Below are 144179 nucleotides of genomic sequence, written 5' to 3' on the forward strand. Positions count from 1 at the left end.
CACATTAAATACCAGGGGACTCATGCACATACAGCATGTCAAGACAAGATTTGTATAGAAATGCTTATTGTTTATTGTTATAGGAACATGTGATGTAAATATGCAATATTAATAAGATAAGATAAGATAAGATAAGATAAGATAAGATAAGATAAGATATACCTTTATTTGTCCCACAATGGGGCAGCAGCAGCAAAAAATATATAAAAAAAGAATAAAGAATAAAGGCATAATATAATATACAGTACTGTATATACAAAAACAAAAATGTATAAAGAGTAGTGGTTACACTGACGACATATTGCACATAATGCCATGATTTATTATAGATGTGAAATGAAATCTTTGATGGCTATACAGACGTCATTGCCAGTCAGCTTGAAAAGATAAATCAAATTAGCATCTACCAGATGAACTAAATGGTTAGCTAGCAAGCTAGTTAATATTAGCTAGGATAGGGTCCAGCTGCTGGCCCATAGACACTGCCTACTTCTGATCAGGTACAAATGCAACCTCTCCAAGAGAGATATCCGACCTAAACCCCATCCGTCAATAGTGTTGTATAGGTAATGCTAGTGAATTCTACTGATGCAATTCTGAATCATAGCTTTACTACAGTAGAGTCTGTTAGCATTACACTGCAATAATGTATAAGGACAGTACAAACTGTAAGCCATTTCAGGATGTTAAACCTAGAAACAAATGTTCACCTGCTGCCTTAAAATGTGAGCAAACACAACTTGGAGATGAGATTTTTGAAGACATATAAACTTGAGTTCAATATTTAAAACTTGTCATGATAATTAGAGTTAAAGAAAAGCAATAAGTTTACATTACTGAATGGGGCTATCATGATTTACAGTGCACTAATTTACCTCCATGACTTTTTCTGCTTTGTATTACATTCAAACGTATATAAGGTATTCCATCAGTTCACATTTGCTATCGGGATCTTCAGTCTTTTTTGCAGGTGAGTCATTCTGGAACTAGGCTATAGTGCATTCCTTGTAAATGTGTTAATGTAACCAGAAATACATGCTGCTTGACCTTGTGTAATAGCCTTTAAAAAAAAAAACAGGTTACATTCTGCTGCCCCATGGTAGGTTGTTCCCCAAACTCCCCTACTAAATTTAAAAAGGTACAATTTCACATCACAATAAATATTTGATGTACACTATATTCATTTGAATGACAGAAGATTAACAACCAAGGATAGTGTATGATAAATACTGCTATACAGTACCATACAGTCTGCTCTGCAGTAAAAATGTAATGGCAGTCCAATTAATTTGCAATGAAATTGAACCTACGATAGGTTTTGTTTTAAACAATTAAAATACTATGTAAAATAAAAAATGATTAATTATATGCATTTATTTACATCTGAATAAATAAAGCAAATTATTTATCTTCATACAAATTATACGGATATGTAAATATGCATTCATATTCAAATAGTAGATGTATGTTTTTCTTTAATTCAAACCTCTGACTAAAGAAAGGAAAGTGTGTGTCCGGGTGTATTAAATGTAAACCAATTCCCTGAGAATTTTTAGAGCTAGCTGACTGGTTATAAACTAAATTGTGTTCATTACTTGTATATATAGAAGGGTTTTCTGTACGGTTAATTTACAGTACCTTTTAAACCTTTTTAAACCTATTGAGATAACATCCAGAATTTTGTTCCAGTAGGTACAGTAAGCACAGATGTTTTGTAATGATTGATATATATATTCATCAATTTTCAGATTGTATTGGTATTTATTCAAGCCAGTGAGCATTTGTGATGTGTTGCAGCACAGTGTATGGGGTTTATTCCTTTTGTGTTTGACACCAACTGTGTGTTTGTGGGTTACTCAATGCAGAAGTGTGAACAGATGTGTTTAATATGCAGACTGCTGACAGAAGCCTGCTATTTGCTGAGTATGGAATCCATTATGGACTTTCCAGATAGGAATAGAATGTCATTGAATATGTTCACACTGAAAGTGTTGCCTTTTACCTTCTTTTACCTTTTTATGTAAAAAAGTACATAAAAAATTATATATTTCATATATATAAATATTAGGGGGCACGGTGGCTTAGTGGTTAACACTTTTGCCTCACACCTCCAGGGTTGGGGGTTTGATTCCTGCCTCTGCCTTGTGTGTGTGGAGTTTGCATGTTCTCCCCGTGCCTCAGGAGTTTCCTCCGGGTACTCCGGTTTCCTCCCCCGGTCCAGAGACATGCATGGTAGGTTGATTGGCATCTCTGGAAAATTGTCCGTAGTGTGTGAGTGAATGAGAGAGTGTGTGCCCTGTGATGGGTTGGCACTCCGTCCAGGGTGTATCCTGCCTTGATGCCCGATGACGCCTGAGATAGGCACAGGCTCCCCGTGACCCAAGAAGTTCGGATTAGCGGTAGAAGATGAATGAATGAATGAATGAATATATAAATATTACTGAAATGCTTGACAGTAAAATCACATATCTAAAATATGCAATATATAAGTTGTATTTCAATGCCTGTCTTAAATATGTACAGAAAATTAAAACCATCCTAAAGAACTGCAGAATTTTTCTTTTATTTCATGCCATGTTGTTTCCAAGCTAGCCAGCTATGTAGGCAGTTTTATTTCTCAATATTTAAATGAAAAAAATAGGAGGAAATGGCATGCAATGTATTACATTATTATACTATATGAAATGTATTTATTTGCTTCCATCTTCCTCTGGGTGTCATTTGCCATTAAAACCAAAGGTCTATTTAATATTAGATTATATTATTATTACTTATTTATTAAACCTACTTATCACTGGTTTTACTGTACTGATGGAACAAAAATGTCCAAAAATGACTATTGTTAATATAAGTTACAATTACATTTGTTTATCTGTTCTACTCATCTATACTTGCTTATTGTGCAACAGTTAAAGTCTGACAACAAAATAAGTTACAAAAGTTAACAAAAATATTGCTCTTTCTCTGTAGCAAAGTCAGAATGAGATATTAAAGTTATATAACACAGTTGTGCTCAAAACTGTGCATGAGGTCCTTAATTCTCTCAGGTGGTATAGCTGCCCATTCCTCTTGGCAAAATGCCTCAGGTTCCTGTAAATTTTTTTGGTTGTCTTGCACAAACTGCATTTTATTTATTTAACTTTTTTTTACCAGGAAGTCTCATTGAGATCAAAAATCTCTTTTACAAGAAAGACCTGGCCAAGGTAGCAGCCATACATAAACAACATATTAAAATGCTACATACAGGGTAACAGCTAGTAACAACAGGGTAACAACAGGGAAGTGCAAAACAAATTAACAAATCCGAAAACACATTAACAAAACCCGAAAACACATTAACAAATCCGAAAATAAATTAACAAATCTGAAAACAAATTAACAAATCCGAAAACAAATTAACAAATCCAAAAACACATTCACAAATCCGAAAACACATTAACAAATCTGAAAACAAATTAACAAATCAGAAAACAAATTAACAAATCTGAAAACAAATTAACAAATCCGAAAACACATTAACAAATCTGAAAACAAATTAACAAATCCGAAAACACTAACAAATCTGAAAACAAATAAAAAAATCCGAAAACACATTAACAAATCCGAAAACACATTAACAAACCCGAAAACACATTCACAAATCTGAAAACAAATGAACAAATCTGAAAACACATTCACAAATCCGAAAACACATTCACAAATCCGAAAACAAATTAACAAATCTGAAAACAAATTAACAAATCCAAAAACACATTCACAAATCCGAAAACGCATTAACAAATCTGAAAACAAATTAACAAATCCAAAAACACTAACAAATCTGAAAACAAATTAAGAAATCCGAAAACACATTAACAAATCCTAAAACACATTAACAAATCCGAAAACACATTCACAAATCTGAAAACAAATGAACAAATCCGAAAACACATTAACAAATCCCAAAACAAATTAACAAATCTGAAAACACAACGACAAGTCAGACAACCCGGAAACAGTAGTGTATCGTTTGTGAATTGAAACTTAACGATCATTGTCATCTGTCACTCAAGATATACAGGTATGGAATCTTATGTGTAATGTGTAAAGTTCTCTGTTTAAATATAAGAAAATAACAGAATTAATCCACAGTAATCCATTCCATCCATCCATTCCAACTTTTCCCTGCGGCAGACTGTTGAACTTCATGTATACCTTGAGTGACAGGTGTCTTGTCCAATCACAAACTATAACAACCTCTTCCGGGTTGTCTGAAATGTCGTTGTGTTTTCTGATTTGTTAATGTGTTTTCTGATTTGTTAATGTGTTTTCTGATTTGTTAATGTGTTTCGTGGATCGATTCAGACAACCCGGAAGCGGTAGGTATAGTTTGTGAATGGAAACTTACTGATCATTGGACAAGACACCTGTCATTAAAGATATACAAGTAAATGAAAGGTGTCTCGTCCGATGATGGTAAGTTTCCATTCACAAACTATACCAACCACTTCCGGGTTGTCTGACTTGTTAATGTGTTTTCGGATTTGTTAATTTGTTTTCAGATTTGTTAATGTGTTTTCGGATTTGTTAATGTGTTTTCGGATTTGTTCATTTGTTTTCGGATTTGTTAATTTGTTTTCAGATTTGTTCATTTGTTTTGGGATTTGTTCATTTGTTTTGGGATTTGTTAATGTGTTTTCGGATTTGTTAATGTGTCTTCGGATTTGTTAATTTGTTTTCAGATTTGTTAATGTGTTTTCGGATTTGTTAATGTGTTTTCGGATTTGTTAATGTGTTTTCGGATTTGTTAATTTGTTTTACACTTCCCGGCCACCGTAAACAGCCATACATAAACACTACATACAATCATGCAAATACAAAGACCTCTTAAGAAAAACAACTAAATGTCTCCTTTACCACATTTTTTGTGATGGTCTTAAATGTATTTATTGATATACACATTTCTAATTTAAGATCTTTTTGCAAGTTATTCCATGCCCATGGTGCATAGTATAAAAATGCAGTTTTCCCCAAATCTGTCCAAACCCTGGGTACATTAAAGAGCAACCACTTGGAAGAGCGTAGCTGATAACTAGCAGAATTGAGACAGAGGAGGGTACAGAGGTAAGCTGGAAGTTTACTTAGTATGGCATTATATATAAAAATATACCAATGCTGTTTTCTGCGAGTGTTCAGTGATGTCCAACCCACCAGATCATAAAGAATATAATGGTGAGTAAGGGACTTTGCATTTGTGATAAAGCGTAGAGACATGTGATACACTGAATCAATAATCTGTGCGTGCATATATAATATGTCACCATAATCAATCACAGACAGAAAAGTAGCTTTCACAAGTTTTTTTTTTTTGGCATTACAGTAAATGTAAAACTAGATTTATTTCTAAAATAAAAGCTGATCTTTATTTTGAGCTTCTTAACTAAATTAGCAAAATGTGCATTAAATAAAAATTTGTCATCTATCCATATACCCATATACTTGTACGTGGGTACCCTTTCAATGGATTTACCATCAGACATAAAAATGCTAAGATCATCAAGCAACTGTGAGCGAGTTTTTGAAAAGACCATGTACTTAGTTTTCTGAGGATTTAAAACCAATTTTAAATTGAGCAGAGCAGTTTGTAATGACTGAAATGGAGTCTGAACCTCTTGCACAGCCTGTGCTATGGAAGGAGCATATGTATAAATGACAGTGTCATCAGCATAAAAGTGTACTTTTGCTTGAACGCAAAAGAACAGAATAAGTCCCAAAATAGACCCCTGAGGGACCCCTTTAGATATCCCAAGAAACTCAATGTTGTTTTCTATCCAAGGCACAAATAAGATCATTTATTACCACCATAGCAGCAGTAATAGTACTGTGGCCAGTTCTAAAACCAGATTGAAAATTGTTTAAAATATTATTATCAAGAACTGTTTGACCTGTAAATTTACCTGCCATTCAAAGATCTTAGCCAGGATTGAGAGTTTGGAAATCGGACAGCAATTGTTTAGCTCTGAGGAGTCCCCACCTTTAAATAAGGGGAGAACATAAGCAGCTTTCCAGATTTGGGGTATTGAATTGGACATAAGACGCAAATTAAAAATGTGAGTAATAGGCTCAGCAATAACATCTACCGACACCTTTTGGAGAAAAGGATCCAGATTGTCAGGACCTGCAGATTTTTTGTGGTCAATGCCTTTCAGAGCTTCACTAACTTGCACAACTGTAATAGTATTAAAATCAAACAAATCCAGATTTCTATCAGTTGCAGTGGTGGCAGAACATGGGACAGGTGTATTTACATTTGAACTGTCAAATGCAGACCCAGCACAGATAAAATGTTTGTTTAAAAGTGCATGTTTAAGATCTCCCCAAAGTGTCTCAATAATATTGAGGTCAGGGACTGATGGCCGCTCCAGAAACTTCACCTTTGTCTGATGTAGCCATTGGAAGGTCAACCTTTCCTTGTGCTTTGGATCATTGTCATGTTGAAACATCCAAGAGCTAGGGTTAGGGTTACTTCCCTGTGCCACTGAAGCTCACAAATCAGTGAGATCAGATGAGATCCACCACCATGCTTTACAGTGGTGCTGGTGTACTTTTCACCGTAGGAATTGTTGACTCCTCTTCAAACATAGTGTTTATGGTTGTGACAATAAAGTTCAGTTTTGGTCTCATCACTCCAAATGACTCTGCTCCAGAAGCTGAGTCTTTTCTAGGTGCTGTCTGGGATACTGAATATAGGCCTTTTTGTGGCATTGGTGCAATAATGCCTTTCTTGTGGCAACTTGACCATGGAGGTCACTTGTGTTCAAGTACCTCCTTATTGTGCTCCTTGAAACAACAACACCACTTTTTTCCAGAGCTGCCTGTATTTTTCTTGAAGTTGTTTGTGGGTTTTTCTTTGCTTCCCTAACAATTCTTCTGGCAGTAGTGAGTGAAATTTTTCTTGGTCTTAGTATCAACAGAACCTCTTATTTTCTACCTCTTTATACAGTAAGAGTTTGAACAGTACTGACTGGCATTTTCAAGTGTTAAGATATATTTTTATCCTTATCCTGCTTTATAAAGTACATTATTATGCAGGTCCATTGTCTTCCCTATGGTGCAGTATCCAGCCAAGACAGTGTATCGCCTCATGAGCTGAGAAACTCACTGACTCTTTATGCACAGACACTTATTACAATTACATTGAGTCACAGGTGTGAAAAGTCCATTTAATTTAAATTTAGGGTTTAGTCATCGCAATAATTGCACTTAAAAAGCTCATGCTTGATGTATTTAATTCAAATGCATACATTAGATCCAGTTAGGTTAAAATATACACAATTTGTTTCAAAATCCAACATAAATCATCAACATGCATTTTTAAAATCAGTCCTGACAGATCCCTTCCCTCACCAGAGCTCTGGACTGAACCCTGGTCCCTGGTGATGTGAAGCCATAAAACCAGGTTGTTATTAATCTACACCATGAGTTAGTCAGATTCATATAATACTGTAGTTATTTCTTACACTCAGGGCCTACATCCTACATGCTAACACTACATGAAGTAATCATGCTCACTCTGCATAATTCAAATTAGTAATTAAAATTGTGATTAAAATAAAATAAATCATGTTCTGATGCTAAACTAAATATTAAGTGTTTATGCAAGTATATTTAATATGCTCCCTTATATCTGACTGACTACATTTGCCTTTTTTCCCCATGTGGCTGCATTAATAATTAAGCCCATAGAAGGTTCTTCACAAATACCTTCTGTATATTTTATACGTTTTTTCCTTGCCAGCTGGAATAGTCTACACTGGTTTTAAAGATTTGACCTCCTGGTCATCTGCACAGTAAAAATGGCATGTGCAGTATATAGAAAATAAGCATAGCACTGTAGCTTTAAGTTAATATAAAATGAACATGTCTGAAGCTGGATGCACACAGAGCTCACTCCTGAGTAACCGTATATGATGATCATTTTAACAAGTGAAGTTGATGCTGCCACACATCTCCCTTCCATCCACCCTTCTGTCCAATTGCCATGACAACCAGAATATCACTCTGCCTTTGATTGTCAGTTTTTATGTCTTTCTAAGAAAAACCTCTGATGAAACCTGCAACCACAAATGTCAGGTGTTGAATGAACTCTAACAGTGTGTGTGTTATGTCCATGCAGATTTTGGTCAAGAGTAGAAAAAAAATAAATAATATTGCAAAAAAAAAAATAAAAAAGAAAGAAAGTAAAATTAAGTACTGTGTTTAACTGAATCTGTAGACCCCCAAACCATAATGAAATAGAATAGATTCTATCACCGACTGTAGTCAGTCTCAAATGGTTTCTGTTCAGACCCCAGATACCACTGATCAATAGTCCTGCTCCATCTCAACTTGAGAAAGCATTTGAGACTGACTACATTTTTTAGCAACTCATCATCACTCAAAATCACATTAATGTAAAATTTCTCCAAAATGTTTAGTTTGTATTTTTTGATTTTGAGTGATGATGATGAGTTGCTAAAAAAATGATTGCCTGTTTGAATGCTCGTAGTTTATCAGCTTGCTCACGACACGTGCTTGCACCACTGCATTCACACAGTAAATGTGCTGAGATAATTGACATATCAGTAAGATATGCCATCTGTGCTTGTCATGTCACTGTCAAACAAATTGAGACTTACTTGACTAAAGGAAAAGCAGGATATAATGTTCAGACTTTTTACATTTTACATGCCACACCACATACCTGTAGAAATATGACCTCTGCATGGTATAGATAAATTATTTTCACCTATCTTTTACCAGCATGTCTGAAAGCATATACATTTACGGCATTTGGCAGATTCCAAATGCATCTGCACAGCTGTACAAAGGTTTCATGAAGCCCTGGGCACCTTGTCATATTGTCCTCACATCCCCTGTGCAGCTAACCCTACCTGTGGTACCTCCATTGCAGCTCAAGCCAGTCAAACCCTAATAATGATTGAGTGTGCTGAATACAGATCCTGCCATTGTGGCTGTCTCAAAATTACTAAACAGTGAAACAGTAGGCCATTGATAACACTGAAGCATTTTTAAACAATTTGCCTTTCTGTTTATTCTCCTTCTTGTAGAGTCACTTGTCATTCTCATTTTCTTCAGTACAGTGAATTGCTTGAGGATTTATCTGGCCATGTCCTCAGATCCTGTGATGCTGTGGCCCCTTTTGCACTTTTTAATTGTAAGATACTAGAATTGAAATAGAAAACATTTACATTTATGCATATTATTTTTGCAGATGCCCTTATCTAGATCACTTACAGAAGTGCTTTTTGAAAACTCTACCAACTAATACAGTGATACTGGCTCACTGGGGCATAGACTAAAAATACCATCAGTCTAAAAGCTCTGGCAGGAGGAAATACAACAAGAATTAAGTAGTTATTTTCGACTTTTCAAGTTGTTTGAAGACACCAGTGACCCAGCTGTCCATACCTCTAGAGAAAAACACATTGTATTATTTGCAGCATTTATTCAGTAATTGATTGATTGATTGATTGATTGATTGATTGATTTGGATTTTTCACTATTTGCCAATTCCCACACAGCTGACACTACATCTTTTGATGTGAAACATTCCTGAAAATACACTATTAGAAAATGCTACTCTAATGGACAGACAACAGATTAATGTCATTTTCCCTATGTAGAGAGCAGGTCCAGGTTAAACTCTTGGACTTTATCCACAAATGACTGTGGCATGGTTAGGATTTGTACTTATGATTTTTTTTTTATTGCACCCTTTACCAGTGTTTTTAAATAAAATTTACTAATTATTTTCATCTTGTTGCACAATGTCTTTGGCCACAGGCAGTCCATTGTACAAGAAACAGTGGTTTCATGAAGCCCTGGGCACCTTGTCATATTGTCCTCACATCCCCTGCGCAGCTAACCCTACCTGTGGTACCTCCACTGCAGCTCAAGCCAGTCAAACCCTAATAATGATTTAGTGTGCTGAATACAGATCCTGCCATTGTGGCTGTCTCTAAATCTTCACTAAACAGTGGAACAGTAGGCCATTGATCACACTGAAGCATGTATAAACCATTTGCCTTTCTGTCTTGTCACTTCTTCTTGTCACTTGTCATTCTCATTTTCTTCAGTACAGTGAATTGCTTGAGGACTTCTCTGGCCTTGTCTATAGCAGCAACAAATCCTCAGATCCTATGATGCTGTGTCCCCTTTTGCACTTTTTAATTGTAAGATACTAGAATTACCTGCTAATAACTTGCTGTTTTCAATAAAATAATTCAGCAGCATGGCCCTTTTATCTTGAGTGTCTCTAAATGTCTAATTCCCTTACGTGAGTTTAGGTTGTGTCAATAAGAATCCACCTTGGATCCAATGCAGTCAAGTGAGGCCATTATCTGCTCCATGTTGTTAACCAAATTTTCTGCTGGGTCTGACATGGCTGAGTTTTCTGTCACAGCAACACCACCTGCCATGGAAATTGAACCCAGGTCTGTAGCAGGAAGGCACAAGGTTTAATCACTGCAGTGTTCTAGACCCAGATGTAGGATGAAATAATTAGTGATATTTATTAGGGGAACTAAGTGGAAAATATCAAAGCAAACAAGTCCATAGGTCAAATCCAAGCACGTGTCCAGTATCCAAATGAATTAAAATGGCAAACCCACAGAGAACAAGAAGGGTAAAAGACAGGGAAACTTCATATGGCAGGACAGTGCAAAACACTCAGAAAAGGAAAACATGGAAAAGACAAAAGGAATCACAGTTCAGTGAAAACTTAAAGCAAAGAAGACTCAAAAATGACATGGTATAAATAGGTGGAGTAATCAAGGGAACATGGGGAGCAGGTGAGAATGAAAATGCAGGAAAACAGAACAATGGATATGATGGGACAAAGCACACATGGAGAAATAAAACAGAGAGCACATGGCAAGGGCAAGCATAAACAAAGACTTGTGAATAGCCTGGGGAAATGTCCAAGCTGTCTGTGACATTATCATCACTTATAGCACTTTGTCTGACCTCAAGATGGCATAAACAGACAGAGTTTTGACTTATATGATGATTTAAATGATGAATTATAAAGGCTTATTTACTGCTTTTCTTTTCAAGTTGGCAACCATCACCTCTTCCGGGCCCTGACTCTAGATTTGTGCCAGTGACAACTCAGGTGATTACAAAAACAAGAAAAAAGTTACCATGCTTGTGTTACCATGCTGATTTATTTACTTTAAATAATTCTAGAGAAGTTACAGCTGACTCAAAACTGTTTAGACATCAATAACCATAGGTCAAAACACTGAGTATTTATGGGCTTTTCCCCTTTTCCCCTCATAGCAAGATCTAAGATTGGATTTCCATTTCCTCTAATAGGATATTTAGTCACAGTTCACTTTCCACACAATCAGTGAATCGTCAGCTCAAGGGAGTTTCAATATCCTGCCTCGCAGTACAGATTCGTCGACTCAGCATGATGAGGAACGGCTTCTATAAGGGCAGTCACTTTTCCTCTACAGGGAGATAGATAAATTATAAAATAAAGAGATTTCAAAACTGATGACAAATGGTGGTTATAGGAAATATTACAGCAAGAAAAGGATGACTGTTACATTATTTAATGACAATTTGTGGTCAAAGAGAAAATTATTTTGCATATGAATCAGAATTATTTCATTCTTCATAACTAATCTGGAATCTCCAGCACTCTTGGGTCATACTGTAAGTAATTAATTACGTTTTATTTGTGCAGTGGTCATGGAATCTTTTGGTTGCTCCTTGTTTTCTGTAAAATTATTCTAAATTACCTCTCTTCAATCCATAACCCTGGTCACTGAGCAGATGTCTTATACAGTATTTGGTCATTTCATTGTGTATACATAGAACACAGAGTATACATGTATAGTATATATAAATAATATACATTTGTACATAAGTACATAATATACATAAGGTGTGTTCAAGTATTAATACTGTAATTCTGAGACATTTTTGGTTGTGTAGTTTCTGTTGTTTTGTAAGCTAATTTCAAGTACATTTGACCCTACTGCCTGTTTCTAATGTTAAGAACTAAGAACATCTCTGTGACTTCAACTTCAATCTCTAACACAACCACTGTATTCCACCCACACACACATTCAGAGAAAAAATCTCTGTGTCTGTGTGTGGTATATATCTGTATATTTCTGGTCAAAATCCAGAAACAATAAACAAACGTTATGACTAACATGAAATATTCATTATGAAATCTAACCAGCTGATGCTACCATCGCCACATTTCACATTCAGTGGTGCTCGGAAGGTTGATGAACCTGTATAGCTAATAACTATTTGGTGGCCAATTTTCCTGGGGTAACTTCACTCAATAGGTTTTTGTTAAAGTTGTAATCTGGCTGCTTCTCATTTATTGGTTATTCATTCATCTTCAGTAACCGATAGATAGATAGATAGATAGATAGATAGATAGATAGATAGATAGATAGATAGATAGATAGATAGATAGATAGATAGATAGATAGATAGATAGATAGATTTGAATTGAATTGGACTGAAATCATATCATATACTGTATAAAGACAATATAATGTAACCAGTCTGCATACTGAGGGATTCTGGAAGGAAACCAGTAAAAATCTGAGGACATCAGTGCAGACAGAGGAGAAAATGTAAAATTACATACAGTAGCTATGGCTCAGAATCAAACCAGGGCCTGGAAATATATGTGATAATGAGAGTGAAAAATGCAAGTTAGGTTGTTCTAGGTTAGCCATATTGTCTTTTTTATTATAGCTTGTTTTCTCTTTGTTTGGAATTTATTATATAAACATTAAAAAAACAAGAACGTTCATGAGAACTATATAGACAATGACATCCCTGGATTTCTCATTATTTATTTCCTTTCTTTTTTAGGAGGTTGCATCACCTCTCTCTCAATACAAGCAAATTAAACTGATTTACAGCAAACAGATACCATGGGAACCAGCACCAACAGCATACGCTTTGTCTCAGACTAGATATGCTCGCTCTGAAAAACAACAGACTAATCATGTTAATAATTCATTGGCCATTCATTTTAACTATAGGGATGTATACAAGTCGATTTTGGTTGTGCACTTGACACTAAAAATGTTATCTGCAAGTAGAGTGGATGAATGTGCATAAGGAAAACATTGCCATTATACTTCTAGGAAAATATATGTCATTAGTCACACTATATGTCATTATAGTGTCACATATGTCACACTATATGTCATTAGTGTGTAGGGCGCAGGCTTATTTCTATTAATTATCAGCTATTATCTTTTAAATGTAACCAAATAAGCCTTTGCACAAAATCACTAGATACTTAAAAACAAACGTACAGCTAGCTTTCAGGTTGCATAGATAACATATTGGCCATCCAAACTACATGTACAGTACCCCACCTTTCTGTGTCTTTAACATAAAATTAGTCATGAAAGTGCTGACGCTTTTTATTTGCAGGCTTTAATCATATTCATCTCAGTGAATGTTTCTATAACCAAATCCAACAATAATATTATCGATTGAAGCAGAAGTGTTTCTATAACTAAAATTTCCAAGGCTTGTTCCAAGGGGTTAGTATTACATTTTAAAATTTACATTGATTCTTTTCCAGCATTTGAAATCATTCAGAATCTTGATAAACAAATTGAATTTTATTAGGACAAACCCATATTTTTAGCCAATATCTTTTAATTTCACCTGTTAGTAGATCACATTTAATAGGCAACCATCTGAATCCAGGCCCAGGATAAAGCAGTGGTATCTTTACCATAACCCCTTGCAGTTGATATCAGTGTCTAACCACAGCAGGGCAGAAGTAAGCCAAAGAGAAAGTTATATTAATGTCCTAAACATCATTCTTTATAAATTTAACTTGCCATTAAATAGCATTAGGGTTACAACTTATGTGAAGCAAATCCTGTACAAATAGATTTCATCATGTACATCATTGCATTTATCATTATGATTTGTGAACATCCCATTTCCTCCCTGTATGTGCAGAGCTTACATGGTCTCACTGTGCTTTGTAGTGTGTAAATGTGAGTCTCTGAACAATTGTGTCCTGCAATATATTTTGCACACAATCCAGTGTATCCCACACCTTGTGCCCTGAGTAACCTGTTATACGTAGGCTCCAGGTTCTCCATGACCCTATGTAGGATAAACACTAGTGAATGTGGATGGATGGATGGATGGATGGACCGGGGTACATCGGAATTTGTCAATGTGAAGAAACTGACAAAGGGGTTATGAACAGAATTATTCACTGGGTAGAACACTGCATGTTATGTGGACTTAAGTCCTTAGCTCTGTGTTGTTTTATGTAGATTTATGTCATTTTATGTAGCACATGAGTCATCTTAAAGAAACTGCACTTATCACAACAGTAGTGCATCAGGGACATCCAGGAATTTCATGACATCATTAGGACTTTTGTGTGGATTTGTAGAAGCCCCAAAGAATGTCTGGCAGAATAGAATGATTTTATTTATTTACCTTGTTAAGATTGATAATACTGTGTTTGTTCATGTTTTTAGTCAGGTTGAAACTGTCCAAGTCAATACGGAAGTCAGTCAAGTTAAGTTTGAGTTGAATCATGAGCCAGTCAATATACAACTTAAACCCTGTAGTACTTAACGCATGCAGCGTTATTTTTGCGAGAGTTAGACCAGAATAAGAAATTTAAAATAAGAAATAAAAAATGTACTGCATGTGTTTGGCTGGTGTATTTTTAGGTATGCTCACTGTAGATGAACTAAGCAAGTTATTACCAACCTTGTTACTGTGTTCTGAGAATTTAGTTCTAGCCCAAATCCAATAAAGCTTATCTGTTTAATCAAGAAAACGTATTTACTTATTATCTAGAAAAAGGTTCGCTACATAGCCAGCGATCACTGAGGAGACTCAGCTTTACTATGTATACTCAAGTACAATGTTAACTGAAATGCTCAGTGTGTACTTGGTAGGAATTTTGTCCCATGTTTCAGTTGCTTTGTATAAAATAACCTGCCAAACCAAAAATATGTTATCTGATATGCTTTACATAATGGTACATTTTCAGACAAGTGTGGGAAGGACTCCGTGTGGGAAGGATGAGGTAAATGTCATCTAATAGCAAAATTACATTCACATTGAATACTCAGGCTGTTTTTCCTGCTGGTGCATTTATTTTCCAAACCTACAGATTTTGAGTTAGTTTTAATTACTGTGATATAAGAAGAAATGATCATCTGGGATCTTTTGTTGTCTGTGCTATTTAAGATAATAGAAGCAGCATAAGGTACATTTCTGAATGCAAGTAATATAGAGCTTTACTCAATTCAGATATTGCAACAGCAATGCACTATCACCATTTTAACAGGATGCAGCATAACATCTCAAATCCAACCATCATTGGATGGCTTCATATTCTGGATGCAGAAACAGGATATGTCAGTCTGAGCTTCATGCCTAATCACACGCTGAAACCATAAAATGGGACTAATTGGATTCCCCCAGCCTGTCATTAAAGCCTTATGGTAAAGAAAATGGAACGCTCTTAAGAATGTGTGCTTAAATTTAACAAATGTTCCTCAACCAATTCACTGAATAAAGCCAACTCGTTTTGGTCTTTTTATTACTGAAGAACAGCAGATAATTAACATTCCAGAGCCACACACATGTAAATATTTGGAAACTAAAACCCTATAAAACTAGGTAATAAATTTTAAGGATTTTATTATTGTATTTTTTTAAATTATTTTTCTTTTGTTGGTCAATAGTTTTACAGTGCTTCCCATGATTCCTATTATAGAAGACAGCTGTGTAATTGACTTAAAGCAGCAACTGAACACAAGGACCCTTGAAGAATAAATAAACCTGTCATGGAGAAAAACAGATGGATGCAGGTGCAGGTTTATAATTTTTAGTAAAACCTCTCAGGCACAAACAAACAAAATTGATAGAGAATAAGAACTCATACTTAAACTTTAAGTTTAAAATTGTTACAGGTGCCAGGTTGAAGTCTATAAGCTTATTTATGGGAATGTTGGAGATTGTGTACAAGTGAGTGCAGTCAGTAGGTTGGGGTTTGCAAACAGAGATATGTGTGTGGTTTTGTGTCTGTGGATGATCAGGATTTTAGTCTGCAACTCCAGGAGCTTATTATGGTTCTTTTTTGTTTGCTCCAGGGACAAAGGGCTGGTCAGGTACTGGACTTGCCCTTGTTAGTGGTTATAGTCAAGAGTAAAATTTACTAGAGAATGGCAAAGCTCCATAAATATCCATCGGTGGTGAGAAGCTTTGATTAGGATTTGATTCATTCAAGCAGACCTGGGATAACAGGTTTTAAATAATTAGACATGGAAGCCTGACTATAAGTACTAAAAATACTTTTATCATTTGTCTGTATGCCTCCTCCCATGCTCCATTACACATTTAGAACCACATTTTGACTGCTGGTGCATCTCTGGGACTAGCATTCCAGGTGAAATGGGATTTCTGGTAACTGAATATATGTCTTGGGCATCATATGTGGGGAAAATGTCCTGTAGAATGGTTTCAAATAAGCATTTGTTGGAAAGTAGTTCAGTCGTTGTGACTGGTAGATATAGTGGTAAATGATTAGTTAATTGAGAAATCAGTTTTTTCTGTAGGGTGATCTTAAAGTGCCTAGAAGTTTTGTCAGTGTCCTAGATAACTGCAGTGGTGAACATGGCTCTGAAAAATTGTACTGTAAAAAGGTTTTCTTTTCTTTTCCCTTGGAATAACCTAAGAGGTGTTGGAAGGATGCTGACGTTATGGATGAACTTTGCAGGTCATATAAACTTACAAAGAAATGGCCAATCTGTTAGTGCTTGTACTTTGGCAGTGTTCATGACAACACCTTCTGACTCATAATACACGTAATACACCTACACCAGAAATATTGTTCTACTGTTCTCTATAACACCTATTTAAAATGGATTCAAGATCATTTGAATAGATGATGATGATATCAATGTAGGTAATTACCAGCATATCTCAGGACATAACTTATGAGTACTTGCTAAGGAGGTACAAAGCAGTTCATATGACATTGCCAAGGATTCATAATGTCCTGAGGTTGTCCCATGTGCCATCTTCCACTCATCACCTTCTCTGACCAGAATAGGATTATATGTACTGAGTGTAATTATGATGATCATGGTGGCTATTCTCAGTTGTGTAAGGACAAGACAAGGACAAGTCTGTTTGTTTGGGTTATTTATTGGAGTGTGGGAAATTGTGAACAGGTGAATTCTTTGTATATATGGGCCATATATGGTTCATTACCTGCCTGCAGAAATCTTAACTGAAATAATCAGAAAACCATTTACATAATCTTGTACATGAGCTGATGCTTTAATTGAGCTCACATGACATAAATACATTTTTGCACTTTTTTAGCATGTAAAGCAGGCTATTGTGGTCATTCTATTCCAGTAAGGCAATCATTTCATACACTCATTGTATGTGCATACAGTACTTTTTTTTACTAATATGGTAAAGTAGTTAATCTGTGTAATATTTGACTGGACAAAATGACTCAGTCAAGGCCAGTCTAATCCTGACGCCACTGATATTTCCTACTATACATACAGCTGAAATACAATATTACTTACTAAACCAGGATTTAAGGTTAGTCTTATGATTTAGGACAAAGCTCTCAAATGGTTCATAACTGATTCCGAAATACATGCGACCCTCAACTTTAACCAGATTCCCAGTACCAGCACTGGCCACACAGCCCCACAGCATGATGGAACATTCACCAAATTTTACTGTGGGTAGCAAGTGTTTTTCTTGGAATGATGTGTTCTTTTGCTGCCATGCATAACACCCCTTGTTATGACCAAATAACGCAATTTGTGTTTCATCACTCCACAGCACCTTACTGTATTCCAAAATGAAGCTGGCTTGTCCAAATTTGCATACCTCAAACGACTCTGTTTGTGGTGTGTGTGCAGAAAAGGCTTCTTTTGCATCACTCTTCCGTGCAGCTTCACCGTGTGCAAAGTGCGCTGAATTGTTGAACGATGCACAGGGACACCATCTGCAGCAAGTTGATGATTTTAGGTCTTTGGAGGTGGTCTGTGGGCTGTTTTTGAATGTTCTCACCATCCTTCGCCTTTGTCTCTCCAATATTTTACGTGGCCTGCCACTTCTGGCCTTAACAAAAACTGTGTCTGTGGTCTTCCATTTCCTCACTATGTTCTTCACAGTGGAAACTGACAGCTTATATCTTTGCGATAACTTTTTGTAGCCTTCTGCTAAACTGTAATGTTGAACAATCTTTGTTTTCAGGTCATTTGAGAGTTGTTTTGGGGCCTCCATGTTGCCACACTTCAGAGTTCAGAGGAGAGCCAAAGAGAACAACAACTTGCTATTGGCCACCTTAAATACCTTTATATATATATATATATAATAAACAAACTGCTATACAGTGTCTTTATATCACAAGGTTCACGTGCTTTTTGCAACCCAACTATTCTAAGATGACTGAATGTATAATAAATAATATATTAATTTTTGGCACCTACATGCTTTAAGAGTATCAGTAATTCAGTACATTGGCACTGGGAAGCTATTTGCACTTTAGTGCACTCTGGAGTGTGTGCACTGATTTAAGACTCGTGGGATTGCGGAAGCTGTTCAGCGCGACACTGTGGACAGCACCAAATTAACTGTGCCTAGGAAATACGTATATTGAGATCTTTGTTTTCATCGGTGTCCTTTGAAATATTTGGCGCTGTAAGTGTGTGTGTGTGTGTGTGTGTGTGTGTGTGTGTGTGTGTGTGTGTGTGTGTGTGTGTGTGGTGTGTTCCGCATTGACAGCCGGCGGTACGGATACACCTCGACTGGCGCTTTGTGTTGCAGCTAGAAGCCACATTGGAGTGAAAGGAGCTTTACGCATGAACACAGATCTGCTATGATCATGAACACAGATCTGCTATGATCATGAACACAGATCTGCTATGATCATGAACACAGATCTGCTATGATCATGAACACAGATCTGCTATGAAATCTTCGCGGTGACCGGAATTCTGTCTGTTTTTGTGCCCTGGTGGCAAAACCAAAGCTAAAGCGAGTAAAGATGAAGCAGCATGGAGTGGGGGTTCTACTGACACTGTGGCTCTTTATGGAGGTGAGTCGCATGAAAAGATGTCTTTACAGATATATATGTATTTGTGTGTGTGTGTGTGTGTGGAGAGAGAGAGAGAGAGAGAGAGAGAGAGAGAGAGAGAGAGAGAGAGAGAGAGAGAGAGGATATAATGTTTGTGCGGTTTCTAAAATATTGTACAAACGTGAGCCGGTTAGATGTTTGAGACACTTTTCTGTCCATCTAAACCAGATTTCGGAAATCCTTTGTGTTTCCACTGAGTGCCATAACATAAAACAACTACTGGTGTTGTGTGCGTGTGTGTGTGTATGTGTGTGTGTGTGTGTGTGTGTGTGTGTGTGTGTATATATATATATATATATATATATATATATATATATATATATATATATATATATATATATATATATATATATATTCAATTCAATTCAGTTTATTTGTATAACGCTTTAAACAGTTCCCATTGTCTCAAAGCAGCTTTACAGAAGTATGGAAACAGAAGAGAGAGAAAAAAGAAATTAATATATAATAATAATAATAATAATAATAATAATAATAATAATAATAAGTATAAAAAATTAATATATACAATTAAAGTTTTCAATTTAATTTAAAAAATAGTAACTTATACATCTTTCCCTATCCCTATAGAGATTATTTCGATTTTCAAGATGTCATTTTAAGTTCATGACTGTTTATCAACAATACAAGCCATTAAACCTAATGGCCATATTCATGAAATCAAGCAAGAGTCTCCATCATATTGCATAATGGCTTTATTATGACTATTATTTCATCTTTACTTGAATACTGTACCTTATCACTGGAATGGTAGCTTTATCTTTTTACACCTTTATATTTCACCTGTAAATATGGACAGTCTACTGTATAGTACAAACATATTGTAAACCTTAAACCTAAACTTTATGCACCATAATCAATAAAAGCACAAAAGCTGAAGTATTGAAGTGTTACAGTTTAGTACTCTTTATTTAGAGGATATATACACATATGAAGGGGAACTAACCAAGTTAAACTAGTAGGCAGTAATAAAGAAAATGTGCCCACATGGCTGTTGTACTGTATACTGTATTCACAATCCTGTAAAGCCTTGTAATATGAGCAGATAACCCTGATGATACTGTATCCATCATCTACTGTAATGTCTTCATAGTCTGTCTATATTTCTGCTTTGCTTAAATAGGGATGTAGATAGAGATATAAAGGACACTGTAGATAGAGATATAAAGGTCTCCATTATCTGTGGAGATAAGGATCATCCAGAATCCAGGATGAATTAGTGGTTTAAAAAAGGAGTTGCTGTGAAGTGCTTACGTGGCGGTTATGTTTAATTGTCTCCAAAAGTAGAGCACACTGCTGCATTTTACTTGTATGAGTCATTGTTTCCTGCTGAATAGTTGCTCCTGCTTGTCTCCTCTGAACTTGAACTTGAAGCTTAAAAACTATATATAAAATTTCTATAAATGTATATCCCTGTCCATTGTGACGTGATCTTAAAATGATGGTTTTAACACCCCTGAGCAGTCGACCCGAGTGCATCACACACTTTATTAGCCCAGCAGTCTCCTCCTGTACTTTCACATACTGTACTGTGAACATCTGCTTTTCACGTTCATGTGAATTCATTATTCATTTTTCACACACTCCTCAGAACCAAGAACAGAAATGCAGAGTGTTGAAAGAACACAATGACTCCCACAACAACAAAAACAACTTGCATGAATAAGTAAACCTGTACACCTGCAGAGTAGCTCTCAGGATGGAGAATATGCGCATAAAGCTAGTGTGTGCTTGGCCATTTTAGCTGTTAGAGTTCATTTAAAACATACTCAGCATGGTTACTGGAGGCCAAAAAGGCATATAAACATACAACATCCTCCTCAGTGCTCAATGTATATCAATAATACAGACAATGCATGAGGACTTTTCCTGCAGGAATGGATTAAGGGATAGCAATGAATGCACCATTAGTTATATGATAGCTAGCTAGTTGCCAACAGGATGATATTGTGCTAGCTACTGTAGCTGGTTATATTTTCAATGTGTTATTAGTATTTGTGGAAAATACCTTTACAGCTTCTGGCCACTGTTAATCGGAACACCTGTAACAACATTATATTGCATCAGTTAATGTACACATCAAACATCAAAATGGGCAAAAAGTGTGACTTTAACCATTGCATGGATGTTGTTCCATGCAGATGGGCTGGGTTGAGTATTTCAGAAACTCCTGATTTCCTGTAATTTTCATATACAACAGTCTCTGGAGTTTACACTGTATGGTGTAAAAAAACAAAAAACATCCTGTGGCAAAGACTGTACAGACTGTAATACCCTGTTGGTGAGAGCAATTAGATGACCAGACTGGTCTGAGCTGACAGGAAGTCTATAGTAACTCAAATAAGCACTCTTTACAACCGTGATGAACAGAAAAGCATCTCGGGATGCATAACAAATTCCAGGAGATCAACAGTTTGTGAAATACCCAAACTAGCCCATCTGGCACAAACATCTATGCCACAGTTCTAGTCAGAGAGATCACACATCATGATGCATCATGATTGGCTGATTAGATAAGTGCGTAAATGAGCAGGTGTACAGGTAGTCCTATGAAAGTGGGTGGTGGGTGTAAGTACCTGTTTATTTATCTGTTACTATTTATTTTATGTCCTAAATGTGTAATGCTTTAGCTTTTCATATCTTGGTCTAGTTTTGAAACTGATTTACAGCGTTGTCTCAGGGAGAGATTTATAAACCCATGCTGGCAGTCTTATTTCATGCTTTTTTTTTTAAGTTTGCCATGGGCAAAATTCCTTTAAAGCGTCTAACTTTTCAATATTAGCAATAGAAGCTTAGATTAGCTAGACACTCGGTCTCTGTGTGAGTAAGATTAGCTTTGCTGAATCACATTACCTAGTGAGCCATTGCATCTGTCTAAAGCATAATACTATAACGCCACTGCTCATCTTGGTGTAAAGGCCTTGGAAGGAGATCAGAGTTTTTGCTGAGGGAAAGGTTACTGCACCCCTCTAGTAAAAAATAATAACACAAAATAACAAAGTTATGAATTTACCCTTCTGAAATGGCCTTCTGTAATATTTGCAGTGGAGCCGGTTTATTGTCTTTCCCTTTCAGGACACTGTGGCTTAGAAAGCAAAGTCCAGAAAGGCTGGATGTGTGGAGGATATGGCTTTATTTGTCTCCTAGTGTTTTTACAAATGCTGTAATGTGGATTAGTTTGTATCAGAATTCATTCTGTTATTAGCAATTTTATTTTCATATCAGTTTTATAGGCACAGAATGACAGAAAAATGTCCTGTTTAATTCTAGTACATAAACAGAAGGTTAGGGTTATGTCAGATTTATTAGTGCCTTTTCGTATATAATCCATTGTGATTTTCAGAGAAAAATGCATAAGAAACGCATAAAAATATGTGCCTTTTGTCGATAATGTATTTTGCCACATATAGAATATTGATATAAAAAATGTTGAATTTTACACAATTTTATATAGAGCATTACACTATAAGGCTGCTGTGTTCTTGAATCATAGGTGTTTGATTCATTTTCTATAATAGTATTTCTGACAGCAATTCTGGCTTTAACTTAAATGCCAGGTTTATATGAACACATATACAATATGAATTCATTGTTTCTATAGTAACAGATAATTCACAGGGACCTGAATGGAAGATGCGGTCCATAGTTGAATAATAAATAGGTGTTGTAATAAATGTCTGGTTGGTTAACAAATAAAGTGTATCATCTTTAATGCTTGATAAGGAGATGATTTGTATTAGGAGATTTAATGTTTATGGATAGAGTCTTGGGCTTAAAGAGCTCAGTGCTCTGTCACAGCTAGAATATTTTCCACTAGTCTTCTTTAGGAGGCTTTTCAATTTCTTGGTAACATGACAAGCTACATTTTTGTATCTTATTAACTTAAAGAGAGAACAAAAAGAGGCTGCTCCACGAAACGGCTGTTTATGCTGTAGATCAAGTCAAGTCAAGAAGCTTTTATTGTCATTTCAACCATATATAGCAGTTGCAGTACACTGTGAAACGAGACAACGTTTCTCCAGGATCATGATGCTACATAAAACAAAGACAGAACTAAGGATTTATTAAGTTAGTCCTAGCCACAGAAAGTGTATCTGTGCAACCTGGTGCAAACAGTGCAGGAAAAAAGACAAGAAGACAATGCAGGACAATACAAGGCATTACACAAAAGACATTACACAAAAGCAGAGCCGACCAGTGTACACACTGTACAGTACATACTGTGTGTTCTATATTGCATGTGCAGAAATACGTCTACAACATTAATGTAACATTTGTCAGGTAAAAAAAACCTACTTCAGGGTGGAATAACACTGATTCCCAAAAAAGCACAATTAATTGTGTTGTTCCATACAGTACTTAAACATCCTATTTAGTTTAGTTAATGTTGCAACGCAAAAGTACCAGGTGTGTATATTTTCATGCAGAATTTGAATTTCTGTGACTTCTGCATTGCTAAAGGTGCTAAACTAACAGCACTGCGAGTTCTTTTTGCACTTATGTCTTGTTGTTTTGTTTTATTAGGCTTATTTCTTATAGAGCATTATGCGGCCACTTGCTCTGTCTGATCTTGAAGTGTATATTTATAAAACCATAGTTAACTTAATGTATTACGCTTATGCTCAGTTAAGTCTCTAGCTGCCTTTCCAGATTACCTCTCATTCTCAGTGCTCAACTGGCTGCTTTGTGTCTGGATAAATGAAAAACAAAATGGAAAAAAAAAAAAATGTTCTGAACATCCATTTCGCCTGAATAAATATTATCCTCCAAGCAGTTAGACCCTTTAATCATCAAACAATGGAGCATTTAAGGTTTATATATGTAAATATTGGTCTGTTAATGCAAAGTCTTTCTTAATGTGTTTGAAGAGAAAGCTGCACTGTGTTTGCCCGTGTGTGTGTGTGTGCGCGTGTGTGTGTGTGTGTGTGTGTGTGTGTGTGTGTGTGTGTGTGTGTGTATGTGTGTGTTTGTGTTTCCTGTGAAATAGAGCCTGGTACATTTCTCCATTTGACCTTCTTGTATGTTTATATACTGCTTCTGTCACACAGCCATTGTTCAGTTTAATCAGCCATAAAATAAGACTTTTGGAGACATTGTGTACACACTCTCCTGTTTCAGTGCTGTAATAATCATATTAGCATGCAGCATGTGTTGAAATCATTGACTACTTTGATGAAAAACATTCCCAACAATGACATTCTCGAATTGAAGCATGAATCTCTGATTAATGTGATAATTGAATTTTGACTGGTCTGATAGTTTGATCAGCAGAAGAGGTGTCTGTTTTTATTGTCATTCAAAATCACACAGAATGCTCTACATACAGAAAAGAAATACAGTATACAGTATGAACCAGTTGTAAGGTACTAAGAAGTGCACTGCTGCCGTGTCTTGCTGTTTTTAGAAAATATTGTTATTGCAAGAAAACACGTGTACTGGAAGAAAACATCTTGTTATTACGAGAAGAAAATTATTTTCTGTTATTATGAGATAAATGTGTATAAACAACATAAACGATCTTGTTTTCACAATGTAACCTAATTGGTTACCAATGGAACGGTTGCCAGAATAAGTCCAATTTGATAATGGAATGTTTTCTTGTAGCAACTACATGCTTTTCTTATAACAGTGAGATACAGATCTCAAAAGAATGAAATGTTGATGGAGATATTTTATTATTGTATGGAAGCAATGTGTTGCTGTATAGGAAGAAAATCCTACAATAAAATGTTCATACTGTATAAAGAACCATTTTTTTATTTATTTTTTTTACATTCTGTATATTTAGGATTGATTTGATTGCATGAAAGGGGACCCTTCTGCTAGTGGGATTAGCATTCACAACATAGCAAAGCTCTCTTTTATAAAGCTTACGGACAAATCAAAATTCAGTTACCACATTAATCAAATTTAAATTGGGGATGCTTTGTCTTAAGCATCACACACTGTTTGAGCTAGTTACTGTTGGTCTATAATAAGTGATAAAAATACACTTGTTTCTGATGTTTGACTTTGAGATAAAGTGGTAGACTTTGAGCAAATGGTCGTAATACTGCTGACAATGGCCACTAATCTGTGAAAATTTTTTTGAGAGGATTAGTGATAAGTTTCTCTGTAATCTTCTGCTACTCCTGGACAGGGTGAAGTTGCTCTCTTTGATCTGTTTTTGTTTGCTAATGGAATCAGCTGTGCTAGTGCTGGAAACTGATCAATTTCCTTGTTGTACACTGATGGGGTGTGTTGCGAAATCAAAAAATGAGAGAAGCGGGGGAAACAAATTTCCCTGAATCCTCTGCTGAAGTGCAGAACTATCCGTGTTTTTGCGATGATTGCAATTCACTAAGAAGAGTGAGCTACAGTATGCCTTTAATCATGTTCATTCCACGGGCTGAGCAGAAAGAGAAGAACTGTAAGGAAGATCTAGGGAATTCTTCACTTAGAGTTTCATATATTTTTGCGACAGACTGCACTCCTACAGTAATATAAAGCTGTGTTTGGGCCACAAGTCGATAGTGTGTACTGCAATGGGACAAGGAGGAGCTATCAAACTATCAACAGTGTATTTTATGAATGTGTCACTATCATTTTATTTATCTCTACACAATAAAACCATACATGGGCTTTGGTGCAGATGACATTTTTTTTTGGAAATGTCTTTAAAATATCAGCCGTGTTAGAAGTCTTACAGAGTACACTGTGTACTTTACTATGCTCTGAGAACAAATCAAACACACTGAGCCAAAGTTATAACTAAACAATAATCCACCATTTTACTCAAAATATATCATGTAACACAATCACGTTATTCACAACAAATAAAAATGAAAATGACAGAACTTTTTGACTCGGCTTTTTAATTCAGTTCAATTTTATTTGTATAGTGCTTTAACAATGGACATTTTAATAAAGCAGTTTAGGGGAATATAAAATTCTGAATAAAGTGATAACATTTAATTTTTTCATTTAAATCTATCCTGAATTAGCAAGACAGAGACAACGGTGGCAAGGAAAATCTCCCTGAGACGACATGATTATTGTGATTATGAATAATTTCCATTCTATAACCATATAGTCAAGTGTAGCTGTGTAATCAGGAGCTTTTGACCAACTTATAAGTATGAGCATCATCATAATTTTTGAATTCATTATAGTTTTAACATAAATTCCTTTCTGCAGAAGCCATCAAAGACAGAGACTGACCGCAACAAGTGATTCTATCTATTATTTTTTTTATTTACATCAATCTGTTTACAAGCTTTTCCCTTGATTAACCAATAATAACTTAAACAACTGAGCTCATCCTAATTATAGCTACACAGTTTGTTGCTCTACATTTTTAGAATAATAGTTATTTCATAGGGAACAAGAAGATGCTCCACTTAACCTACAGTAAGCTTAATAATAGATAGATTGTGTTGTTTATAACAAGAAAAACATCTAATAATCAGAGATGGGAGTAAGTCACACATGTGCAAGTCACAAGTAAGACTCAAGTCATGAATGTCAAGTCAAAGTCAAGTCGAGCCTTTTTTTAATATTTGTCAAGCAAGTCTCAAATCTGCGACTTACTGTAAGTCTGACTCGAGTCAAGTCGAGTCTCCCATCTCTGAGTCATTTAACTCAAGTCCGAATCAAGTCTCAAGTCCTGAATGTCAAGTCAAAGTCGAGTCTTTTTTAATATTTGTCAAGCAAGTCTCAAGTCTCAAATTTGCGACTTACAGTAAGTCTGACTCAAGTCAAGTCATATGACTCGAGTCCCCCATCTCTGCTAATCATTGATGAAATTTTTACTGATAATTTATGGAAGAATTCTCGAATGTCAACAGTAAAGATCTAAGTCGTAGGAAAGTCTTCAGGATGGAGGATTTGGGTGCAGTATTTGTTTTTACTCAGAAAACTTAAGAGAGAAATTAACGGGTTTTCTGATATAACAGTAAGGCACATCACAATCTCTGTGGTGAAAGTGTAATAGGCATAGGCTTGTAGGAAGCTTTTTGTGCTAAAAAAGACAAATTCTAAAATAAATCTACAGTCTGAATTTAACCTTCATTTAAAAAAAACGGGTCTCCGATCTAAGGTTTAATCAGTCGCTCAGTATTGCAGCAAAATGTAGCAAGCAACATGCACAAAGCGTCAAAGACACAGGATGCAATTAGGGTAGTTGTGATTCATTGCATGATTTATGCCTTTTGTGTCTCTTTTGTGGTACAGATTAAAGGAGGGGCCTTTTAGTGAGGCTGGCATTCATCTGTAGGCTGGTTGTGACGTTCGTCTAGCGCCTAGTGTATGTTTCTTTGAGGCATTGAGTAGCCTCACTGGGACTGGACCCCTGTGTTCTGCCAAAACATTTCTGCTGTCAGTGCCTGTTGCTGTCTTTTCTCCTTGTGTCTAACAAAAACCTCATTGTGTGGGTCCTGTTCTGTCAGCCTGTTTATCCCAGTGATGATTGCTTAAAACTGGATGGATGTTAGAGCTAAGGTTGGCACCGTTGTGCCCTTAATTGACAGGGTGTGTGGGAAAAAACTTTGTGGAAACAGCATGGGCCAACCATTCCAGTGTAGGCACAAATTGCAGTGTATTAGACAAGTGCATTAAAAATCATCATCCAAGATGTTCTCAAATCTTTAATACAACTGTCTGAGAAAATACTGGAAGATTTGGCAGTTTTGGCAGCAGGCATTGACGGTATGTAGTATTTTGGAACTGCAAGGAATTGCTGCATGTATCATTTTGCCCCTGCTTAGTTATTTTTTTCAGCAAAACACCATTTATAAATGTGCCACTTTACATAATGTTTAAACAGTTTTGAACAGTGTGATTATTAGGTCAGGAAAAAATTCTGCTCTCCAAACATTTGGAGTAATTTGTGATTCTACCTGTCCCTTATTCTTTGTTCTAGACAGCAAGGATGATCACGCTAATCAGTTATATTGTTCTCAGCAGTTGGCAGAAACAATGGCATGCTGCTGTGCCCCTGGCTCTGTAGCGGCACTATAAATTGAATTGCAGGAAAGGTCTCCATAACCTTTCTCTTTCTGTCAGAACTGATTTCTTGTTGCGGAAATAAGACAGAATGTTGTCTGTGTTATATATAGCTTGTACATTTTACAAGGTTTAGTCTAAAAGTTTTATTCTATTATTCTTTATTTAGTCTGAACATCAACAGTGATTGATCAACAGAGCAGTCAGTCGAGTGAAAGGATGCTTTATATCTAAAATGCACATTCTTAGAGCCAAGGTATTCTGTGTGCTATAGCTTTCAATTGGACCTGAGGTTTTAAACATTGGATTGAAAGAACCTTCACGGGTCCCATCTGACCTGAACCACGGTAACAAGTTTTGAATCAGAGCATACATTTATGCTAATAAATCTTTGCCCAAATTATCATCTGGAGGCCTAATGATGGTGTCTGTTACCTTATCAACAACGACATTCATCAAACTTAAATTAGCCAATCCACCAAAACCCACTTCAACCATTTTATCGGTATATAATTGTCTTCCAACAATACCTCAAATGTGGTCAACTTTTTATGCAAACTACCAGTGCATTGTTTAAGTGGTGTGCTATGTGAATTAACAAAATATAAGATACATACCCTATGTCTAGCCTATGTTTAATGTAAGTAACTTCAATACAGCAACTCAGCTGCAAGATTTCACAGGTTTATATTAGTCTGTTCATTTGAATACATTATCATTTCTAGTCTAAATGCTAGTTCAAAGGGAATTGTAACATGACAACACAAAGAAAAAAAATGTCTAATCGTTGTTAGTGAATCTTTGTTGTTAGTGAATCTTTCTGTAGGGAGATGTTTATTTAATATTTCTGAAAGAAATCGTATATGTCAGCATAATCTGTACAGTAGGTTTTCCAGTTTCCTTGTAACATGGCAAACTTCAAGAGATGAGAAATGCTGGTGACGGAGCGAATGTTTCTAGAAGCCTAAATATAAATAGGAACCATGCACTTGTTACTCAGACATTCCATACCGCAACTATACACTGATTAAATAGAATAGAAGCATTTGCTTGTCACATATAAATTACAGCACAGTGAAATTCTTCAGAGCACAGGGTCAGCCATGATACAGCGACCATGGATCAGAGAGGGAAATTGCACAAGGGCCCAAAGGTGGTAGCTTGGCAGTGCTGAGGCTTGAACCATAATCACCTGATCAACAATCCAGAGCCTTAACCATTGGAGCTACCACTGCCCCAAAACGTGTGACATGTCCTTATTTCATTAATAAATTTAGTTGTTGGCAAATTCCTGTACAAGAATAAAGCACATATGGATGTGCTAATATAGGACAATAATCCAAGAGGTTATTCTTTAAATATACCACAGTGTGATTCAGTTCTCTAATCTGATTGTTCTGATATCTGCATGGCTTTGAGAGTAGAACGACAGGTCTATAATACTGCACTGTTTCTAACACATTATTGTTCCTCTCAGGGTACAAGGAAGGTATGAATCAAGACTGTTCTCTGTTCTGGCACCTAGGTGGTGGAATGAGCTTCCCAACAGCTGAGTCACTGGCTGTCTTCAAATGGCAAACCGCATCTAAAAACCTACTTCTTCCTGAAATACCAAATCTACAAAAAAAAAAGTTGATGGCATTCTTAGTCTGTATCCTAGTAAACAGTACTGATGTATTCAGTGATGGAGATGTCACTTCAACTAGCACTTCTTTCCCTATTTTTTGCATTTATAAAAAAAACTTTGAAACTTTTTCATTGTAACTTTGAACAATGTTTTAAACTCATGGTATCTTAAGTATGTAACCTAGTGAACCGGCATTAATGTATCCAATGATAGAGATTGAAGCACTTACTGTATGTACGTCGCTCTGGATAAGGGCGTCTGCCAAATGCTGTAAATGTAAACGTAAATGTCAAAACTACCTTTGTAAGTTGTTCCGTATAAAGGACATCTGCCAACTGTGACAAATATAAAAGTAACTGTAAAATGAATAATCACTAGGTTATTTAGTATAACCATATGGTCTGTCATGTGTCATTCCTTACTTAATCAGGCCTGAAATTTGCATGCTGCCAAGCTGTATTGCGAAAAAATTCTATCCAAGTCCAGAATTTGAAAAATGATGTCTGAACGCAACTTCATGTACTATGGATAGTCGGATCCTATAGACTTAGGGCACAGCCATCCGAGCTCTACTGCTTTCCTGATTATGCAGTTCTCTCATTAATTCTTTCTGTAATTAATATTCATCAAGTGTTAACTCCAGCACACAAAGACCTGAAGCTACAGTCGACAGGAAGTTAAGCTTTTCTTTGATTCTAATGTACAAAAAACGTTAAATAAACACGTTCGACTTCAGATAAGCAATTTCACACAACATCTCCATTCTTAAGTTGTTTCTGGTACTGTAGCAGGGTTTGTTTTCCGGACTGGGAACCAACCCAGCCATTGAGGGGTGGGTTAACTCTCAGTGCCTGTACCAAGCCCGGATAAAATAGGACGCTTGCGCCAGGAAGGGCGTAAAACCTGTGCCAAAATCAAATATGCAGATCCGCAGATATGATCCGCTGTGGCGATTTCAAACAGGGATCAGCTGAAGGGCAACAGAAACAACAAAGAATAAAGCTTTATTACAGTTCAAAGCATTTATACTACTGACACTTTTAAACACTTAAAAATACACAAATGCTTTTTTTTCCTTTCATTAAGCTCAGAAAGAAATACACCAGTTAAGGTAAACTGAACTAAAATGTCATCTGGTATTCATTCAACTCTTTCAAATTCCAATAGTTTAAAGTACATGGCACACACTTGTATGTCTGTAGCGCTCAGAGAGAAATTCCAGAGTTCTGCAATCAAACTCTGACTTTGAAACAGCTGCTTTTGTTTAACACTTAAACACTGGCTTACAGAATTGAAAAGTGATCCATCTTGAATCTGTGTTTGCTGCTTGTTTATTCTCATCACTCATCTTCTAGTATGAAAATCTTTTCCCCAGCTGATGAAACAGTTCCTTCCAGATTTGAACCCTAATGTGTGAATTCTAAAGTCCTTACTGTTTTCCTTTTTAATTAGCAATGCCTGATGGTCCATTCAAGTCGTGCCAGAAAGATGGATAATTCCAAGTGGATTTTCTTTGTGCTTTGAGTTTCAGAAAGAAAACATGGTGAAATCACTGATGCTACATCTGTATTTGACACCAAATTTGTGTGTTTGAATGTTTACTCGTCTCCTAATCTTTCATTCATTCATTCATTCATCTTCTACTGCTTATCCGAACTACCTCGAGCCTGTGCCTATCTCAGGCGTCATTGGGAATCAAGGCAGGATACACCCTGGACGGAGTGCCAACCCATCGCAGGGCACGCACACACACACACACACACACACACACACACACACACACACACACACACTCATTCATTCATTCATTCACACACTCATTCATACACTAGGGACAATTTTTCCAGAGATGCCAATCAACCTACCATACATGTCTTTGGACCGGGGGAGGAAACCGGAGTACCCGGAGGAAACCCCCGAGGCACGGGGAGAACATGCAAACTCCACACACACAAGGTGGAGGCGGGAGTCGAACCCCGACCCTGGAGGTGTGAGGCGAACGTGCTAACCACTAAGCCACCGTGCCCCCCGTCTCCTAACCTGATTCAGTTATTATATGTTTGGTTTATGCAGCAAGATATTGAAATACAATCAACATTAAAACATCTACAAGTGAGTTTGCTTTGCTATGTTGCACAGGCATTTCGTTTATAGATTTGTTATGCACTGTATTTTTATAGCATTTCATATTTACAATAAAATAAGCTAACTGGCTGCACAAAACACGATAGCAATGCACCCATTATGATATACTGTAACGTAGCAATACAGTTAACAGTGGCTTCATGAATTGAATAAAAACATATAGAAACAAAAAACACCACAACACCTTTGCCCTTCATTGTCAAGAAGTGGCGTTTAAGTAAAGAAGACACACCTGGAGACACAATGGACCTGAAGTTGTAATTATGACTTCTCACCTTGCAAACACACACATTACAGAAGGACTTGAACATACAGTGATACTCAGCTCAGCACTGCCTTGTTTATTTCACTGCATTTATTAAATAAGAACAAGCTTGGTCATTTGCTCACAATTTAATTACAGTATATTAGGATTCAGTTAGAAAATGTAGAGAGATATTAGGTTTTTTTTAGGAGGAGGCATAGCTTTTCAGACTGTAAACTGATTTGTGAAAGGTCAAACAGCTACAAAATGTAAACAGCAGTTCCTGATCAGCATCTGTGGTAGTTTACTATGCAGTAATATTCAAGGAGTAAACAAATGGGGGAGGTTTTAGGAAAATAATCAGGAACAGGGTGGTGTGATCCGTGATGTGACCAGACCCAAGGAGTGGTAACAGGTTACTTTTACCATACCAAAGTTGAATAATCAGCATATCATGAGCAGCAAATCGAGCAATGCTAACAACTATAAATGCTGTTCTTGCATATCAAATTTAAATTGTTAATCCTTCACCAGCCTCACTATTTAACTTTATCTTGAAGTTAATACGATAAAAAATAATAAACAAAATAATGAATTGATTAATTAATTAATCAAGCAAGCAAGCAGTGCTAACAGGAATTTGCCAACTACAAAAGGGATGCACTTATTCCCAGGGATATCAGAACAGTGTAACAGATATTGCGTCATCGGGGAGGCGTGGACTATTTGATAATCTAACCATAACCCTAACCGTAGTTTTTGGTTGTTTATTTGTTTTCGAAAATAGCTTAACTGTAAGATAATAAAGCATAATAGATATAAAATACAAAATCTACCTGTATGACTGTTTTGTCCTTCATTATCCATAGTAGGTGTGCTCTTTTTTTTTTGAAAGAGGGCATTTTTCCAAGACCTCCAGAAACACGCCCACGTTACGTCATGGTAACGAAACCCCTGGAATTTAGTGAATGCCAACTACAAAAACATTTGGCATAAAATTCTTACAGCTTACCCCTGACTGTTGTTAAGGGCATTGGAGACTCCTTACCTAAACATTCCTTCCAGGCTTTTTTTCCTGAGTGTTATGTGCGTTTTCCAAAATTCTTTGTGCTTTGTGTACTTGAATTGGTGAAATTGCAAGCACGTGATTTTTCTTTTAAATGCCTATCAGTGAAAGCATGTATGTATTTAGTTTCTATGACTACATGTATATAGTTTCTTGGCTCAAATCTGCAGAAAATCTTCAGAAAAAAAAAATGCAAGGGGTTTGCTTGATTTTGTTTTGATTTTCATTTCATCACAAAAACATTGTCGCATCAACAATGACATAAGTTGTTACTATAGAAATGACCTACCTTAGAATGAGCACGTTAGTATAAACCTGTGATTTGCAAATTGTCAGAGCTGCTGTTATAGCAAAGTAACCAACTCCTACTGACTAATCAGAGACCCCAACAGCACATGATACTACAAATATGACAAATACTGCAGCTTTAATTTTAATTACATTTATTTGTATTGTATTATTCACGATTCACATTTGTCTCAAAACAGCTTCATATAAGTATGGAAACAGAAAAAAGTTTAAAGTTTAAAATTGAGATACTATATATCTACAGGTTTACTCCCACCTCTTTTAATTGGACCATTTTAAATGTAAAAATCCAAAATAAAGATTTTTACAATAAAGCTGTCCATGTTTTCTTCCAAATGAGACTCTATTTATCTCATGACTGTAAAAAACTGCACAGAAATGCTGCCTACCTACTCAGCCTCCGCATTTAAATGACATACAGGAGTAGCTAGAAGATTCAGAAGAACTTTCATGATGATTGTAGTGCTATAATGGAGTATGATGCAGGATTGTAGGTTTTAGTTCTCTGACCTGACTAGATGACTGATTAGCATGACTTATGTCTTCTCTGGAGGAAGTGAATTAATGATCTAGACAAATATCTCAGCATCTGGGATCTGTTTTTCTCTACTGCAGGGGATATGGCAATAAGTGCAAAAAACACTGCATTTGCTGTAAACACTCTATAAAAGAAGCCATTAATAACAACAACAAAACAACAACTACAACAACAGTAGCAATAGCAAATTCATCTCACAGCTCCAGGGTCCTCGCTTCAACACAGAGATTAAGCTAGTGTCTATGTAGAGTTGTGAATGTCCATGTTCATGATCGGAGGGTTCTCTAATTTCCTCTCACCCATTAAAACATTCTGGTATGGAGTTGGATTTGTCTCTATGGGTGAATGTGTGTGTGTGAATGTATACTTGGTACCTGGTGATGGACTGGTGTCTCATCCAGGGAGAATTCTTGGCTTATGTCCAATAATTTCAGAGGGATGAAAAAAACTAATAAATAATATAATAGTTCTTACTTTACTTCTTTCTTCCTTCTTCTTCTTCTTCTTCTTCTTCTTCTTCTTCTTCTTCTTCTTCTTCTTCTTCTTCTTCTTCATATTATTATTATTATTATTACAGTAATAACTCTTTGTGCATGTTCTTTGTGTTTCTTCATTTTGTACATCTGGCTCTCTGCCTCATATACTGTGCTGCATGCACTCAAAATAACAGCGTTCAGAAAGAAAATATAATAGGTCATTTCTCTTCCTAGGAGTTTGCATTGCTGTCATATTGTCTGTAAAGTGTTTGCTTTTGGCCCATTAAGAACTTTCACGGCAGCACACCGAGGTCGAAGGGCAGATACTCATGAGCGCTTCTCAGAGTGATGCACCGTGACAGATGGTTGAACTCCACAGACGTAGACTTCACTACATATGTGCTTCACTCTTCTGCTGTCAGAACGAAAGAGTCGGGTACAGGAGGGCAAATCACCTTCACATTGACTGCAGTCCACCACAGAGCTCATTTGTGGCTGCGAGGGTGTTTCTAGCCGTCTGTCAGACTTTTGTCCAGTGTGATTGTTACAGTAGCAGTGTAATACGGTTGATTTTCTTTTTTTGTTGTTCAGTTTTGTTTTGTTTTTAACCTTGCCTATTTAAGGACATTGTCATCTGCTTCATGGCTTCTGTCTGATGTGGTGTAATTTTTAAAAATAAAACACAAGAGAGTTTTAATAAACCATTTAGCAAGCATCCTTTTAGGTATACGTTACAAAATTTCTGTCTCTTTGACTGAATCCATTTTCTTTTATTGCAGTGTATAGAAGCAAAGAAGTACTGCTGGTATTTTCAGGAAGGATACCCCAGCTACTTCATGTAAGTACATCATTACCTCATAAAAACAAACCCATTGATCACTTAAGCACATTTATCATAGTTCCAACATGTGTTATGCTAACTAGCCAGGCCTATACTGTACTGTACTATTCTTACAGTAGCCTCATTATTCCATGCTGTCAAGGAGTTGGATGGAAATCGGATGCTAGCTGTAATACAGAGACTAGTGCATATCCCCTCTGTTTAAGCCTGCTATTTATTCACACTGACGGCTAGCTCCGGTGTCAGAGTGTGTTCATTAGGAACCTAGCAGACCTACGCATGAAAAAGGATCACAGAGGTAATGAGATAACACCAGATCTCGCTAGCTACAGGAGGCAGACCTGGCTCAACTCCAGCTAGAGCTCCATCTGCCCCTGTACAGGAAGAAAAGATTAGATTGTAATTACACAGAACAGTAGTAATCTACCTTCTGCACCACACACACACAAGGTTTTAATGTTTACTGTAGGTTGAGGTTTACAATGCAGATGAGGAAACCATTGCTGGTGAATATCCTCTGGAAAATTTTTGACTGACGTCTCACACAAACATACTCCAGTGATTTTACAGAGCTTTAAGCCAAATGTGTAGTAACTGGCAGGTCTGATAATGCAAGATAATCAGCAATATTCCTCACTGGATATTGTGGTAATGCTTTATGGTGTAGGAAGGAAGATAATATTGTTATACAAGCCTAGTAGAAAAGCCTTGTCATTGGTTTGCTCATGTGAATTCTTGAGAATTATTTAGAATTATGTATTTTTTAAAATTGTTTCAATATGTTATGAGAAATTTATCAAAAAAATATACGTTAGGCAGCATGGATAAACCCAGTGTGTGTTGCTATGGTTGAAATCTGGCATTAATAGGCAGAATTGCTGAAAAACGTTAGTTTACTTTTACATTTTAATAAAACATTTCTTTTAGTTTATTATTTATTTGTAGAAATCAAATGTGTTTTAAAAATAAATAAAAGCACTATACAAATAAAATGAAATTAAATTGTATATAAATAATGTATATTATCGTATATTATCGTATATTAATGTATATTATCTATGCTACTGTATAAATTAATAATATAATAGTGTGTAATTGTTTACCTGTCTATAGTTTTTATTTTTATATTTTGTGGATCACATGTTAATTACAAAAGAAATATAGGAACCTTGCTTTTAGCCAATCAGTGTGTCAGCATCTTTGAGTAGATTAAGAATAAAAACTTGTGAGTTTCTCAATTTTTGCTTTTGAAGGTAACCAGATTTTAAAATGAGATAACATTTATTATATAATTATATGATATTTAGAAAACCTATGTCTGTTAATTACTTGAATGATAAAAAAAGCCACATGTACAACCCTAAGGCCATCGTCACATTGCACAGATTTTTATATGTGCAATGTGACGATGGCCTTAGGGTTGTACATGTGGCTTTTTAATCACCTATCAACTTTCTGTCGTTTTGAACAAGTCATGTCATTACTTCACCAATCAGACCAGAAAGGGTAATTGAAATAAACGAAGTCTGCAAAAATCCTTTCCTTTCTCCGTAAGCTGCCTCCAGTTCAATAATTTTTAAATAAAAGCATGAAGCACAGGATCTGGTACTGAAGCTGCTCTTGTTAAAATTTTCAAGATTTGGGGGTTTATTTTGGACAGGACCTTTCAAGTGCTCAGTTCAATCTGCTGAAATACGTTTTACCAGCAGACAATCTGTGCTATAGGCTAACATTATGCTAAAAAACAAAATCAAAATATTTTTTCTCTGCCCATCTACTGTGGGTGATTATCATGATATTGTGGTTATCAATTTTGAAATGGAAATTGAGCTTTTTTGATATGCAGGTTTCCAAATTGTGCACGGTAAATAATTGGCTGAGATTAGGTAGACTCTTAAAGCCACTCAGTCAGAAGCTATTTTTCCCTCTACCCTTTACAGTCAAGCTCTTATACTTATTACGGATTGTGTGAATCCACGTACTACACCCACGACTTTGTAGCTTTGTAGCCTCAGTAGCAGACTGCTTCATAGTCTACAGGTATGAAACCTCTATCAGTGTTTTAATCAAGCAGGTGAACTGAAAAGTGAATTGACGATAGCTTTTTTGTAGGTGATTCAGCACTCTTCTTACATCCTGTTCATAATGATCTGTTTTTTTAAAGATTAAAGATTTGCATTGAGAGGCTAAAAACATTCCTTGAAAACTCTCCAAGATGATGAAAGCTGACCGTGGTCGCGTCTGGTGTCAGACCATAGATTCTATTGTTGCATTCCACATTCATGTATTCAGATCTGACATAGACATACAGCAGCATATTTCGCTGCTTTAACCCTTGCGGACAGGTGTGTGGGTGGAATCAGGGTCACAGTGTTTGAGTCAAAACAGATAATTTACAGTGCTGGTGCTATTTATTACCTGTGTGTTTTCTCAAAGGCTCAGCTCATCACTTTGTTTTGCTGGAGCCATGAAATATGGGGAACTGTTCAACAAAAAAGAGATACTGTTAATGATTCATCCAACTGTTAATAGCTGACATTGTGTACTTTAACAATGTAGTTAAGTTTATTCCATATCAATATGCAGGCGTATAGAGACAAATCAAGAAAAAAACAGCAGGACTGTGCTACAGTATTTGTTAAGACTGTTGTGTATGTTCGGTGAGATGTATTTACTGTAATAGAGCATTGGAGAAAAAGGTGTTTTTTTTTCTCAGGCTTCCCAGTCATGTTATGTACTGCAGTTGAATCTAAGAACACAAGAAATAGCCTGGAAAAACCTTCATATCGTTGCTGTCGGGCGGAATCCTCGTATCTCCAAAACCGTTATTTTTCAGGAAATTAAAAAAACGCTGTACCTTATCTGCAGTACACAGGGTTTAGTCTGCGTTGCAGTGGATTGTCTTGCGCTAAATTCCTGTCCTCAGACGAGCACCAGAACTAGCGGGGGTCAAGATTTTTTTTTCTTTGAGCCCAGTGTTTTGAAGACATTTACCTCAGAAGACGTGTTAATTCGTTGCGACTCTTCTTGAGGAGAAATATCCCGCGAAGTTGTCCCGCGGAGTGAGGAAGAGGTGGACGAGTTATGAGATTTGCGCTCAAGCTATTTTCAAGACTTTAGATTGGTAAAAATAACAGACCCATGTGGGGACTGACCAATAGCATCGATATGTGAAAAAATATGAACTTGACCAAATTTGGACATACAAGGTTTCTGCCCGACAGCGACGATATGGTGACAATTTGATATTTCTATCAAATACTGTTGATACTATGGATACTAAAGTTTATGAGCATGTATTCAGCGCAAGTTCTTTTAAAGTCTGTCTACCCACTGAAGTAAAAAGTGAAAAACTTTATTTTAAAGAAGTGACTGCAGCACTGGAACATCACAGACATGGAACATGACATCCAGTGTCTGAATTAATTAGAATATTCTCTATTTTTCTGTTATATCTATCAAAGAAATTGATCAATGCATGACATTTTCTGTGTGAGAAAAGCAGACAGCAAGGATTTAGACATCTTTAGGCAGACTAATTTTTTTTAACCGTACGTTTGACTGTCTCCTTAAAATGCAGTTATCGTTTCTCGAATTTGAGGTTGTACATTTATATGGTCAAAAGTATGGGAACACTTGACCATCACACAAATATGTGGCTCTTCCCCCAAACAAATGCCCCCCTAGTTCCATGGTTTATCGATATTCGAGTGGAAGAATATTCGAGTGATGCTTCCTCCACACCCAGCATCTGTGCCTGACCTCACTAATGCTCTTGTAGCTGGATGAACACAAATCCCCACAGCCACATTCAGCCTTGCCAGAAGAGTTGAGCACATTATAAGAGCAAAGAGAAATAAATCTTGAATGGAATGCTCAGCAAGAATATATGCTTGTGATGGTCAGCTGTGCAAATACTTTGGCCATTTAGTGTAAATTATAGGCAGATTTTGGGTGTTTGCTGTGCATCAGTATCACTGAAGTCACAGTGAGTAACCTGACCTCCGTCTTATCTTAACTGCCAGTGTAGCAAGCTGTCTTTGGGGTGATGAATGAGTCCCTACATGATTTATTAGAGGTGAAGAAATGAAGTCTCACTCCTGGAACTTGATATTCTGAGTTCCCATGTCCATGCATGCCATACTGTAGTGTTGCTTTTATCCCTTCTTCTGTTACATTCCATGACTGAAAATTGACTGAAATATAATGTAATTGTCATTGTGTATTTAAAAAAAATTACAAATTTTTAAATGGTTTTATCCACAAATAAAAATGTAAGTCATGTTAAACGGCTCTTAAACATTAGGTAAGACTGCAATATTGCATCATAGTTAGATTTAAAAAAAAAATTTTCAAGCATTGTTTGGATAGCTAAGCCTTTTGTGCATCCTAAAAGGGTTTTTTCTAGAAACCTCTCTGACATGAAGGTAGTGTATAAGGTTCTGCATAGACTTGTTAACTGCATCCCCTGGTTAAATAAGCCGGTAGTATTTTAGGGGTCTAATTTGATCTCTTTAGATTAGATTAGAGTGTACTCTAATTTATCTTTAAAGGCTCTATTTGATTCATTGGACTCTAAGTTCTTTGTTTCCTTAAAGGCTTAAACTTGGAAAATTTTCTGATTAGAGAAACACCTAGTTTTAGCACTCATTAGTTAAGGGTTCCACTAGACAAACAAATCAAAGAACCATTTAGGGTTCTAAACTGAACCTTTCGTCTAAGGATGACCCAAAAAGGAAAACGTTAAGTGATATGTGAAACTATATCTCAAAGTAAGTGGCTAAATTTGCCAAACACGTTTGCTTAATAGACTTGTGGGGTGGGGGGTTGTTTAAGGGCTCTTTGAAAGGTTATGCCTTTTTACCTTCTTAAATGGGTTCTTCTTGGAAGTTTCAACTGGGAAACACTGAGTTATAACGTCGTATGTATAACTTTCATGGCATTTTGCAAGGGGACAAACCACAGCCTTTGGGATTTAACAAATTACACCTTTTTTCTAGACAAAATACCTCTTTGTTTGGATACAAATATGTTTTTCATACATTATACCTCATTCAAGCTCTCTATAAAATTGCTTGTAATAAGGAATATTAAGGATTGTATCCTTTTCCAATCTTACAGCTCAGATGGTGGTGAGTGTTCTTTGGACGCAATCTCGTGAATAACTGTAGGAGTGTGATTCTACAGGCAGGGATCCATTACACCTGAGTGAGCCAAGTAAATATCAGATTCCCTGAGCACGCCACCCTTCTCTTTAAAAAGGCAGCTACTGTCTCTGAACGTGTGCCAGTAATTGGACTCCTCAATTAGAGACATTTTATGGAAAGGTTATTATCAGTGGGTAATTATCCTCTTCAGTCTCCTCAGTGGAAACGGAGATCCTCCAGAAAATTGCCATGGTGTCACGCACATAGGAAGCCATTCAAACATTTGTCTTTTTATAGCTGCAGAGTTAACAGAGGACTTTTAACATGTGAACCCAGAACACAATCTAATTCTAAATTACATATTTCAGCGTTTTTTGTTTTTTTTCAGACATTATCAGAATATTTGACCCATGCCCTTGATATTGAGATAAAACAACTGATATCCATTATTTTCATTTCCACACTCATGGGAACAAAGACAGAAGCATATTTCATTGTAATACAAGTCCAGAAATAGATTTTTTTAGGTAAAGTAACAGCTGATTGAAATATTAAATAGGAGTGTAAAATCTAATATTTATCAGTTTCTCAACAAAAAAACTTTATAAAGTTTTTTACCAAGCAGTGCATTATCAAGGTCCCATTTAAAGATGATGACATAAGGGACAGGGACAATACATTAACTAGACATCAATACATAGCTCATAACATTTAAGTTTATAGTCAGGTTCAAAATTTGTAACTATGACCTTGAACATAGTGTAGAACTAAAAGAAGGCAAGATAAGTTTGGTCGTATCACATACATCTGTGTTCTGTTAAACATCAACCCTTCAAAGTGATTATGATTGTAAAATAAGAGTCACCCCTGAGATAAAGTAGATATTAAAGTACTACACACCATGTTAAAATGGCTCAGTTTTAAGATGTAAAAAATTAAACCAAAATGAGTCCTCAGATCTTTTTCCCATTTTGCCTTATAGCAACCAAAAAACTTAATGTGAAAAACAAACAGAAAAGTTTTAGGGATGGGAGATGAAACAAATAAATCTTGTAAAACCTGGTGAGCACATAGGGGGCACAGTGGCTTAGTGGTTAGCATGTTTGCCTCACACCTCCAGGGTTGGGGGTTTGATTCCCGCCTCCGCCTTGTGTGTGTGGAGTTTGCATGTTCTCCCCGTGCCTCGGGGGTTTCCTCCGGGTACTCCGGTTTCCTCCCCCGGTCCAAAGACATGCATGGTAGGTTGATTGGCATCTCTGGAAAATTGTCCGTAGTGTGTGATTGCGTGAGTGAATGAGAGTGTGTGTGTGTGCCCTGCGATGGGTTGGCACTCCGTCCAGGGTGTATCCTGCCTTGATGCCCAATGACGCCTGAGATAGGCACAGGCTCCCCGTGACCCGAGATAGTTTGGATAAGCGGTAGAATATGAATGAATGAATAAATGGTGAGCACATTCCACTTAAATAATGAGCACTTTTTTAAAGCACTTTTTGCCTTCTGTCAAAAGCAGGGCAACCAAATGGTGAGGGAATTTCCTGACTGACCAAGCTAGTTAAAAATGCTGACCTTCTTGAAAGTTCCAACTGAACAGAAGCAGTCCCTTAGCAATATGCTGTCACCACCATGCTTCATAGGGGATATTGTGTTCTTTGGGTCATAAGCTGTCTTTCTTTCACCAAACATATCTTTTCTAATTATTTCCAAATAATTAGAAACATGATGTCATAAGACTATACCACAGTTTTGCCACATGGTTTAGGGTGATGTTGCCACATGGTGTTTGGGTGTTTTCTTTTCTTGATGGCATCCATCTAGTCACCCTACCCATCGCCTATAAATGAAGAATAAGGGAGAGATTCTTCAGCAGCATTGAGTTGATCTTCCTAGATATTTTTTCATCTCTGTTAATGTTTCTGTATGTCTCTTGGCAGCCTCCCTTTTTTTTTTTTTTTTTTTTTGTCTTTTTTTTATCGATTTTTGAGGGGAACCCTGTTCATGGTAATGTCACTGTGGTGCCTAGCTTTCTACACTTAGACTTTTCAGTGTTTCATGGTAGAATTTATGTTTCAGGCATTTTTTTTTTACCCGTTTCTTGAACAAGAAACAAGAAACAAGAAACTTTTCAAGAACAAGGACATGCACAAGCTCTATAGACCGTTTGTGGTCCATGGCTTTATCAATGCTGTAACAGATGGAGATTAAGACAAGACAAGAAGATGTCAAGAAACTCCAAATGCAACAGCTTTATTTGGGGTTCATTAGAATCACTTCATTAACAACAGGTTCATTGATAATTATGCCTGAACATGAGTTTGATTGTAATTGTTTCATTCTGAATACAGACACATGCTTCATTCTAAAAGAAGTTTTCACTTCTGCAAACAGGTTATTGTAATGTACTTTCCCATAAAATGTTTCCATTTATTTTGAGAATTCATGTAAATATACATGGATGCTCTATCACATTAAAGGTGGAAAATCATGCTTTATCCTGCTCTGAGTTTTAGTCATTCTATTGAACAAATCTCAAAACTATGACAGCCATTAGATGTCATTCAGGCCATTTCGTTCAAATAGAGTTTTTATATAACCAAAGACATTCCACTTCATTCCACTCCATTTCACTCCATTGAGAGTCGCTTCTGGGTATTATTATTACTGCTGGCTCGAGTCGATGTTTCAGCGCTTTGAAATTCTCCACCAGTTTTTACTCACAAATACTGTAAGTCCTTTTATAAAAAATAGTAACATTTACTCTAACATCATCTCTTTTTAGCTGAATTGCATTCACTAGGTGGGAAAGCTGGCTCAGGTACAGGCTACCGATTTCTTCTGAAATAAGCTCTGGTTTCCCCTGGACTGCAGACAAAGAAATCACATGAGCTCTCAATGTCACAGCTGAATAACACTGATCCAGTCTACAAAATGCATTAACACCTTTTTTTTATAACAGTTTGTTTGTTTTGTTTGTGCAAAGAACAAAGATTGCATCAGTGAATTTCAATCCAGTCAAAACATTTAGCCGTTATACTGCATGTGTGTACATACACTGCTCAGCCATATCATTAAAGCCACTGATAGATGACGTGAATGACACTGATTACCTTGTTACAAAGGTAACTGTCAAGGGATGGGATATATTAGGCAGCAAGTGCATGGTCAGTTGTCAAAGTTGATGTGTTGGAAGCTGGAAAAAATAGGGAAGTGTAATAATCTGAGTAACCTTGACAAGGGTCAAATTGTGACAGTTAAACGACTGCATCAGAATACCTTTAAAATAGCAGGTCTTGTGGGATTGGTCTAGGTATGTAGTGGTTAGTTATCACTATCAAAACTAATAATGACCCAGCAACAGATAAAAGAGACCCAAGGCTCATTGATGAAGGGAAGGCTAGCCTGTCTGGACCGGGCCCAGACTATGCCCAAGCTGAAGCCTGAAAATACCATCTACATCAGTGTCCTCTTTCAGCAGAAGAAGTGCAAAAATAATTTAGAAATATTTTGAGGAACATGACAAAGTGTCAAAGGTGTTGACTTCAGTCTTGCAGATCTTAATCTGATCAAGCATCTGTTCAGACAAGTCCTATTCACAGAGACACCACCTCTCAACTTAAAGGACTTAAAGGATGCGCTGCTAACGTCTTGGTGCCAGATTCACCTTCAGAGGTCTTGTGGAGTCTACGCCTCAACTTATCAAAGCTGTTTTGGTGGCACAACAGGGACCAACACAATATTAAGCAGGTGGTTTTTATGTTATGGCTGATTGTTGTATGTTGAAATATTAAGTCCCTAAACAATGAATACTGGCATCCGCTCCATACATGTTTAAAGAAATTCATGGACAGCGTAGTATTGGCCCATCCACCATATGATATTCATTTTTTCACACACATTTTTCTCACATGTATCAATGACTAAATTCCTTCTGGAATGCAAACTTAAATGCATTTACTTCTCAATCACTGATGTTTGCAACTTACGCATGTCTCAACAACATGACCTGAAATATTTTAGATCAATATAGATCACATCTTGGGTGAGTTTTAGTGTATAATCATATGTCACAACTGCATGAATCTACAGTCTGGGTTAGAAAATCAGCCTGAAATTTGCTGGTGGTTGGCACCGGGTACCTAATTCATGTAAAAATCAGAAAATAATCTGCTGAGAATTCCAAAAATAAAGCCTTGTATTATTGTGTTTTTATGTTTAAATGACAGGGGCGGCATAGCACATTGAAAACAGCCCTGCAGTTTTAATGTGAAAATAATTATCACAACACAGGAAATGTGCCAGCCTAATGGATTTATGAATTAATAAATGCAATCCAAACAGCAGCTCTTGGGAGATTTGAAGTAGGTTCAAGTTAAATATTCGAATCTCAGGCCAGCTAAATCAAGCTAAATGTTCAGTCTGGAGTCTATTTCAGCTTGTTTTGCTACAACAAAGTTACACTTAGATAAAGATGCACTCCAGCTACTCGCTCTCTCTCACAATGCTAGTAATGCTACTGTGCTACCTCAAGTATATTCTCCAAAGTTTTCCCTCTTATATGGCCTGTTATGTATGCTAATACTTTCAAGTATTACTAATGGCAGACATTTCTTTTTTAAGACTTTCCTATTTGTTATTTATCATTTGTTTATTTATTTAGTTAAATAGTTTTATGTGAAACTATTACTTTCAGCATGGTGTGAAACATATAGGACACTGTTCTGACTTTCTCAAAGTGTGAAATATTAGAGAGTCTGTACGGTCCGAAAGATAAAAGATTTAAGCCCACGATATTCTGCACCTGGCTGATGGACAGTAAAATGTTTTCTCATATCCTGTCTCCTTGAAAATATGTTCTGCTCCTGTGGCTTACCTTTTCGTGTTTCACCGTGTTGTGACTCAGCTTCCAGGGAGCTTAAATAGCTAAAGGCTTGAACTTAACTTATTAGCAATTTTTAAAAAGATGAGTAAGGTAGGTCATTATGGAGCACAGCTAAAATGTAATTTGAGCAAAACTGAACTGAAGTTCATTCCAGCAGATGTTTCCCCATGTCAGGATCTCGTGAGCTCCGTGGACAACTCTTAGATCCTCTTAGAAACTTACAGGCTCATGCTTGATTTTAATCCTTTACAACAGTAAAAAGGATTCATCCATTTCTATCCACACAGCCACTCAGGTGCTTGTTCAGTCTGTTTTCATTTAAAGACTGGACCACTGCAACTCGTTCTTGACAGGTCTGCCTCTGAGCACCATTCGACCTTTGCAACAGTTCCAAAATGTCTTCCCAAGTTCTCGCAGGCCACCCAATTGCTATATTCTTTGCATTGGCATCCAGTCTAATATTATTTTCTGTAATCATCTGGGGACTGGCATTGGAGCTGGTGATGCAAAGAAGCTGAACATAATAATCAGAATATCTAGCTTTGATCTAAGCTTGAAACTGGACATTCTGGAGGTGATGGTGGAAGGCAAATGGTGGACAAACACCACACAAGTGTAAGGTTAGGGGAGAGGCGGTGATTCCATTTATTTCTGATGATAATATCAGAGAGAGGAGCAAGTCAAATCTGAAAGATTATGCCATGTTTTCAGAATTGCTTAGAAAATCTTCCAGACATTTCTTCATAAAACTGCACTTCAGTGACCATAAGAGACTTCCTGTCTCTAATAATTATTAAATATATAGGTATTTAATACCTATAAATAATAGGTATTAAATATAAAGGTAAAAGAAAAAAGGCATGCATCATTTTATAAAGTCATAATGATTTTGATGATTATTAATTTAATTTCAAATAGTTATTTCATACTGAATGAATTATTGTCCTTTGCCTGATAGTGAAATATACCAGATGCATTCAGTCATCTGTAAGCATCATATAGGCTTTTTTCTCAACTGGAGCAGAAAAAATTGTGTGTCATGCCACTTGATTAGACAGCAATGCTGGCCTTGTCCAGTCACTGAGCTGCAAATGTTCAGATAGATCTTTCTGGTTAAGGGTAAATGGAGTGTCCCCATGCACTTCAGAGTGACAGGAGTACAATCATACAGTAGCATCATCCTCCGCCTCCCACGTCTCTGAAGGCACTGATTCAGTGCTGGCCTTGTTATCATCCCTGATCTAGACATGATTTATTAATTCTACATGGCCTCCTTCATCAGCTCCTTTAATCCAGAAAGCACAAGCACACATGAGCACATTCTTCATTTATAATTGAACCCTTCCTGCATGAGAGAGCGTTCTTGCTAGGAGCTGGCTGAAGATGTTCAGTTTAACACATGGGGCATGGCAAGGCTCCAGGTGCAGAATCACCACAGAAATGAGATTGTATAAGCACTTGGACTCGAGTCGGTCTGTTTCCTTTTTTTTAGGCTACAGTAGAAATAACTGCACAGATATAATTTTCAATTTAAAGATGAGCAATTGTGAAAAATAAATACAAAGAAAATAAATAAAAATGTGTAACTGGATTTTCTCCATTCGGCTATGTAAAGAAAAACGTATTAGAGAAACTCTTCAGGGGATAATACGTCTATGAATCTAACAAACAGAATGTACATACAGTACAGTATACCAGGAAGCATCATCTTTACTCTGACTTTTATTCTGTTTCTATACTTCTGTAAATCTGCTTTGAGACAACATCAATCGTTAAATGCATTATACGAATAAATTAAATAGAAAAATTTAATTTACATGGGCTGCTCTCAGTTGTAGGACATTTCCATGGATACCCAGGGTGCAGCACTTCATCACTATATATCTCTGGGGAGAGAAATGGGTCCTGGCCTCTCTTGACAGGTTCTAATTGGATAGTCTCTGTCCTCAGAAAGGATGACTCAACTATGTGAGGAGGGGTGTCTTTGAAATTTGTCTTCTAACAAAAGACAAATGTAAACTATTCTAGACATTTCAGGAGAAGCATTTCATTTTATACCACAGTGCTCTTAAATTCTTGCATCTGATTTATCAGAAGGTGTTGATTCATTTTCTGTATTAGAAATTGGCTTTATAATAGATTGGCTTTATATTTTTTTTAAATTGGCTTTACTCACTTACTGTAGTATCGTTTCTATAATACAGTTCATTTGGAGGGATTTGTATGGCAGACACTCTACATTCTACTCTACTGGTGCTAATAACATTGGGGTTTGGTAGCTCAGTGGTTAAGGTGTTGGACTACCATTTGGAAGGTTGTGAGTTCAAATCCCAGGACCACTAAGCTGCCCCTGCTGGGTGCATGAGCAAGGCCCTTAGCCCTCAATTTCTCAGTTGTATAAAAAAAATTATATATACTGTAATGTAAGTTGCTCTGGATAAGGGCGTCTACCAAATGCCATAAATGTAATGGATTGTTTATTATGTTGTTTTTTTTTAATGGACACATGAATAATTATTGATATTTTGACATTTTCTGTAAAGATATGTACCTTTATTTGCCATTTATGGAAAGAGTCCCAGGTATCAATGCTTTGTAGCAGTCTGTACTTTTTCCAATTTGGGTTCCGGGTTCTCAGCTGCAGTTTTTCTCTTTAAGATTGTGTAAAAAAAAAAACAGATGTGGGAGACTTTTTATAGCGACAAGAGGCCCTAACTTGTCTCACAGACATTATCTGTGTTTTGTAAATTTACACATAAGAATTTTTTTTTTCTGTTTCTATACTTCTGTAAAGCTGCTTTGAGACAATGTGATTTGTTAAAAGTGCTATACAAAAAATGTAATTGAAAAATAATAATAAACCTCGACATGACAGAAATCAGATTATACAATTTTCATGCATTATCGAACATAAATTCTTTCTTTTTATTCATTTATGGACTCAGTGTGTTTGTTTATATTTTTACAATTTATTTACTCTATCTATTTTTATTTATGCCAGAGTTAGAGGTTCATTCATTCATTCATTCATCTTCTACCGCTTATCCGAGCTACCTCGGGTCACGGGGAGCCTGTGCCTATCTCAGGCATCATCGGGCATCAAGGCAGGATACACCATGGATGGAGTGCCAACCCATCGCAGGGCACACACACTCTCATTCACTCACGCAATCACACACTAGGGACAATTTTTCAGAAATGTCAATCAACCTACCATGCATGTCTTTGGACCGGGGGGAGGAAACCGGAGTACCCGGAGGAAACATGCAAACTCCACACACACAAGGTAGAGGCGGGAATCAAACCCCGACCCTGGAGGTGTGAGGCGAACGTGCTAACCACTAAGCCACCGTGCCCCCGAATTAGAGGTTATTTTTTTATTTGTAGTCATCCTAGAAACAAATTTATAAACTTGAAAATATAACATTTAGTTTTACTGTTAAAATTATTATTAATTTATTATTAGTGTGTATAATTGAATAGAAAAGAAATGTTGACATATAAAGAGAGAGCGGACTGGTCTGTCTGAGCATAGCAGTAAGCTGTAAGCTAATGCCTTAGCTGACAGAAGATTAAGGTCATGCTTATGAGGGTTAAGGATGTTTTAAAACCTTTATGATTTATGAGGATAAAAGCCAGCTTATAAATTTGTTCCGTTAGCCACAGCACCTTCTTTTAATACTGTGTGGAAACTTCCAGCATGTCAGCCGTGACACTTGAAACAGTTTTTAAATAGCGGTTTCAATGTGTGGCCTGATCAGTGTGCACATTTACTTGTGTACGGTTTAGAACCTTTTCTCCTTCATTTTCATGTTAACCATGTTCTTGTCACCTCACTTGATTCACACCATTTCTGTAATTTGTCTAAATTTTTACCTTTTCAGGCACTGTTTTAGTGTTAAATATGTTACTGACATAGAACGGAAACAAAATATCTTTCGCTTCTGACCTATGGTGTGTTGCCAGCACTTTCACAAAACTTTTTTGAGTTTCGCACCTGAGATTTTTAGAGGTCACTAAATGCAAAGGAACTCTGTATTTTAGCGGATGATCGTGAGAATAAAAAGTTAAATGAATTGACTTCATTCAAATGCTTACATTGGTTTCATGTGTCCAACATGATATGAGTGTGTGTGTTTTCAAACCCCTGTATAAAATCAAACACCAAACTCTCACCTGGTCTAAGAATCAAACCCAAACTGGAGTTTTACAACAGCCACATAACCACAAATTTCTAAATTAAATGCCAGTTATACAGTTATATTATATATTTCAGTTATACAGTAATACCCACATATTCCGTTTTTAGTGTTTTTATAACTTTTTTTCCAAATCGGCAGAAAATATTTGCTGGGTTTGGCTTTTATGAACATTTACACATAATCAAACATCTTTAGTCAGACTGTTTTATAACCATCATTTGCAGGAAAATATTCTGAAAGATAAAAAACATTTTTCCATTAAAGAAATATATTTATGGTGTCTTACAGTTAAAGTATACTTACAGTAAAATCCAAATCCTGATTTTTTTTGCTGCACAACATCCGATGGGTTCTACAAGACCACCTGATAAATCATAATGTGATTTGTGACCTTAAATAAAGTATAATAGCTGCTGTTTGTTTGCATATATTTGGCTATTGATGCCATTAACTCTCTCTCCTGTGTGGACAGATGCCGCTCGTACGAGGACTGTTGCGGGACTCGCTGCTGTGTCCGCGCTCTCTCCATCCAGAGGCTCTGGTACTTCTGGTAAATTGGATTATTTTTACATGTCATTTTAATACTAAACCTTCTATACAATCATATCAGGCACCTGGTAAGTATTTTGCTACACTGTAATGTGTTAAATTATATACAGCACCTGTAGGACCATTGTGCAGTAAACATCTCTGCTTCCTGCCTTTACAGATCAATACTCAGCCTTATAGGGCTGTATGTCACTTGCTGTGTGTGGACTGTTCGATAGACCCAAAGCTATTAATCTCCTTTATCTCACACTTTTCCTGGATATATTTCAAATTGTACAGCACTGTTAAGTCTGTCTAGTTAGAGAAATGTTAAATACACACATCAATTCGGTTGATCATGTTACTGTTTCTTTTTGACTGCTTACATAGACTTTTATAAATTAAAAAAAAAGATTACTGACTTCTATGAAAAGTCACAATATTTTCTTACGGATTTGCTGATACACTGTAGATTGTTTTCTACAGATATCAAACTAAACCTTGGTTAATGTACTGTGGATTCAATTTAGATTTATTCCTATAGTATTTTCACAAAGCAGCTTTACAGAAATGCATATCTTAAGGCAGGTCTCATAGAGCATAAGGGATCAAGATCAGTGCTACCGCAGAAAAATTAATTTCTAACATTTTCAACATCTACTAACAGACACACCCTATTTCAGAGTATTCGATGTCCTTGAACAAAGTCAGGATCTCTAAAAATTACTGAACTCTGACAGAGAATAAACTTTAAATGTAAGGAGTGATGTTTCTCGGATGTTGTAAAAGCTGCAGATTTAATAATGTACCCAGTAAATGGAAGTGTCAATGAAATTAGGATAATGCACAGAGATGAAAGTAATAGAACATAGTCACGATGGTGTTCCTCTCATTTCCGTTGGCTGTCTGTACTGTACATTAGGCTGCTGCTGATGATGGGAGTGCTTTTCTGCTGTGGAGCTGGCTTTTTCATTCGCCGACGTATGTATCCATCTCCTCTGAGCGAAGAGCCCTCCTTTAACGTGTCATTCACCAGACACCCTGTGAGCACACCAGGTAAGGATGCCTACTTGCTGTCTATTGTGCTATAAACAGTTCATGATTATTTTCTGCTGTGTTCATAAACGATGGGATGCTCAATCACGCAATGTCATTGCAGGATATTCCTTATTATCCACACGCAACCTCTCACAAATGTTGTGTTTTACCTAAGCTCTTAATGATCGTCCTACCTCGACACAAGCTTGGAGTACAGTGGGGAACCATAGCTCAGACAGTGAGGCAGACATTTATTATCAGTGCTATACTCTGAGGTCCAGAGAGCCACAGGCTAGTTACAGGCATGAGATATTTTCTCATCAACTGCATCCCGCCCCTGTAGCTCTTCATCTCTTCTGGTTCTGACCTTCCCCGCATTTTTCCCTCTCTGCATGCAGGATAAGCAGGAACTCTCAGATAAAGCTTGTGTTATTGTAAACAAATATGGCACCAGCATATGGTCACCACCAACTTCCTGCTGTTCAGAATAGATGAGGCAAACAATATTTCTGAGCAACAGACTTCTATAACTGCATGCGTACACAATTCTGCACTCAGCATGCAGTACTTAGAATAGTGTAATAGTGAAATTATAGTATTGCTGTTTGCTTACAAGTATCAAAATATCCAAAAGTATAGGTTTTCAGTTTGTGAAGCATTGTAACACATGCTTTGTGTTGCATGGATGGATAGATGGTTGCTTTACAACAGATATAGAGCAATATTTCTAGGTGTGTTTAACACACACACATACACACGCACGCATATATACATATATATATGTGTGTGTGTGTGTGTGTATGTATGTATATATATATATATATATATATATATATATATATATATATATATATATATATATATATATACACACACACATAGAGAGAGAGAGAGAAAGAGAGAGAGAGAGCGTTCAGTTTAGTGTGTTAAGACATTCCCAGACTGGTAAAGGTTATATCAATTTTTTCACTAAAAAGTAGTAGTACATTTCATGTTTAAACTGATATGTTCGTAAAGTTCTGTTATACTAAAGATACAGAGGGTTTATGATTTGTCTTCAGAATACAGACACATCAGGAAGCCTATACTGTATGTCAGAGAAATGATGGTTCTGGGGTTTTATTAAGTAAGTTATTGAATTTCTAGCACAGGTATAGTATAGCTAACATACATGCAATAGTCATGATCACACATACCCATAAGTCCTTCTAATAAAGATCAAAACAATCTGTTTGTATTAATATCAGGCTTACTAAGTATATATGGAATTTTCACATCATGAAGACGTTCACATCTCAGTGATTTACATCCATACAGAGATCATTTATCCTGCATGAATTTATCATCATTACAATGTACAACGTTAATCAACACATCTGCTCAGAATCCATATCCCAGCATAATAGTATTGTTATATAAGATTTATAACTTAAATCTCAATCGTTATAAAATTTTAGTGCTGGGGAAGAAGATAAAGAAAGTGAAAGGCACATGAATACACACTGCAGGTTGAGAAACATCACTGTGAGTGTCACACAGTCTATTGTAATGGAAATTACTCTCTTGTAAAAGAAGGATTTCTAGTTCTCTTTTAATTGTAATTTGGATTATATTTTGTTTTGTTTTTCATTCATTCCTTTGCTGTAAATTTTGTGTTTATTAACTAGAATAGATTTGAATGTTTGCTACTAGAGTAAATGGGTATATTGCTGATGTTATATTGTTAGTATTGTGCATAACAGTAGTATAATAAAATATCACATGGCAATTACATTCATCTATTAAGCAAAACATCTAAGAATGTCATCTTAGATCTGTTTTTTAACCTTTCTTTCATGAGACAAAAGTAGGTCACTGGCTTTCCGTGGCTTTTGAAACATCACTATACAGTAGGAACAGAAGGAAATTAATTGGGCTCCAGCATTATCGCACTCGCTCATGTGGAAAACTGCATTGAGTTTAAATAACGAAGGGCGGTGCCTAATTCTGTTCCTAAGTCTAAACTGTTCATGCGTGTTCTCTGGTGAAACAGGGAAACACTGCATTTGAGTACGTAATAGATCAAGTGCATTCATTTAGTACATTTTGCATGTAGTGTGTTCAGTGTGTTCTATTAAACAGTCTGGGTCTTAGCTGATTAACTGCCTGTGCAGCACTGATTTGTGCTTAGTGACACCCTGTGGTTGTTCAGCACTACCCTTCTCTCTGCATCACTTACAACCCCTGTTAGGCCAGCCTGACCTTGTATACTATATAATACGCACAGAAAGCTATAATATAGCAAACAAATATTACAGGAACTAATCTTTTCACTAAAACATACGAGTAGTGGTATATAAATGATACTAACCCATTCATTATTTATGAAGACTAATTTCTAAAATGTACCACATTTATGGAAAAGCAGATTTATTTTTATTTCTGTAACTTTTTTAAATTATGTATCATATTCATTCCTTTGTGTGATTTATCCTTGATTTGGTAGCTACTTGTAATCAAGCAGAATCAACATCAGCACAAACTCTGGCATGTCTTACACAGTGTTATTCATTGATTTCAGCTTAGTATTAAAAAAAAAAAAAAAACTCCATGAAACTAAAAATCACATTGTGGATGCAGTAGTGGTTCAAGTGGGTAAGACTCAGAGGAGCGAGGTTCAAGGGCCCATCACTGCCAAGCTGCCACCGTTGGATCTTTAACCCTCTCTCCTCCATTTTTGCTGTATCATATCTGACCCTGTGCTCTGACCTCAACCTCCTCAGTTGGGATAAATGAAGAAAGAATTTCACTGTGCTGTAATGTTTACATGGCTATAATAAAGGCTTCTATGTACCAATTTTATTTAATTCATATAAGAGTAGGTTTTGGTTTCTTTTCATTTAATTGTTTTTAATTGCACACATATCTGTTGGACCCTATTATTGCCCGAGACAGTCCTGTTTAATAATGCACAGAATATTTACAACGTGCTTCTATTCTAGTAGCAGTAAACTCTCATAGCAATAACAATGATGTATCTAGATCTACACAGTTTGCTTGTCCATCTTTTTATCCAGCTAACCTCCTAGTGCTCCCAGCACCATCAGTGCTTGACTGGCAAATTGATGATTGACTGATGACATAAACAGAACATACTATCTTTATTCAATTTCAGGTCAATCATTAGAGATTCTTCATCATATAATCAGGAATTATCATATTTATTATATTATTATATAGATTCATATCATACAGTGTGTAATCACCAGTATTCATCATCACTTACTGTATTTTTATACATAAGCAGTCATATTATAGTCATAGCAGCATATTCATATTTAGATAAGCCATTGTATATTATAGGTATAAATAATTGTATTTATATGCTGTATTTTTTTTATTTTGTCATTTCATTTAATTTTACATTTAAATTTCTTTTTTTTGTTGGTGTTGTTTTAAGATATATTGCATTGTTACTGTTTTACTACTATTAAATTTTTATTTCAGTTGTCTGTTCTGTAAGGGGGCACGGTGGCTTAGTGGTTAGCATGTTCGCCTCACACCTCTGCTCACAGGGTTGGGGGTTCGATTCCTGCCTCCGCCTTGTGTGTGTGGCGTTTGCATGTTCTCCCCGTGCCTCGGGGGTTTCCTCCGGGTACTCCGGTTTCCTCCCCCGGTCCAAAGACATGCATGGTAGGTTGATTGGCATCTCTGGAAAATTGTCCGTAGTGTGTGAGTGCGTGAATGAATGAGAGTGTGTGTGTGCCCTGCAATGGTTTGGCACTCCGTCCAGGGTGTATCCTGCCTTGATGCCCGATGATGTCTGAGATAGGCACAGGCTCCCCGTGACCCGAGAATAGTTCGGATAAGCGGTAGAAAATGAATGAATGAATGAATGAATGAATGTTTGTATTGTTATAACACAGACAGTCTTAAAGTATTTCACTGCTACTTAAAGTTTGAATTTGAATACTCCAGACGTGACGTACTCATCTAGTTGTGTGTAGTAATAGAAAAAGTCAAAATAGAGTAAACGAGACTTTCTGGAGTCCTAAGGGATCTGTAAGATGGATAGGTCCGAGGTGAGGAGTATGATGGCCTGAAGGAAGAAGCTTTTCCTGATGCTCACTTTTTTAATCACCACATTATAGAAGCGCTTGTCTTTAATTACTTTGAACATTCAGACATCTATTTGAACCTACAACATTTCACCCTTCTATACTTAAATAGTACTTTTCCAGTTCAACAAGGTTCAGTAACGCACTGCAAAAAGCTTCATTGTACATTTTAGAGAGTTTTAGGTGCCAGCTCCAGCTTTCCTTCTGCTGATATTTACTGATGAACCATGTAATGGTTCTGGTCACCAGGATTGTATAGATATATGGGTGGAATGGGGTATGATGAGGTAGGTGGGTTGGTCTCATGAAGTTCACAATCAATCTTGCATTTGAAAGCAGAATCATCCCCAGTCAGTATCAAGCCAAGAAGCTCCAAGTCAATCAGTCCACACACTGTGGTGTCAGCTGCAAACTTGAAGTTGAACAGTCCACACACTGTGGTGTCAGCTGCAAACTCGAAGTCAGCTGCAAAACTAGTTTTACAGAGATCTTTCTTAAGAGAATGCAGATCTTTTGAGATAATGATACTGTTAAATACACCGATGATAAACCTGAAACAGAATCCTTGCATGAGTTTCCAGGCAGATGTAATAGTATCTTTCAGAAAGTGCAGATTGATTGTATTGTCCACAGACGTGTTGGTTTTACCAGCTGACTGCATGGTGTCCAAGATTGGATTTGTGATCCCTTGCTACAGAAGCAGCATTATTGGGGCATTGGGTATTACTGTTGGGCATTGAATTCAATAACTCATTTTTGGTAACCAGTTTATCCTGGGATCAGCAGGTGCATGAGACAGGAAAACAACCTGGATGGGATACCAGGCAATCACAGGGAACTGTGCACAAATATTCACACCTAGAGGCAATTTAGTTCACCTAACAGAATGTGTTTTGAAGGTTGAAAGAAACTGAACATCTACACAGTGAGAACATGTACGCCATACAGACAGAAACTTAAACTAAGATGTGAACCCAGCATCGCCACTGATTTTCCACTAAACCGCAAAGGGTTTTTTTTTAATCAGTGACAATGAGTTGGATTCAGAAGCTCACTGGATTTCTTTCCTTCAAAGAGCCTCTTATTCATTAGTATTGATGAATTGAACCTCGGATATGAGACAGATAGCATCACAGTTACATCGAAGCCTGGTACTGCTGTGATGACATTAAGCTTAGCACAACATCATGAAGCTGTGTTAATTGCATGTGTGGCAGAGCAAATTTTAATCAGATCTTTTAGTTTTTAAAGTATATGGCCAGCTACAGAGGGAAACTAAAAGAACAAAAATGTTGGACTTCTGATCAGAAGGTCATGAGTTCAAATACCAGCGGTGCCAAGCTGCCACTGCTGGGCCTTCCCTTTTTTTACCCAAGCTTAGAACTAAGAGTGCCACTAAGAGTGCACTGGCTTGCACAACCAGTAGTAGGGTCTGATAAATGAAACCCAAGTCATGGCTGTAACAGTACAGGAGCCTTAATCACTGGAGTAGCATGTAACATTGATTTTCAGATAAAACGTTTTCTTAAAAGCTTCATTAGCACTAAATTCATGAGACAGTTGTTAAGGCACCTGGCTTTAAACCCCAAGCCTGTAAACTGATCTCTTACTTGACAAAACTACATGGACTTCAGCCATGTCATATCTGACTACATCACAGTGCGATGCGACTATTCGACAGTCATTTTAACGACAATCTTGTTACAATCAGTCTTTGCTTGTATAAAAGAATAAGGTGGTCCATCGCATTATATGGACAACACAGAATTTGTTTTGATTTTCAATTATAAGGGTTAATCTCGTTCCTTGTGCACAGGTGATGTTCATTTTCTGTTTTACTGTGCATCGTATGAACGGGCTTGGGAAGGAACAGAAATACCAGCAAGAAATCAAACATACATACTCTCAGGGGAAATATGTGGGTTTATATTTTTAGTGTAAAAGCTAATAGCAACTTGAAAAATTATTTCACAGTGGTCTCTGATGAGAATGGAATGAGTGTGTTTAGCTGTGCATTTTCTAAGAATTAATAATTCATTCTGAAAGTCCAAAAAATGGCAAAATGACTGCCTGCCTTATTTGGAGAATGTTAAATAAAAAACTACAGTTATGATGCTCTCTAAATAATAATAGTCACTGTAATAATATAGCTTTAAGGAAAGTAAAATGGCAAAACCAATGATGTCATATCGATCCATCTTTTTGATCTTAAAGCTCTGCTTTTTCCCTCAGTGAAACCAAATATGGTCATGACCTTCAAATGTCTCATCAATTCTCAAAACTGACCCATAAAGGACATCTGCCCCTAAAGGGCCCAGCAGAGGCAGCTTGGTGGTTCAGATCTGAACTCACAACATTCCCATTAGCAGTTCAACACCTTAAATGTGGAGTATGATACATTTACAGTGTTTGGCACACATACAGTACACATACAGGCAGTAACATTACGGTAAAATATTAGATTAAATGATACAAAACTTTGAGTTTATCCTAGCATGTAACATACTTTCTTCCAATCTGTGCTCAGCAACAGCACAAAAACCCCCTACTTAATAATTAGCAAGAATATTACTTAAGAATAGGGGGGCACGGTTGCTTAGTGGTTAGCACGTTTGCCTCACATCTCCAGGGTCAGGGTTCGATTCCCGCCTCCACCTTGTGTGTGTGGAGTTTGCATGTTCTCCCCGTGCCTCGGGGGTTTCCTCCGGGTACTCCGGTTTCCTCCCCCGGTCCAAAGACATGCATGGTAGGTTGATTGGCATCTCTGGAAAATTGTCCCTAGTGTGTGATTGCGTGAGTGAATGAGAGTGTGTGTGTGCCCTGCGATGGGTTGGCACTCCGTCCGGGGTGTATCCTGCCTTGATGCCCGATGGCGCCTGAGATGGGCGCAGGCTCCCCGTGACCCGAGGTAGTTTGGATAAGCGGTAGAAGATGAATGAATGAATGAATTACTTAAGAATAATTAAACACTTGTTCAGAGACCACAGTCCTGCCCACGACAGATTTCTATTGGCTCACAAACACAAAGCTCATGAACTCAAACGTCAAAGGAATTGAAAGTAACAGTTTGGTATGACTTCAGGTTTTTTTTTTTTTTTTTTTTTTTTTTTTGCCATTTTTCATAACTTGTGGTTTTAAGAAACATTTTTGAATAATGATCATTTCATTGCACCTCTGTGGTGACAATAAATGTAAATGATTTATGTTCACGATTGCTCTTTAGGGAAAACCGATGTCCATCTTTTTTATGTCAAGCTGCTAAATCTCTTTTATTTGCCTTCACAGTCTCTCAGCAGCCTGGCATTCAGGGCTATGGAGACCCCAGTACTGCTATGACAATGCCCCTGGCCCCTGCCTACCCAGGCCAGCCCAGCACAGCCCACATGATGAGCTCATATCCACCGCCACCCTCCTACTGCAACCATCCTCCACCATCTTACGACCAGGTCTTCAAGACCACAGAGAAGAAGTAGGTCCAGACGTTCACCTCGGCACAACACACTCCAGCAGATCAGCGATCTGAGCCAGGATGACAACGCGATTCTACCCAGAACCTCTGGTAGCCGACAGCTCAGTCTCGAGTAGCTTCAAGTGGCTTGTTTTTATTTTGTGTGCTTGTTTTAGGATACAGCATTTTTTTTTTTGTCATGTTCATTGTTCATCATGTTAGAGGTGGACAGATCTGCTTTTCTCTGACTGTATATTTAATTAAAAGGAACATAAAGGTTTTTATGCCTGGAAGGACATGCAGAACGTGAACTGCATTAAAGGCACCGAGTGTTGGCAAAAGCTGGATGCTGGAAAGAAGGTGTTAGTAAATCGAACTGCGTCATGTTTTTACTGTTGCTCAGTTTGTACAGAGGAAAATGACAGTTTTCTTCAAAGGACATCAACCATTGCTAAGTCCACTGCACTGTCTGAGCAATTTGAAAGCCTGGAGGCTTGGGACAGAAAACTCAGACAATCTTGAGAAGGACTGCAGGAAGGACTTTGTTGTGTTTGAGCAAAGGTAACTCTGCAGACAGCAACGGTACTCATGCTGAAGCAAAGTGCAATGATAATGACAGTTCATTCATTCACCCTTGTAATCCATTATACACCAGAGGCCACTGGCTGTTGTTAGTGAAGGTATGATCTTGAATCAGCTTAATATTCAGATAGCCTGACAGTGGTATAACCAATGAGAACAAGTCCAAGGTTAGTTTATTCATTATACCCAGCATGCAGTCATTTCACTGCCATACATAGCGACAACCTGAGCACAAGCCACTATATTTTCAGCTGTAAGTGATCCGAAAACAATTTTCCAGATGTAGTTATTGGACTTTCCATGTTACCCTTGAACATGGAGGCAGACTGGTGATCCTCTGTTCCAGTCTCCAAAAAAACATGTAAATGGACTGAGCGTTCATTCAAAAGCACACTCTTGATCAATTAACATAAGAAATTACAGAAGTGCACAATTAACTCCTAGAATGAACTTTTATACTTTTTAGCAATTGATATCTTTAATTTTGAAGAAAAGAAGTTGCAGACGACTTAAGCAGAAACTCAGCTCCAATATTACCATAAATAATTGTTCTTGTCACAGCGATGTCAGCGTTCTTTTACGAAAGGTTCAATGAGGAAATAACTTAGCCAAGAAATTAGCATTCGATAGTGTGCAGCAATTGCCTGGGATTTAAAAAAAGCATAGCACCAGGTTTAATATTAACACTTCACCTTAATGACAACATGCCTTGAAGCTCAATGTCATTCTTTTACTCATGTAAAAGAAGCCGAAAAAAGTGTCAGGTATTCTTGCAAAGATTCGAGGGATTTCAATTGGTCTAGTTAAAGAACACTGTTCAGAAATGAGTAGCAGAGAATAGGAAATATTAGAAAAGGTTTTGGACAGGATAACATTTGCTTGTTTTTATTTGTGTTGATGTACATTTCAATGGCTGTTCTATGCAAAGTGAAGATGGGGTCAGTTATATGTACAACTTGCTTAGCTGTTGTAATAGGTGTGTGTTGTATCACTGTATCAGACTTGGCAGAAAGACATGCAAGTTACAGGTGTAAGTGCTATTACATGAAACAGTCAAAATTTAGATGAAACATAAGAATTTCTGTCCTTTATCTAAATAAGATAAGAAGATAAAGTTGTTCTCTGTCATATTGTATCCAATAAACTGTCATTGACATGTCAGTAACCAAAAAATTGTGCCATGCTTGATGTCAGAGGGTTCATGAATATAATAGAATACAGCACAAAATTTCCTTCTCTCATTAGGAATGTGATTTTCTTTCTATTATCTCTGCAGCTGTAGACATTAAGGCCACGTTCACACTGCAGGTAAAAGTGGCCCAAATCTGATTTTTTTTGAGGTCAAGTGACCAGGTCAGACTTCTTCAGGAGTAGTGTGAACACTCAAATCTAGCCCAGATCTGATTTTTTCAAATCAGATTCAGACCATTTCCACATGTGGTCCTGAATCAGACCCAAATCTGTTTTTTTCCAATGTGGCCGCAGTGTGAACAACCAAGGCGGATTTGATGCGTCTTTTACGTCAATCTACATCGACATTCGTCACAATTACTGTATGCGCCGGCGAGTACGCACACAAACGTGACTACGCCTACAAAATGGATCAAATAATCAAAAGTTGCCCCCGACATCCGAAAATTTTCAAAACACTGCGTCTCTGTGCTGCCATTACACAAACATTTAGAAAGAAAAGCGAAAATGCTTACTTCCTCCATAACCTCGCCAACTTTAGCGCAACGGCGTGCTGCGAGTCATTGTTATTGTTCGTTTGCGCATGCGGGTCAGTTCAAAACAGCAAACAGTTCACACTGGTATCTGATATAGGCCACATTTTAAAAGGTAATGTGAACAGCCAAACAAAAAAATCAGATCTGAGCAAAATATCCGAATTGAGCATTAAGACTTGCAGTGTGAACGTGGCTTAAGACATTTAACTCTTTTACCAGAGGCCAATAAATGGAGTATCTGCCAGTTACGGAGGTTCCCATATTCAGCATTGAATTTCTGTCATGTCACACTCCACAGTGTTGCTTAATGGCTGGTATGAAAGTAGACACTCATGGCTTTAATAATTTGTAATTTTGCATAATATTTCAGATTTTAATCTACCCTCGTTGATGCAAAATATTCATAAAAAAGTTCCCGTTGGTTGAAAGAATGCTTCTATCCATGTTCAACGTAAATTGCTATGTCTGCTCTCTAATATGCCCCATTTTAATTGCTCATAAGCATCTAAATTTTTCAACCACAAAAAATTATGGATGAGGTTATTCAAACACAGAGGGAAAAATATCTTACACTGAAAGATAACAGCGTCCTGATTCAATTTATTTCAGTATTGCAGCAATAATTAATGTGTTTATACTGACTGAAAATGTCCAATTTACTTTATCTATTTGCTCTAAACATTTTTCTGGAAAAAAAAAACTGTTTGGGGCAGGTGGGTTCTTTGAAACGATTTCTCCTAGTAGACTATGTAAAAACAGAAAACTTATACAGTAAAAGACTACGTTCTTAAAGCCCTGAGTGTCTACTTTCATATGAGCCATTAAGCATCACCGTGACATTCAAGGAAATCCAGTGCTGAATATGGACACAACCAAAATAGGCACAAATTGAATTTTTAGACTCTGATAAAAACAGCTTCAGATCTTCAACCAACTGAACTAGCAATAATTCTGCCTGAGAATTTCAAATGATACCTTCTGGTGTTCATGCTGCTCTCGATCGGTAATTAAAATTACAACCTGAATTCCGAAAAAGTTGGGACCTTTTTTTAAATATGAATAAAACGAAAACTAAGACTTTCAAATTACATGAGCCAATGTTTTATTTATAACAGAACAGAGATAACATGAATGTTTAAACTGAGAAATTTGACACTTTTATCCACTAAATGAGCTCATTTCAAATTTCAGATACCTGCAACAGGTCTCAAAATAGTTGGGAAGGAGAAGTGTTGTGCTATTTACTAAGAAAGTGTAACTAGTTACCATTACTAGTTACTTCATTCAAAAAGTAACTCAATTACTTTGTTTATTACTTACACCAAAAAGTAACGCGTTAATGTTAAAAGTAACTTTTTAGTTACTTTTTTAAATAACGTTCTTTAATGTTCCCATTAATGCCATTTTATGCATTATGGTCTATACAAACACAAAACTGTTTGTTGATCTGTCTCTGGCTAACAGTCCGGTTAAAATCTAGTCGCTGTTGTTTGGCTGGGGGCTTGACTCACTTTGAGTGTGTCCACCGACACTGGGTTAGCTTCTAGCTTCGTTGAGGCATGTAGTTTCTACCTCTAGTTTGGAGTTGCTGTTTATCGCAGTAGATAGGACCTTCGAACCAGAAAGACACAGCTTACATTTGCTTACAGGTTTTTGTCTTTATGCTCAACTAAAGTGAAATAATGAGCATATTTCCACTTTGAGAAACTCGTCTTGCTCTCGCCTTGACTCACCATTACTGCCGCACATACTTGAATAAACAGAAACACGCCCACAGTGCGGCGTCTTCGTGTTTACAGTGGTTGGTATCCACCAATCCTACAATGCGTCTCTGCGGTAAACAGGTTAGTCTGTAGGCTACACTTCAGCTTAAATGAATTAATTTATAAACGTAATGGACAAATGCACCATATGGTTATTTAAAAAGTAATCCGTTAAAGTATTAATTACTGTCAAAAGTAACTGCGTTACAGTAACATGTTACTAGTAACGCGTTACTGCCCAACACTGGGAAGGGGACATGTTTACTATGGTGTAGCATCTCCTCTTCTTTTCAAAACGGTTTGAAGACATCTGGGTATCGAGGTTATGAGTTTCTGGAGTGTTGGTGTTGGAATTTGGTCCCATTTTTGCCCGATATAGGTGTCCAGCTGCTGAAGAGTTTGTGGTCGTCTTTGACATATTTTTCGTTTAATGACGCGCCAAATGTTCTCTATACAGTAGGTGAATGATCTGGACTGCAGGCAGCCAATTCAGCACTTGGACTCTTCTACGACAAAGCCAAGCTGTTGTAATAGCATTAGTATTTAGTTTTGCATTGTCCTGCTGAAATACACAAGGCCTTTGCCTGATATAGACGTCGTCTGGAGGGGAGCATATGTTGCTCTATAACCTTTATTTACCTGCATTCATAGTGCCTTACAAAACATGCAAGCTGCCCGTATGCACTTATGCACCCCCATACCATCAGAGATGCTGGCTTTTTAACTGAACGCTGATGACACACTGGAAGGTCTCCCTCCTCTTTAGCCCAGAGGACACGGCATCCATGATTTCAAACAGGAATGTTAAATTTGGACCCACCTGACCATAGAACACTTTGAAAACAGTTCATTTTAAATGACCATCGGCCCACAGGACACGACAGCGCTTCTGGACCACGTTCACATGTGGCTTCCTTTTTGCATGACAGAGCTTTAATTGGCATTCGCACGGCGGATTGTGTTTACCAACATTGGATTCTGGAAGTATTCCTGGATAAAGGTCTTCAGCCTTGTCCCTTACGCACAGAGATTTCTCGTTTCTGTGAATGTTTTGATGTTGTTATACACTGTAGATGAGATTTGCAAAGCCTTTGACTTTGAGAAACATTGTTTTTAAGGTATTCTGCAATCTTTTGGAAAAGAGCTTCAGACTCTGCCTCACCAAGACAACCCTTTTATAGCTAATCATGTTACAGACCTCTTATCAATTCACTTAATTAGTTGCTAGATCTTCTTCCAGCTGAATCGTTTCAAAATGGCTTCAGCCATTTATTGCCCTAGTGGCAACTTTTTTGAGACCTGTAAGCAGGCATCAAATTAGAAATGAGCTCATTTAGTGGATAAAAGTAACATTTCTCTGTGTAAACATTCGTTTTGTTATCCATTTTCTACTGTTAATAGAATATTGGCTCAAATTTTCCGGAATTCGGATTGTAAATAGAAGTAAAAGTCCAGAATGTGTGTGGTTACATTCTAAATAAGTTTCTTCTGTGATTGTATACAGTACATTATATTAGAAGTTACAAAGAAAGAAAAAAAAAAAATCTACTGCTACCTTAAGCCTGACACTTCAGGCTTACTGCTTCAAAATAACTGCAGGAAAATACGGCTTTTAATGATCAGCTCCTTGAACTCTTGGAGTTTGCTATGAATAAGTAACCTTTACTAAAATACAGCATATAGAAATCCATGCCAAATATTACACTTAATGCAACATTCAATGCATTATGATGGAAAGTAAATAAAAACAAATTTAACTTTGGCCACAACACAGTTTAATTCTTACTTCCAATCCCTCTTGGACGGGATCCCTCTTGGACGGGATCCCTCTTGGACGGGATCCCTCTTGGACGGGATCCCTCTTGGACGGGATCCCTCTTGGACGAGATCCCTCTTGGACGGGATCCCTCTTGGTGCTGCATTTATGAGGTTGCTCTCTGCTCTGTTCTTCCAAACATTTTGTTGCTACTGAGTGTGTCTCAGTTTAACTTTACAAGCCCTGAGAATAATTTCTGAAACTGTAATCTTTGCCTTTCCACACGATCCTTCTTGCTATGTAGGACATCAGTATGCTCTGACTCCTGGCAAATTTTAAGTGCACCAGAGATCTCGCTGTACTTTATTGTATTTCGAACTGCTTATGTATTACAGTTTGTCCATTATCTCATACACCATCTGTCTCTTATGTGTTTTCATCTATCTACTTTACCTAGAACAAAAGAAATGGAAATATTCACACTGGCATTTACAGACGTGTATCATCATAATCACTTTCAATAAAAACTGATGGTAGGCATTATTTCATGTTACTGCTGAATTCTCAATACCGAGTGGTCAGACGTAGGCGCTGACGTGAGGAGGAGCTGACGTGAGGAGGAGCTGACGTGAGGAGGAGTTGACGTGAGGAGGAGCTGACGTGAGGAGGAGCTGACGTGAGGAGGAGCTGACGTGAGGAGGAGCTGACGTGAGGATGCAGCAGTTTCCAGTTTCAGTGCTTTGTAACAATCAAAATGGTAAAGCTGTAGCCAAGTGCTTTGTCTCTGCACTCTCACTTTCACTTTTGTCTTGTGTTCTCTTTCATGACAACGGGGAGAGTTTTGTAAACGCCTCGCAAGATTACAAGTAATTATAAACAGATAAATATATTTAAAGCATTATTGTTGTATAGGCGGTATAGAACACTCCCTGACTTCCTGTAATAGGATGAGAATCAGCTTCTTGACGTAATGGCATCACAACATTCCCTTGTGTTTTTAAATTTCTGTAACAGATTTGAAATCCAGATACGTGGTTTAGTTGAAGGAGTTCAATTTATTGTAACATTCATAACATCACTGCCTCATGAAGTGATATTTACTGGAAAGGTTTGGATCGAATTTCTCACGGTCTTTCATCGAGTTCTCCAGCTCATATACACACTTTTTAAAAACAGACATTGTGGATGTTTGAGTGGTATTACTGATGTCGATCTTTTTTTTTTAAGGCATACACATTCTCGATTAAACCATCCCCATGCATACACGACAAAGACAGGACTGAAGCACGTGAGACAAAGACATAGTCAAGTGAAGAACTGCAATGCAATCAGAACATAAGCATGCAGAATAAAGACCCAATTTTAAACTGAATGCTGAGACTAGAAAGCAAAAACATTAATCAGTGCACTGATTTTCAACAAACATCATATTTACATAAAAAAATAATATAAAAACACCACAGACAGAGACTTTGATGCTACAGTGACAGAACCCAGGGTGGCTTGTTTTAAAGTAATAGGCAGAAGGTGGGGAGTTTTCTTTTTTCTTTTTTTTTGCATCTGCACAAGATCGGTGGTGCTGTTTGGTGCTGGAAGAAAAGCTTTCACCACCTCCGAACTGTTCAGAGTAAAAGTCAGTGCACCCAGAAATCCAAGTCAAAGTTCAAAGGCGGGAAAGCAAGAAGCCTCTGGCTGGGTGAGATCGGAGAGGAAGTGGATCGCTCCAGCCATTCCTGTGAGAAAGAAAGACACAAAGCCCATGGTTTCAGAACGTCTGCATGATAAAACACCAGACCAAACATGGTTTTGTCTTATGACAGATTAAACCATATAACTACACGGATATGACGGCTTTAAGACAATAAGGTCAATATGAAATATTGAAATTTGTCTAGCTGAGATTTTTAAAATGTCTTTGTACCAATACTACAAAGAGAACAGACGCATTTAAAAAAACATTAGGATAAAAAAAATAATAGTACAAATAAGTATGTTAGACACACTTTTTAATCTACACACTCAGCTTTAGCTGCATATTTGGCAACCTGAGAACAGGTGTGAAGAGTCATACTCACTCTTATGGACGCTAAATTACAGAACAAAAACAATCATGTCTATAACAGAAGGCTGGTTTATGCTTCGAGTGTTTTTGAACAGTCAGTGGAAAGGCTAAACACCTCTTATAAAGGCTTTTATGTCTACAAAACTGCACCATTTAGTGTACACTCTACAGTATGTGGTATGTGAGAACCCCAAGAAATCCACATTGTGTTGTTGATGTGTATCTGAGCTGCCACAGGACTGGACTACTTGCACGAACAATTCTGCATTATAACCAAAAGTGAACTCCTTTCAGCTCATCCGCTAGAACGGCAACGGTGCTGTTTTACACCCGGTGCCTGGAGGAGCTCCTGAAAATGAGCAGCATTCATCATATATGCAAAAACACTTGCAAAGATTTGTTTAGTAATCTGGAGGAAGGAAGCAGACTACAGCTTCAGAGTATATTTAAAAAGTCCTATTGGTACAAAAAAAAAAAAATCATGATACCAATACTATCACTTTATTGTAAGACTGGTTAAAGGTGCCCTTCCACAAAAAAAAAACGTTTTTACTTGTATTTTTTGATGTGTGTTAGGTCCATATGTGTTTGTGTTGTGTTGGGAATGTGAAAATGAACTGCTACCTCCCCGGTCAGCTGAAAAGAAATAAGCGCAGAAATCAGGTCAGTTAGAAAAGCTGCTCAGAGTGACGTAGAAATGATCGAGCTCATTACTATTCATGAGCTCTCCCACTTGAGACCGCACCCACAGAATTTGTGTAGCTAAAAGGTAGGTCAGGTTTTTTGCGAGCCAAAACTTATTAGGCTAATACATTGGTATAAATTCGGCTGCTTATGTAAGGGATAATTGTAAATTGGTAATAATAGGGGTATTGTCCGCGGGTATTTGCGAGGCAACATCTTAACTGACTTTCACCTTCAATGGAATACTATTGCAATAATTGAACGGATCTCTCGCAGAATGATATGAAAGACGTGAATTAAAAGCACAAAATCCGTTGCCATTCACTGCGGTTATTATATAGCCTAATTATATAGATTTAACAGACCTCGGAAGGCCCATTCATGTGAATGAAATTTTATGCAGCAGCACTGAAGAAAATTGCAGGCATCGCCCTTTTTTCTCATCTACACACATTTGGCCACTAGCCAACGGTGTAATGGATTAAAAGTGATAATGTCAGAAGACAATTGCCACGAATACATTTTATTACGTTTCAAAATGCTTCATTACTTAAATAGTTAAATTACCATCCAGATACATCCATGGCTAAACGAGCTGGTTGTGGTTCTTCTGGTGGTCGGCTTCTGTCTCCTCTTTAGATTCAGGGACATATATATGGCAATATACCTGAAGAAGCCATTCTGCCACAATTCCAGGTGATTGTAAACAAAGTTCCTCTAGCCTAGGGGTGAATGAATAGTCATGCTCTCATATAGCCAATCGGAGCCAAGCAGCATAGCTCATTGAATATTAATGAGAACTGGCGCAAATCGAGCTGAGTCTTCCTGCAGGCTTTCTATACCACACTAGAATGGCTTGAAACAAGGTAACCAAGGCATTTTTTCCACAAAAAAAAGTTACAGAGTCCATGGTAAACTTCAGACATTACCACAAAAGTAATGAAATACGTGTGGCAGGGCATCTTTAACTGTAAACGTTAACCCTTACTGTCTCGTTGTTCAGTAAGGAACGCTCCCAGAGGTGAAAGATTTGTATTTCAAAACAGAAACACATCCTAGCTGAGTGCCGGTAGCCTACTGGCTAAGAATGAGCAGTGGTACAGGTGTCCCTATTAAAGTGACCACTGAGCTGGATTCCCCCTTTGCACTATGCATAAGCAATGAGTCAGAACACTGTCATCCATCACACTAAGATAACACTAAATGTAAACTGTCAGAGCATTATGCATGTGTGTGTGTGTGTGTGTGTGTGTGTCCTGAGGCTCATGTCTACTGCTGGCCTCACTGAAACTACCGAGAGGAATCGCTCCACCAATCAGAAGGCACCGCTACTCCGACTCAGAAAAGGGTGTTGCTATAGCAACACTAAGGTGAGGCAGCAGATAAACGGTGCTGGATGCCAGCTCTTTGACAGTGGAGTGGAGTTAGATGCAGGCTGGCGGTCGGCCCAGAGAGCCACTGCGGTGTTGTGTGGATGGACTCCACGTCTTATAACGTTTGCTTCTCGTAACCTTAACAAGTGCAAACAAAACTTTACTGAAGAAGAGAGAAACCCTGCCTGCTGCTGTGTGTGTAAAAATATCATAGCTACCATTTTTGGTATTTGAAAAATGTGCTGTAGTTACGGTTTGAGTTTAAATTGAAGCTGTCATGATGATGGGCTGTTTGTGAGTAATTCAGGCTGAAATTGAGAAAAATAATACGTTTTCAAGTCTATTTAGTCTTGCTATCAAAAAGAAAGCGTCTTTTCATTCCATATTGACAAACACTCAATTACTGACCTTTGAAAAGGCTGATGTCTACGCCTCTTCCATTTCTTTTTGCTTTAGTCTACCTAATGAATGCACAGAGTGCCTTTTTACTGCATTCAGCCTCTCCAGTCTAAGACAAAGGATTTCATTACTGATGATAGCTTAGCGTGCAGAAAGACATAAACCAGACAGAGAGTTTATAGAAACCGCTGTCCGTCTTTCATTTTGTCCCAGATAATGGCTAGGTCTGGGAGGATGATTTGAAAGAAGAGGGCATGTTTCTTTGCAGAATAAGAACACAGGCAAAATGCCTAATAACAATGTTTTGGTAACTGGTCTTTTTTAAGTATATAAAAACCATTCTTAATTATTTAAAGTATATAAATACTTAAGTTTATAAAAACAGCATTAAAATTGCAGAAGGCTGTCTGGGTTGAGTGAGCCTCAGTAATTGCAGGTAATCATTTCACCGACTGACGTGTTAGAGGATAGATATTTAAGGTCAGGTTCTTGGAGCAGAATTGTGATGTGCGTGTGACACACACACACACACACACACACACACACACACACACACACACACACACACACACACACACACACACACACACACACACACACACACACACACACACACACACACACACACACACACAAAAATGTACCTTCGAAGAGGGAATACGGTCGGTCTGGAATACGGCAGCCGTGTGTTCCGTAGTCTAGGCACCATTCTGCAAACTAAAGCGCGCACACACACACACACACACACACACACAGTTTGTATGTGTGTACACACACCTGTATACATAAGCCTTCCACTACAAATGAGCCACTAAAATCTAAGTAAAGTAAAATCAGGACCAATCCAAGCAACCAAAAATATAGAATAAAAATAACTTTGATTATAAATAAATGTCAACGTATTTTGTTAATAATTGTTGACTAGGATTACTGATGTGTTTTTTTATTGGATAAAGGTTTTAACCAGATGGTAAGAAGACAGGTTATTAAAAAAAAGGCTTTTAGGAAACAGGACCGTCTCTGGCACTAACAGAGTCCAACAGATACCCATAGAAAATCCTGGGATGTACATATCTTGATTTATGTACAATTACATCCTCCTACTGTTATCCTCCTGTGTGCCTACAGATCTTGTTTAGAAGTAAGAAAAATGAAAAGAAAAAGAAATGAAACCTGCTTTTGAATTAATGAAATTGGGGCATAGACGCCTTTATTATAGCCACTAATTAAACATGAAATTCTTTCTTCACATATCCCAACTTTGGAGGTTGGGGTTAGTGCACATGGTCAGATATGATACAAAATCCATGAAGCAGTGAGAGATAAGAGCCTTGCTCAAGGGCCCAACAGTGGCAGCTTTGCTGTGCTGGGGCTTGAACCCTGATCCTCTGATCAGCAACCCAGAGCCTTGACGGCTTGAGCCATACTTAATAGACTTTGAAAGAACAAGAGTTTTAATTTGGTGTGTAGATTTAAACCTCACTGGTTGTATATATTTCTGTCTCCCACCACCTGCTACACTACACACAACATGAAGGTACAATCCGACCCATGCGCAGTCAGAAGGCAGGTCAGATGTATTTTTAAAATCACAGAAACTCTGATAATTCCAAGCAAAATGAAATTTGTCAGTTAAACAAATTGTATAGACTGGAAAAAAAACACCACCACAATCCACACTCGGTTGTATTTGAAATTCGATGTGAGGATAAAACAGGACAGCTCAAAGCACAGCAAACTCAAAAAGATGAATGACGACTTGCTGATATTTGCTGAGCTATACAAAATATGCGTCAACATGTTGTGTTGGGCAGCATGCTGGAGCTTTGACATGGAAAGTGGGCTAAAATGTACGACGTGTTTACCTATTTTGCCTACATTTTTTAGTCAGTTAGTTAAAAGCTAAAACCCATGTCTATTTTTATTCAGGCAAGATTTTTATGAAGGTATGAACACTCGTATACTTCGTGCGATCAAACTGTTTGGACAATTTTGCTGGACAAAAATGTTTTACCTTTTCAAAACCATCCGAGCTGCGTCTTATTAGAGCGCTCTGCTTTAACCTGGAGTCGGTAAGTAAGCCCAGGCTCAGATGAAAGCTGGTGATTCATTTGCGCTGGAAAATGGTTCCAGCTGTAAAAGGCTGCTGTGGTGATGTGGGAACAGCAGAGTCCATTATGCTTTCATTACTTGGCACTTTGGGCAGACTGCAGTAATTATCAGCTTTCTAGCAGGAATGTGGCTTTGCTCTAGAAGAGGACACTCTGTATTCTCTGCTCTGCCTCTACTTTGTCCCTCAGTAGTGCTACAGAGTGAGATAGACAGACAGAGACTGTGTCAGTGTGGACGGTGGCTCTGACTGGAGCTGCATCATGCTTTCTGTCTAAGCTTGTGGCTGTACTGGGTGTACAGTGCTGTGGTGAAAACCCCATACATAAACCCATAAAATATACTGTACTGCACTAAAAGCACTAAGCAGTTTTAGATATTTAAATATTATTTGATTTAAATAAATTAATTTAAATTTGAAAATGTATAATTATTATAAGGAAAGATGCTAACAATAGAAAGCAATTTTTTATATCTATATACACACATGCAAATATATGCAAATAAAAAAAAAAAAGGTTAAAAAAAAAAGCAAAAATCTTGATACATATGGAAATCTATAGAGTTAATTTCCAAATATTTTGTCTCATACTTAAATATGCTTGATTTTAGATCTCGTACTAATTGCTCTCGGCTATTTGCTTTCTATTGAGACCGTCTTTCTCTTTCCTTTATATGTAGCTCAATGTTTTATTTGTTTAGTTAATTTTCCTATTACTGTATTTTATTTATATGCAATCAGTCATGTACTGTATTAGAATTTTCTTCTATTAACTATATTTTGTCCTACTTTTTTCTAAGTAGGTATATGTGTGTATGATGCCCTCTTTTTTGTTTTTAGGGTGACTTTTTAACATTCGGTCATAGGTCTGAAGATGAAAAATAGCCTTTTTGGCTAGTTCTGGCACATTTACAGCCATGTTTATTAATGTGCTTTTCCCCCGTAAACAAACAAACTAGCTTAAAAAGAATCGACTTTAAAAGTGATGACTAACCTATTTGCTTCTGAAAACGGATAACTTTCTACTCACTACAATTTCAGTGACAGGGTAATTCTCTATAATTATGTATTTGTAAATTCATATGGCAAACACGTGATAAAGGGGTATTGACCTAATGTTTCATGCTAATTTCCTGTCTGACCAGGGATAATGTAATTCCTTTCTCTCTCTCTATTTATTTATTTTATTAAAGTATGCAGTAAACATGTCGAGTTTAGGAGAGCCCGTGTCTGTAATCACCTCAGATTACAGGGAGTGCAGAATTATTAGGGAAGTTGTATTTTTGAGGATTAATTTTATTATTGAACAACAACCATGTTCTCAATGAACCCAAAAAACTCATTAATAGCAAAGCTGAATATTTTTGGAAGTAGTTTTTAGTTTGTTTGTAGTTTTAGCTATTTTAGGAGGATATCTGTGTGTGCAGGTGACTATTACTGTGCATAATTATTAGGCAACTTAACAAAAAACAAATATATACCCATTTCAATTATTTATTTTCACCAGTGAAACCAATATTACATCTCAACATTCACTAATATACATTTCTGACATTCAAAAACAAAACAAAAACAAATCAGTGACCAATATAGCCACCTTTCTTTGCAAGGACACTCAAAAGCCTGCCATCCATGGATTCTGTCAGTGTTTTGATCTGTTCACTGTCAACATTGCGTGCAGCAGCAACCACAGCCTCCCAGACACTCTTCAGAGAGGTGTACTGTTTTCCCTCCTTGTAAATCTCACATTTGATGATGGACCACAGGTTCTCTATGGGGTTCAGATCAGGTGAACAAGGAGGCCATGTCATTAGTTTTTCTTCTTTTAGACCCTTTCTTGCCAGCCACGCTGTGGAGTACTTGGACGCGTGTGATGGAGCATTGTCCTGCATGAAAATCATGTTTTTCTTGAAGGATGCAGACTTCTTCCTGTACCACTGCTTGAAGAAGGTGTCTTCCAGAAACTGGCAGTAGGACTGGGAGTTGAGCTTGACCCCATCCTCAACCCGAAAAGGCCCCACAAGCTCATCTTTGATGATACCAGCCCAAACCAGTACTCCACCTCCACCTTGCTGGCGTCTCAGTCGGACTGGAGCTCTCTGCCCTTTACCGATCCAGCCACGAGCCCATCCATCTGACCCATCAAGACTCACTCTCATTTCATCAGTCCATAAAATCTTAGAAAAATCAGTCTTCAGATATTTCTTGGCCCAGTCTTGACGTTTCAGCTTGTGTGTCTTGTTCAGTGGTGGTCGTTTTTCAGCCTTTCTTACCTTGGCCATGTCTCTGAGTATTGCACACCTTGTGCTTTTGGGCACTCCAGTGATGTTGCAGCTCTGAAATATGGCAAAACTGGTGGCAAGTGGCATCTTGGCAGCTGCACGCTTGACTTTTCTCAGTTCATGGGCAGTTATTTTGCGCCTTGGTTTTTCCACACGCTTCTTGCGACCCTGTTGACTATTTTGAATGAAACGCTTGATTGTTCGATGATCACGCTTCAGAAGCTTGGCAATTTTAAGAGTGCTGCATCCCTCTGCAAGATATCTCACTATTTTTGACTTTTCGGAGCCTGTCAAGTCCTTCTTTTGACCCATTTTGCCAAAGGAAAGGAAGTTGCCTAATAATTATGCACACCTGATATAGGGTGTAGATGTCATTAGACCACACCCCTTCTCATTACAGAGATGCACATCACCTAATATGCTTAATTGGTTGTAGGCTTTCGAGCCTATACAGCTTGGAGTAAGACAACATGCATAAAGAGGATGATGTGGTCAAAATACTCATTTGCCTAATAATTCTGCACTCCCTGTATTGTCCTTGGCTGATATGAGTGGAACCTGATGTGGTCTCCTTCTGTTGTAGCTCATCCTCCTCAAGATTTGGTGTTTTGTGTACACTGAGATGCTGTTCTGCTCACCACGGTTGTAAAGAGTGATTATGAGTTTTTTTCTTATCAACAAGAATCACAGAACTGCCACTCACATGTATTTATGGCTTTTTGTTTTTTGCACTATTCTGTGTAAACTCTAAAGACTATTGTGTATAAATATGCAGAAGATCAGTTGATCGACTGATCAGAGATCATCTGTCACCAACATCCATGAGGTCACAGGTTTTCATCATTCTGTTTGATGGTGAATGAAATATTCGGGATATATCGTGGCAATTCTGCTCTTCGCTGACTAATATTTGTAGTCAGAATACTATTTGCTTATGACCTTATCTTATGATCGTGATATCCTTTGTTTTGACCTGGAAATTCTTTCTGTGTCTTACAGACACTCTGTGACGGTTACGTCTTCCATAATTTAGATAATCCTTTTTGTAATAAACTCGCCAAACCGCCGGTGAACGCGCCAATCGCCACTTCTGTTTCTGCTGACTTCTTTTGTTTACCAATAGAGAACACTGAATATTACACCTTGCTTAATTTACGTGTTTTGCTCTTTAATGGCTTTATTTTGGCTCTCTCTCTTTATGATCTCAATGTGCTGCTGCCACATGATTGGCTGATTAGAAAATAGCTTATTTATTGTTATTTTCTACTTCTTTTATGGAATAAGACTTTCACCAAGTTTAAAATAATAATAATAATAATAATAATAATAATAATAATAATAATAATAATTCCCTTGTTACAGCTGCACAAAAGCTGTACTGTAAATACACTTGAAATTCCTGGAATTTAAGATTCAATGATGCTCTGGTTATAATACCCATGTTACAACCACTGAGATCAATTTGCAAATCTGATCATAGATTAGATCCCTAGCTTAGCACATTTACATAAGCTTATTAGCGACAGGAAAATATTGCTACAAAAATGGCAGCTTTTCACTGCTGGAACTAAAACAAGCTGCAAGTCTAAGACTGAGAGAAAAAGAAAAAAAAAGGTGCTGCAGTGGGAAGGTGTGATCTGAATTTGGAGCTGGAGAGAGAATGACTGATTATACATCAGGTAAACGTCACTGCTTTCCCAGAGCTGCTGATCCCTTTGGATCTTAGCAGTGGGCGGAGTAAAGATAAATAAATCCAGAAGATAACACGACATTAAATCTCTACACAAACTTAAATCAAACCAAACAGGATTTGCTGAGTGGAACAATCTCCCTCTGTGTGGTGCTGTATACCTTGCAGGCACGGTATAGGTACTTCTGCTCCTGTGTGAGCTTGTACAGGGAGAGGAACGCGTAGCCGTTGCCGGCGGTGCCGTGACAGATGCCGTAGCCTTTGCGCAGTAAACCTCTCTGCCAAATCACATCACCACACTCAGCCGCATCCTTCAGATACTTCTCGTCCTTAAACACCTAAGAACACACACACACACACACACACGTGATTATTTTTCGACTACTCCTGATTAAGTCGTTCATTTCAGGCTTGTTTATTCACTCATAAATAACATCATCCTTGCTGAGAGGTGGCATAAGTTATGTGGTACCTAGCTAACAACTTTACACTCTTGCTCTCTTTCATATTCACCCTATTTAACATCAGGATATTGAGCTGGAGAGTCGATATATAACAGATGCCCTGACCCTTACTGCTCATTTACAGTTAAAACACCAGCGATTAAGTTCAATTTTTGTTCATGTACCTCTTTTAACAATAGATATTGTTAACATTACAACAGAAATAATCCAGATGCAGATTTAGATTCTTGATAAATAAGCCAAATGACGAAATAAAAATCATCCTGAGACAGTAAACTTCCTGGAATTACAAATTGTAAGTGTGCGGAAAGGATTTTCAATAGGAGCATCATTCATTCATTCATCCATTCATCTTCTACCGCTTATCCGAACTACCTCGGGTCTCAGGCGTCATCGGGCATCAAGGCAGGATACACCCTGGACGGAGTGCCAACCCATCACAGGGCACACACACACTCATTCACTCACGCAATCACACACTAGGGACAATTTTCCAGAGATGCCAATCAACCTACCATGCATGTCTTTGGACCGGGGGAGGAAACCGGAGTACCCGGAGGAAACCCCCGAGGCACGGGGAGAACATGCAAACTAGGAGCATCATATTTTTTAGAATTACAGCAGTTTGAACACAATATTTGAACACATCTGGTCATCACACTCGTATGTGCTTGCTGAAAATCACATTCCAGATTCAGTCGCATGTTGCTGCTTTAATAGGCTCAACTCTTCAGAAAAGGCTTTCCATGCTTTCTAGATGTTGGAGTGTATCTGTGGGGATTAGTGATCATTAGTGAGATCAGACACTGATGTGGGGATGGTGAGGAAGTCTGGGGTGCAGTCGGGAGTTACGGCTCTCAGGTTCTGCTCCAACCTTCACAAACCATGTCTTCATGGAGCTCACTTTGTACACAGGGGTTATTGCCATGCTGGAACATGACAGCAAGAGCTTTTTGTACAGCAGACACAGACTGTATGCTTTTGTAGTAACAGTTTGAGGAAGAACCACATACGAGTGAGATGGTTCGGATGGCCGCTAACATTTAGCCACAGAGTGTATATACAACCAGGTACGGCGAGAACACGGTTAATGCGATCTCGAGAAACCGGGATTTGAATTAGATTTAAATAAAAAAAAAAAAATAAAAAATAAAAAAAAAACTGATTATTCAACAATCAACAATTTTAATGTGCATACATTTTAAGACGTTTGTGACTGTGATGAGTGGAAACCTAGTTTCATACACCTCATGCACATCTGACACGCGCTTTCAAGTTACATGGTACAGCATCATTTATGAGAACTGCAGAGTTAAACATGCTACTGAGGAAATGGAGTTCCTGAATATAGTGCATGCTCGATTTCCCATAACTGCCCTCAGGCATTAGCAATTTTGTGTGTGTGTGTGTGTGTGTGTGTGAGAAAGAGAGGGAGAATGTGTGTGAGAGCGATAATGTGTGTAAGAGCAAATGGCCCATCTCTTCATGACAAGCGAGAAAGTTTTTTTGTTTGTTTTACTGGAGCAGGTGCATATTAACTGTGATTTTTAAAAAAAAGTCCATTATAAGTTAAAATTCTTCTGCATTCCAGATTGTTTTACTTGAACAACATTCAGCTCAATATTACTGTTACAAATGAGTGTTATTAAAAGCCCATATCACAAAGGCACTGGTGCAGAGTGTTGGATGGTCTTCATGTTAACTCATAACAAGCTCTAGAGCATCAAGCCCACATGCAGGTAGTATAGGAAGAAAGTAACGTTCAGTGGTGACAATGTTGTATACTAGAGGCTGACATTTTTTTCGGGGTCACGGGAATCCCGCGAGAATCCTGTGGGATGGGAAACAAAATCACTATTAATCACGTGACTGGGACGGGACAGGAAAAAATGTCAGCGGGAGTGGGCGGGCCTGGGAATACACAAATATACCTTTGATATAAATAAAAATATAATCTGTTTGCTTTGGTACGGCTGGTTAAATGAATGACGTGCTCCACACGCCCGTGACAGTTGGTGGCAGTAATGTATGCCAACCACCAATAATGTAGGAGAAGACGTCTTCCCCATGCACTCTCTAGAAGCCGCGAAAATTAAAAATGGAGTCGGACCCGAAACACACTGCAACGACTACTTCGGGGGGAAAAAAAATGACTGTCGAGCTCACTTCTAGAGGCTGACATTTTTTCGGGATTCCCGCGGGTCACAGGAGTGGGAGGGAATGGGAGTCATTCTTCTGGGATTGGGATGGGATTTACCCCAGTATTTTTTGCGGGATTGGGATGGGACGGGATTTTTTTTTGGGAGTGGGACGGGAGAGGTTTGGAAATCCACTCCCGTGTCACCCTCTATTGTATACTGATCGGAAGTTTGTGAGTTTGAATCCCTGGACCACCAACCTGCCACTGTTTGGCCCCTAAGCAAGATCCTTAACCCTCAATTGCTCAGCTGTATAAATTAAATAAATGGTCTAGTCTCTCTAGATAAGGGTGTCTGCCAAATGCTGTAAATGAAATATAGCTAATATTTCAGTACAGTGTCTCGCAAGTGTAAATGCTTAACCACTAGATGGCACTATGGGATTTTTAGAGAAAGACAAGCAGTATTGAAATTCTATGAGAGGTGTTTGGACTTCCTGACCTTGGTATTAAACATACAGGTTTAATATCCGAGCTGTGGGAATTGAATGTTGGTGATTCATCTTTATAATCATCCTTTTTGCATACATCAAATCATTTAGATCAACTTATCACTGATGTTTCTGGCTGTCATGGTGAACATCAATGCTGATCTCTTACATAACTTATGGATGAAAAATATAAAAGACATGCGGGGATCTGGGATTCTAGACAAGTCTGAAAATAAATATTTTCACCGTTTATCCTTTAACTCTTACAAATCTAAATACAAAATACATTTGACTTAATTTGAAATAATTTCCAAACACCTCTAAAAGCTTCCTCTTGCATAGGTATATCTATCCAGAGTCAGTGTGTGTGTGTGTGTGTGTGTATGCATGCATACAGGTTGCTGCTTTTACCTCACCTTGTGTGCCATGAGGAGCATGTGAACCACGCCCGACGCTCCATGACACCAGTGCACCAGTCTGTCTGTCTCATTGCTGAGGGACGATGGGTAATTGCCCGAGCGGAACTTCTTATGCCGCACATAATCTATACTTGGCCGCAGCAACTCGGTCAGAATCTCAGGATTAACCTTAGCCATGGGCTACAGACAGACAAAGAGAGAGAAAACAGACAAATGAGCCCGCTTGCGATGAGAAATGCTGATAATGATGAGAAATGGAAGAGGAAAACTTGTAACATCATCTGCAATTAAAAAAGTCCTTACAATAAAAGGAGTAGATCGTTTCAACAGAAGACAGAAACAGAACTAACTTCTTAACCATTTCCAGAATATTGATGTTAAATTATGATGTTGGGTGAAGAGCGTCATGTAGAGACATGTAGAGATCATCATCAGGGCTGAATTATAATAGCTCATGTGTGTATTATTGTTTAATACTGAATGCTAATTTCATTCATTCATGCCTAATCCAAAAACAGTGTGTGCAGTTCACCCTGAATGTTACCCACAAACGTGCATACGCCTGTTTAAGTTTGTGTATTGACCCACGTTCTAGCAGATCTGTGGTTTAACTCTAACAATAACCTTTCCGAAGTGACAAAAATAAAACTTATAAACATCTGTTTACTTGCCCAAAGCATTGACCGCTGAGCCACCACTTCCCCCACAGTCCACAATACAGTGTGACATCTAGAACATGTGCAAAAGCATTTGTTAACAGAAAAAAGCTCAGTTTGAACCAAAACCCCATCTTTTGCCCTCACTCTTCAGGCTATTACTGGTTTTGTTCTTCAGGGGTTAGACGAATGTACTGTAAAAGAGTAACAGGCTTGGGTGTGATGCACTGTCGAAGGCTTTCCCTGATTGAAATGGCATACTGCTGTGCGAGGAGACGGAGGTGTGAGATGAGCAGTCAGACTAGCTTGCACAGAGCAGCTGTGTGCCGTCTCACTGCACTGCCAGCGCACTCTCTGAACAGACGCCATTAAAAACGAGTTCCCGGTGTTGGCACAGCTGCTGCAGGTATCACTGCTGACAGAGCTGCAGGTGACGACGCACACCGGTTCCAACGTTACTGACACCAACCAGGGATTTTCAGTAGTGAGTAGCACCACTTAACTGTTCTAATACAGCCGCTCTCAGTAACCTACACAAACACATAGTGACCTAAAGGCTGATCGTTTTGCCCTGACAGTACATCATGCCTTTTTGCCAATTGTCATAGCTTTGAGCTATACAGTACAAGCAAAGAGGCAGAATTCAAGCAAACCTCATGCAATAAACACACAGACACACACTGTACCATTATAAAGAAAGAACAATGCTTTATTATGAGCAGTGGCGCGTGTCCATCTGCGTCACTACTACGCACAGCCCTATCGCCTTAGCAACCATGTATGAGCTCCACCCAATCAGCTCACAGGCTCTGTATGAGGTGTGTGTGCGCGTGTGTGTGTGTTTCAAGCTTCCTCTACTTTAATTCACATTTATGGGATGATGCCCAAGCATAACAATTTATGCCTCTTATTAATAATTCATTTCTTCGCTTAGACACCACCCTAAGACCATTTGCTGGGTGTTTCTGAGGTGTTATTTGTGAAGAACAAGTGTTCGGCTTGTGAACTCTACAAGTAGGCTGGCAATTATTGAGCCGACGGTTCATCAGCATTCCGAACGCTGACTGAGCTGAAATGGTGCAATTAGGAGAGCAGATCAATAACTGGAAGGAAATGATTAAGGAGAAAATTTATAATCCGCCTGAAATTGTCTGATCAGGAAAGCTGGTGTTTGTGCCTCTTATAGCGATGTGGATCGCTACAGGAGGCAAATACAGCACCATAACAGAGTTCCCATCTCTCAACTGAATAGAGCAGATCACACATTACTTAAACAACTCATAACGTTTTAACCTTCTCATGTGAGAATAAAAACACAGACACTAAGTACACCATACAAACCAACCGGCTGTCCAATACCCTCACATGCCACATTCAGACACCCACACGTGCCGACACGAACGGACACCCACACAGAAACACACAAAGACACACACGTGCACACACTTCATACGAGTACACTTTCCACACCTTTCTAACAAAAGATCCTAATAAGAGTCAGATCACATTCTGGGTCTGTGTGTGTTGCTGCAGGGTTCAAGAATATGTGCAAGTTACAGTATGCTACTAGTAAGAGCTTCATGCATAATTATGCAGATCAAATCTATTTTTTATTAGTTGGTGTCTGGAGGATATAGGTTACATATATCAGGGGTGGGACTACTGCTCAGAGGGTTCTAAGTTCAAATCCCAGATCCACCAAACTGCTAGGCCCCTGAGCAAGGCCCTTAACCCTCAACTGCTCAGTTGTACAAAATGAGATAAAAACGTAAGACTCTGAATAAGGGCGTCTGCTAAATGTGTTAAATCTAAATTTAATGTTAAATGCACAGAGGCATTGTCCTTCTGAGACAGGGTTGGGCTTTTTAGTTCCAGTGAAGGGACACAGCAGCATAAAAAGACATTCTAGTCAATTATGTACTTCCAATTTCTTGTCAACAGTTTGGAGAAGAACCGCATATGGCTGTCAAGGTCACGTCATCCACGAACTGTACTTTTGGTCATATAGCTTGTGCTTTATATAAGGCTCAACACTGGTAGAATATACACAAATATGTTCAGTTATAATCAGTACTTGAACACTTGGTAATATGAATTTATTCTCGATATCTTAAGTGTCAAAAGAGATGTGTCCAGATGCTCTGTGACCCTTTTTTACCACCATTTTCTAAATTATTAGAAAGGTGAGCCAAGTAAAGATCATATTATAGTAGAGGGAATAATGGGAATGCTGGTCAGCCCAAAATACTAAAATATACATGGTATTCATGTTTAAATCAATGTTTAGCCCCAACTTGAATAAAGTCTGAACAACATGGAGCCAGGACTGTAAATGCTGCATCATTTAAACAGCTCTCGTCCATGTACCAAATAAGTCTTTATAATGATTTATGTTGTGATTAATTATTTATAGAGCAGGAGTCTTTCCTGAAGGACACAGAAGTTTTTATTAACTGCACATAGTATTGGGTCATGGGACATTAATATTTAGCGATATTCTAGATAGAACTGAATACAGGACTCAACACAGGCCTTTAGCAGAAATTCTGCATTACAAGCATTAGCATTAGTGAGCTGAAGTTTTCTCCTGAGATCAGTAATGCATGTGTTCAGGGCCCTAGTGCTGGTACACTGTTTTCAAGGCAGAGACAAAAAGAACAATAAAGAGACAGACAATTAGGAGCTTTTTACACCTGGTCACTTCATGCGTTTTCTGTGATCGGATAGTTATACGATGGTAAAAAGACCAGGTCTAAATGCCCTCCGAAACGTTTTCGAGACGGATATAAATCCGATCGTTCAAACCACTTCAGGAGGTGGTCTGGGACGCATTTCAGATGAAACTGGACAGGTGTAAATGAATGTGGTTGTTCCAGCCACATACGTCAGCGCTATACTCCTCCCAAATAGAAGTACGTCACTCGCAAGTGACTCAGGAGTCGTGCATCGATGTTAAGTAAATGCTGTTTTTGTAGCATAAACATCGTAACAAGTTTTTTTGTCTTCTTTTTGATTGCATTCTGAAAACCGCGTACACCAAAGCGTGTTCCATCTCACTTACCCCGGTAATGAGGTAAAATATATTTGCATTTTGGGCGGGAGTAGAAAGATCGGATTGATATCCTATTCGCCAAGACGCATTTATGTGGCCTAATGTAAATGGAACAGTTTTAACAAATCAGATACTGTAGCTATCGGATCAGAGAAAACACATGAAGTGACCAGGTGTAAAAAGGCCCTTACATAGAAATTGCTAAATCTCCCATTTACCATGTATCAGAGTTAGCTGGTGGAACCAAATGTCCCAAATCACACCACATGATCCAATATTTTTTAATTTCTTTTTTTTAATATGACTATTTGCATTTATAAAGAGATAAATAAATATAAAGTGCTATATAGATATATAGAGCTAATAAAATCTGTGTTTCTCTTTCATGCACTCCAACTGCTAATGAATTGTATATAGAAAAAAAAAAGAAATTTGTTCTTTTCTGAAAATCTGTTTACTTTTATAATTACTGTTTGGCCTACTTATTTATCCTTTCAGTTTTCTGTCTTTATTTTACTGCCATTTCAATTCACTGGCCTACAGGGTAGACTCTGGTGCTACAGTATAAATAAATCATCACTCAGGCATACATAATCATAAATGCATACGTACATGAACAAAAGCTGGTTATGTTGCATAGCCTTCATAATTATCTGCATTTTATACTCAAAATACAGTGAAATTACATCGATAATCTAAAACTAGGTTAGGTGAATAAGTTTGATTAACTCAATGGCGTAAAGATCCGAGGGACTTTGATAAGGGCCGAAATGAAAAAGAAAACCACTTGCAGAAAATGTCCATGATGGATATGACAAAGGTGTTAATGCTTAGTGCATTGTGGGGAAAAAAATAAAATCAGCATTACGCATACTTAGTAATCTGGCACGAATTCATTGTTTGCTTTGGCCTATGAAACCCTGTACATTACTTTACTAAAAAATAAGAGGCCACCCAGAGGAAACCAGCGGCCCTTAATCTTTTCTGCTCCACAAACCAGATTTAAGTCATAAGATTTCACGGACCTGAATGATTGCTTCTGTCCTGGTAGTTCACATTTTTTGTTCTTTCAAACTCCAAAGGTTCATCTTATGATGCAGGATGCTTGGTCTCCATGTACCGAAGGCTTCATTGCCGCATTTGACCGGTACCGGTCTGTGGCCCGGTGGTTGTGGACCACTGGATTAAACTAAAGCTTCCATCTTTTCAGTACTGGTGTCAATAGGTCATGCATATGAACGTTGTTAGAATAACCGAGTGCAGCAGTGTAACCCGTTACTTCTGCTGCACGTTAACATGTATTCATGCCTTTTTTCTCTTAGAATTATTTTAATATTCCAACCAATTATTAAATTACTATTATAAGCGAGAGTTTAGCATACGGATATAATCCATTAAGTGTAGTGATACCTTTAAGGGTTTTTCTGTGCCTATGTGAGTGTATTTGTGCATGTGTCTTTCTTAAAAAGCTGCTAATTAAGAGCTGGATAAAAAGACAGATGATGTTTGAGCGTCTCCGTCCTTCCCTCACCTGCATCAGCATGCAGTAGATGCCTGCCAGTCCATGTGCCGCTCCGACATACTGCTTCTTATGCCATTCGTAGAGCAGCGGACATCGTTCGGTCTTCTTCTCTTCTCTGGACAAGTTCTTCCCTGACTCCAGGATGGCTGTCACAACCTATTCAGAAAATAAACCGTATTACAGCTATAGGTTCCCCTAAGAATTTTGTAAATAGTTTCTCTTAAGACACCTATATATACACTGTACATATCCCTCTTCTTCTGCAGAATCTTAAATGTAAAAAATTCATCCACATTCATTATCAATTAGAAAACACCTTGTTACCACAAACAATAATCCTTGAAAACAAGGGAGAATCATAAATATGCATTATCAGCAAGCTACACATTTTACCCCAGGAACAAATCTAAAACCAGAGCCCTAGGGGAAGTTTTTCAGTGAGTCAGCATTAAGCTCAGGCTGAATGTTCACACTCAGAGCTTTCCTTCCAGTCAGCTCGTAGTTTATGCATGGAAGATGAAAACGAACATGACATTCCCCCACAACAGGCTTGTTTTCCAGAAGGCTACAGAGCCATGCAATTAAAACCAAAAACAGTTTTGTCATCTATGAAGCAGTGCAGCACCAGAGCATAGAGGAAAAAAAGTAAAAGGACAAAGAAGTAAAATATAGACAGAAAACTGCTCGAAGGATTGATAAGTAGGACGAAGTCATTACAAAACTAAACAGATTTTCAGGAAGGAACAAGTCCGATACTACCGCTTAAAACAAAGTCTACCACTATAACTGGTAGCCATGTGTGTTCCGTTTATCTGCTACAAGCCCCGCCCCTTTCGTTGGGACAGGCAAGTGTTCGGTTGCAACACTTGTTCAAAAGAATTCAAATACTTAATGCTTGAACACACGGTGTTTACAAAAGACACTAAATATTTGTAAAAAAAAAAAAATCTACCTGACTAATACTATGCAAAAATACATACACAACTTTGGACATGACACAAGCTGCAAACTTTCCTGCATTCCCACAGCATCCTAGGACATTTTTATGCAGATTGCCGTACTCGCATTACCCCAGAACGTTGGATTAAAACACACAAGTTATCCAAGAATCCCTACAGTTCTTACTGATGGAAAGAAGCAGCCAACTGAAGAGATTTTCTTGCTCTTGCTCTTTAAAGTTCAACCACTTCATTAATATTAATGGTGACATTCCAACTACATGTAACATCACTAAAGGGCATGGTGTGACAAATCAGGTAAAAGATATCCCGAGTTACACAGTTAAAGGTTATTTGGGCATCTTAGCATCTGGTGTCAGATAACTGATAACAACAATTCATTGAATTGCTCCAACATTTCTACATTTCACTGATATTTCATTGACACTGCACCACACTTTCCAATGAATACATGGATATTGGTTTACAAGGTCCAGGACTACAAATACCATCAGTCTAAAACTCGACCGGGAGATGAACAAGCACTTAAAACCTTTTAAAAATTATTGTGCCAAGTTTCTTGCCACACTAATACTTCATGGTTTAGAAGGTCTTTAGACATCATCTAAAGACAGCCAGGGGCTCAGCTGTTCTGATATACCCAGCAATTTGAGGTTCCTGCCAAATCACTGCCACAAATTTAGAAGCACACAATTGTACCGAGAAACTAAGAGACAGAGAGAGAGGAAAAAAAGAGAGAGAGTGAGAGACAAAGAGCCATCTCTCTAAGATGAGATCGAGAGAAAAAGACAAAGAAACACAGACAAAGAAAGACAGACAGAAAGAGTTAATAAATTAAACATTATAATTGTTTTAATACCAGTTATAGTGATGTATAGTGATATAAGCAGATTAACACACTCTAGACTGTGCTGTTTTATTAAAATATAGCAATTCAGTGGGTAGCAGTAGAGTCTTTCCTTCACATAACACAACACCACGTGTGCCGTTGTTCATGTGGTGGATTCATTTTAGAGAACTTCTCAACGTTCATGGGCACGCTCTTCAGAGGTGACACTTCCTAACATGAAATTAGTTGAGAACAACTATATGAAAAAAAAAAACACTGCACATTAAGCCATATGACTGCCTTGAAGTATTTCCTACAAGTGTCGTATTCTATGCTTAATACACTGTAATACATTGTGGACACAACACATACCGAACTGACCACAGGGTATAACACATTACAGTGTATAGCATTAAACTGTAGCTTTTATGAGAACTCGTTTCCACTGAAATAGCCGTGAGTCAGAACCTGGCAGAGAGGAGGCTAATGACCATGACAATCATCTGTTTTTTAGACTTGAAGTAAAGTACTTTGGGCCTGAAGTAAATTAGATATGGTCAGGTTAAGTGACACTGACCTAAGCCATGCCATGGTGGTCTGGAATATAATTCCAGTATAATATCATTTTGGAGTTTTGGCTGCTTCATGAAATGTTTAGCCTGCTTTCTTTTGGCAGTTGCCAACTATAAAAGTCTTTGGAAATTGTATCCATAGTGCTAAAAAGTGGGCAGTGGCGGCTTAAGCAGTTAAGGCTCTACGTTGTTGTTTGGATAGTTGGCGGTTTAAGCTTCAGCACTGACATGCTGTTACTGTTGGGCCCTTAAGCAAGGCCCTTAACCTTCAAGCTCCAGGGGTACAAAATCATGGCGGACATTGTTTACTTGTTGCTTAATGGTTATATTCACAGAAATGTCAAAATTTTATATCAAAATTATAATAATGTTGATAATAATAATAATAATAATAATAATAATAATAATAGTGGTAAAAATAGTAATAATAATGTTATTAACAACAACAACAAATGATTAGGTCAGTCATACATATATACCAAATGTAGCAATAATGATAACATTCATATAAAACCTTTAAGTTTAGTCTGTGATAGAAAGTCTTCCAGGCAAAACCTTATTAAAAATGTCTATTCAAATATTTTCTGAACGAAAACTTTGTCTAATTTCATTTAAAACTGGATATTCTATTAAAATGTGTCTTATACTCATGATATTTTTATTATTTCTTCCCCTTTCAATAAATATACCTGTTAGTCTTGAGTGACCAATTCTGAATCTAGTATACACAGTCTGATCACGCCTTCAATTATGGCTACGGTTTACTGCTGGATTCACTTCATATGGTTTGTTATGTACACATTCACTTCTTTCCATTTGCCATTTGTTGTGAATGCACTGATTCAGTACGGGTTGAACATCAGATGCGGATTGCTTTATCTGACCAATCCCGCATGACCTGCTCATTCTGGAAGTCGTTTTGTAAATATTCACCTGCTATAAGCTTTAATGTAAATGAGGTTCAAAGTGTGCAAGTTGAGTTAAAGATAGCTCCGCCCCACACATACATCCGCAACGAAGGCAACTATTACGCGGAACCTGCTGGGGCAGCTGGCCGAGGGGATATTTTTATCAATAAATGAACTCAATGAGTAATACTATGGTAATACAGGTAAAATGTGTTTTTCTAGTACTGTGTCTTGAAAGGTTTTGCTCCGTTTCACATGGTAGAAGACTTTAAACACCTAGAACCCGAGGCAGAGGTAACAGCAGGTATCCACCATGTCAATCTTTCAATCTCTTTCGGCTAATGTCAGACATGCGCACTGAACACTCTCTCCGCCGCATATTGACAAGGCACGCCCCTTTCTGCTCATTGGCTACACATTTGTTTTGTTAGTCTGCCCGATTCAGTTTTCTGAAGCATTTCTTAAACATTGTGCACCGCGCCTTTAATACACAGGAAACTGCTAAGAGAAGGGATAATTGTCTACAGCATAGCGTAATGGTGTTTGACCATACAGAGACTTGTCAAACAAAAATTATTACTTTAGCGTCTACTACAGCTGTGTGCACTCTGGTGCCGAGTAAAATTCAAAGGAAGTTGAGGTGTGAAAATATCTTTGATGCAAAACATTATCTGCCGAAACAGAAAAAGTATGATTAATGCACAAGGCTTTATCATGTTACTCAGTATAGCATGCGATTTAAATTATGAAGGTGCGAATTTTGTAATAGATTTTTTTCCAGATGGTGGTCAACCATGGTTAAGTCAAAGTGCAGTAAGTGGAACAGCAAATATGAAGAATTACAGTCTTTAGAAAAACCTGAACGAAAGCACATAAATAAATGTTTTGCACAAGCACTAAAATCCTGCCACATATGCACTGACTGCTGTAAAATGTGCCTAATCTGCAAATTGCAAAGTGCCTGATTTATGGATCGAGGTACCTGATTTGTTTTCACTGTATTTTAAGATGTTTAATGGACTTGTCCTAGATGTTATTGGAAACACATTCTGTCTTTGGTCCGAAGATTTTGCAGAGCTGGCGCACAGTCCTGCCTGCATGAGAGAGAAATGTCTCGAGGCACACCTCTTACCCTGCACAAGGACAATGCTGCTCTGTAGATCAACCACACTGTGATTCAGGGCTGATTCAATTGACTCAAGTGTCATTTAAAATATTCACAGCTGTAAGGATGCCGCATGTTGTGCTGTCTTTAGGGAAACAAGAAAGATTTGATTGTATGCCTTATTGCCCAAGTTTTTGATTATAGCTGGAATTTGTGTATTCCCACTAAATGAATAATTATTCCGCAAAGCAAGGCAAGGCAAAGGCAAGGGAAAGGCAAGGTCAAGGGAAAGGCAAGGCAAGGGCAATGCAAGGGCAAGGTCAAGGGAAAGGCAAGGCAAGGGCAAGGTCAAGGGAAAGGTAAGGCAAGGGAAGGGCAAGGTCAAGGGAAAGGTCAGGCAAGGGAAAGGCAAGGTCAAGGGAAAGGCAAGGTCAAGGTCAAGGGCAAGGTCAAGGGAAAGGCAAGGAAAGGGCAAGGGCAAGGGCAATGCAAGGGCAAGGGCAATGCAAGGGTAAGGGCAATGCAAGGGCAAGGGCAATGCAAGGGCAAGGGCAAGGCAAGAGCAAGGCAAGGAAAGGGTAAGGGCAGGGCAAGGCAAGAGCAAGGCAAGGAAAGGGCAAGGGCAAGGGCAAGGCAAGAGCAAGGCAAGGAAAGGGCAAGGGCAAGGCAAGAGCAAGGCAAGGAAAGGGCAAGGCAAGAGCAAGGAAAGGGCAAGGGCAAGGGCAAGGCAAGGCAAGGAAAGGGCAAGGGCAAGGCAAGAGCAAGGGAAGGAAAGGGTAAGGGCAAGGCAAAAGCAAGGCAAGGAAATGGCAAGGGCAAGGCAAGAGCAAGGCAAGGAAAGGGCAAGGGAAGGTTTGATCGATCTGTCTGTCTGTCTTTTAAGCTTTTCTGGTTGGTTTTGAAAGATCCTAGTGAGAGAATGTTTTAAGCAAAACTATTAAGCCAATCCTATCAGAAATTAAAACAGTTTACACAAGATGTTGAAACAGTGGAGAAAGACATTATTAGTCCATGACCATGGCTCCAGAGGTTTTTCTTCCTGGATTGCAGTGTAGAATGTCTGCAAAAATGACTTCTAAGGGTTCTTACTGATACAAATTTCTGTTGCTTCGGTGCTTTTTAGGCATGTAGAGATTTTCCTGAAACTTGCACATAGCACTAAAAGAAATGACTAAGCACACGTGCCATCTGCTGTGTTGAGGTTCGTTTGCAGAGCAAAATCTGAGAACACTTGAATCTGACCCTGCACTTACACCACATGGCTGCATTATAGTGAAAATAAAGCATTTCAAAAAGCAAAAGTAAAAATATTCCCTCGCTCGTAAAAGCCACTTTGCTGTGAATACGCTGAAAAAGCAATCCCGGTGAGAAGCAGCACAGTGGTCTCTAGATTTTGAAACCATTCCAGCTCTGATTAAATAACTGCCAGTTAACCGCAACTTTACCTTCACATATATCCATATCCTCACACAGCAGGGCGGCAAACTGTATTGTTCTGTGCCACGAAAATCTCCAACACGATTCCCAAAATGTCTGTGCTTTTATATGGTACATTTCCCAGTCTATTGAGCCAAATGTGTCAGAATGCCTGAAATGTTTATGGCATATACTTTCCATGATTACGTGTTAAAAATACACGACTAGAGATCGGGTTAATGATATGTATTGCTTATTCATGGTGTAAATGTGTCTGTCCTTAGTTCACTCGCAAAAGATTTACAACAGCTGAGATTCTAACCCACAGCATCAGTGTAAATGTTTCAATTGCCTGAATTTAATGCAATTGAATAAATGAAATTGGGGCGTCTTTATCATCACCACATATACATTAAAGCACAGTGGAATTCTTTTCTTCGCATATCCCAACTGAGGAGATTGGAGTCAGAGCGCAGATGCAGATATGATACATCACAGATGAAACAGGAAAGGTTAAGGGACTAACTCAAGTGCCCAACAGTGTCACTTGGGGCTCAGTGCTGGGGCTCAAACCCCGATCTTACGATCAACAACCCAGAGCCTTATCCACTTGAGCCACCACTGCGCCATCCAGTGCTATATGCTATAGTTACGCCAGCAATGTCAACATCCTCATGAGATTTTCATTGTACTTCATGTTAACACTAGGTCAATTGATCACAATCGCTCTATACATTTCAATCTAATAATTAAAAACTTGTTTAAATTACTTGCTTAATTATTTCTTATTCTAATGACCACCTTTTGTTGAGAAAAAAATATTTGTGTCTTCTTCTTTCGGCTTTTCCCTTCAGGGGTCGCCACAGCGAATCATCTTTCTCCACCTATCCCTATCTTCTGCATCCTCAACACTTGCACCCACTAGCTTCATATCCTCATTAATTACATCCATATACCTCCTCTTTGGCCTTCCTCTTTGCTTCCTGCCTGGCAGCATCATGTCCAACATTCTCCTACCAATATACTCACCCTCCTCTGAACATGTCCAAACCATCTTAATCTGGCCTCCCTAACTTTGTCCCCCAAACGTCCAACATGAGCTGTCCCTCTGATGTACTCGTTCCTAATCCTGTCCAATCTTGTCACTAAAATATTTATGTATTTTTCCATGGGCATTTAGAAAAAAAGTTTTATTCTCCTTCATTTCGTTATCATGCTCTCATCACGCCAGAAAGATTGTATCTAAACGACCTTGACACTAATTACAATGGCTTTTAACAAGTGATTATATTTTGCCAATTACTCTGTCACAACGGTTCACGGTGATCTGCACGGCAGGGCTCTTTTTCTTTTTGTCTGGATATAATGCAATAAATTCAGGGTTGCCAGATTGGATTCGGTGCATGCTCGGTGTCCTTTGGCCATTTTGCACATACAGTATGTTCTTAGCAATACTTCATCTAAACATGTTCAACAAGGCAGGTTTTTTTTTTGCAGTGCTGTTTTTATTATAATTACATTTCATTCAAATAAACAAGGAATAATATTAGTGGGAAATATATTTTATTACATTTTTGGTAATGTTTTCTGACTTTTTAACTTTAGCTCTGGATTTTTAGCTATGGATTTGGTATGGATCAGTGCATCACTAGTTTCATGTTTAAATTAAACAATATTTAACATAAATAAATAATAAAAAATACATATACATATATATATATACGTATAAACGTATATACGTATATATACGTATAAACGTATATATATATGTATATGTATTTTTTATTATTTATTTATGTTTATAAAGAGCAGATCTTGACCATATATATATATATATATATATATATATATATATATATATATATATATATATATATATATATATATATATATATATATATACACACACACACACATATATATATATATAATTTTTTTTTTTTTTTTTTTTTTTTTTTAAACCATGCTTCTGCTAGACATATATATATATATATATATATATATACATATAGACATATATATATATATATATATATATATATATATATATATATATATATATATATATATATATATATATATATAAATTTTTTTTTTTTTTTTTTTTTTTTTTTTTTAAACCATGCTTCTGCTAGACAAAGTAGTTTTTACAATTTTTCAAAATCTGGGCATGATCATCAAGTTAAAAAATTAAAAAAAAATAATAAATACTTAGCTTACCTTAGCGATGATGTTCTCGTCCACCGTTTCTGGGCCGATCTCTTTGTTGACGTAGAGTAAAGCATACAAGTATCCAGCACGGCCGTACAGCAGCTCATCTGGGATCTCATCTGGACTGATGACTGACCGCTGGAGCTGAAGCAGCCTGCAGAATCCCAAAATCAAAGAAAACACAAAGAGGATTATGACAACTAACAAAACAGCTTTCAAGCAACTTCACTCAGAATAAAAAGGTAAGCAATAAAAACTCATCCAGCATTCTGCCTGCACTAATGTCTATGTGATGTGTAAAGATATTAAAATAAAAACACCTTTCAAAGCTAAAACTAGAAAGTCTCCAGAGAATTCATCCATCCATCCATCCATCCATCAATTCATTTACCCCTCCAGCCATTCATTCCTCTGCTAAATCATACACTCATTTATCCATTCCTCCGTCTGTCCGTACAGGGTATGATTAATTTTAGATATAGATTTATTATAGATTTATTATAGATTTAGATATTCATTCATCTATCCATCCAAACATTCAATCCCCCATTTTCATTTTTTGATAGATTGATTGATTGATTCATTCATCAATCCAGCCACTGCATCATATCTATCCATTCAACCAATCATCCCCCAACCCATTTGTCCATCCGTCCAGCTGAAGCAGCCTGCAGAATCCCAGAATAAAAGAAAACACAAAGAGGATCGTTTCAAACTTAGTAACCAAACGTAAATAGAATTGTCACTGTACCAAATTCACCCCAAAAAGAGACTATTAGAGACAAAAGAATTTCAGTGATCTAGCTGGTCTTAAGCAGATGGGATGCTCAGCAGGAACCCAGTAAAGGAGCTGCCAGCATACTACAGAGTGGGCTAAAAAAAAAAAAGGGGGGGGGGGGGATGCTGGTACAGCAACACAGAGATGATGATTTGGCATATACAGGCAGGTGACAAATTAAAAGAAGAATGGCACGACAGCTCTGTTATGCTGTTGCAGGCATTTTGTTGCTGTTATTTGGGCTCATTTGTCTCCTTAAAGTCTCATCAGCTTTATCCTATGATGAAGCATGTTAATCCTGATGGATTAGTCTCCTCCAAGAAGACTCTGCCCCAGAGGTTTAATGAGGATAAAAAATAATGGAAGTAAACCATAAGTATTGGACTTTATAGTCATCAGATCATAACCCAACTGATTCTGGTGTGTGGTGTTAGATACCACAGGCTATTTTCACAATTTACATGTTTTCTTTCATGCATCACCTGTGTATGTGGATATTACTGAGCAAGATCTGAGTGTACACAATATGTAATCAGGCTCCTGCTGAGAGCTGCAGGGTTCCCATGGCCAGGGGAATGCAGTGAACACAGCAAGCAGTCCTGTTTATTAATCTGCCAACTTCTACAACACATACACACAGAACCAGAGACGAAGTTCACCCTGAGACATTCAACTTCAACCCAGACAGCTAATATGAACAAAGCAATAGTTCATAGTGCACAGTGCCAAATGAAGGTCACGGTGCTATATACTTCCATCACAAAAGATCAGGTTCACAACTAGAAATCACAGGTGCATTATGGCACCAGAAACCTGCAGGTATAGAAACAAGAAACTGGTCATGTCACAAGCAGGGGACAGGATCGAGTCACAATCTGGAATATGTAAAAATCTGCCAAAAACAACAGCATATGAACATCTGGGATAAACGTGAAGTCCTAAATAATGCGAATATCTAGGAATATGCATGACTATAGAAAACAGCAAATTATCACACCCCTTACCACCCCACACTGCTGACACGATGATTGTACCCTAAAGCATACAGCCGTTATCAAATAATGGCCCTATGCTGATGTGTAAAAGCTGTCTTTTCCCTATAATGGTTTATCTGTAAATGCGGCGGTTTTGCCACCATGTTGATCTGTTGATGGTGACATTTGGACAAGGTGTGGTTTCGTTGCCATTAGAGTAATTAAAGTTCTTTTTTTATAATCTGCTACAGTGCAGGAGTTAAGTAAATTATTGCTGAATAAACAGAGTAAAATTAAATACTGCACTGAAGAAGAAAGATATTTAGCAGCAACTGCAGCAAAAGGAACTAAATATAACGGAACGTATTGCTAATGTTAACAAAACCGCTTTCAAGCAGCTTCACGGTGAATAAAAAGCTAAGCAATAAAAACACACATCTTGAGTTCTGCCTGCACTGTAGCTTGCAGTAATGTCTGTGATGTGTAAAGATGCTGAAGGATTGGATGTTGGATGGTAAAATACAAAAGCCTTTTAAAAATAAAACTTCTCCAGAACATCTCCAGAGAATTCATCTATCCATCCATCCATCCATTCATTCCTCTGCTAATTCATGTACTCATTTATTCATCCGTCTGTCAAAACATTAATTGCTGAATGAATTCATTCAGCCATTCAATCATTCATTCATTCAACAATCAAGCCACTGCATCATATCTATCCATTCAACCAATCATAACCCCAATAAATTCATCCATCCGCCCATCTAAACAGTCATCAATCCATCCACCACAAACATTCCCATTTAAGGGAAGTCAACGAGGCAATTTAGCACCAAATTACCTTCTGGAATGTTTTTGGGTGAGGAGGAAATGCTACCCTTTGCATTACTGTAGCACCCCTTTACAAGACTTTTTACTGACGACTTCTGATTTTGTAAAGTTTCTGCTCTCAACCAGCAGCAACAAACACCACAGTCTGCACCAGTTCACAGTGTTCGCCAGTAGAAACTGGGTATTCAATCTTTTAAACGTTTGCATCTACAATGGACACAGAGCTGTTGTTTAAACTGTAAAGCTCATGGCATTTTCAAAGCAGGAGCATATTTGTCTAAAGCCCTATTCGGACGGGATTAGTTTTACGTGGGGACATGGAGTAATGCAATTTTACCTCAGGACGTCTGTAATATAAATTGGCCAATTCGCACAGGACAAGACATCTCAGTAAAACTAGCAGAAGTGGGAGGGGTAACTCCCTTTATGCACCACAGTAACCTCCTTGTCGTCATGTGCGTATGACGTTGCTTCCTGTTATCACGTGTGCAAACAGAAAACATGGCGCCTCTATGCTTGCAAAACGGGAAATGACGGAATTTTACCATACATATTTACAGCGGGTCTATTCGGACGGGATTAGTATTACCTGAGGTAATTTTTCCGGACCTTTTTACAGAAGGTAAAAGTCGCCGTGATCTTTACTGACATTGTCCGTAATGATTACCGAGATGACACATTCGGACGGGACTAAAATCACTGAGAAGCTCTGGTAATAATTACTTTACCCCCACGTAAAACTAATCCCATCCGAATAGGGCTTAAGACAGCGACAAACAGAGTCACAAGGAAAAAAAATTGATTCAGAGACAAGAATGTAGGATTTAAAAAAAAGGAATTAGTATCATACTTGCTGAGGCACTCCTTTGAGTCAGCCTGGTTCTTTAGTCTATGGTGGACGACGGCAGCGACGGCCAACGGTCCAGCGTCACCACACAGAAAAGTGACTTTCCGGCCATTCAGGTTACGCAGCGCACGCTTGACATAATCCAGAGAGCGCTGCAGGTAAGAGGAATCACCACTCACACGATGCAGCTGCAGATACAGCAAGGCGATTCCTGCAACACATCAATGACTGCTTTAAAATAACATGCCACCTGATCACTAAAGCAGAGTCGCATAGTAACTTCCTGTAAAAAAATTATTTTATTCATGCAAGACTGACTGGAATTAAGGAGGTATGGAGACCAGCAGAGGACCCTCACCTGTCCAGCCGGTGTAGGTGGAGAAGTCATGCGGGTCTGCAGTCTTAAGTCCCTCTTCCATCTGCTGGAGTAGATCTTTGATCTTATTCTGGACTTTCTTCTGGAAGGCCTCTGTGATCTGTTTGTTAATTGTGAGAAACAAAAAGTCCAAATTTTGATGTCTTGCATTTATAAATCTCTCATTTTTATCTGTGGTTGACACGGACACTAGCGCTGGGGATGTAGTAGCATAGTGGTTAAGATGTTAGACTACTGGTCAATAGGTTGAGCAAGGACCCAAACCCTCAATCAGTTGCATAAGAAAAAAAATTAAAGAATTGCATAAAATTAAATAAAAAAATAAAAAAATTTCACTCTGGATAAAGGTGTCTGCAAAATGCTGTAAATGTAAAACAAACTGAGTATATGCCCTGGGACAAATAAATGCAATACTTATACCACAGAAATGTTAAATTAATCTTCTCTAACAGCAGCTCTGACATTTCTGGCTGCAAGGCAAATCAGTTTTATATTAATATGCGATCATGTCTCTACCAACACCTTACGCTGTAGAAACATATGGCAGACTCCCCATATACCCTAAACCTAATAATAAATGTGCTATTATTTAGGCAAAATCCAATACATCATATTCCCTTAAGCAGACATTTATTTAACATTTATGAAAGAAATCTTGAGTGTCAGCACTTGCTAAAAGGTCGATTATGTTGTATTTTTGGAGAGCGGCTGAGGGCTGTGAGGATTCTTCGACTAGACGTGACTGGCTGCTAACTTTTCTTATTGAGGCTGCACACCTTAGCCGTTTGCATTACACAAATAAAAGAATTAATCATTTTATCCTTACAGACATCCTTACATCCCTGTCAGACATCGTATTGGATTTAGCAATGCTCTGGAAAGCAATAAATGCAAAAACTCCAGACTGCATTAGTGTGATAAGTAGAAGACCCAGCAATGAGCTGTGTGGGACTTCAGGGAAAAAACAGAATTTGGGAGAACTATTACCTTAAAGGCATCATATATAAAACCCTCACAATATTTCAACAAAGCAAACTAACCTATTACAGTTTAGTATTAAGACCACTGGACCTCAACCTTGGGGTTAAAGGAGATTTGTACAAACAGCTGTTTATATAGAAACACAGTGATATGTGGGATGTGTGTAATATTTATTTCAACCGTTAGTTTATTATTATTAAAATTCCAATAGTCTTCATTTAGTTTGGCGCTCCATTGCATGAAGTGCACTCTGAGGTAATCTTAGAAGAACATGAGCAATATTTTAGATTTTTTAGAAGTTCAACTATTGGATAAAATCATAAAAAATATTCAACTAGCACAGAGCACAAGTATTCTAAGCCCAGAAAATGGAGTCTGTGATCAAAACGGGTTGAGAACCCCTGCCTTAGACCTACAATGTTCTGGCTCCAATTCTATGTCCTCAAACAGTCAAGAAATCTTTTTCCTTACAATTCTCATCCAAAACCTTCCACATCAAAAAAAATTCTTTGCGGTCGGAATAACGGAAAGAGGTGTTCCTGGCCGACACTGGTACAGATCAGGACGCTTACTGCTGGCTCGGATACAAAGAAAGCATTTAGTTGCAGAGAAAAGAGGCTCAGATGCTGTTGATCGTAATCACAAAGGGATGTTCATAGCTAGCGCAGAACTGCTCATCAGCTCGTCTCATGCACATGACGGGAGAGAAGTTATTAAGACCTGTCGGCAGGTTTAGTGTCTCAGACGCAGAGGCAGAAGTGAACCGAGTCTTCTGGCAGTTCATTTGCAGCAGTGCTGTCTGTGAGATGAATGCTAATAAAAGATCTGCAACACACTTCCCTTAACAAAGCAGCACTGTAGCTGCCTGCTGTCCCAGATGGTAGTAGGAAGTGTAAGAACAGACTTGCTTGATGAAAGTTACAAGGTCAAAAACGAGCATGGAACATCCCAGTATGTTAAAAGTTACAACAAAGGAATAAAAAATATGAATTGTCAATCTTTAATATATTCGGGACATAATAAATTTAACACTTTGGGATATGTCGTTATTGAAAAACAGTCGACTTCAGAGAAGGGCTGGGCGATATGGCCTAAAATAAAAATCGCAGATTTTCTCACAAAAAATCCGATTTACAATTTAAATCGATTTTCCCCCTCCTACTGAAAAATCAATCTGCAGATTGCAAAGAAATTGTTCAAAACAAGTTTTAACTTTATTTTGTTTTGATTTTCCCTTCTGGGATTCTGATAACCCCTTAAAGTGCAAATTAAAGTGCAATCAAAACAAAAAGGCAAAATGACAAGATGGAACTTCAGAAAAATATTTGCAGCTTGGTAGCACATACCTGGGGTCCAAAACTTTCAGCATGTGAATAAACCCCGGCTTTTCCACAGTATATATTGGCACCATATCTTTAGCAATATACATTGCAACTGCATCCGTGATCGCTTTCCAACGGGCCCCCTTCTTATCATACTGGATACAGTTTGTAAATGTTTCTAAGACGGTAGGTTGTTCTTTGGCAGTATGCTTGTGCTGCTGTGGTCTTTTTTATTTCGCAGGGTGCAACATATCTCCCACTCAACAGCAAGCCTCTGTTAAGGTGCTACAGTAAATTAGTCATACTGCTACCTTTGTTAGAAATAGGGTTGCAAAGGGGCGGAAAGTATCCGGTAAATTCCCGGTAAATCTCCGGAAACTTTCCACGAGAACTTAATCTGGGAAATTTTGGGAATATTCCAAATTGGAAACTTTACGGGAATTTATGGGAATTATTTGGAAATATAAGGAAATGTATATAAACTATATCATGCACAAACATAAATAAACATTTTGATTGGTCATAAGCATTTTTAAAAATGACATCTTGACTGATTTAATTGCAAGTAGAACTTTATAAGCATAATATTGCTGTATGATTGCTGTAAAATGAAAGCATCCCCCACCCTTGCACTTCTAAATATTGCTCTATGATTGCTGTAAAATGAAAGCATCCCCCACCCTTGCACTTCTAAATATTGCTCTATGATTGCTGTAAAATGAAAGCATCCCCCACCCTTGCACTTCTAAAAAAGTCCCAATCAAAATGTAAAATGAAGCATTTGTTCTCAAGCTTATTAGGTCTCTGCTTCTGTGGTAGTCAAGGCCTGGAAAATGGAGGTGAATCCCCCCTTAAGTGATATATGGAGGATGTTTTTTTTAATTTCAGGGGGGAGTGAGTGTGTGAGGGGGGGTCATCAAATTATCTGTGCATGTGGTAACACTCCTAATTTACTGCTTATTAAGAGTTAGTAAGGTAGTTATTAAGTTTAGGTATTGGGTACAATTAAGAATGTAGAATAAGGTAATGCAAAATAAGGCATTAATATGTGCTTAATAAGTACTAATAAATAGCCAATATTCTATTAATATTCATGATAATAAGCAACAAGTTAAGTGACCCTAAAATAAAGTGTTACCTTGCATGTTATGGAAGAATGCAAGCACATGCAGGGAGTTTGGCCTCAATGGCCCTCCAGTAAGCAGTGTGCTATGTGCAAGTGACCGAGGAATGCAGGGTACAAATTCAACTTAAATTGAATTAAATCTTGTTGTTTTAAACAAAATTATGCTGCAAGATTTTTTTTTAACTACATTTAAGTTCCTTGTTATAGGCAACTCTGAATTTTTTTAAAATTCCCAATTTATTCCCATATATTCCCGTTAATTCCCATATATTCCCGTTAATTCCCATGGAAAGTTTCCAGCCTTGAAAATTCCTGGAATTTTGCAACCCTAGTTAGAAACAGACTTTAAACACACTTTGCAGTGAGGTGTCGTTTGTTCTACGTCTGACGCCGCAAAACCGAACCAATTCCATATGACAGATGACACTGAGCCTTTCTTGGGAACGAGTTCTTCCCTGCTCGCTGCCATGTTGTTTGTGTATCTCTATGGCAAATGCACGGGGGGAGGGCTGAGCCCATTCGAAACTACGGGACCCCAGAGGGAAGCGTCAGCAGATGTTAGAGAGAAAACCGATTTTCATTCTAACAAGTCGATGTAAACTACACATTCGAGTAAATCGATAAAATCGATTTATCGCCCAGCCCTACTTCAGGGTAACGGTAAGCTCGCTTCACATCAAACCACATCAATAATCAACACCCTGTTAGTTATTTCCCAAGAACTGAATGACCTTAAGTGTTGGATTATAGTTATACATGAAACTACTGCATTAGACAATATTGTTTTGAAAATCAGAACAAAAGTAACACCGATTATTTTGCTGTTCATACTGTGTATCACAATATTTCCCTTTAATAATAAAAATTCATTAAAAAGGTACAGCACTACTTCTTTTTCTTCTTCTGCTTCATAAACAGCACCAAGTTTGTGAGTGAGTCACAGGTTCCCACTCACAAACTTGGTGCTGTTTATGAAGACGAATTCTTTTTCCAAACCCAAAGCACCGGCTCTGGACCAGGAAAAGTGGTTCTTAAGTAGCACAAAAACATTGCTGGTCTAGACTTAAGAACCGCTTGCATCAGGGGCTGGGGCAGGGTTACTGTGACCAACAAGACAAAAGAGAACGTCGATAGAGCCATTTTTAAATCATTTTAAATCATCCGCCGCGTTTGGATGCTAATGTAGGTTCTCAAAGCCATGAGCATTAACACTAAAGCAACAAGATTGTGTTTGCCGCTGGTGCACAATCGTTGCTGTATAACGTTGTATACAGTGACCTAAGACTTGGCTCTGTGACGGCTCTCTAGCCCATGGAAAGGCAAACCGGTTCCTAGAAGGCTCGCCAGTGGAACCAACTGTGAACCAGCACTAGCTCTGAACCAGCACCTGGTTCTTTCTGGTGGAAAGTGGGACCCAAGTTTCCGAGCGGAACCTAAGCATGCTTCTCAAAGTATTAAGCTAATTAGAAGGAAGAGTTATGGCACGTGTCAAACACAAGGCCTGCCACCTCACTCCATTTGGAACTGCGTGAAAAAGTAATTCACTACTGCTTTTAACATTTACACACTTTTCAGAATTCCCACCGTATCCACAGCATAGCTATCAGAAGGGTGCATACTGTAAACCATTGGAGACACACTTACAGTTGACTGTGTCTGGAAACTGTGACAAATCAACAACACTGAAGCATTCGGGGCCCTAACAACCTGACTGTGTAACAGTTTCTTTCCTCAAGCCATCAGACTCCTCAATACCCAGAAGTAGACTGAACTGACACACAAACACACATATAGCCAATACACATCTATTTTGGCAGCACTACTAATATATACTGTTTATATGCCATTTTTGCATGGTATGGTCTGTGTGCACTGTCCTTGTCTTGCAGCGCTTGCACTAGGTGCATACTTGGAACTTTACATGGCTAAGATAACTTACTTTTTACTCTTAGTTCTATGCGGTTTTACGTAGATGTTGGTTTTATATACATGGTTGACAGAGGTGGGAGTAAGTCACATGTGCAAGTCACAAGTAAGTCTCAAGTCACTAAGGTCAAGTCAAAGTCAAGTCAAGTCTTTTTTAATATTTGTCAAGCAAGTCTCAAGTCTCAAATCTGCGACTTAAGTCTGAATCTCTGATGGTTGAAATTGCAATAAAAGCTTTTTGATTCTTGACGCTCTTGATTTGACTTGAACTGTATGTTCTGTTTGATGCAAAATGACACTAAAAAAAACTAAAAAAAGTCTAAACACCTGATGACACAGGTCTGTTATTTAAAGCACAATCTACCGTCAGGCTTTCCATGTTAATATTACCATGAAAAATATGAGATTTTAAAATGTTAACAGGATAAAATTAGACCTATTATTAAAAATGATGATCTACCTTTCTCACAATATAATGTAGTGAAAAGTCAGTGGCTTCATTTGTCATCATTACAAAATAAATGTAATAAATATTGGCTTATTTGTGATCAATTGTATTTATAGGTCTCATGTCAGGGATTCAGCACACGGTCTTATCCTTTTAAATCACTGGTTGTTGTGTTAGCTTTGTATGCCTTTGGATTCAACTCCTAAACACAAAGTATAAACGTGTGATAAAATTTAGAGGCGCAAGCCAAGAAAAAGTCAGAAAGCTGAATCGGTATGTTGGAAGTTGTTGGTATGTAGGAGACACGTCTCTTGACGTTGGAAGACTTTCAGCAGCCGAGCTAACAACAGAATCTGAGCTGTTTCTCACGACTTGGCAGCAGACATCTGCAGAGGCGTGATTGCGGTGTGCTGCAAGATAACTTGTGTCCTGTTCTCGAGAGATGAGAGACGTGATCATTACCCAAATTCCTGGGTGTTGATCTTGCTTCAATTTTTATCTGGCCTTGAGCAAGCTTTTAGATGTGCTTGACAGCTAGAGTATGTGTTTGTTTTCTTGAAATGTTCAACATTTTGTTAATTAATTTTAACTGTTATTATTTTGAGTGTTTGATGTGTGGTGTTATTCTTCACGGCATCAGGTACAGCAAACTGCACAGGAAATGGTGTTAAATCTCATCCAAGGAGCCGACATCATCCCTGCCATGAGGCCTCATGAGCAGTCAGAACATCCTTAACCTAATCCAAATGAATGCAAACTAGAGCAGCCTGTGTACAACTGATACAGTAATGATTACATGACGCCTGTCTGCATAAGCAAGAGTGTAATGCTGCAGAGAACATACTAACTACAGAAGATAAAAGACAGCATGCAGACACTTCCACACCTCCACAGAATGACCGAGAAAACAAACAGTGAAAAATGAGCAGACGGCGTGTGGGTTCAGCTCGTCTGAGACTAAAGCAAACATTTGCGTTACATACATCTAATTTTGCCTAAATGGGAATATAAAGACATACATTAAACCAACATTAAAACCAGAGAGAGGTGAAGTGAATAAAATTGATGATCTTATTACAATGGCACCAGTTAGAGGGTGAGAGATACTGTATGATTCAGCAAAAATCAAGTCAAAATAATTAGAGTGACTTTGGCCAGATTGTGATGGCTATGAAAATGGGCATGGAAGCCTTCACCACCACAGTGGAATTCTTTTCTTCACATATCCCAGCTGAGAAGGTGGGGGTCGGAGAGCAGGGGAAGCTATAATACATCACCTTTGGAGCAGAGAGGGTTAAGGGCCTTGCTCAAGGGCCCAAAAGTGACAGCGCTGGGCCTTGAACCCCAATCAACAACACAGAGCCTTAACCACTCGAGCCACCATTAGACGATTAGGCAACTGGGTCAGAGCATCTCCAAAACAGCAGGTCTTGTGGGGTTGTACCTGGTGGTTAGTACCTAGTAAAAGTTCTCCAAGGAGTAACAAATGGTGAACTGGTGACACGGTCTTCAGCCAAGGCTCACTGCTGCATGTGGAGTGCAATCCCACAGAAGAGCTAATGTAGTACATCACCACTTGCTGCATATAGGGCTGTATAACTGCAGACCAGTCAGAGTGACCAAACTGAAACCCTGTCCAGAACTGGACCATGACGCATCGGACAAAGGTGGCCTGTTCAGATGAATCAGGTGTACTTTTATATCATGTGGACAGCCAGGAGCATGTACGTCACTTACCCGGGGAAGGGATGGCACCAGAAGTCAGCGGTGAACTTGTGATGCTCTGGGCAATATTTTGGTGGGAAACCTTGGATTCTGGCATTCGTGCGGATGTTACTGTGGCATGTACCACCTTCCTAAACACTGCTGCTGAGGGAGTGCAGTAGCCTTTGTTCAACAATGGTGTTGACACAACCTCCGAATTCCTCTTAAAGCATCTGTGGGATGTGCTGGACAAACAAATCTGACCCACAGACACCCCACCTTACACCTTACAGGACATAACGGATGGACATCTTGCTGCCAGAAACGACAGCACACCTTCAGAGCCATTTTTGGAGGCACAACAGGGACCTAGACAATTAGGCAGTTTTTTTAATGTTATGGTTGATTGACAGCCATCACCACTAGTATTTTTGGGACAGAAACGCACATAATGGCAGCAGAGACAAAATCAAAAGCTCTGCATTTACCTTTTTGTCCTGGTTGTAAACAGCTGAACACGTCAAGAAGTCACCCAAGCTCCAAAGTAAATAACGTTTCTGACGTAGGATTTTGTTCATCACTATGGTCTGTCTCAGAAACGGTATTTGTTTTGGGAAAACAAAAAAAAATGGTTTTAAACATATGGGGTTTGTGGACTCTAAAGACAGAAATGGATGACATACAGTACCAGAGCAAATATTAACTGACAAGACGTGAAGACAAAACAATTCAGGATCGCGTAATGGACGTATAGTGAATGAACGTATAGTGAATTGTGTAACAATCGTGGCAATGGAATGGGACGACTAGAGCTGTAATGGGATATGGAGGCCTAGTTGTTATGATTTCCCATGAAAAGGTTGAAAGTTCGAATCCCAGGTCCACTAAGCTGCCCCTGCTGGGCCCCTGAGCAAGGCTCTTAACTCTCAATTGCTCAGATGTAAAAAAATAAATTGTAAAAAAAAAAAAAAAAAAAAAAGAAGATAAAATGTAAGTCGCTCTGGATAAGGGCGTCTGCCAAAATACCTTAAACTTAAATCCAATTAGTAAATTTATTAAATTATGAAAAATTATACACATGGAATTTTAGGTTTGAACATTTAAAATAAAATTAAAATATAACTCAGGCCATCCTTAAAAATATTTTGGTTTGCAGTTTTTTGGTAGGTAGGTCTATTTTTTTTTTTTCAAGTTTCAATGTATAAAAAAAAGTACAATTTTGGTGATGGTGATTGCGTAGGTATGACTTTAAACAAATTAGCATATCGTGACATCCACTGCCTGGGTCTTCAACCCGTGCCTTCGGGCACATCATTGCAGACTTTATTTTGATGCTATGCACAGTTTTTCCAGATCTTCGTGCCAAGTTAAAGCGGTGTCGAGCTGTTTTAATGAATTTTTTAGATGTATTATGGTGCCCGAACCCGTTAATATTATTTTATTGCTTTTGTATTAGTTGTGTGAAGAATAAAAAAAAAAAATGGTCGATCTTAACGCAAATTTACAACCGGCAAGTCGGTCGGACTTAAAGCAAAAAAGGAAGAAAAAAAATTGAGTCGGTCCTAAATTGACAGGGTCGGTCGGGTTACAGCAAACAAGAATATTTTTAAGGATGGCCTCATTAAAAAGTGTTATAATGCAACATGTTATAATGATTTGTTTGTTTGTTTTTTTCCTGGGGCTTACAATAGTGACTCTGTTGGCTTACAGAAGCTTACGATACTGACTCTGTAGGAGGCAGCAGAACTGCTGATAGTTGTGTGCTGATAGCACACAAAACTGGTTTAAGATTAAAGACAGTTTCAAAAAAAATACAAAACAGACCAAGTGATTTTATTTCCTTGCAGAACGAAGCAAAAAAAGGCAGAGCAGTCACGATGAATCCAAAAAAAAAAGTCTGTCATTTTGCACAGAGTGAAAATGAAACATCATAAAATCTTCCCACGTATCACGTGTATTTCAGACAGAACTCTGAGAAAATAGCAGCTACAAAAGTAGACAATTAAACTCATAGGTTCACTATAAAAAGTAAAAACGCAGTACAGTACAGTACTGTAGGTAATCATAAGATTAAAAACAACATATGCATCATGTTCCAATTTCATAGCTTTCTGTTTTTCTTGATTATATGTGTTAGCAATTTCACAGTTTTATAAGCCTGGTTAAGTGCAAGTCAATTCACTGTGAAGCAATTTACGTTTTAAAGAAATATTGAAAAAAAAATGTATTCAGAAATCTGTAATTCAGATTTCAGAGAATATATTATGCATAGTTTACATAAAAATCCATTTCTTATAATATGTTTACATTTATACCATTTGGCAGATATCCTTATCCAAAGTGGTTTACATTAATCTCTTTTATGCATCTGCAGGTGAGGGTTAACTGACAACCTTCTGCTCAGCAGTCCAACATCTTAAAGAACATGATTAAGACATGAGGTAGAACAGTGCAGAAGTGATACAGTGGAGACAAAATGCCACTGACCTGGGTTTGCTCAGTTAAGGGGAAAGCACCAAGTTTGGTTTTCTTCAGGGTTTTGATGGATCATGATGGATGGATGGATGGATGGATGGATCAGGATGGATGAATGGATGGATCAAGATGGATCAGGATGAATGGATCAGGATGGATCACGATGGATGGATGAATCATGATGGATGGATAAATCATGATGGATGGATGAATCATGATGGATGGATGAATCATGATGGATGGATGAATCATGATGGATGGATAAATCATGATGGATGGATGAATCATGATGGATGGATGAATCATGATGGATGGATGAATCATGATGGATGGATCATGATGGATGGATGACAACACATTGCAAGACTATAACTCGGTTCATTCACGTGGATGTACGCATTTCAATCCTCTAAGGTTTTCTTGCCTCTAAGTGTTCTCTGCTTGTTAAGTCTTATCTTAAACTTACAGCTAACTGTATGGTTATTGTTCTTTTAATACCTTGCCAGCATCAATGGTTATTTTCACGGAATGAAAGAGAGATCTTTTAGTATTACAACAATAGAAAATAGAAACAATAGAAAGGTCCTTCACTTTAATACTCAGTAAGGATTTTCCTTGGTGAGACATTTTGACTCATAAATACTTATTTTCTGAGTAAAAGCTTTGTAGCATCATAATGAGCATAAAGGTCTATTAATATGCGTTTCTTAAGGGTAGTAAAAAAAAAACAAAGAGAGAGATTTGAATGTTGCTTTTGTTTTATGCAATGTCTTAATTTAATCAAATCAAATCAAATCTTTAATCAATCTGTCTGTGCTTTTGCTTGATAACTCGCCAGACTGAACTGACAATTAAATCAATTATAAATGAACTACTAGTTCTTCACATCTGAGGAAATACAATAGCTCTAGGTCTAATAAGACAAAACAAGGCTGGATGAATAATGAATGAATGTCCAATTAGGGCAAAATGAAAGGCTTTTACTGTGCAAAGGATCTGTAAGATGTTTCTCCCCGGTGCAGCTACACTCCAGGGGCAATCACAAAACAAGCCGGCTTTTGGGGGCTTTTACTGACAGCAGAATAAGCTGTTACTGTTCATCCATACACCAAGATGCAATCAATAGTGGATTTTGATTTGAACGTCACTCACAGACCTTTTCCTGCATCTCACTAACAAACGTGAGTTGTTTCCTGCCCACTGAGTGCTTCATACAAACATTTAAAGATGTATTTCTAAGAACCATTTTTACAGACAAGCTAGGAATTGCTCAGAAAAGCTCAAAAGTTTGTTTTCATGCCTATGGAACTATGTACACATCAGTCCTTCCAGGATATCGAAATGATTTTGATTGTTCTTGCCAAAAATGCTTGATTTTGCAGCAGCTTATTTTTTTTCCCTACTTAAAAAAAAGAAAACCACATAAATTATCAAAATTGCAAGCACACAATTCTTCTTTTAAACTCCTCTCAGTGAAAAAGGACTATTGAGCGCACCTGAATATAAAGCCGCACCCACTGAATTTTTAAAAAATTATTATTTTGAACATAAATAAGCCGCACATGTCTATAAGCCGCAGGTACCTACAGGTACACTGAAACAAATTAACTTTACCCAGGCTTTAACGAAACACGGCTTGTAACAAAAATAAATAGGTTTTAACGAAACACGGCTTGTAACAAAAAATAAAAAATTTGCAGTAAACAGTAGCCTACCAAGAAAGTCATTGGTCACTATCTTTCTCCTCCTGCGCACTGAAACCACTGAAGTCATCTCCTTCGGTGTCTGAGTTAAAAGTAGGGGCTCCGATGTTTAAGAAATGCTTCAGAAAACTGAGTAGGACCCGTGTTAATATAGGATCAGCTTTCCAGCGCTGGAGAGAACTGAAGGAGCGGGAAGTTGGCCGCATATTCACAGATTGGAGTTTCCCGAGTCAATAACTCCTGAGCTAAACGCTGTTACTACACAAATAACACCTCTTTTCTATCGTAGTAATGTAGAGAGGCAGCTACAACTGCGTTTTGTGTAGTAACAGTGTTTAGCTCAGGAGTTATTGACTCAGGAAACTCGAATCTGTGAATATGCGGCCAACTTCCTGCTCCTTCAGTTCTCTCCAGCGCTGGAAAGCTGATCCTATATTAACACGGTCCTACTTCTTGCCTTATCGTAAGCCTTTCTTCGCTTTCTTTCTTTGTTTTTATCCTCCATGTCGATGTTAAAACCGCTTAGTGCAAATGTCACACATGCGCACTGAACACTCTCTCTGCCGCATATTGACAAGCCCCGCCCCTTTCTACTCATTGGCTACATGTTTGTTTTGATTTTTGTTTTGATTTTTAGGTTTATGGTCCCGACTCAGTTTTCTGAAAGCATTTTCCAAATATCGGAGAATCTGCCTTTATCCTGTTCGGCAATTTCATCGGTCTAATGAAAGCTTCATGCTGCCAAAAAACAGCACGTCACAGAATGTGTTTTTGTGAAAAAAAAAAAAAAATTTAAAGTTGGAAAAATATTTTAGATTTTAGCCATATATTAGCCGCGTCATTGTTTAAGCCGCAAGGTTCAAAGCGTAGGAAAAAAGTTGCGGCTTATAGACCGGAAAATACGGTAATGATCTACTATGAAAGCTGTACTGATGTGACACCACACAACACGTTACAAGACACGTCACTGTCATTTTTTTTAATTCAAAGTTGTATGTTCCTCTAAATATCGTCGAGTTTGTTTAATTTTGTGTTCTGTTATTGCAAAGTGGTGAAAACCTGGAGATCGTGCTACACATAAATGAAGATTCATTCAAGCTACTTTCAACATACTACAGTTTGTGGCCTGAAAAATGCCACGAAGTAAATCAGATGCTCTGTGTCCTGTCTGAAGCTGAGACTAGGGCAGCTAAAAATGGCAAAAAGGTGACATTTTTGGGTAAACCTCTTTACACAACTGACATACATAGTCTGACTTCATAAAAAGGTGATTTATTCATTTAATGTAGACTTTAAAGAGGTAAAGACTTTCTTCAAGCACATATACTACAGGACAGTGCACACACACTGAGCTGTGTCTAAGTGGGACATCAGTTGGATAAATGAGCTTACTGAACAAGGCAAGTGCCAACAGAGGGCATCTGGGACGGTCGTTCGTGTAGAGACACTAAATCCTGCACAAACTGCCTCTAAACAGAAAGAAGCTGAAACCCAGCAAGCAGCTCTTTAAAATGCTCACAATTCAGATAGCACAATAGATTGCATTCGATTGTGATTGTGTGTTAATAAATGGGTTTTTATTGGCCATCTAAATTAAGTATACAAATCCCTTATCCAAAAGCTTAGCAGAAATAAATGTACATTTGAACCAGTGCATCATCATAAAAAGGCTCACCAGCCTTTTTATTAGGTACACCATTCTGTGTTGGGCAGTGGGGGATCAAGGCGATGGAGGTTTAAGCCTCAGCACCACCAAGCTGCCACTGTTGGGCCATTAAGTAAGGCCCTCAACCCTCTCTGCTCAAGAGGTGCTGTATTATGGCTCATACACACCCTTCTGTGTCAAGTCTAAGGACTGTTGTGCATGAAATCTCAGGAAATCATCAGGTTCTGAAACTCAAAACAGCCCATTTGGCACCAACGACCTTGTCACAGTCAAGTCACTAAAATCCTATTTTATTCTCTATTCAGATGTTTATTCTTGCTCACGACCTGTATGTGCATAACTATATAGACGGAGCAGCCTTCAGGTTAAAACTCAACCCCATTGAACACAGAAGACCTCCTCACCATCCCACCATCAGTGTCTGATCTCACTAATAATCACTAATCTCCACATCAGTGTCTGATCTCACTAATAATGGTGAATAGTGAGAAATAGTGGTGAAAAATCACAACTGACCCTTCACACCCTGAACACAACCTTTTCAGGTCCTCCCTTCTGGCAGGCGCTACAGAACTTTGCTTACTAAAACTGCCAGACAGGAACAGTTTCTTTCTCCAGGCAATCACCCTGATTAACAACTCACCATAATTATATTCCCCGCTTCATAGCATAAGTACTGCCTTATCAGAACTGTCAGTCATCACATCATCTGTGTATGTTATACACACTACCGCTGCTGCATATTGTACAAAAAGCATAATATTGCACAATAATAATAATAATAATAATAATAATAATAATAATAATAAATACATTTTATTTAAAGGCTCCTTTCAGGGCACTCAAGGACACCGTACAATTGAGTTATGAGTTATTATTGTTATTTGCACTTCTCACACTATGTACATAACTGATCAGTCAAATATTCTGTATTCATATTTAATACTCATAATATGTATTGTATCACATCTGCATTGTCTTGTATAGTCTGTATTATCTTGTATAGTATAGTGTTATTTATGTCTGTACTTTTGAGAGTCACAAACAGCTGGAACCAAATTCCTTGTGTGTGTCAACACACTTGGCCAATAAACCTGATTCTGATACTGATAATCACTAATCCCCAACGTCAGTGCCTGATCTCACTAATGCTCACTAATCCCCAATGTCAGTGCCTGATCTCACTAATGCTCACTAATCCCCAACGTCAGTGCCTGATCTCACTAATGCTCACTAATCCCCAACGTCAGTGCCCAATCTCTCTAATGCTCACTAATCCCCAACGTCAGTGTACGATCTCACTAATGCTCACTAATCCCCAGCGTCAGTGTCCAATCTCACTAATGCTCACTAATCCCCAACGTCAGTGTGCAATCTCTCTAATGCTCACTAATCCCCAACGTCAGTGTACGATCTCACTAATGCTCACTAATCCCCAGCATCAGTGTCCAATCTCACTAATGCTCACTAATCCCCAACGTCAGTGTCCGATCTCACTAATGCTCACTAATCCCCAACGTCAGTGTCCGATCTCACTAATGCTCACTAATCCCCAACATCAGTGTACGAGCTCACTAATGCTCACTAATCCCCAGCGGCAGTGTCCAATCTCACTAATGCTCACTAATCCCCAACGTCAGTGTCCGATCTCACTAATGCTCACTAATCCCCAGCGTCAGTGTCCGATCTCACTAATCCCCAACGTCAGTGTCCGATCTCACTATTGATCACTATTCCCCTAACGTCAGTGTCTGAACTCACTAATCCCCAACATCAGTGTCTGATCTCACCAATGCTCAATAATCCCCAACGTCAGTGTCTAATCGCACTAATGCTCAATAATCCCCAACATCAGTGTCTGATCTCACTAATGCTCACTAATCCCCAACATCAGTGTCTGATCTCACTAATGCTCACTAATCCCCAATGTCAGTGTCTGATCTCACTAATCCCCAACGTCAGTGTCTGATCTCACTAATCCCCAACATCAGTGTCTGATCTCACTAATCCCCAACATCAGTGTCTGATCTCACTAATGCTCACTAAACCCCAACGTCAGTGTCTGATCTCACTAATGCTCACTAATCCCCAACATCAGTGTCTGATCTCACTAATGCTCACTAATCCCCAACATCAGTGTCTGATCTCACTAATCCCCAACGTCAGTGTCTGATCTCACTAATGCTCACTAATCCCCAACATCAGTGTCTGATCTCACTAATGCTCACTAATCCCCAACGTCAGTGTCTGATCTCACTAATGCTCACTAATCCCCAACGTCAGTGTCTGATCTCACTAATGCTCACTAATCCCCAACGTCAGTGTCTGATCTCACTAATGATCACTAATCCCCACAGCCACCTTCTCTGAAGAGTTGAGCCTATTAGAGCAGCAACACGGGACTAAACCTGGAATGTGATATTCAACAAGAACACATAAGTGTGATGATCAGGTGTGCACATACTTTTGGTCACATAGATCAGAAGTGAATAATAATTACAGTATATAGTGTAAACATGTGAATAGTTAAACGCTTCGGAGTCATTACTAGTTGTTACAGGTATATAAATAAGTCATAAAAAGCAAGCTATGCTAAAGAGCTAAAGACAGTTATGAAAGTATCAATAGAAACTTATATTAAAGTATTAAACCAGATACTTTATGCTAATATGTATTGGGGTCGTTCAATTACATCCCTACATTATATTGTAGGTGTTGCACTGATACAGACACCACAAAGCCTTTTAGACCCAAACCTTAACTAGCTTCATGCTAGCAGAAGAACATCATCTCTTAAACTCTTCTAAAATACAGCATGACTTACCTTTCCATTCGGATCAAAAGTGTCTCCGGTGCTGCTATTAGCTGCTGTGTGTGAAGAAGAGAGGACTCCATGGTCCCAGTCTGGGAAAGGATTAGGAAACGAACGCTCCTCCATCTCAGACTCGGAACCTGTCACCAGCTTTAACCTCTTCGACATGCTGTCTCCCATTTCTACGGCGGCTCAACCAGGCCAAATTTATGGTCCGCTTGTGGTTAATAAAACGCGTTTTGTTTTCTAGATGACTTGGTGCAGATCTTCCTGCTGGGTGTTAATCCGCAGTGGTCAATGTCAAGAGTCAGTGCAAGGATGTGGATGAAAAAATCTCTGTCAGATTACAGTGGAAAAAGCAATTTAGGATTGTCCTACTGCTCCCCATTCATTCATAAGGTTACACTGAATACACCGAATTCAACAATAACGTGCTTCTTAATAAGAATAAGAATAGGAATAAGAATAAGAATGAGAATAAGAACAACAGTTAATGTCTAATGTTTTGTACTTAAGTAATTGAATGAAAGAACATGATGAAAGATCTGTGACGGTTTTTAATCCTAACAATAAATCAATGAATGTATATTTAAATATATATTCCTTTTTTAATTGTAAAAAAAAAACTTTCCTCAAAAGAGAACAGCTTGTTAATGCTGATAAACTAAACCGAAAGTAATATGTGTCTCACCGCTTTAGTGAAAAAGTGGCACATTTCCTGTTCAGCATGGCATCTTCAGTGATGACCGCAGAGACGCTCCGGTCCTTTATTATAGGGATTTTTAGTTTATTCTAAGAGAGAGAGAGAGAGAGAGAGAGAGAGAGAGAGAGAGAGAGAGAGAGATCCATCCACTATCCTCACAAAGCAGAGATCAGATCAGTTTAGAGACCCGCAGAATATGTGATAAATCCTCCATCCCAGAGCAAATCCACTAAATGTCCCTCTGTCATTTCCGGACCTGGACTTTTCCCTTCATACACAGTGATGAGGCTGCATCAGGACCGGGGAAAGCGGCGGCACGCGCACACTGTCACCGGCGGCGAGCACAAATCTCTAACAGATGGCGATCCCGGTTTGCTTCAGTCACCGGATTGTACAGCAAACAAATCCATAACACCCTCTCTCTCTCTCTCTCTCTCTCTCTCTCTCTCACTGTAGGTCCTGGTCTATTTCTCTCCTTCCTCATTGACAATTCATTTAATTTTTTTTTATAGGCAACACCAATAACAAACCAAAGGTTTACTGTTTAGATCAAATAAAATAACAACAACAACAACAATAATAACAACAACAACAATAATGATAATAATAATAATAACAATAACAACAACAACAACAACAACAATAATAATAATAATAATAATAATAATAATAATAATAATAATAATAATAATAATAATAATAATAATAAAAATAAATGAATAGAAAAATATGCAGCCTTATGTTAGTCACTCTCAGAAAAAATAGTACTAAGCTGTACACTTGCTTATTTCTAGAATGGTAACATGCAGCGAAAACCTTTGTAACTTTAGTCTGTAGTCATGGTAATGTGAATTTGGATAGAATACCTTCACAACTGGTCCTTAAGGGCCACTATGGTAATAACCCAATGTATATTATATATATATATATATATATATATATATATATATATATATATATATATATATATATATATATATATAATGTGAGTGTATGTGTATATATAAGCACACACATGTACATATTGTAAACAGATATCTAGTGATATATGTTCAGTATTCCTAACAATCTTTATTTGTTCCAACCTTTGAGTTTAGTTCTAGCATGGCTCTTTGTTTGTTTTTAATCATTTGGTGGCAATTTTACAATTTTACATTCAAAGGCATTAAATACATTAGATTAAATAATACATTAAGATTTTGCACATTACAATATTTATAGTCAAATATTTATGGTGAATATTTGTTTTGAATATATGTGTTATAAAAAGAAAAACTAAAATGAATTCAGTGTTGATTTACTCGCATAGATTTGTAGTTGATGTAGTGTTGTTTTAATAAACTCTACATATACTCCAGGAAGCTACTGTCATGTTTCGCTGACCTTCATAGATATTTTAGTTGATAGTTCCTTTTGCAGGCTTTAAAGCAATTAATGTGAAAAAAGAATAAAGTATCATACCATACTATTATACTGACTGAAACTCTTTTGATATTCAGATCACACATTTGCTGTGTGTCACAGATGCAACACAGTCTCCAGTTTAATCATACTCTAAGCTCCATTTCTGTTTGTGTAATGTCATTTCCATGTCCATGTCCATCTGAGTTTTCAATTTATTTTTCAACTAAATTTCCCTTACGTAAGTGTGTGTGCATGGATAGGTTCCACATCCACTATGAAATTAACCAGGATAAAGATAAAGCAGTTACAGAAGATAAATGAATTAACTATAATAAATTCTGTAAGAATTACAATAGCTGTCAGTTTCCCAAACTGGGAACAGGATTAAAATTTAATCACTGCTTTCATATATACCATATGTTTGGTTTAGGACTTTATGGAAAGCCTGGCCTCATCTTAAATTTGATTAAAATGTGCCAGTGAAATGAGATTATATTAAATAAATGCTATATCATTCATCATTCATATATTATTTATAACTCTTGGGAAAATTCCCCTTTTTCATTTCATTTCCCCTTTTTTTTCTCACACATCTGTAAAACCTCGGATTTCTCTCTCTCTCTCTCTCTCTCTCTCTCTCTCTCTCTCTCTCTCTCTCTCTCTCTCTCTCTCTCGAAACATCTTTCTTGATTATCTTGATACATTTGCACTTGTCAAGGGTGGCATATACTGTATAGGTGCATCTCAGTAAGTTAGAATGTCTTGAAAAAGTTCATTTATTTCAATAATTCAACTCAAATAGTAAAACTCATGTATTATATAAATTCAGTACACACTGATGAGGTGGTATGGGAGCCCAGGTTTCTTTAACAGTGGCCTTCAGCTCATCTGCATTTTTTGGTCTCTTGTTTCTCATCTTCCTCTTGACAAAAGCCTATAGATTCTCTATGAGAAATGCAGGATAGTAAAAAAAAATGGTTCATTAAATAAAACAAACAAAATCAAACACGGAAAAAAACAAAAGACACATGGAAAAAGTCTGGGCTAGATCCTGACAGTACCCCCGTTGAGGTGAGGCTCCCAATGCGGCAATCACATCTCAATCAAAATATCCGAGGGAACCATGATCCCGGTAAGATCCAGGTGGGGGGAGCGAGGTACACGGCGAGGCAGGTGGGGGGTGAGGCACAGCTGAACAGAAGGGCCGAGCGGTGTTCACAGCTGAGCAGAAGTGCCGAGCAACAACCTCGGCCAGACCCACATCTAGAAACCCAGAAAGGGAGGGAGGGAGGGTGGGAAAAATCCTCCACCACGAAGCAAAAACATATGGGCCTGCAACACCACTTATGGACAAGAAGTGAGATGACGTCTTCCATGAGAAACAGGAAGTGGACCGACGTCCTCCACGGTCCTAAACCTTGGAACAAGTGTGGGGCGATGTCACAGGGCACCGCAAAAAAAAAGAAGCAAAATCAGGCTGGTGACATCCTCCCCAGGCAAGAAGTGAGGCAGCGTCCTCCGCGGGAAACAGGAAGCGGCGTGACGTCCCTCACAGGAACAAATGCGGAGTGCATGAAGTGCTCTTACATTTCTTGGTAAACGGGTGCAGTGACTTTAGTTTTCAGAAAACACAGTGGACCAAAAGCAGCAGATGACATTGCACCTAAATCATCATAGACTGTGGAAAAGTCGATGTGGGCTATGATAAAAATGTGTCAGAAGCCCAAAGTTACACCTTTTAGGACTTTATCTGCTAGCATCTTTGTGCCTGTTACAACAGCACACCTTCAGCTATCTTGTGGAGTCCATGCCTCAACAAATCATTTATAAAAACAGACCCAAATGCAGGGATACAAAAATATAAACAGATTTTATTAACAAGACACAAAAAACACACAAAACAGAAACCAAAACACTGACGCCGACAAAGGAACGAGGGCACCTCAAAGCTAAACTCAACGTGGAAAAAATAAATATGCATACCAATTAAACCAATAACAAACCGGTGAGTGAGACAAGACACGTGACAGAAAACACACTGCAGGAACGCCCCTAATGTCCATGCAGGAGTGCTGACAGTACCACCCTCAGTATTACCATGTCCAGGCAAGATCCAGGAGATGGGATCAAGGCACACACCGAGGCAGGTGGGGGGGCCAGGCACATGGCGGCATAGACAGAACCAGGAATCATGGGTAACACCACGTCCACTACTATCACCATTGTGGAGATGTCAAAATGCCTACTGGCATTTTTCAGATGAAATACAGTATTTCCAGTTAGAGCAGGAATGATGATTAAGTTCAGTGAAGTTGATTAATTACTGTATATATTTCCGGGTAGAAAGAAGAGATCAGTCACATCCAAAGCTGAGGTTTCCTTTAGAAATATTATAAGACATTTTCTATTACAGATTTATTTTCCAGAGCTCTGGGAATCAAGGACATTTTTACTGATACAATGTTTAATTATATCTCAGAAGTAAAGAACATTCGATGGACTGTGAGCAAAAATGTGAAAGGACTGTGCAAGGTATTCATCAGCTGTCCATTTTTCAACAGAATAGTTTTCTTTCTGAGCTGAAATGCTATTGAGCCCTACACTAGCAGAAATAAAAGTACCAAGAGTGTATTATATACCATATTTTATTCTTTTTGTATACATCTTCTACCTAGGAATGTTCATGTGGTTTTCATTTTTTTTTTGTGGCATTTAAAGACCAATTATTACCTTTAATTATTTTTAAAGGTCTTCAAAGTTACAAAAGTTACCTTGGTACATTTTAGTCTTGTCAACAGATAGCCATGTATATTACACTTTTGCTTCATTCACATCACACAATAGAATTCAGTAGGATAGAACTTTTAAGGGTTTAGCTGGGGAAATCAGGGCTGTTGCAGTTGCAACCCAGCAGTTGAGTCAAGGTCAAGTAGTCATGCATGTATCACATTTCCATCTTGTATGATCCAGAATACAGTATGTCAAAAATAGGCAGAAAGAGTAAAAATTTTACTATTTTACTAAAATCAATGATGTTAAATTATTTCAAATCACATCTAATTTGATGTACAAATGCCTTGATGTCAGGTGTAATAAATTCAATATTAACTTTAGGACAGTTACGATAGACACTGTCAAGCTTTAATTAAGGATGCGCTAAAGTATTATTAGGTGAGATTTAAAATTATGTGCTGTTGCAGCCATGTGGACATTATCTTAAAAAGTTGGAATTCTGCATTTTGAAACCTCAGGGCAATTCTAACTCCTCTCAAGGTAAATTTATTTCAAGCCTCACTAAAGGGTATCAGTCACATGGATATCAAAGATGGAGCTGAGAGCTTTGAGTGACAAGCTGATTGTGTTTAAAGTCTCTTGGAAAAGTCTAGAACTGCAGAAACAATCTGTGATGACACATTTATCTAAAGAGGGAACTTGGGCAAAAATGTATCTGCATATCGCTTTTAACAATGGACATTTTTTTCAAAGCAGATTTACAGAACATAATACAAAGAGTTTAATATTATACAAAGATAAATACAATTCAAGATTAATATTAGACTTATATGTAAATGTGTTTGTATTTATCCCCAATAAGCAAGTCTGAGGTGACTGTGGTAAGGAAAAACTCCCTTAGATGGAAGAAGAAGAAACCTTATGAGGAACCAGACTCAACTGGGAAACCATCATCACTTACAGTAGGTGACACTGGAGGCTGTGATTATAAATATACAGTCCAAAAATTAATGAGGAGGTTGTTGTACTCAAAAACCACATGGAGTTAGCATCTCCTCTTAGGGTGTCTTAAAATACTTCATGAAGCAGAGTCCAACTGGAACTGGTACATCTCTAGATGCCACAGGATCCTCACAGGGTTGGCTTATCTCATTGAAGGTCTGAATGGAATTTTTTTTTAATTCTATCTCTTTTTTAATCTGTTATATCACAACAACTGGAAGGTTGAATAATTGATGGCTTTCAAGTGCCAAAAAAACAGAAATAAATGTGGTGCTGTGGGCGGCCAGGGATTCTAATTTCCTCAATCAACTTTATTCAAAAATGAGTTAAGAGAATATAATAATATAATAATGTGTCCATAAAAAAGTACAAAGTGAAAATCTATTGAAATCTGTTGGAAATAGTAGTTAGTTGCATTTATCTGGTTTACTTATGAGTTTACTAGAAAATAAATATATGATTAATTAAGACTATAGATGTACCAAGAGTTAATTTTATGAAATAATTTATTGTTTGTGGACACATGACTATGGCAGCCATATGTGGTTGAATATTGACAATGTACACAATTGGACAAATTGTCTTGGTATGCTGAACAGAGCCCTTACCTAATCCCCACTGGAAGAATGAACTGGAACACTGTCGGCACCCCAGACCTTCTCACCCAACATCAGTCCTGACCTCAATGATGCCCTTGAAGCTGAATGGCAAAATAACCCCCAAGCCATGATCCAAACTTGGGTCTTATTATATCAGCAAATGGAAACTAAATCTGTAAGAGGATGTTCAGTAAGCACATATATGTGTGAGGGTCAGGTGTGTACGGTACATAATTTTGGCCATATAGTGTAGCTATTTGAATTTAAGCTTAGAAGACAATAACCAGCATTTACTGAATGAACGAAACTCTTAAAAGGTATAAAGTATAACATTTGTCATATATATTTCATGGCAAACTAGACACATTTAGGATTTTACTGTCTATATTAACAGCTATATAGGAATGTGTCAGTCTATATTCAATATTTCATACGTCCACTCGGCAGTTGTAGATGGTAGTTAGAGTTTCACGTGCAAATTATGCCACAATTTGACATTACAGAGCCTTGGTGAATACAAACATCATGTTTAATCAATACGAAACTGACTATAAGAGGCTTAGATCAGCAATGTTGTATTAAGTGAAGCATGATACTTTACATTTACATTTTACATTTATGGTATTTGCTAGACATTAGCCTAAAAACAAGAATACACTGTAACGGATGAGCTATGCTAGTTATTTCCTGTAGTCCTTAAACTGATCACACTCTAAACCCAACTGGATTCGAAGTTTAGCACATTTCTCATTAAATCCTAAATGACAACTAAGATGCAGTTACACTTTCCCCATGAGAAACATCTACTCATTTGTTTTTCTCTGCTGCTTTAATTAACGCCTTATCAAAAGAGCTTAGTTGGTTGGTGAGAACAACTGGGAATTGTGCATTATCATAATTGGCTTTAGAATTCTTAATAGTACATCTCATTTTCAGAAAGCTTTTTTAATTCAAAGGGTGCACACCTAAATGGGCTTGAGAGACCTGAGATTAAGGGTATTTGCAGAGGCATCCCGAAACACATGTAAGATTCAGGTAGATGAGATGAGGGTGGATAATAGGGTTTGACATGGATTTACATTCCTGACTTTATGCGAGCTTTAAAAGAAATGCAAGGATTGTGAATACAGATTTACTGGCAAAGAACCATTATTATTATTATTATTATTATTATTATTATTATTATTATTATTATTATTATTATTATTATAGTCATTATTCAAATGAAATCCTTAATATTAGTCCTGGACACTTCAGGAAATGAGTGTAAAGGAAGTTACTGAGATAAGAATCAAAATGTTTTGAATTTCAATGTTACTACTCCTCAATTGCTAACAGTTTCTCACATTATCATTACACTTGCCTAGCCTTCTAGCTTTCTTGGTGCAGTATGGAAGCACCAATGAACAACTTCTTCAGTTCTTCATTTAACTTGCCTGGGTGGCTTTTAATATCTAGTTAGGCTTTTTCTACAGGGAAGTTAATGCAGAGCTGAAGACCACAGAGCTGATATTTCAGATTAAATGTCAGTAGAAATTTGCAAAATCCAGGAACAGTGTGAGATGGCTTTTAGCGCCTTCACCTTGGACATGTCCATCTCCACAGCTCTCTCATTGAGCATATAGTCCAGACATTTTACTGCTAGATAATGAAATATTTTCATATTTTGAAAAAAGCAGTAGATGTCCAGAAACTTGTCAGACATAATTACCAAGTTCTTCTTCAGTGGCTGAAATGAAATGTTATTTTGCCAATGTAGACGGGTTCAGGAACTCTTTGAGGACTTCATTTAGAAAGGTTTAAAAGACTGGTTGTGCATTGAGAAGCCTACGTATATGGCATAACTCAATATGTGTATTGGCCTGATGTGCTTCAACTCATCCCCGTCTCAGAAAAGTTATTTGCACTGCATTGATCAGGTTTGTAAAAATGTCGATTCTTCTCACCTGTAGAAATGCAGATAAAATGAGTTGGAGATCGTAACAATATATTACTATGACTGCATTAAGAACCCTGTTATTAATGCATGGCTGATGGCCTTCATAAAGAAGAACCCAGTGGATGGATGAATGCAACCTAGTTTACGAGCCTGCTAGATATATTTTTCATAGCCTTTAGTTGGGTGTCCTTATTTTAATATTGTCATTACTCTGGGTTGCCACTCATAGCAGAAATGTCTCTTTCTACCACTATGCAAACACAAAACATCATTTTGACCAGTCAATTCAGTCTGCAATGTATTGCTGAGTCTCTGGTGAAACACAGTATTTATTCATTCATTCATTCATCTTCTACCGCTTATCCGAACTACCTCGGGTCACGGGGAGCCTGTGCCTATCTCAGGCGTCATCGGGCATCAAGGCAGGATACACCCTGGACGGAGTGCCAACCCATCGCAGGGCACACACACACTCATTCACTCACGCAATCACACACTAGGGACAATTTTCCAGAGATGCCAATCAACCTACCATGCATGTCTTTGGACCGGGGGAGGAAACCGGAGTACCCGGAGGAAACCCCGAGGCACGGGGAGAACATGCAAACTCCACACACACAAGGTGGAGGCGGGAATCAAACCCCGACCCTGGAGGTGTGAGGCGAACGTGCTAACCACTAAGCCACACACAGTATTTAAAGCTTCCCAAAATTCCCTCTTGAACAAAGTGAAAGTTTGCTGGAGCATGGATTAATTAAACATAGTGGTTGCCCATGTCAGCACTCATTTAGATTGCATGGAGAGCATTAGTTGAATTTTATTCCGAGTCTCTATGATAGATGAAGTACTTGCAATAAATAAAATGCAATAAAATAAAATAGACTACTACAGGCATGAATGGGTTCTTCCATGGCAAAAATATTTGATGCAGTTTTGAGCACGAATAGCTATGAGTTGTATCCTGATGCAATTTCAGCTTGAATGTTGCATACCACTGCTAGATCTACAATCCAACATGTGGAGATAAAACAGGCACAAATTTAAGTTATTTACAAAACAGACAGATATGGACAAAGGCTTAGAACTTTGCAGGGAATGTATGTGACCATGTGCTTTATTTAGTGAGTGTACTCTTTTTACTGAGGCTGACACAACTGAGGAAGAACTTGATTTCAGGGGACTGTGCCCTCTTGTGGCATGGCAGTGAATTGTCCCAGATGAGTGTGAAAAGAAATAGTTTCTAAACTACTACAGTTTTAGTTTCAACATATCAGTGTCAGACATGCAGAGTGCTCAGAGAATCCAGCAGTCACTCAGAATCCATAACAGTTTTACACTGGAATAATAGATCATGGCATTACATCTGGTAAATGTTGTTGTTGTGCTGCTCCCTGTTTGGGGCCATCAGATCACAATATGGTCAGCATATTTGATTTTGGCACAGGTTTTATGCGGGATGCCCTTTCTGACCCAACCGTCCAATTTTATCCAGGCTTGGGACCAGCACAGAGAACTAGCTCTGTAGTGGCTGGATTAACTCCCTGCCCGGGAAGTGAACCCTTGCTGTGGCAATGAGAGAGTGGGACGCTGCCGCTTTACCACCAGGAAGCTCATTATACTTAGTAAATATTATAAAATAGTCATAAGTATAATGCATTGCTTTATGATCTAATCATTATTCAGTATTTAATTATTATATAAAACTCGCTAAATTAATACATTTTTGACCAGATTTTGGAAGTAAAGAGAGAGTGAGAAAAAAATTCAGGCCAACAGATGAAGCAGATAAAACAGAACACACAGAGATATAAACAGACATCTTTGCCTCTGCTATTTTAAAAACCACCATGGGTTTGGAAACTACTCAGATCAGATCAGATTTAGTAAGTCTCTGCAGCTTTGCATTCCAGGATTTGTGCAGTTTATCCCATTAATCCTGGCAGATTCACTCAAAGTCATAGAAGATTGGATGGGGAACATCTGTGAAGTGCAATCATAAGGTATTTCTTTGAGGAGCTCTCTGTGTTTGGCTGCATTCATCCATTGCTCAATTGTGTCTAAGTTTTTCTGTCCATGCTGCGGCAGGTCAATATTACGATGCTGCCACCACCATACTTCAGCCTATAGATTGTGTTAATGAGTTGATGAGCAGTATCTTGGTTTTTGTCAGATATAGTTATTGGATCTGAATAATTATTCAAATGAGATATTTCAGGGTTTTTTTTTGACACAATAAAATATCCAAAAACTGAAGGGATCTTTAAACTTTCTGAACCCACTGTATATAACTTAACAGTTAAATAGTGATATTGATTTTGCCTTTCCTCTGCAATTGGAAAATTGAGTCAGCCGGTGAAGAAGTGAAATTAGTGCCCATCGATTGGTCTGCAGCTTAGAAATGAAGTGAGGCAGGCAAAATAGCTCATGTTTTAAAGCTCCATGAATAAAGACAAACGCCTTGTATAGAGACAAAAGAATGAACAGAGCAAGCACAGAATAAGAACTGATGAGTATAATTCATGAACCCAACAGATGTCAACAAGCACCTTAGCCAACTTATCTTTAATTAATCTGTTAAAGAGAATATGCATGTGGAAATTAATTTTATTATTCAATCTCTTCAGACCACCGTGATCTGTTTAAATTTTAAAAAAGAATAATAATAATAATAATAATAATAATAATAATAAAATAATAAAAGATAATAAGATAATTGTCTCATAGACATGGCTGTCACAATTTTTAAACAAAGAAAAAAAAAAAGAAAATGAACACAGAATTATAAAATTAAATATCTGAAAATAGCAATAAGCAGCTTGTCATTTAATTTGTGGTTATTTATTTATTATTTATTTATTTATGTTTATTTTTTTTTCATCCTCTAACTGGTGTATTTGCCACCGTGAGTCAGGACAAAAAAAAAATCATAGCATTTGAATTCAAATACCAAATTTCTACACGGTTTTGTGAGTGGGTTCGAATTGATGGGGTCAAAAACTATCAAGATAAAGTGACAAATATCACAAGTGATCATGGCTGGACATTTCTATCACAGTGAAGACAGGTCGAATTGGAAAAGCAACAGTGCCCCCTGCTGGCTGCTTTCAGACAAAATGAAGTGTGTGGTTCCAGGGTTGAGGGGCTTTACAAAGAAAAGAATGAGGTTTAAACTCTATTTTTTTATAAGGTGAGCTATTTAAAAATAGCTTCAGTATCATTTCATCTGGTTGAGAGTGATATTTTTCTGCACACAGAATTGTCTGTCTCTTTTGTTACAAAAGCTTCAGAATGTCTTAATCTTTCCTCCAGTTTCAGTGAAATACTTTACAGCCTGACCTTTAGAGAAAAAAAAAGAAGAATCAATTGTTCATTTCCTCCTGCATATCCTGTGAAGCTTTGAAGTAGGATGTAAGATGCTCAAATTCAGGCTACAAAAATTGTATTAATTTACATTTCATTTGAATTGAATACTTTTTTTTTTTTACTAGTTCTTATCCTGTTTTATTATTTATTTCATTGTCATTTTATTATTTGCTATTATTATTCTTTTTCATAGTAGCATGTACAGTATACAAGCTTTTATATGGTCCAGGAAGCATAATTAGGAGATGAATAATTTTTTACATTTGTTCTTGATACCACATGCTGTGTTCTTTTTTCCTTTCATTTGACTTCAAGTGATAGACATCCAGGAAGAAAAGTGGTTTGATTAAACATTGTCACTGATATTCAACTAAAATTTGGACATGTAATGCAGGCCAGTCTGTAATTTCATCACTTCGGGGCTGCCCAATTATGTTGTTATAAAACATTAGAGTTAAATGTTCAGTTCCTGTAGAAAGCACTTGTTTTAATATGTTATCATATATAAACAATTTTTTTCCCTACAAGGAAAAGTCATTAGGACTAAGAGCTTTGCGGTTTCTCAGTAACATGACAAATTGTATTTTTTTCTTATTAACTTCAAGAGAGAGGGGGGCACGGTGGCTTAGTGGTTAGCACGTTCGCCTCACACCTCCAGGATTGAGGGTTCGATTCCTGCCTCCGCCTTGTGTGTGTGGAGTTTGCATGTTCTCCCTGTGCCCCTGTGGTTTCCTCCGGGTACTTTGGTTTCCTCCCCCGGTGCAAAGACATGCATGGTAGGTTGATTGGCATCTCTGGAAAATTGTCCGTAGTGTGTGATTGCGTGAGTGAATGAGTGTGTGTGTGTGTGTGTGTGTGTGTGTGTGTGTGTGCCCTGCGATGGGTTGGCACTCCGTCCAGGGTGTATCCTGCCTTGATGCCCGATGAAGCCTGAGATAGGCACAGCTCCCCGTGACCCGAGGTAGTTCGGATAAGCGGTGGAAGATGAATGAATGAACTTCAAGAGAGAGAACAGCAGTGAATGTTACTAAAATACTATAAAACCTATGAATCATTCTTTTCTTAATAAAAAATAAAGCAATTAAATGAAATTGCTGTAGTATAAGAGGAATAAAGCTACATGATGGTGGAAAATAATCGACTTTAGGCCCTTAGTTCATATTTAGATTGGTAATATGCAGCAGTATGATATTTGGTTTGTTTCAGAGCGCCTTAAATTGGGCAGTAATGAGAAAGAGCTGGAGACAGAGAGAGCAAGACAGAGACAGTGAGGGGGTGGCTGCGGCTTGTATGATTCAGCTATCGATTTCTTCATTTTGTTATTGACCCGAGAAGGCAGCAGCTCCCCGGTGACTTCCTACAGAAGAGCGGCTGTGGAGGAGGCCACAAGGTTCAACATCTCCCACAATCCACAGCTCCGCATGACATGTTTATTAAATGAGGAAACATCTTATTCTATGTTCTTGGCCTTTAAAGTAAAGTAGAACCTGTGCAGATATTCATAACTTCTTGTTACAATGTCAAGGTCTTCTTTCACATCATCTACTATCAAAGAAAATTCCCTATTAGGTTGATCATAAACTCAAAACTGTTAAACGCACGTTTCATATTATGAATGATGCTGAGTGGTTATGTCTAGGTGGTTTCTGAAGATGCTGTATTTCTCATTCCTTACGTGTTTTCTTGTCTTTTGTGCCGCTTTTACGGAAAACACCAAGTTCAGAGGTGACAGCAGTCTCAGAAAAATGCATCAAAACATTATTGCTTTTTATCTTCACTCTCCTTTTTCACTTCCATACACTAGGCTAGCTCAATCTGTAGACTTGTGCTGGTAAAACCGTACTGCTTTTGTTAGTAAAAAAGCTGATTTGATTTTCACACAATAGACATCAGGGCCTGATGATCAACAAGAGTATCAATGTTGTTGAATTTTAAACACCAGTGACACACAAAGCTGAGACCCTGCACTAATCAGATCAAGGTTATGCTATTTAAAAGCCCATTCATAAGCTCTTATGACAATAAATCAATGCGAAGAATTGGTATGATCTAACTAAAAGGTTCTACATTTGTGAAAGCTTGCCAATCAGAGACATCTTTAAAGGATATGGTTATAAATAAGAAACAGTGAGATTATTTAGATTTATTCGGCCCTATCTAACTGTTTCTTATTAATTCTTCAGTCTCCAAGCTTTATTAAATAACTAGCTCTAAAGACCTCAAACATTAAAAGTTTCATGTAAGGAATGTAATTTGTAGCCAACAAAATGTCTCCATTAAGCCTCTATATGACTGCTTTTCTTTTATTCTTTAATAAACAGTAAAATGCATAAAATTCAAGAGATTTTAATTGAAGGAAAATATGTCAGATTTTTGTTTCCAGTTATCAGCTTGAAATACCTTTAATTCGGTTCAATTCAATTTTATTTGTATAGAGCTTTTAACAATGGACATTGTCTCAAAGCAGCTTTACAGAACATAAAAAGTTTAATATTAAACAAAGATTAATATAATGCAAAAATTCAAGATTAGTATTAGACTTATATTTAAATGTGTTTGTCTTTATCACCAATGAACAAGCCTGAGGTGACTGTGGTGAGGAAAAACTCCCTTAGAAGGAAAAGTAAGAAACCTGGAGAGGAACCAGACTCAAAAAGGAACCTTATCCTCATTTAGGTGACACTGGAGGGTGTGATTATAAATATACAGTCCCACTATTGTGTATTGATGAGGAGGATGTTGTCCACAAAGACCACATGTAGTTGGCATCTCCTCTTAGACTGTCTGACATCCTCATAAAGCAGAGTCCAACTGGAGCTGGTACAGCTCTAGATGCCTCGGGATCCTCATGGTGTTGGCGTCTTCTCACAGAAGGTCTATAATCTTCATGACAAGGAACATAGCTGGAACTGGTACAATCTCTGGATGCCTCAGGATGGGTAGGAAAAAAGTAGCAAGTGGAGAGGAATTAGCATTACTGACAGATCTATTTGCAGATTTTTCTATATTTAAGCATTTTCTAGAGAGAGGCATTTCTAAAATAAAAATGATAAAAGATTTACTTATATTCACAGTGTTTTAACTTGTTATGATGTCATTTTGTGCAATGCACAGACACACAAAGTTAGAATCTTGATTACGATGATTTCAGATTGCAGGTTGTTGTTCAGGGAGGAAGAGACGAGTCAGTAAACAACTAGTCCATGGCCACTAAGATCATATATTGAAGCAAATCATTGTAATCACTGACTCACTCATTTTCTACCGCTTATCCAAACTACCTCGGGTCACGGGGAGCCTGTGCCTATCTCAGGCGTCATCGGGGATCAAGGCAGGATACACCCTGGACGGAGTGCCAACCCATCGCAGGGCACACACACACTCATTCACTCACGCACTACGGACAATTTTCCAGAGATGCCAATCAACCTACCATGCATGTCTTTGGACCGGGGGAGGAAACCGGAGTACCCGGAGGAAACCCCCGAGGCACGGGGAGAACATGCAAACTCCACACACACAAGGCGGAGGCGGGAATCGAACCCCCAACCCTGGAGGTGTGAGGCGAACGTGCTAACCACTAAGCCACCGTGCCCCCTCATTGTAATTAAATCTAATCAATTTCCCCAAATGTAGCTTATAGCAAACAAATGGAACATAAAACATACATGGAACATACAGTGTATCTATAATGAACTATGTATAATGTTAAGATATATCGGCAAGACAAAACTACAATTTTGGAGTGTCTGTGTTTCTCTTGTGTTCTTTGTGCGATGTTTTGTGCACAGGTCCGACCCCCGAGCAGAGTTTCCGGCCTTCCCTTGCCTGCCTCGGTCCACTTCGATGACTACCCTATTTAAAGAAGGGGAGCAAGGGGAAGGGAGGAAGTGGTGTGTTTGGAGTATGGTAGCAGATTTTTTGTACTTCTGATTGTTGTGTGAAATTCTTTGTTCTGGTTTAGACTTGGGCCTGTGTTTCTCTGACTTTGAGCTTGACTTTTTCACTGTACATATCATTCACTTATAGCTCAGTATAGCTAGTGTGGCAGCTATTTTCTTCGGGAGGGGCAACTTTTCCTTTGTTTTTTCCTTTGCCCCATTATATTTTTCTTTTTCTTTTATTTCAGGTAAAGAAGCTCTTCAAACTATTAGACATTTTGACCTTGGCCTACCCTGAAGATATCTAAAGGGAAAGGTGAATTATGGCATGAATGATATTTTATTAGATGAGACAAAAATGCATATTGCAGATAAAAAATTCATACAAAAATTCCTGCACACCACTTTATTTTTCATTAATAATGAAGAAAAAATATTTATCTTTTCCTGCGCCATTATTTTGGACTGGATTTAGGCCTATTTTGCTAAGACCTGATATAATGATCAAATGAAATTTTTTTTAAATAAAATTAATTGAAGTATGTACAAATATCATAAACATGTATGTAGTATTTCCTATTACATGCCTTATTGTGAGATTGTTCTATCTTTAAGCATTTATTTATGGAAAAAACTAAAAGGATAATACTAAGGTATTTTGGTAACTTATTAAAGTATTTCTCACTAATGAAGAAATAATTCATCTTTCCAGTTCCATCATTTATGTGCTAGTTTCAGGCCTATTTGTGCACTTTCAGAAATTTTGCAGAGACCTGACAACCCTACTTATAATTTTGACCCAAACTCTGTTCCCCAGAAATACAGCAAATACATCTGCAAGGCACCAACAACTGTGACTACACACATGCATGGAACACACACATATTTATGGCACTGTTAGGAGTTTTTAGGATGGAAATGATATTTTTCTTTTACTCTGTATGCAGCTAGCTCTGTAATATCAGAAATATTTAATGTTAATGGATTTACAGTATAATAAAATGACTATATCTCCTATCCATTGTATTGAACACTGTAAAACCAGTGGGGACAATAAACACACACACATACGCACAAGCACACACACACACACACACACACACACGCATGCAGACACATACACACAAACACATACACACAAACACACACATACACACACACATACGCACAAGCACACACACACACACATACACACGCATACAGACACATACACACAAACACATGCACACAAACACACACATACTGTACATACACACATACACACACACACACGCACACATATACACACAAACAGTATATGGTAAACCCATTTATGACTAAAATACATGAATATTATCATACTGATATCTAATTCTGTGAAGTCTCATGAGGTGACAGATTTTAAATGACAACACAATAATTACACTAATGTTGGTGAAGATGTAGAAAGTTTACATAAGAGGTTTTGTTGTGAACTCATTTAAATCTTTCATTTTGATCATACTGTACGTACATAGACTTTGAAAATAAAGGTTTATATTGGAATGGTGTTTACCCATATTTAGAGGGTCAATACTTCATGAATTTCCTTTTTAAAAATCTAATTAAAAAATGAGATACATCAGTTTCAAATTTATAAATGTAATGTATAAAGCAAAGTATTTCTGCCTTCAGCCTCCCACAGATCTTACAGTATTACTTTAGAAAAAGATGAATGTGTTATAAAGGCAGAATGCCGATACAAAAAAAATGGTACTGATATAAGACATAAGACATGAAAAGGGTTTTGTACAAAGGAATCACTATCAAACATTTGTATACATTAAATTAAATAGAAAAAAAATTGTTTCAGAATTCTCAAGAAATCTTAAAAAAAAAAAAATTTATAGTAATAAATAAATAAATAAATAAATAAATAGGGGGCACGGTGGCTTAGTGGTTAGCACGTTCGCCTCACACCTCTAGGGTTGGGGGTTTGATTCCCGCCTCCGCCTTGTTTGTGTGTATTTCATACCTCCGGGTACTCCGGTTTCCTCCCCCAGTCCAAAGACATGCATGGTAGGTTGATTGGCATCTCTGGAGAATTGTCCCTAGTGTGTGATTGCGTGAGTGCGATGGGTTGGCACTCCGTCCAGGGGGTATCCTGCCTTAATGCCCGATGACGCCTGAGATAGGCACAGGCTCCCCGTGACCCGAGGTAGTTCGGATAAGCGGTAGAAGATGAATGAATGTTACTTATGTTCTGTAACGCTGCTTTGAGACAATGTCCAATGTTAAAAGTGCTATACAAATAAAATTGACTTGAATTGAATTAAGTAGTTTACAGATTAAAGGTCATGTTCATGTTCTTTAATTCTTTAGATTAATGTTCTTGGCTGACAGGAGTGGAACTTGATGTGGTTTTCTGCTGCTGTAGACCAAGAACCTCAAGGTTTGATGTTTTGTTCTTGCTGAGATACATTTCTACTCACCATGGTTTAAAAATGATTGAATTGCTATAGACTTCCTGTCAGCTCTGACGTGCCTGGTCATTCTCTTCCGATCTCTCTCTTCAACCATTCTGTTTAAACTCTAGAGACTGTTCTGTGTGAAACTCAAACAAATCAGCAGTTTCTGAAATACTCAAAGCATCTGATACCAAAACTAATGCAACAATGAAATGAAACTTTTCTTCATATCGATGTGAATATTAAATCTTCACCTGTATCATGTAGCTGCCACACGATTGGTTAATTAAATAACCGGATAAACGTGTAGATGTACAGATGTTCCTAATAAATAGGACAAAACTGAGGTAATTTGTTAAAGTTTACTTTTTTAATGCTCTGGTTGAAGGCATAAATAAAATTGAGAGTTTACAAAAGGTCTGCATCCAGAGTCAGGGTAATTAACATGAACGTGTGTTAGTCAGCAAAGTGCTTTCCACATGCACTCATTCTGGTTAAGGTCACTGTGGTGCAAGTTAATTATTTCCTTTTTTCGAGATATAAAACCAACTAAGGTCATTAGAAAATACCAGAGAAAAGTACATTTAAAAATAATTGCGGAGGAATTTCAGCAAATAAAAGGTTTCTGTAAAAACAGATATGAACAAAATTCAATTCTTTATTCAATAAGTTCTCAGTAACCATCAGGGTCATAATCGACTCAGAGCCTAGAACAGAAACGGAAGGGATGTGATCGTAGATCATCAGCGATCATTTGAAGCCTTCGGCAGTAAGGAATTAAGTGTTAGGTTTGTGGTGAATTCTGAATTTGCGCTGATCCGTTTGAATCCTGGTTGTTTGATTCCACTTGACTACAAACTGTTATATAGGACATTTTTTACATTGACGTTATTTCCTGTCCAGTGTCACCCAAATGAAGATGGGTTCTTCTTCTGAGTCTGGTTCCTGTCAAGGTTTCTTCCTCATATCATCTCAGGGAGTTTTTCCTTGCCACCGTCACCTCACGTTAGCTCATTAGTGATAGATGTTAGAGATAAATAGTAACTTAATTTTAAACTTTACATTTTTATTGTTTCTATACTTAACGTGTGTAAAGCTGCTTTGAGACAATGTGAATTGATAAAATCGCTATACAAATAAATTTAATTGTTTGCACCATGAGAATGAATAAAAGCATTTGATATGCGGTAGCTCAGTGGTTAGGTGTTGATCTACTGATCGGAAGGTTGTGAGTTTGAATCCCAGGGACACCAAGCTGCCACTGCTGGGCTGCTAAGCAAGGCTCTTTAACCCTCAGTTGCTCAGCTGTATAAATGAGGTAAATGTAAGTCGCTCTGGATAAGGTCATCTGCCAAATGCCGTAAACGAGTGTTAGATCACATTCAAGCAAACTACAAAAACACACAGAGAACATTAGGAAATTTGAACTTTTTTTTAATTCACACCCATTACTAGTCCACTATGTTAGAATGGCACATCAGCGTCACTCCCCCTACGTTCCTATGTTGTTTGTACTTCTGTACACGCTATAAAAAGTCTATAAATAATGCTTTAAAAATCAAGTGGGCCGCAAAGCCTTCATGACAACTCTCTCTTCCACCATTCACTACTGACCAGCTCTGACTTTTTTTTTCTTATTTTTTTTTTTTTTTTTAAATACAAAAAAAGGCCCATAATGCATTTTCTACATTTGAGAAAGAGGCATTAAAATACATGGTCTGATGTCTGTAAAGCACTTCAGAACTAAAGAACAGAACAGAACAAGAAATAAAGTACAGATGATGGTTCAAACCCTCCCCCCCCCACCCCAAAAAAACAAAAAACAAAAAAACAAAATACAATTCATTTAGACACAAGAACAACACAATGCCAAAGTACCACTAACACAAAATGTGAATTCTTCAATTTAGCATTTCATAGAAACAAATTTGCAAACTTGAAGTAAACAAATAGAATATATACACTGAGGTAAAAATACATTGGTCTTTGAAGGAGGTATTTTTTTTCCTCTGGATTACTTTCTGACCTTTTTTTTTTTTTTTAAACTAATTAAGCCTTTCGCCTTTTTTCTTTTAAGAATTTCCTTAATAACCAAAATGATGCAAACATTAGAAATCAGTCACATGCAGTGCATCATTCTATATGGAATACAAAACACAATATAGTCAAACTTAGGCACCAAATAAAACTTGATAAAGCTTTCTTTTGCCTTTCCATAATGTATACACACACACACAAACACACACTCACACTCACACGCACACACACACATGAAAAAGCACCTTGGTTGGCTCCGCAGTCCTTTAATGACCCAGACTCCTGCTTTCTCCATGTCAGTTTATTTCCCTTCGAATCAAACCTGCTCCACCCTTTCATTACCTACCCACATGATTTTTGGTGTTACCGGGCCACCGTCCCTCCAGGAGCTTTCTCACAGTGTCCGGATGTTGGCATAGATAAAGAATTAAACTGTAAATAAATAGCGTGGCAATTGCCAGTAGAAAGCCTGAGGACCGTGTCGCCGTACACATTTGCATAACGCACTAACCCGTCTGATCGCCCTCTTTGACACAGGCATGACCTTTATTGAAACTGCTCAGAGTCGTGCTCTAATTGGGGACACTCTGATTGGCGGGAATGCAGAGTTTAAAGTTTATGCTCACGTCTGCCTCATTCAGGAGATATATTTACCTTTCCAGAATTATTTAACTTAAAAAAAAAGGCATAGGCATGAATTAAACTGTAAGACTTTTGTGCAAATATCTGTGCATGGTTGCATGAAAAAGCTGCATAATGCACCATAAAAAGCAAACAAACAGCAACTGACTGAACAGCAGACGGTTGTGCAGGAGTCTGGGCCATATAACAGGACCCCTAATGAAAACACTGTCGGTTAAAATCACCCGGGATGAGTGGATCCTCGCCCATGTTCGAGGGTGCAGATGGGTTCGGAGGCACAGAAGTAAGTGACATCGAGAGCAGAAGAGCGGGAGAGAGGTCGAGGAGGCTGACAGCCCGTGTTTTACTACTGTACGTGATACCACGTTAGATGATATGAAAAATCTCCTAGCTACAAGATGCTATGCAGTGAGGAAGTGAGGGTTACAGAGAGAGTCCTCTCGCTCTCACCCGCTCGCATGGAACCAGAGGTGCAGCGGTATGGATTTCCTGTTAAAAGTCATAGCTGGTGTGGTTTGACCTGTCAAGGCCAGGAGGATACCTGCATGTCACTGTGAGGAAATACCTGGATATGCATGTTTTCGCGTCTAAATAGGTCACTGCTGAATCCGTAAAGAAAAAAAAAAGGCTGCTGGTGATTTAAGACAGAAATGTGTCGGACGAAAAAACATCAGCGGTGGCACGATGAAATAAATTTTTCCCAGAAAGGATGATTACACTTGCCTTCGATGGACCTTAGCAACAATAAATTACTAAAATCTCATTTTCTTCCCTTTTAGACTGTTTGATATAATACCCTCTGGAGGGGATGTGCTCTATCCCATCCTGGGGTTCAACACGAACTCCTTCAACTGTCCAATTTTTCTTGACCAATTGTACGTGCCACAGGGCCACCAAGCTGACAGACAAGTTACATACACGTAGATAGTTATTTACAATGTACATATTTATACAAACGTCCTCCATCATACACTTACTCCACTCAGGGCGTTTCTCAGCATATAACAGGAATTCAATTCGGTGCGAGGAAACAAAAGTGACAGACCAGTGTACTGGAGCAGAAAAGGGAAAAGTCAGAGTCTTATCATTTTAAATGCAGTCAAATTCACTGATATTTCATGCGGTTCTGGTGTGAAAACACTCCACATGTGCAATTTTACAAATCGAGCAAAACCCGAGAGAAGAGTGACCAAAAGAAAAAAAAGAAATATCCAGCGTGCTGGCTGGCAAAAGCATTTTTTTCCAATTGTAATTCAACCCTTCAAAGGTTGTCCTGGATATATTTCAAAAAGCTCTGTGGAATGGCAAACATTTCAGGAATGGGCTGAATGCTATTCTTTTCACATTTTGCACACTTAAATGACCGAATCATCCTTTTTTTTTTTTGCTCCTGTACAGAGGCAGAAATTGCAGCAATTTTAGCTTAAAACACAATCAATCTGCTTTCTTTTACCAATGGGGGAAAAAAAAGCAGTACAAATGAACATCCTTTTGCCACACTAATAAACATGCAGTGTGTGTTGTGTCTAATGGGAGATTATTTCTCTCCCTCACGCTGCCGCTCCCCATTGTTTTGGCTGAAGGGTAGAAAAGCTTGTATCTAATCAGTATAATCACAGTACAGGAATGCACTGTAAACATGCCATGCTATTCAAAGGCCGTGTTGGCCACTGGGTGCTTATTATGTTTCACTCTATAGTCTGGAGGGGGGGGGGGGGGGGGGGGGGGGACAAAATAAAAAAGAAAACAGACAAAACACGAAGAGCATGCGAAGTACCCTGCTTCCACCAGTTCCTATTACAGAAATGCTGGCTACAAAGTGAACATGCTTATCCTATAATGTTATCGATTCTATACAGTGACTGCTATGCTTCATATAAACAAACAAAAAAAAAAAGTCTGTGTTTATTTAGCATTTTTTGGAAGGAGACTCATTTTTTTGGAAGGAGCACTTTGTCTGAAGATCTTTTGGAACATGACCTCTTGACTGATACAAAGGGCTTCCTATATAGTTTGTCTAATTACCACACACTTGTTCGAACATAAAATATATCTATAAATGGGGGGAAAAAATAGTCGTGTAGCAATAAAAATAGTCATTTTTTTTTTACAAATTGCTGTGGTATAAAAGGAATGAAACAGGCAATCAGGGAAATTACGCCATTACGGAAAAAGAATCGATTTCAGGCGAGATCTCCAACAGCGTGCCACGAATGTGATCCTGGAATCCCGTTTAGCGTTGTGTTTCTGACTGTAAGCTTATTCGTGTGGCAAAGACGACGTCCGTCTACAGATATAACAAAGAAAACTGCTAGATTTGTTGCTACATTGAATACTTGTGTTCAATAGAATATTAACTCTCCTTGTGTTCGACAGAATATTAACTTTAACGACAATTATTTGAAACATCGCTGCTTTTCTTTCCTTAACAAAACAGGAACAACCAATGCTATTGGTCCCTTAAGGCTTGCTCAATGGAGATTTTTTCTTAAAATGTACATTCTAACCACACACACACACACAAAGTTGCCATAAAATGTTGGAAAATCTATGGCTTAGTAAAGATCTATTTGCTCTATAGATAAATGAATATACCCCATCATCTTTGCAACACTGAAAACAAAGAGTACCATAGACCATTTTAAAGAAAGACCATTTTTACACGGCAACTCGAGTAATGTTGATGTGTTCGACTTCAAACCTTGCGATGTTATTAATCAGTCATACTGCTCGTAGGATTTTTTTTCTATTTTCTTTACCATCCAGTCTTCTGCATTAAGTGCCAGTCTGTGAGAGGAGCTCAGTTTATCTAGTTTTATTCTGTGTGTCAGTTTAAACTATAGAGACAGCATTTTTAGGGGTGGAGACAAAGAGCACCCTCTTTCCGGATCTCTGTGTCAGGTAGGAAGCCGATCCTCAGCTGCCACTCAGCAACACGGACTGGTGATCAGCTTTACTGGAGATGAACCGAGGTCTGAGCTGAAACGTCCCTCTGTGTGCGTTGAAGATGATAATGAGAAAGAGATAGATGATGTAAAACTGAAGAAATGGCACCAGCAAGTTGTATGTGGTGGCCCCTTGTTAACGTTCGCTGCGTGTGCATAATAAAGACGGACTCCACAACAGTCTCGTCCGTGAGTCTGCGACGGTGGCGTTCGTTCTTGCGTTCTTGCTTTCTTTCTTTCTTTCTTTTAATCGGACAGCGAAAGCTGAAGGGGCCGAGCCACAGCATGAGGGAACGTTGGTTTAAAGCAGTGGCACTTTCCGGTAACACCTGGCTTAGAGGGCACGGATGCCATTGTAGCTGTTGAAGCTGTTGTAACTGTTGCCATAGTAACAGAACATATCAAGGTATAAAATATAGGATAGGATTTCTCTATATTGCATATGTTGCAGCATGTTTGCCAAGACTGAATGAGGTCATGTCCAGTTTGTTTGGAAAAAAAAACAACAAAAAAAAAAACAAAACAAAACAAAAAATAACTTAGAAAATAAAAACAAATGTTGAGGAAAGATAGAAAACCCAAGGTGCAAATTCACTATAGAGATACATCTCATCTCATCTCTCCACCGCTAACAGGAAAATAAAAAGTACCTGATCATTAAAATGACCTTCACTGCTAAAAAGTCAATCATTCAAAGCCAAAGGAAAAAAAATCCAAACAAGCCTTCATACTTAGAGCTCATGTCCTCCCTCTCGTCCTCTCCCTCGCGCACCGAGGACACGAAGTCGTAATGCAATAATCATGGAGAACCAGAAGCATGTGCGAGACCATTATAATGAATAGATATTTGTAGAAAAAGAAAAGAATAATATGCCAAGGTGTGCAGCTCTCCCAGAGCTCACAGGCCTACATTTTAATCCCTTCCTGCTGGCTGAGCTGAGAGAGTGTCTTCTTGATGCGCAGGGCGGTGAGACGAGCAGCTCCATTGGCGTACCAGCATTCTCGCATGATCTTCGCCATCACACGCAGAGCCTGAACACAGCAAGACACAGAAACATTCGGTGAGACTCATAGGAACAGACAAGGTATAAAATCCTGTTAACATCAAGTGCAAAAGTCTGTGCACGCTTAGAGGAACTCAGTGAATTTTATAGCAGCAAAACAATTAGTGTGTTAGGTTTCACTGATGATCCTTCATTATCCAAAAATAGTCAATACTGTGTTTAGATATTAATAGTGAAAAAAAATCTAAATGATACTTTTGGCAGGCCGGGAAAAAAAATTATATGATCAAATGTTCTTTTATATTAGGATTTCTTGAATCTCAACCAGACCAAACGAATGCTACCATCAGGTCTAACAAAACCATGAACTCCAATCCTAACTAACATGGTCACATGGGACTCCAATTCCCATAATACACACACTTCCTCTTCTGATCTGACACGCCTATGCTCAATAACACACACACACACACACACACACACACACACACCCACACACACACACTCTGTCCTGTAAATCTTTGTTCTTTGTTAATGCTTTCCTAGGTTGACCTTGGTTTTGTACTTAGTTCCCCATGTTTAAAATCATTCATTAAAGCTGCCTCACCTGCATCTGCACCTCTCTCTACCTCTCAAATAAACAACTGCCAACTTTTTTAATGACTTTTATTCAGTATTCAGTTTACAGTGGGAAGGGATCATCACACTGATTATCAGCATTAGCCTCAGTCTCATCACCTGAAGCACAAGTCACTTATGGCATTTAAGCAAGAGTCTCGCCGTTAACGCTTCACTCAATCGATCGCTGAGAACATGATCATCGCTGAGAAAATGAAAAAAAACACAAAAAAAACACAAACAAAAACAAAACAGTGGTGGCTCAAATGGTTAAGGTTCTTGGTAGATGAATTTTGGTAGAAGGTTGAAGGGTTTAAGCCCTGGCACTGCCAAGCTGCCACTGCTGGGCCCTTGAGCAAGACCCTTATCCCTCTCTGCTCCAGGTATCATGGCTGAACCCAGTGTAGTAGTAAGATGGAATAAGCGTAGAAAAGAATTTCACTGTGCTTGTAATGTATGCGTGATAAACAAAGGCTTCATCTTCTAACATCGATTTAAATAGTTCCATTCTACTGGCTATGTTTGTTAAACTGCCTTCTTTGATCTAAAGTTCTTTGTACAGACACGGCCTAGAAAAGGCTAGAACGTAACCGGAATGTAAACAGTTCCACGTCATTTTCCTAAAGTACAACTATCAAACTCTCAGTTGCAGCAGTTAGTCAAAATCGTACTTATTTTTTAATCATCTGTAGTCGTTTGTCTGAACTTTAGCCACAGTGTCTCTTGAAGGGAAGTCCCACACTGCTACAGGTATTAGTTAAACTTGACTGAGGCCTGCTGGTGACACATTGTGTTTTGTGGTTAGCAACATTGCAACCAGGATTTTTTTTGTTTGATTCCCACCTCCACCCATGTTCTTCTCGTGCTTCTGGGGTTTCCTCGTGTACTACTGTGTTCTAAACCAGACCGATGACCTGTAGGCTGAATAGAATCTCTAAAATTGTCTGTAGTGTGTGAAAGGGTGTGTGTGTGTGTGTATATATGCAATTGTGCCCTTCAAAAGAGCATTATATGTCCCTCTTTTTATGCAGCTTCATCATTCATTTTTCTTTTTCATATTACTAAGCATATATTAAGCTCTTAGGATGGAAACAGTTGGATATTTTGTGGTAAACTGAATAAAAGAAGAGATTCTTCTCTTTTCTTGCCTGCGATAACACCTGAGTGCAAATAAATTATGAATGTTGTTGATAAAGTGTACAGTGAGTGAGGTGAACACATGCCTGCTGAAAAGGCACAGAACAAACCAAACTTATATGGATTTTTTTGATCCCTGAGCTCTTTGGTTTTCAGCTCCAGATAGCAGAAGGCTTCACTGCAGATATGAGCTGAACTTCTTCATATGCTACACTTCTGCACATTCTACATAGACCAGTAAAAATCTATTGAGCAGATATGTCAATATGAATATTATTATACTAAATAGGCAATTTTATATGAATATTTTTTAATTAATTTTAAACTTTAATTTTACTGATTAATTTATTTTTCTTCTTATTTCTTCTTCTTCTTATTATTATTATATATATTTTTATTTCTTTAATCTCTCTCTCTTTTTCTTCTGTTTCTATACTATGCTTTGAGACAATGGGAACTGTAAATAAATTGAATTTGAATTTATGTGTATGAGTCCCTGGTGTAATAAAGTGGTGTGGCTGAATTAGTCTCACCATCATCACATTCACAGCTAGCAACAAATTCTAAGATGCACAAATCAGAACCTCAGCTACAAAACTATCATGGTCAAGGATAACTTAAGCACAATTTAAAAAAATAAATAAATAAAAAAATAAAATAAAATAAAATAAATGATTTATATAAAACATGTAATGATTTTCTAGATGGTATCCTTGAAAAAAGGATTTTGGAAAAAAGAAAAGTTATTAAAATACTTCAACTGAAATGCCGCAACCTGTTAGAAAATAGAGAGCACTCAGTTAATTCAGAAGACAAGCAATTTCACTTGGGAATGCTAAGAAATATAATAAAAAATAAACCTCAAGTATGACTCATTTATTAAAAAAAAAAAAAAAAAAAAAAAGCATTTTGTAGAGGCTTTTTGTATGTGCAATGCCACCACTGTGTCTATCTATTCTAGTGCTCCAGATATTTATATATTTATAACTCATGTGTTTGCTCTGAAATTCTATATGAATCCTGTGGCAAATATATAGTAGGTAGAAATTTCAGTCTGGATTATGAATTCTGCAAGAATGATTTATTTTATTCCTACTTACAGGGTTGTTTTGTACGGAAGCGTATTGCATTCACTTGAGTAAAAAAATTTTTTTCTGTTTTTCTGAATTAACGACTTAATTTTTCAGGAGAAAATTTTTTTTGCTCTGTTTTTCTGAATTAACGACTTAATTATCTCAAAATTATGAGATAATTTTTCAGGGAAAAAAATTTTTTGGCTCTGTTTTTCTGAATTAACGACTTAATGTGGATTGCATGGAAGTAAACATGTCCCGCCTTTCAAGTTTAATCCGGTTTTATTTTACTTTGGGTTTGAGACATTGGGAGATACTGCTGTCTTTAAGTAATATAAATGGTGTTGTTATTACTGCGTCAGCTTTGCGCAGACACCTCAAGACTTTGCGCCTGTTCAGATGAAAAGAACATTCTGATCTGCTTGACGTTGCTGTGTTTCTATATCAGTTGAACCGATATGGTCTGCTTCACGGTAGCCGTATCACCATTCGTGAAAACCCGTCGATTGCACCATTCATGCAGATCCCATATGGTTTGAGTTTATCATATGAATCAACATGCCATAAAAAGTTCGGGCCTGGATTATGATACAAACGTCGCCGAAGACGATTCCGGTGCCTCAGTTGCCCTCCATGGAGATCCAGTATTTTCAACAATTGCCTGATTGTCTCTTGTGTCACCACATAGCCAGCCTGAATGCATTTCAGATGCATCATCTTATATCCGTGAAGCATACCATATCGGTTCAACTGATTAAACTTGAAAGGCGGGACATGTTTACTTCCATGCAATCCACATTAAGTCGTTAATTCAGAAAAACAGAGCAAAAAAATTTTTTTCCTGAAAAATTATCTCATCATTTTGAGATAATTAAGTCGTTAATTCAGAAAAACAGAGCAAAAAAAATTTTTTCCTGAAACATTATCTCATAATTTTGAGATAAGTAAGTCGTTAATTCAGAAAAACAGAGTAGATTTTTTTTTTACTCAAGTGAATGCAATACGCTTCCGTAGTTTTGTTTGTACCTGCCCATAATATTTCCAACCGAATTTAGCTGGTTTAATTTAATAAAATATAATGTAAAAATAAATAAATAAATAAATAAATAAATAAATAAATAAATAAATAAATAAACAAACAAACAAATAAATAAACAAATAATTCAAGGCTGCTTCTAAGGGCACTATAAATAAATCGGTCATAGTCCAGTGAGCTTCATGTGCTCACACACGTATACAAGTAAATCCCTCTAGCTCATGCAATCCCAAGTGCACACCTAAATTCTCAACCACATGCTGTGTAAAACTTTCTGAAAAGCTTTCTTTTAAAAGACCTTACACACACACACACACACACACACACACACACACACACACACACACACACAAAACACATGAATAACGCTCCATCAAATCATACCTGTATTAGTATCCATTACATTCCTAATATATAGTGTGTGTTTGGTAAGTATTCAGACCTTGTGGGATTATTTTGTATTCCTATTATTCTTCTTTTTGAATGATTTAAAGCATTATAAATGTAATAACCCATAATAACAATAAAAATGCTTTTTAAATTTATTTGTAAATGTATTAAAAATCGTAACTTATTCAGACCCTTTAGTCAATACTTTGGAGAGTTTCTAGTTGTCAGGTTTTCTTGGGTAAGTCTCTTGGGTTTAGGTAACTTGTCTCTCATTCTTCTTGGTACATCCACTTGAGTTCAATGTGATTAGATGGGTAGCATCTGTGAGCTGCTGTCTCCGACATGCCGCTCTCTGTATTTGGCTGCAATATTTTTTCCTTCAATTCCAACCACAACAAGTAACCCTAGAGCATGATACTGGCACCACCGTACTTCTCTGTAGGGATGGTATTAGCCAGCTGATTAGCAGTAGCTGTTTTTTTTTTTTTTTTTTTTTACCAAAGTTCAGCTCAAAAAAAGTTTACTTTTTGTCTCAGAGCAGTTTTTTTTCTTTAGCTCTCTGAGTACTCTAAGTTTCTGAAATGTTAGTCTCTCCTGAGGAAAGAAGGTGTTTCCGTCTCTCCATTCTACCAGAAAAGCCAGACTCTGTTCTGAAGCCCGGTCCTTGATCATCTCCTGAAGAAGACCCTTCTAACCTGGTTACTGAATTTGGACAGAAGAACAGCTCTAGGAAAAGTCCTATGCTTGCAAATGTCCATCTCACAATAACGGAGTCCACTGTGTTCCTGGGAGCATTCAAAGCTTCAGAGGTGGGTTTACATAGTGGTTTCCTGGGACTGCATGACTTTTGGCATGCACTACGTGTCATCTGATGGATATGTGACTGCAACACATTTCATGCTGTAAATCTCCCATTCTACTACATCCCAAAGGTCCTATAACAGATTCAAATCAGGGACTGTAACGTACACTAAACTCATTCCCATGTTGATGGAACCGGTTTGAGATGATTTGTGCTTTGAGACATGGCACATTATCATGTTAGAGGAGTAAATGAATACCATGCCATTACACCACCACCAGTCTGGACTGTTGACACAAGGCAGACACAAGACCTACCATCTGCATGACACTGGACACTGATGTGTCTCATTTTCTGCAGTGTCCACCTCTCCAAGTTTGGTGAGCCTGTCCTTAGTGTAGACTGAGTATCTTGTTTTTGGCTGAAAGTAGTGGACCTGAGTAAACTGACCAAACCTATGAATAATCGCTTATAAAACAGACCTTATAAATGTTACAACAAATTTCTAGCTGAACTACTTTAGTGCGTCTGTGCGTGTGTGTCTGTCTGTGTGAATGTGCGTCTGTGTCTGTGTGTGAGTCTGTCTGTGTGAATGTGCGTCTGTGTCTGTTTTTGAGTCTGTCTGTGTAAATGTGCGTCTGTGTGTGAGTGTGTCTGTCTGTATGAATGTGTGTGTCTGTGTGTGAGTCTGTGTGAATGTGCGTCTGTGCGTGTCTGTCTGTGTGAATGTGTGTCTGTGTGTAAGTCTGTCTGTGTGAATGTGCGTCCGTGTGTGTATGAATGTGTGTGTCTGTGTGTGAGTCTGTCTGTGTGAGTGTGTGTCTGTGTCTGTTTTTGAGTCTGTCTGTGTAAATGTGCGTCTGTGTGTGAGTGTGTCTGTCTGTATGAATGTGTGTGTCTGTGTGTGAGTCTGTGTGAATGTGCGTCTGTATGTCTGTCTGTGTGAATGTGTGTCTGTGTGTAAGTCTGTCTGTGTGAATATGCGTCTGTGTGTGTATGAATGTGTGTGTCTGTGTGTGAGTCTGTCTGTGTGAGTGTGTGTCTGTCTGTGTGAATGTGCGTCTGTGTGAAAGTGCGTCTGTCTGTGTGAATGTGCGTCTGTGTGAATGTGCGTCTGTCTGTGTGAATGTGCGTCTGTGTGTCTGTCTGTGTGAATGTGTGTCTGTGTGTAAGTCTGTCTGTGTGAATGTGCGTCTGTGTGTGTATGAATGTGTGTGTCTGTGTGTGAGTCTGTCTGTGTGAGTGTGTGTGAATGTGCGTCTGTGCGTGTCTGTCTGTGTGAATGTGTGTCTGTGTGTAAGTCTGTCTGTGTGAATGTGCGTCCGTGTGTGTATGAATGTGTGTGTCTGTGTGTGAGTCTGTCTGTGTGAGTGTGTGTCTGTGTCTGTTTTTGAGTCTGTCTGTGTAAATGTGCGTCTGTGTGTGAGTGTGTCTGTCTGTATGAATGTGTGTGTCTGTGTGTGAGTCTGTGTGAATGTGCGTCTGTATGTCTGTCTGTGTGAATGTGTGTCTGTGTGTAAGTCTGTCTGTGTGAATATGCATCTGTGTGTGTATGAATGTGTGTGAGTCTGTCTGTGTGAGTGTGTGTCTGTCTGTGTGAATGTGCGTCTGTGTGAAAGTGCGTCTGTCTGTGTGAATGTGCGTCTGTGTGAATGTGCGTCTGTCTGTGTGAATGTGCGTCTGTCTGTGTGAATGTGCGTCTGTGTGTCTGTCTGTGTGAATGTGCGTCTGTGTGTAAGTCTGTCTGTGTGAATGTGCGTCTGTGTGTGTATGAATGTGTGTGTCTGTGTGTGAGTCTGTCTGTGTGAGTGTGTGTCTGTCTGTGTGAATGTGCGTCTGTGTGAATGTGCGTCTGTCTGTGTGACTGTGCGTCTGTGTGTCTGTCTGTGTGAATGTGCGTCTGTCTGTGTGACTGTGCGTCTGTGTGTCTGTCTGTGTGAATGTGCGTCTGTCTGTGTGAATGTGCGTCTGTGTGAATGTGCATCTGTGTGTCTGTCTGTGTGAATGTGTGTCTTTGTGTGAGTCTGTCTGTGGGAATGTGAGTCTGTCTGTGTGTCTGTCTGTGTGAATGTGTGTCTTTGTGTGAGTCTGTCTGTGGGAATGTGAGTCTGTCTGTGTGAATGTGTGTCTTTGTGTGAGTCTGTCTGTGGGAATGTGAGTCTGTCTGTGTGAATGTGTGTCTTTGTGTGAGTCTGTCTGTGGGAATGTGAGTCTGTCTGTGGGTCTGTCTGTGTGAATGTGTGTCTTTGTGTGAGTCTGTCTGTGGGAATGTGAGTCTGTCTGTGTGAATGTGTGTCTTTGTGTGAGTCTGTCTGTGGGAATGTGAGTCTGTCTGTGTGAATGTGTGTCTTTGTGTGAGTCTGTCTGTGGGAATGTGAGTCTGTCTGTGTGAATGTGTGTCTGTCTGTGCGTCTGTCTGTGTGAATGTGGAAATGTAAATGTAACTCTATGGAACTGACATTATTACACACATACTGTAACAGTGACACTGAATAACAGATTAAGCAAAAAGAAAAGACAAATAAAGAACAGG

The 144179-nt window shown here is 37.9% G+C and overlaps 3 protein-coding genes across 4 annotated transcripts in view; 1 reads left to right on the forward strand and 2 right to left on the reverse strand.

The window, feature by feature from the left end:
- The first annotated feature begins 18647 nt into the window (after positions 1-18647).
- vopp1b (VOPP1 WW domain binding protein b) lies at positions 18648-60512 on the forward strand. Its single transcript, XM_060869649.1, has 5 exons — positions 18648-19153; positions 35377-35435; positions 50136-50213; positions 51114-51247; positions 58612-60512. The coding sequence occupies exons 1-5, from the start codon at positions 19103-19105 to the stop codon at positions 58797-58799; spliced, it is 510 nt and encodes a 169-aa protein (XP_060725632.1). The 5' UTR covers positions 18648-19102; the 3' UTR covers positions 58800-60512.
- A 5125-nt stretch (positions 60513-65637) lies between these two features.
- Positions 65638-112821, reverse strand: lancl2 (LanC lantibiotic synthetase component C-like 2 (bacterial)). Its single transcript, XM_060869650.1, has 10 exons — positions 112604-112821; positions 111925-112248; positions 95732-95849; positions 95377-95584; positions 91953-92097; positions 83953-84099; positions 78711-78893; positions 75364-75540; positions 69765-69837; positions 65638-66335 (listed from the first exon to the last, which is right to left on the reverse strand). Exons 2-10 carry the CDS (start codon positions 112090-112092, stop codon positions 66259-66261), a joined length of 1296 nt encoding a protein of 431 aa, XP_060725633.1. The 5' UTR covers positions 112093-112248; positions 112604-112821; the 3' UTR covers positions 65638-66258.
- Positions 112822-131379: 18558 nt separating this feature from the next.
- The window catches only part of tgfbr1b (transforming growth factor, beta receptor 1 b), a 73619-nt gene continuing 60819 nt past the window's right edge, over positions 131380-144179 (reverse strand). For both annotated transcript variants that reach the window (XM_060869651.1, XM_060869652.1), the window contains one exon: positions 131380-136618. In XM_060869651.1, coding sequence (XP_060725634.1) covers positions 136493-136618 — 126 coding nt within the window. In that variant the 3' untranslated portion in view covers positions 131380-136492. The remainder of the gene's footprint in view (positions 136619-144179) is intronic.

Source organism: Tachysurus vachellii, chromosome 5 (genome assembly GCF_030014155.1).
Source record: "Tachysurus vachellii isolate PV-2020 chromosome 5, HZAU_Pvac_v1, whole genome shotgun sequence".
NCBI lineage: Eukaryota > Metazoa > Chordata > Actinopteri > Siluriformes > Bagridae > Tachysurus > Tachysurus vachellii.

Excerpts from the sequence above, each read along its gene's own strand:
- vopp1b (XM_060869649.1), top strand. The coding sequence starts at position 19,103 with ATGAAGCAGCATGGAGTGGGGGTTCTACTGACACTGTGGCTCTTTATG. Across the intron at positions 50,214-51,113 it reads CAGAGGCTCTGGTACTTCTG|GCTGCTGCTGATGATGGGAG; the intron begins GTAAATTGGATT and ends ACTGTACATTAG. Across the intron at positions 51,248-58,611 it reads ACACCCTGTGAGCACACCAG|TCTCTCAGCAGCCTGGCATT; the intron begins GTAAGGATGCCT and ends TTGCCTTCACAG.
- lancl2 (XM_060869650.1), bottom strand. The coding sequence starts at position 112,092 with ATGGGAGACAGCATGTCGAAGAGGTTAAAGCTGGTGACAGGTTCCGAG. Across the intron at positions 78,894-83,952 it reads TCTACTGCATGCTGATGCAG|CCCATGGCTAAGGTTAATCC; the intron begins GTGAGGGAAGGA and ends GTCTGTCTGTAG. Across the intron at positions 75,541-78,710 it reads TGCTCCTCATGGCACACAAG|GTGTTTAAGGACGAGAAGTA; the intron begins GTGAGGTAAAAG and ends GTGTGTTCTTAG.